Source organism: Acomys minous (assembly GCF_964271855.1).
Source record: "Acomys minous genome assembly, chromosome: 6".
Taxonomy (NCBI): domain Eukaryota; kingdom Metazoa; phylum Chordata; class Mammalia; order Rodentia; family Muridae; genus Acomys; species Acomys minous.
Genome location: NC_140487.1, coordinates 77,085,544 through 77,229,722, shown reverse-complemented (window position 1 = coordinate 77,229,722; position 144,179 = coordinate 77,085,544). Strand labels below are relative to the sequence as shown.

Sequence of the window (144,179 nt, the reverse complement as noted above, 5' to 3'; positions counted from 1 at the left end):
TCTGTGTGTAGCCCTGTGTGAATAGCATATGTCACATATGTAGAAGGAATATGTTGTGTATTGTATGAATACAACATAAAAAAAAAAATCCTATGGCCTGTAGGAAAGGGTAGATTAGAAGGTGGAACATCTGGTAGGCAGAAAGGCTTCTGGGATAGAGCCAGGCGTGGGAGATTCGTCCGGGAAGATGGGAAGAGGACAGTACTTGAACACATGGAAGAATGTGGATTAGAATAAATAGGTTATTTTATGTTAAGAGCTACTCAGAGAAGAGCCTAGCTATATGGCCTATGTACTTATAATAATTTAGTCTCATGAGTCATTATTTTGGGAGCTTGGAGAAGGGAGGAAAAACTTCCTACCACATAATGGGACCCAACATTGGGTTGCAATATGTTGTGGTTTTGCCTCCTGACCCCAAGCTCCCAGAATAATGACTCATGAGACTCAAAATATTGTTTACCTAGACCAGATAGCTAAGCTCTTCGCTGACTACCTCATAACTTAAAATAACCCATTTATTCTAATCCACATTCTGCCACGTGGCTGGTTACCTCTACTCAGGTACCATGCATCTGCCCTCCTCACATCTTGCCTGTTGAATCTCAGGACCCTGTTTCTATCTCAGAATCCCTCCTGCTTGCTGGATGTTCCCTCTGTTTCTTGTGTCAGCCCTAGGCCATTTTTTAAATTGACAGGTGTTGCATCCATACAATACACAAGAGATTCCTTCTATATGGGTGTTTTTGGTGTCATGTGTCTATTCACCACACACACACCTGGTGCCCATGGAGCCCAAAAGAGAGCACTGATTCCCTGGAACTGGAGTTGTAGAGGGTTATGAACTTCCTGGGAACTGAACCTCTGCAACTGCACAGGTCTAAGACAGATGGTGTCCCAGCACTGAGAGGGGAAGTGGACACAACCCCCATCCCTAATCCAGAAGCTATGTCTAATTGATAATTATTCATAGAGGAAACATTAGTTTTCTCCAACAAACTATCACTGGGTATGAAAACTATACTTATGGGCTGGCCTCATGCTCAGCAGTAGACGGCCAACACAAAATCAACTCAGTGCTAATCTTGAAGATTTTTTTTTGTCTCACAATGTTTTGTATGGGATTTCTTTCTTTCTTTCGCCTTACATATCTTTTGCTTATATATTGTGTGTGGGGTTTTTTTTGTTTTTTGTTTTTTGTTTTGCTTTTATGGGCAGTATGTACTCTTAAGTGCTAAGCAATCACTGTAGCCTTGGACCTTAAACATTTGGTTTCCCCTTCTTCTACCTTTCTAGCACTGGGATTGGAAGCATGTGTTATTATGGCTAATTTATGAAGTGCTGGGTATCAAACCCATGGCATCATGCATGCTAGGCAGTCCATATACCAACTGAGTCACACCCCAGCCCAATAGGACATATTTAACAGTTGTATCTTACTACATAGCAAATATCAAAATAATGCCCTGTAGACTAAGGATTCTCCCCATTTTTTAGAAAAAGAAATAAAGGGTGACAAAAGTTAACTTGCTCCAACAATTCAGTTTGTTGCAAGTTATCTGAGGCAAGTTATCGTAAGTCCAGGTCTGTCTGGGAAGGCCCTGGTGACGTGTCCAGGTGACAAGGCAACAAGAGGCAAAGCAACCCTCGAGTCCTGGGAACATGGCTAAAACAGGTGAGCCAGGCCAGTGCACCATCGGAGGCAACTGAACACACGCTCTCTCTAAACGTGGTGTTTGAAGAGGCTCGAATTTGTGGGTGCTGTTCCCCCTTCAGCTGTCCCCATACTCTGCCACTTTCAGCATTTTAGTCTTTACGTTCTGGAATCCGGAAGAGAGAGAGCTTGCAGGAAGAACCCGCTGCTGACAGGTGCTGAATTCCTCCCTGAAGTCACATCTGCTGACAGGAGCAGAGACCAGGTGGCTTCCCCCTCCCCCTCCGCTCCCCCTCCCCCATCCTCCCGCGACCCGCTCATGCCTCTAGGACCTTTCCCATCTCAGGCACAGGCTTCTTACCTCTGGCTCATGGCCCTTCTGAAAACTTCTAGCTGCCCAAAGTGGCTCTAAGGGGACTCTTGGCTTTCTTCTGACTTTGACTCACCCCAGGCTGCTGTCGGCACAGCTTGAGCTCGCTGGAAATTGTAGAGGAGAGAAAAGAGAGATCTCCGTTAAGGGCACAAGGTATCTCTGGGAGAAGAAGTCCTCAGTGTTGCCAGAAACACCAGCTAATCTAGCCGCTAGTGAAGATAACATGGGGATGGTTCAGAACCCACGAATAGGAACTGTAGAGCCAGCTCAGCAGTTAAGAACACCGACTTAGGCGGGCATGGTGCCGCACGCCTTTAATCCCAGCACTCGGAAGGCAGAGGCAGGTGGATTGCTGTGAGTTCGAGGCCAGCCTGGTCCACAGAGCGAGAGCAAACGTTAACACAGAGAGACCTTGTCTCAAAAAACAAAACAAAAAAACAAACAAAAGAACACAGACTGCTCTTGCAGAGACCGGAGTTCAGTTTTTAGCACCCATATTGGGCAGCTCACAACTGCCTGTAACTTTAGCCCTAGGGAATCTGCTGTCCTCTTTTTGGCCTCTGTAGGCACCCATACACATGTGTGTAGTAGGAAGTTTTTCCTCCCTTCCCCAAGCTCCCTAAATAATGATTCATGAAACTCAATTATTATATTACAAATACCTAGGCAATATAACTAGGCTCTTGCCTGACTAGCTCATAACTTAAAATAACCCACTTATACTAATTTACATCCTGCCGCATGGCTGCATACCTGAACTCAGGTAATATGCGTCCATCCTCTTCACATCTGGGTAGCTGAATCTCACGTACCTGGCTCTATCCCAGAATCCCTTCTGCCTGTCAGATGTTTACCTCCCATTTCCTGCCTAAGCTATAGGCCCTCAGCTTTCTTATTGACAGGTGCTACGTCCATACACAAGATATCCCTTCTACACACCCATATACATAAAGGGGGGGCAGGGTCTCACTATACAGCCCTAGCTAGCCTTGAACTCACTATATAAACCAGACTGGCCTTAAATCCACAGAGATCCACCTGTCTCTGCCTCCTGAGTGCTGGGATTAAAGGTAGCACATGAGTGTGTGACTGCTTACACCTAGATTCTCCTTTCATGATGGCTCCCACAGGTGTGTTGTGGACGAAGCAGGAAGAATGACTGGCCCCTTGGGGTATGAGTCCAAACTCTTGCTCAGCCTTTTTCTTCTTCTTCTTCTTCTTCTTCTTCTTCTTCTTCTTCTTCTTCTTCTTCGCGACAACTCTGTGTAGCCTCGACTGTCCTGGACTTGCTTTGTAGTCCAGGCTGGCCTCGAACTCACAGCGATCCGCCTGCCTCTGCCTCCCGAGTGCTGGGATTAAGGGCGTGCGCCACCACCGCCTGGCCTTCTTGCTCAGCTCTTACCATAGCTCCAGATTGCCCCACCCATGCCTACTGCTTATCCCTGAGCTGGCCGTGTGTTGACCTTGCCTTGAGAGGAAGAGGCAGCTCCAGTCTCTGGAGACCTGATTCCTCAGAGAGCTGATGTCCTCGTGGGGAAGAGGGATCTGTGACACTCAGGCCTTGCTAGCCAGCCAACTCAGCCAGGAGGTGAAAATTGCACAGGGTCAGCTCTCAAATTATCAGAGGACATTTCTGGCATTGCCTGTGAGTCAGAATGTTCTGGCTTTTGTTCTGTTTTTTGTTCTGTTTTTTGTTTGTTTTGGTTTAATCAAAGAAGAATGAGGTATAAAATGAGCACTAAATTATACTAAAAAAGTTATGGCCACCTACTTTCTTCATTCTTTCCCTATCCAACAGGTTCCTCTATGAAGCCTGTCAACAAACAGTGTGTGCACTAGATGGGCGTGGTGGCTCACACCTTTAATTCCAGTACTCAGGAGGCAGAGGCTGGTGGATCCTTGTGAGTTCAAGGCCAGCCTAGTCTACAAAATGAGTCCAGGACAGCCAGGGTTACACAGGGAAACCCTGTCTCGAAAGACAAAACAAACAAACCAAAAAAAACCAGTGAGTACATGCTAAATCTATGGATTTACTATGTTTTTTCTTAAACGATGTATTTATTTATTATATATATATAATGTTCTGCTTGTATATAAACCTGCAGGCCAGAAGAGGCCATCAGATCCCAGTACAGATGATTGTGAGTTACCATGTGGTTGCTGGAAATTGAACTCAGGACATTTGGAAGAACAGGCAGTGCTCTTAACCTCTGACCCATCTCTCCATCCCGATTTACTATGTTTTAACATTCGTTTGTTTGTTTATTGCTATAGGTGAAAACACAGGTCCTCACATAAGCTAGGCAAATATCCTGTCACTGAGATACCCTCTATCATGGTTACCTTTCTGTTGCTGTGAGGCGACACCATGACCAGGTAACGTATAGATGAAGAAGAACTTATTGGTGCTCTTACAGTTTCAGAGAGTGAGTTCTTGACTATCATGGTAGAGAGCATGGCAGTAAGCAGGTAGGCATAGCACTGGAACAGTACCTGAGGTCTGAGGTCTTACATCTATGAGCAGGAGGGAGAGAGCTACAAGCAGGAAGCAGAGAGGGGGGAGGAGAGGGGGAGAGAGAGAGAGAGAGAGAGAGAGAAGAGAGAAGAGAGAAGAGGGAGAGAGAGAGGGAGAGAAAAGAGAGAAGAGAGGGAGAGAGAGAGAGAGAAGAGAGAAGAGAGAAGAGGGAGAGAGAGAGGGAGAGAGGGAAAGAAAAGAGAGAGAGAGAAGAGAAGGAGAGAGGGAGAGAGGAGAGAGAAGAGAGGGAGAGAGAGTGCTCACTGGGAATGGTGTAGTAGCCCACCCCCAGGTGACACACATCCTTCAACAAGGCCACACCTCCTGATCCTTCCCAAAGAGTCCTACCAACCGGGGACTGGACCTTCGGATATATGAGCCTATGAGAGCCATTCTCGATCAAACCACCACACCCGCCTAGAACTCATACTTCAGTTTGATAGTTTACACAATCCCCTACCTGCCCAAATTGACATTATTTAGGTCTTTCATTTGCTTTCATGTGCATCTCTATAGCACATCCAACAACCTTGCAACCTAATACTCTCACACAAGTGAAATCAGAACATCCGTGATGTTTAGCTCCCCTCTGAGTGCAAAGGCAATAATGTTAAGGAATAAAGTGACTATCAGTTATGAAAGTCAGAATCCCTGCAGAAGCAACAGACACAGGAAATATTATGAACCATTTTATATCTGCTTGTCTCACAATAAAGATGAAATGGACAGTTTCTGAAAAGACATGAATGCTAAAACTTAAGAGACAGGTAAATGGAAAGTCCATATTATCTACTAAAGAAATTGAGATCTTAGTTAAAACTCTCTCTTTAAAGAAAATTCCTGGTCAGGCATGGTGGCACAAGCCTTTAATCCCAGCACTTGGGAGGCAAAGGCAAGCAGATCGCTGTGAGTTCGAGGCCAGCCTCGTCTACAAAGCGAGTCCAGGACAGCCAAGGCTAACAAAGAGAGACCCTGTCTCGAAAAAAAAAAAATCCCAGCCAAATGACTTTATTGCTGGGTCCTGGCAAAGATTTAAGAAAGAATGCCAGGCGTGGTGGCTCACGCCTTTAATCCCAGCACTTGGGAGGCAGAGGCAGGTGGATTGCTGTGAGTTTGAGGCCAGCCTGGTCTACAAAGTGAGTCTAGGTCAGCCAAAGCTACACAGAGAAACCTTGTCTCAAAAAAACAAAAAAGAAAGACAGACCAGGGTCTGGGGAGCCGTGCATGCGTGAGAAGTTGAGATCCGATCACAGAACCCGCCTGGCGGGCATCTGTAGTCCCAGGACTCCTGTGACAAGGTGAAAGTCAAAGACAGGAAAGCCGTGGGAGTTTGTGGGCAACTAGCCTGATGGGTACAACTAAACAAAGGTAGCCTTGGCTGTCCTGGACTAACTTTGTAGACCTGGCTGGCCTCGAATTTACAGCGATCCACCTGCCTCTCCCTCCCGAGTGCTGGGATTAAAGGCGTGCGCCACCACCGCCTGGCTAAGAAACTGTTTCAGAGAAGGAGGAACGTGAGAACTGACACTCAAGAACGTCTTCTTCTGTTCTCTGTACATGCACACGTGTACGGACAACTCCCCCGCCCCAACACACACAGACAGGGACAAAAAACCAAGTGTAAGTAAACTCTACAAGAGAATGGAAGCGAATACTCCATAACTCATTTACAAGGCCAGCATTACCCAGATACCAAAGGTGAAGGATTTAGAAAAACAAACAAAACTTGAATATGTAAATTCCCAGGGCAGCAGAGATGGCTCTGCAGTTGAAAGCTGTTACTACTCTTCCAGACGATCTGAGTTTGGGTCCTAGCACTTGTCAGGTGTCATAGAAGACCACGGGTTCAAGGACAGCCTAGCTTATTTAGTGAGTCTCATGACATAATGGGTCGTACATTGGGCCCTTGCCTGTAAAAAAAGATACTCACTGGGTGTGATGGCGCACGCCATTAATCCCAGCACTCGAGAGGCAGAGGCAGGTGGATCTCTGTGAGTTCAAGGCCAGTCTGGTCTACAAAGAAAGTCCAAGACAGCCAAGGCTACACAGAGAAACCCTGTCTTGAGGAAGAAAACAAAACCAAACCAAACCAAAACTCATTGGTTAAACCTGAAAACTGAGCCGTGGTGGATGGAGAGAACCAGTTTCTGCAAGTTGTCCTCTGATCTCCACAAATGCAGTGACATGCATGCCCCACCTCACCACCACCACCATCACCACTCCAAAAAAAAAAATGTTGCCGGGAGCAGTGGCACACACCTTTAATCCCAGCACTTGGGATGCAGAGGCACGAGGATCACTGTGAGTTCGAGGCCAGCCTGGTCTACATAGTTAGTCCAGGACAGACAAGGCTACACAGAGAAACCCTGTCTCAAAAAACAAAAAACAAACAAGTTTAAAAAATATTTTTAAAAAACGAGTGTGATTTAACATACTAACAGAAAAAAAAGACAGATAATACGGATCTTATCACATATAGGAAGAGCAGTTTTGAAGTCAGCCCCTGAGGCATCACAGTAGCAGGAAAAGGGAGATCTCCCAGCACGCTGGCAGATGTCTACAGCAAACTGCATCTATTGGGTAGCAGCAAGGATCCTTTCCACCCTCTGTGTCTGCATGAGTTTACCACTTATCTGTGACACTTGGTGGGATCTGAGAAGCAAAGAGAAAACAAGCACGTCTGTTTAGTCATCCCATCCTGAACACACCTGGGCTTCTCAGAAATAAGCTTGTATTTAATCTGCCATGCTTACTTGAACAAAAGAGGTGTATTCTTGTAAATCTTCTCATTTCTCTCTATTGCCACCACCTTGACACTCTCTCTTTCTCTCTCTCTCTCTCTCTCTCTCTCTCTCTCTCTCTCTCTCTCTCTCAGAATTCTTCTTTGTCTAATAACACTCTTCCCCTGAAGTCTGCTATTACCACGGCACCGGCCTTGAGGTGTAAAGCTCTGGTGTGCTTTTTCTTCCTTAAATCTATTGAGAATTTTTTTTTTCGAGACAGGGTTTCTCTGTGTAGCCTTGGTTGGTCTGGGCTCTCTTTGTGGACCAGGCTGATCTTGAACTCAGAGGGATCCGCCTGCCTCTGCCTCCCAAGTGCTGGGATTAAAGGCATGCACCACTACACCCAGCCTTCGGAGACTTTTTTAAAAAACTGCTTTCAGAATACATTTTAAAAGGTTGAGTAGGTAAAAGGAGGGGAGAGTTCCATTTGGGAGATTTTAGAACACAGATGATATCCAAGATGTGTTTGATGCTCAGCCACACCTTAAGAGGAGCCTAATGGACCCCCAAAATTCTTCTGACACGAAACAGATGAAATGACACTGTTGTAAACATCAGATACATTTTTGAAAAGGGAAAAAAATACAACTAAAAGGATGCATGACTAAGAAGAACGAAGTCTGAGCTCAGAAGGTGAGGCCCTTGAGCCAGAGAGGGAACATGCTTGTCTGAGCAGAACTTGGAGCTGTAAGTGGGACCAAAGATTCCTTCCTCCTTCTTCCTCTCCTCTAAGCCCCTCCCTCTCTGCAAGTTTTCCATAGCCCATGCTAGCCTCACACACGCTATTTACTTGGCTGAGAATGTGGGTCCTTTGCCTCCACATCTGAAGTGGTGTGCTGGGATTTTGAGCATGTGCCACCATGACTAGTGTCTACAGCCAGGGCTGAACACAGGGCTTTGTGTTATAGCCCAGATGACCTTGACCTCAAAACAATTATTTTGCCTCAGTTTTCCAAGTTCTGAGGTTACAGGGCATGCACCACTACACACAGGTAATGACTATTTTTTTTTTTAAGGAAAAATTCAAGATAACTAAGCAGGTGTGACGGCACACACTTGTAACCCATGAACTCAGAAGATGGAGACAGAAGGCAAGGTTATCCTTGCCAGCACAGAGAGCTTACAGCCTAGAATACATGAGGCTCTCTTGAGAAAGAGTCTAAGGATGAGGATGAGGGGAGAGAAAAGAGAAAGATCAGCATAAATTGAACAGTACAGAATTTGACATTGGAACCATCCCAGCAAAGTGCAGGTGGCAGTGGCAGCTTGCCTTGGGAGATTTCCAGGAGAGCTGTCATATACTGTTCTCCTGGATTTCTGCTTGAACCTCCTTTGAAAACTGTATCCTCTGTTTTGTTAACCTGATAGGTGAAAACAGCTGTGAATGAGCATCAAAACCTAAACAATTCTAAGAAGTCTTATCTTTGCCAGTAGAGATGCTGGCAGGTTGTGTTGCATCCTTATCGTCGTCAGGGGTGAAGTTCCTCTGGCAGTGGACTCGGTGGCTATGTGGAAAAGGTGCTACCTAGCAGAATGGATGTCAGCGAAGGCGAGCTGACGTCAGATCCAGAGTTGGCTACGTGTGGAACCTCACATGCTGTTTTACTCTTTTGTTTTGTTGTTGTTGTTGTTTGTTTTTGTTTTGTTTTGTTTTTAGAGACAGGGTTTCTAGAGACAGCCTTGGCTGTCTTGGACTCCCTTTGTAGACCGGGCTTGTCTCAAACTCACAGTAATCCACCTGCCTCTGCCTCCCAAGTGCTGGGATCACAGGCGTGCTTTTGTTTTACTCTTTTGCAGCAGAAAGCATTATCCATTATCCCTATTTGTGAACTGATAAGGCCTTCTCTGGTTACTACGGAGCCTACTGCCATCTCCTCCAGCTTTAGATGTTTACACAGTCTGTTGTTGAGTAGTGTTTTCTGAAGTGAAACATTCCCTCCTAGAGGGAGGAAGGAAATTTATAAGGTTCAGGAAGTAAACACAATTTACAAGTCTTAGAAAGCTCCTGAAACTTAGAAAATTCACACCCGTCCCTCAAGGCTGTACAAGCAGTAACAATTGCTGGGGAGGAGATCCTACTGTGGAACTGCTTACAGGTTGTGAGCATCACCCACGCTGAGGTGGGCACTTTGGAGATACAGCTGCTGTAAGTAACCCTTCACCTGGACGTCTACCCAGGCCCTTCTGGCTTTCATGGCCTCTGCTGAGGAGTCAGGTGTGATTCTGATAGGATTGCCATTATATGTTACCTGGCCTTTTCCCCTTGCAGCTTTTAATATTCTTTTTCTAGACACTGGAAACAGGTGATGATAAGTAACAGGACGGGAGCCTAGCATAGAGGTCCTCTGAAAGACTCCATCCAGAGGGGGATGAAACACACTGATAAACTTTGGGGCAGAGCGCAGGGAGTCTTATGGAAGAGTTAGGGGATAGAAGGACATGGAAGGGACAGGAGCTCCACAAGGAGACCAGTGGAGCCAACAAATCTGGGCCCAGGGGGCTTGCAGAGACTGATGCACCAACCAAGGACCATGTATGATGTGGGCCTAGACCCTCTGCTCAGATGTAGTAGATAGGCAGCACAGTCTCCTTGTGGGTCCCACAATACGGGGAGCAGGGGCCGCCTCTGACATGGACTCTAGTGCCTACTCATTGATCACTTCCATGGCAGGGAGGCCTTGCCAGGCCACAGAGGAAGAGGATTCAGACAACCCAGATGAGACTTGATAGACTGGGGTCAGACAATAGACGAGGAGGGCTCCCCCTTTCTGAGGACTAGGGGAGCGGGAGAGAGGAAGAGTGGAACCAGGAGGAGATGAGAGAGGGGCTACAACCAGGATGTAAAGTGTATAAATTAAAAATAAAAAAGTAGCTGGGCAGATCCCAGCACTTGGGAGGCAGAGGCAGGTGGATCTCCATGAGTTCAAGGCCAGCCTGGACTAGAGAGTGAGTTCCAGGACAACCAGAGCTGTTACACAGAGAAACTGTGTCTTGAAAAACCAAAATAAATAAATAAATAAATAAATAATAAAATAAAATAATAACAAAGAGATTGATGGTTGACTGGGGAGGGAAAAAGTAACCTTTCATTTGTTCTACTGTAAATAACTCCATAAACTGATTGGCTCATTCAGCTAGACTGTGGTGGAATATCATTTCTTTGGTTTGTCGTTAGTGCCCTATCTGGGGTGACCACACAATTGTTCTAGTCTTCCCAGAAAGAGTCACATAACAGTTCTACATTTATCCTCAAATGTAACTAGGCAAGACTGAGTGATGCCCCTGTGGGCCCATTACATCTTTGGGTATAATTTAATGACTATAGCTGTAGGTGAAAGCCAGAGTGTGAGCTGGGAAATGTTCACAGTGGCTAGGCCCACGGTAGGTGCTATTGTTTCCCAGATAACAACAAAATGAAGACAAGTACAGCTGTCCCTCAATAGCCACACGGGGCTTGTTTCAGGATCCCCCGAGAGTCCCAAGAGCTGCAGATGCTCCCAAGCCCCTTATGTAAAGTGGTTCGCATTGGTTATAAGACCTCCCACATCCTCCCGCAGACTTCAAATCATCTCTAGAATACTTACTGTGGTGGTTTGGGTGAGATGTCCCCATAACCCCTGCACTGAGTACTTGGTCCCCAGTTAGTGGATGTTTGGGAAGGAATAGGAGGTGTGGCCTTACTGAAGGTGTGTCTCTGGAGACAGGCCCTCCCTGAGCGGTCAGAGACTCTGGCTATCGGCACTTGCCTTTCTCTGCTTCCAGTTTTGGCTTGAGATGTGACTTCTCAGTTCTCAGCTGTCTGATCGAGTCCCCATGCCTGCCTGCTGCCATGCTTCCCCACTGTGACGGTAAACTTGGGAGGCAGAGGCAGGCGGATCACTGTGAGTTCCAGGCCAGCCTGGTCTACAAAGCGAGTCCAGGACAGCCAAGGCTACACAGAGAAACCCTGTCTGGAAAAACAAAAACAAAACAAAACAAAACAAAACAAAAGCCAGGCGTGATGGCGCATACCTTTAATCCCAGCACTCAGAGGAAGGCAGAGGGAGGTGATCGCTGTGAGTTTGAGGCCAGCCTGGTCTACAAAGCCAGTCTAGGACAGCCGAGGCTACACAGAGAAACCCTGTCTCTAAAAACCAAAAGAAAAAAAAAACCATTAATTTTTATTCTGTTTTGCCTGCGTGTGTGTATCTGTACCGTGCGCAGGCAATGCCTGGGGAGGCAAGAAGAGGGCCTCAGATTCCCTGAAACTGGAGTTCCAGTGAGTTGTGAGCCAACATGTGGGTGTTGGGAGCTAAATGCAGGTCCTCTGCTCGCTCTTAACTGCTCTCGTGATGGGGCTCTTAGCCCTCTGGAACCATACGCCAAAATAAACCTTTCCCTCTGTACGTTGCCTTGGTTGTAGTTATTTTATCACAGCAACAGAAAGAAACGAATACAAACCTTAATACAAGGTAAAAGGAGTAGTTAGACTGTATATTTTGGACAGTATGGACCAAAAAAAAAGGTACTACATATGTTTTAATCCAGTTGCAGTTTTGTTTTTCTGAACATTGTGATCCACAGTTGACTGAATCCCGAGAGGAAGAAGCCAGAGATACAGAGGTGGTTAGGGCTCCTTTCTGCTCTCTATAAAAAGCCAGTGCGTGCTGTCCACTGACACTCATCTCTACTGTGAGTTCATTCATGGGGTGTGGGTGGGGGAGAAGGGACTCTGGCCAGGATTTCTGGTAAGGCACCTAACTAGAACTAGCAACACTAACCAGCAGTGCTGGAACTACTAGCTAGAGGTGAGGTTTATCCTACCTGATCCAGGAGACCAGGAGTTGAGATCAGTGACGCCTGGAAAGGCGGGCAGAGACTGCATGTGTCCCCTTATTCTTTGTTTGTTTTGTCGTTGTTAGTGTTTTGTTGTTGTTGTTGTTATTCCTGTTGTTGTTTTTGAGATAAGGTTTCTCTGCCTGCCTCTGCCTCCCGAGTGCTGGGATTAAACGCATGGGCCACCATGCCCGGCCTCATTTCTGGCTAGACAGTCCTGGCTAGTCAGGAACCTGCTTCCTACAGCAGGCTGGCTTAAACTCACAGAGATCCTCCTGCCTCTGCCTCCTGAGTGCTGGGATTAAAGGTGTGTGTCACCATTCCCAGCCCTTGTTTTTTTTATATATACTTACTGTGTGTACCTGCTCGTGTGCCTGCCGTAGTACATGAATCAGTCAGAGGGCCACCCGTAGGAGTCTAGACTCTCTCCTATCCTCTGCGATCTGGGGATCCAACTCAGGACCTGCCGAGCCATCACCGCACAGGCCCTCTTTGAGGTGTTAATGAGCTATCTATCATGGAACATCAAAGAGAGACAGCTTGGTGCAGTGTTCCTACTGAGGAAGGCACACACTACCGAGGAAGTCACTTTGCTCCATGTCCTGACTTTTGAACAAAAAGCAAATCAAGTCTGTAGACCTAATTGCACACCTACAGGATCACAGATATGAAATCAGCAAAATCTCAATTATGGCTCTCCAATACCATTCAACAACAACAAAAAAATTGTAAGGAAATGCAAGATAGAGGAAACTGTACATGAAAAGAAATGAGGCCGGGCATGGTGGCCCATGCCTTTAATCCCAGCACTCAGGAGGCAGAGGCAGGTGATTCGACCTGAGTTTGAGGCCAGCCTGGTCTACAAAGCGAGTCCAGGACAGACAAGGCTGCACAGAGAAACCCTATCTCAGGAAAAAAAGAAAAAGAAAAAAGAAACCTTTCGTTATTATTATTGTTATTTCATTTATACACTCATTTCTGTTCACTCCACTGCTTTAGGGTAAGCCCCAAAGATCACATTACTCCAGGATTTCTTTTTCCCCTTTTTCTTCTCATCTGGTTCCCTCCCCTGTCCTGTGTGTACTGATGTAGTGCCCTCCAAAGGGATTGAATAAGGCTCTGTCTAGCGTGATAAATCTTACTACGTTCTCCTTTGTTTTGTCTTGAGGTTTTAGACATAGAACTCTCTTATGTCGACCAGGCTGCCTGTCTCTTCCTTCTGACTGCTGGGCTCAAAGGCGTACCTTAAATGGGGTGGGGGCGGCACATACTTTTAACCCAGCACTCGGGAGGCAGAGGCAGGCAGATCTGTGAGTTCAAGGCCAGCCCGGTCTATAGAACAGGGTCCAGGACAATCTGGCTTTAATGAAAAGACACAGATATTTTTTTTTAATTTAAATTTATGTTGACGGGTGTCTTACCTGCATGTATATATGTGTTCCACTTGTGTGTCTGGTGCCATAGGAGGCCGGAAGGTGTTGCATTCCCTAGTTATAAATGATTGTGAACTGCCGTATGTGTGCTGAAAATTGAGCCTGGGTCCGCTGGAATAGCAGCTACTAAAACATCTCTCTGGCCCTGTTTTAAATTTGTACTTTTTATTTATTTATTTTAAGCAGGGTCTTACTATGTAGCCCTGACTAGACTGGAATGTACTATGTAGACCAGGCTGGCCTTGCCTCCCAAGTATTGAGGTTTTCTGTTGTTGTTTTTTGTTTTGGTTTTTTAAAGACAGGGTTTCTCTGTGTAGCCCTGGCTGTCCTGGACTCGCTTTTGTAGACCAGGCTGGCCTCAAACTCACACCGATGCGCCTGCCTCTGCTTCCTGAGTGCTGGAATTAAAGGCGTGGTTCTCTAGATCACAGAATTCATGGGATGAGTCCCTTGATGTGTGTGTGTGTGTGTGTGTGTGTGTGTGTGTGTGTGTGTGATTTATTGGAATGACTTAGAGGCTGCAGCCCAGCTACTCCCACAATGGCTGGCTGTGAGTGGAAAGCCCAAGAACACAGTAGTTGCTCAGTCCCACAGGGCTGGATGTCTCAGCTAGGATCCCACAGAAGTCGGCTCCAATGCCAGCGCAGGAACGGCTGTGCTAGCAAGGGGAGCGCAAGCAGGCAAAGAGCAAAAGCCTCCTCCTCCATGTCCTTATGTGAGCTTCCAATGTCTTCCCGCCTCAATGTCTGAATCAAAGGCCTGTGTCTTTCCCACCTCAAGATCCAAATTCAAAGCCTGTGTCATGCAGCCTTAAGATTGGGATCAAAGGCACGTGTCATCCTACCTCAAAGGTCCAGACTAGAAGTGGGCTCGCCCATTTCCAACCAAGCAGAAACTCCCTCACAGGTGAGCCCTCCACTCCTGGGTGGAGTTCATTCCAGTTGTAGTCAAGCTGATAACTATCACACCACACCAGGCTTAGTTTTTTTGGTTTTTTGTTTTTTTTTTTTTTTGGTTTTTTGAGGCAGGGTCTCTCTGTGTAGCCATGGCTGTCCTGGACTCTCTTTGTAGACCAGGCTGTCCTCGAACTCACAGCGATCCACCTGCCTCTGCCTCCCGAGTGCTGGGATTAAAGGCATGCGCCACCACGCCCAGCCTTAGTTTTTGGTTTTTTTTTTTAAAGAAATATTTATTTAGTCGTGTGTGTGTGTGTGTGTGTGTGTGTGTGTGTGTGTGTACATGTACATGTACCACGTGTATACAGAAGCCCAGAGAAGTCAGAAGAGAACAATGGATCCGAGAACTGGAGTTGTGAGCAGCTGAAAAAAACCTGTGAAAAAGCAGTAAAACTCTTAACCACTGAGCCATCTATTAAGCCCACTCATTATTATTTTTTTTAGAGTGTGATAATACTGTATAATGCTATTAGTTTTATTTGGTTTTTAGAAATACAAACATTGTTGGTTGTGATGTCACAACTTGTATTCCCAGCACTCAGGAGGCTGAGACATGATAATCATGACTTTGAAGCCAGGCTGGGGCACATACATTTCAAGACCCTGACTCAAACAATAAAATGCCGGCAGGGCGGTGGGGGCGCACGCCTTTAATCCCAGCACTCGGGAGGCAGAGACAGGTGGATCGCTGTGAGTTCGAGGCCAGCCTGGTCTACAAAGTGAGTCCAGGATAGTCAAGGCTACACAGAAAAACCCCGTCTTGAAAAACCAAAATAAATAAATAAATAAAAATAAATAAAATGCCTAATTTTTTTAATGTTTATTTTTAATTTTTTTCCTCAGTATTAGGGCTTAAACTCAGGGCCTAGGCCTAGAGCTCTCCCACTGAGAGCTAGGCCAGAGTGCTAGGCCAGAGCTCTCCCATTGAACTGCATCCTCAGCTTGTGAGGCTATCAATAAAGAAACACTGTCACAGCAGATCTACTTTGAAGTAATCCTGGGTACCAAAGATGCAGATGAAATAAGATCAGTTGTGGTTATGCTTTTTTGTTGAGACAGGGCCTTAATGTGCAGCCCTGACTGGCCTGGTACTCACTATATAGCCTAAACTGGCCTTGAATTTGCACCAATCTCTTGCCTCATCTTTCCAGGAAGTAAGATTGCAAGTGTGAGTCACCACACCAGCTTCCTTTCTTTTTTCTCCCTCTTTCCTTAAACCCCGCCCCGCACCCAGACAGGGTTTCTCTTGGCTGTCCTGGACTCACTTTGTAGACTAGGCTGGCCTTGAACTCACAGCGATCCGCCTGCCTCTGCCTCCCGAGTGCTGGGATTAAAGGCGTGCGCCACCACGCCCAGCTAGGCTCAGGTTTTTTAAGACAAGGTCAGACTCTCTCTGAGGATGGCCTGACCCTCCCAGGTGCTGGGATAACGCAGGAACTATTATGTGAAGAGATGGGAACTGACCCCAGGTCCTCACACGTACTCAGCGCCCACTCTCTCCACTGAGCCTCTAGAGCCCTGAAAAATGTTTAAGTGAATTAAGATCTGAGCCGGACATGGTGGCACACGCCTTTATTTAATCCCAACACTTGGGAGGAAGAGGCAGGCAGATCTCTGTGAGTTTGAAGCCATCCTGGTCTACAAAGAGGGTCTAGGACAGCCAAGGCTACACAGAGAAACCCTGTCTTAAAAAAAACAAAACAGATCTGTGGAGTCTAGTGGTACAAAGGAGCCCAAGTCCGGGAGCAGACCCACTGGAGCCATTTGACACTGTAAGTGGAGGGCTCGCCAGGGTGGTCCTAATCTGCAATCACAGTATCGGAGGCAGAAGCAGGAAGGACAGGAGGTGAAAGTCCTTCTGAGCTGCAGGGGAGTTCCGGGGCATCCTGGTCTTCATGAGTCCTGTTGGCACTTGGTTTTGAACTCTAGCTTATTTGGGGTATTTAAGCCTCTACCTCCCTTCCACCAAGTCCTTAACCCTGGGCAAGAGGGAAAGATGGTTAGTGGCGAGAGGGGAGCACAGACCTCTTTACTTTTCCGGGCTGTTTAGGGCCAGCTGGGTGCTTCTGGAGCAATGCCAATCTCCGTCACAGCAAACACAGCAAGCAGTCTCTTCCGAGCCACTTCATTAAAACGTTCCTCTCAGTTTATCTCCAGGCCACCGCACCTCTGCCTCTGGTTTCTCCAAGCTGCTACACGCCACGGGGCCACACTTTCTCTCTCTGTCCTCTCATATTTCCCTTCCTCTGAGTCCTAGACCACACTCCTCTTCAACACTTCCATTACAAGACCCTGTGGTTGCTCTCCACACCGCCCCCCTCCCAACTATACACCAAAATGTTGGCTGCAGTGGATAGCATTATGTTAAAAAAAAAAAATAGCCAAATTGGCCACTCTTTTATACTATGGTACAAACATATTCTGTGTTGATGCTAGATTTAAACATGACTTTATATCATCTTGAAACAATATAGGACACAATCATCTTTTTTTGTTGTTGTTGAGACAGGGTTTCTCTGTGTAGCCTTGGCTATCCTGGACTCTCTTTGTAGACCAGGCTGGCCTTGAACTCACAGCGATCCGCCTGCCTCCGTCTCCTGTGCTGGGATTAAAGGCGTGTGTCACCACGCCTGATTTTATGCTTTATTAATAACAAAAATAGACACTTCTCACCTAACCCCCGTTGGTTCCAGGACCCCATGACGCTGCACTCAGTCATCATAGCCCCTTCAGCTTCTTTTGGTTGTGACAGTTTCTTATCATCCAGACATATTGTGCAGTTGTGATTTGTCTTATGAGAAAGTCACGATTAGGCTGGGTTTATGACATCTTTAAAACCAGCTCTTACAAGTTATTTTATTTAAAAAAAAAAAAGTAAAATATTTTATTGCCAGGCTGTGGTGGCGCACACCTTTAATCCTGGCACTCGGGAGGCAGAGGCAGGAGGATCTCTGTGAGTTCGAGGCCAGCCTGGTCTACAAAGTGAGTCTAGGACAGCCAAGCCTACACAGAGAAAATCTGTCTCGAAAAACAAAAAAAAAATTATTTTATTATTTTATGTGCATGGGTGTTTTGCCTAGTGCACCTGTGGGCCAGAAGAGGCATCAGAGCACCCAGAGCTGGAGTTATAAACAGATACGGCCTGCCATGTGGATTCTGGGAACTGAACCTGTATTCTTTAGAAGTTGGTGCTCTTAACCACTTAGCCATCTCTCCAGCCCTGGCTTATGGGTTTTTGAAAGGAATATTATTAAAGTCAAAGTATCATTTACACCTAGGGAGTGGTGACACATGCCTTTAAAACCAGCACTTGGGATGCAGAGGCAGGTGGATCCCCAAGTTCAAGGCCAGCCTGGTCTACAGAGTGAGTTCTGAACAGCCAGGGCTACACGGGGAAACCCTGTTTCTGGAAAATAAAGTATCATTTATGTCATGTAAAGATATTATAAATTACATTGTCATGGACTTCAGTCTAATGGCTGGGGTACTCTGTAAACATCCTTTTAAAGAGTATCTTTATCCTCTTCCTTCCTTTTCCTTCTTTCTTTCTTTCTTTCTTTCTTTTTCTTTCTTTCTTTCTTCCAGACAGGGTTTCTCTGTGTAATGGCTCTGGCTGTCCTGGACTCACTTTGTAGACCAGGCTGACCTTGAACTCAAAGAGATCCGCCTGCCTCTGCCTCCCTAGTGCTGAGGTCACAGGCGTGTGCCACCACACCCAGCTATCCTTAATCTTTCAATCACACAATACTCTGGAATATATTTTGGCTATTAATCCAGTACTGCCTTGTGTGTTTAGCTGCCCAAGTTGCTCCGGCTTTGATCTGTGGGAACTTTTTCAGTTGCTTTCTCAGCTAACACCTTACAGTGGCTCCTACTAAGAAGAGGTAACACAGAGGCAGAGAGGGGAGTTCAGCTGGCAGAGTGCTTCTCTGGTATACCTCAGGTCCTGAGTTTGGTCCCCAGCACAGCATAAAACCGTGCGTGCTGAGACAAGCCTGTAAGCCCAGCACTCTGGAGGTGGCCAGAAGTTCAAGGTCATTCTCTGCTATCTGCCAAGCTGGAGGGCAGTCTGAGGATACATGAAAACCCATCTTAAGAAAATAAAAAGAGTAGTCTGGAGAGACCGAGAGAGATAGCATAGGTTCAGACACAATGGAAAGGCTGTATCTTTGACCCAAGGGCAGAGGCCTCAGAAGAAACCAAACCTGATAACACCTTGGTTTTGCCCTCTAACCTCTAGAGTCTAGAGAAATAATTTTCTGTTGTGTAAATCACCCATAGACAGTAGCACTAACTCTAGAGGCCCAATAAATGGCTTTCCACTGCAATTTAAAGGAAGTTTTTTTTATTGGTGTGTGCGTGTGTGTGTGTGTGTGTGTGTGTGTGTGTGTGTGTGTGTGTGTATGTGTATGATGGTATTATGTGACATGGTATGAACGTGGAGGTCAGATTTTTTGTTGTTGTTTTTTGAGACAGGGTCTCTCTGTGTTAGCCTTGACTGTCCTGGACTCGATTTGTAGACCAGGCTGGCCTTGAACTCACAGTGATCTGCCTGCCTCTGCTGGGATTAAAGGCATGCACCACCATCAAACCCCATGAGCTTTTTTTTTTTTTTAAGATTTATTTATTTACTATTTATACAGTATTCTGCCTGCAGCAGGCCAGAAAAGGGCACGAGATCTCATTATAGATGGTTGTGAGCCGCCATGTGGTTACTGAAAATTGAACTCAGGACCTTTGGAGGAACAGTGTTTTTAACCTCTAAACCAACTCTCCAGCCCCTCCATGAGCCTTTTTAAAGGCCCCTTTCAGCACAAATTAAAAACACAGGCTGCCAAGCAGTGGTGGCACATGGCTTTAATCCCAGCACTTGGGAGGCAGAAGCAGGTGGATCTCTGTGAGTTTGAGGCTAGCCTAGGCTACAGAGCGAGTTCTGGGACAGTCAGAACTGTTAGAGAAACCTTGTCTTGAAAAACCAAACCAAACAATCCACAGGCTGACAAACACCCCCCCCCCCATACACAAGCAGAACTAGGTGTGGTGACACAAGCCTCAGATCCCACCTAGTCAGTAGGCTAATGCTGGGATGAAGATGGGGGTGCCTCAGAACTTGAAGCCAGTCTAAACTACAAAGTGAAAGTTAAAAAACAAAACAAACAAACAAACAAAAAACATGGCACACCTTTCATCCTTTAATTTCAGCACTTGGAAGGCAGAGTCGGGTGTATCTCTTTAAATTCAAGGTCAGCCTGGTCTAGTCTACATAGTTTTTTTCCAGAACAGTCAGAACTAAATAAGAGACCCTGTCTCAAAAATAAAATAAAACATAAAGGGCCGGAGAGATGGCTCAGGGCTTAAGAATGCCAGCTGATCTTCCAGAAGACCTGGGTTCAATTCCCAGCACTCACATGGTGGCTCACAACTGTCTGTGATTCCAGTTCCAGGCGATCCAACATGCGTGCGCGCGCACGCGCGCGCGCACACACACACACACACACACACACAGAGGCAGAACACAAATGAACATGAAATAAAAATAAATAAATTATTTAAAAATAAAATATAATATAAAAAAATAAAAATAGCAGGGCGTGGTGGTACACACCTTTAATCTCAGCACTCAGGAGGCAGAGGCAGACGGGTCACTGTGAGTTCGAGGCCAGCCTGGTCTACAAAATGAGTCCAAGACAGCCAAGACTACATAGAGAAACCCTGTCTCAAAAAAAACCATAAATAATAAATAAATAAATAAAATAAATAAAGGAGGTTGGAGAGATCGTTCAGAGGTTAAGAGCATTGCCTGCTCTTCCAGGGGTCCTGAGTTCAATTCCCAGCAACCACGTGGTGGCTCACAACCATCTATGATGAGATCTGATGTCCTCTTCTGGTGGGTAGGTGTACATGCAGGCAGAACACCATATACATAATAATAAATAAATCTTTAAACATAAAATAAAATAAAAATAAAACCAACCCAAAACAAAGAAAGCCCACAAAACTACTTACTGGTAGGCTGAAAAATGTAGCTCAGTGCTAGAGCTAGCATGAGTGAGGTCCTTGGTTCAGTCCCCAGTACCAGCCAAACCAGAATGACATTGGCCACCCAGGTGTTTGTGGAAAGTGGGTCCCGGCCACAGAGGGGTCCCAGAGCTAGTGGTCTGCTCTCTGACCTTCCTTGCCGCTCTCCCTATGCAGAGCCTGCTCTGACCTTCCCTGTGGCTCCTGAGGGATCTGTGGACTACTGGGCCCCTTTCGGCCTGTAAATTTAAGGATCTACCAACACTTCCATGCCCTCCTCCACCCTTCCCCTCGCCTCCTGTCTTCCTCCTTCCAACCTTTCTATTTCTACGGGCTCTTTTCCAGAAGCCTACAGATATAAGGGTGCGTGCGGTCTACTGTGACCATAAACTTTCTCCACAGAACTCCGTTGTTAGTTTACCCTCCCATTTCTATGGCCTTGACGCTCGTGGCTGGGGTCCTGGAAACCTGGCTCAGGGCAGCAAGGGAATGAGGAACAGACACACTGACATGTGTAGAGTGAAGCTGGGGTCTGGTAGGGCTCTGGAACACACTGGCTGAGCACTGGGGAAGGGGCCAGCTAGTCTGTAGGAGGTCTCTGGAAGGAGTGGTCTCTGGTTGTAGACATCTGGAAGGAGGAAACTACAATTGCTATCTTTGCATATACTGATGCATAGCTCACAAACACTGGCCCTGACTCCTGGCGAACGCACTCAGCCTGGCTTATGTGGGTAACTGCTTGGCCATAGGTCAACTGATCTTGGGGTCCTCAACAGGCCATGCCCATGTCTTCCTCCACTCAGCGCTTGCTTCCTCTGCTCCCTACAATCTACTGAAGGTGCCTATTTCCCTCTCATGCTCCTTCAATGCTGACTTTTGATTCCTCCATTGCAGAAACAGTTCTGGCCTAGGGCCTTCAAGAGTGTCTCTAAGTCCCACACTGCATGCTGGCCTTGTCCTGTAAGCAAACAGCTGTCATCTCAGGCTCAAAGGAGCTTCTCTCCTTGAGTTCTTTTTTTCTGCTAATGGCCTCTGTCACCTGCTGATGGCTTACTGTCATCTTTGGGATTGAGTAATAGTTTAGTTTCAGTAACCTTCAGGAATTGTTTTTGCTAGGTGACCTATCCAAATGCTTCAAGGGTCCAAATACTCAAATGATAAACTCTGAAGAGACCCTCTCCCACTAATGATCGCCAGCTACCAATTTTCTATCTTTTTGTTGTTGTTTGGCTTTTCCAGACAGGGTTTCTCTGTGTAGCCTTGGGTGTCTTGGACTTGCTTTGTAGACCAGGCTGGTCTTGAACTCAAAATGATCGCTTGCCTCTGGCTCTCTGGGTACTGGGAGTATAGGCGCATGCCACCATGAGCGGCTTTGAGTACAAGTCTTTTAAGGACATACAGTCATACATCTTTTATTGATGGACGTGCTCTAAGAAACACATCATTAGGTGATTTCATGGTTTTGGGACCATGATAGACATTTGTAACATGAACCACCATGGCACAGCATCAGTAGGCTGTATGAACTTTTTTCTTTCTTTCTTCCTTTTTTTTTTTTTTTGGAGACAGGATCTTACTATAGCCTTGACTAGCCTGGAACTTGCTATGTAGACCAGGATGGCTCTAAACTCATGCAGATTTGCTTTCCTCTACCTCCAACACTCAGCACCTGGCTCTTTTCAATTAATTAATTAATTAATTAATTTACCTTTTTTGTTTTTTTGTTGAGACAGGGTTTCTCCTGACCTTGAACTCACAGTGATCTGCCTGCCTCTGTCTCCCAAGTGCTAGGATTAAAGGAAATTTATTTGAGGCTATCTTAGAGTTTCAGAGGTTTAATCCATTATTGTCATGGCAAGAAGCACAGCGGCGTGCAGGCAGACATGGTCCTGGAGAAGGAGCTGAGAGTTCTGCATATTGATTCAAAGGTAGCAGAATAACACTGTGGCAGGGTGTGGTGGCGCACACCTTTACTGCCAGCACTTGGGAGGTAGAGGCAGGTGGATCGATGTGAGTTCGAGGCCAGAGGCCAGCCTGGTCTACAAAGTGAGTCCAGGACAGTCAAGGCTACACAGAGAAACCCTGTCTTGAAAAACAAACAAAAAAAAAAACCCCAAAAATAAATAAAATAAAAACACTATGTTTGCATGTAGGTAACTTCAAAGGCTGCCCCCACAGTGACACACTTCCTCCAACAAGGCCACACCTCCTAATAATGCCACTCCCTATAGGCCAAGCGTTCAAACACGTGAGTCTATGAGGGCCATTCCTATTCAAACCACCACACCCAGTTAACCTCTCTGGAGATGTCACCCCTAAATGCCCAGAAAGGTGTCTCTTATGTGACTCTAAAGTCCAGTCAGATTGACAATGAAGACTAAGCAACACCCCAGGGACCTTCCTCCTTCTCCCTTCCTCCTCCTATGTGCATCTTCTCAGTCTTCTCTCAATACTGATAGACTTCCTGTCTCTCAGTTATTCGAGTAGAAAGTGGCCTCTGACTACATCTCCCAAGCCATCTAGGATGCAACTCAAGTTGCAGAGAAAGGGAGGGAGAGAGGAAGAGAGCGGGAAGGGGAGAGGGAGAGGGACAGCTTAAGCTTTTTACAATTTCAGTTTCAAAATCTCCATGAAAGGATCTCATTGGTCCACTTTGAGCCAGAACCCTATTTTTGGGCCAGTCACCTGGTCCAGAAGGTTCCGCGATCAGAAGGCAATGAAGGAGGGAGTAGAACAGTCTTGGGGATCATGGTAGTGTTCATGACCCTGTCTCCATGGCTTCGTCATGAATGTGACTCAGCTCTGTTTCTAGTCTCTGTGTATTAGCCAGACATTTTAAATCCCTGGGACAGAAAACACACATTGGAGCCGGGAGTGGTAGCCCATGCCTGTAATCCCAGCACTTGGGAGGCAGAGGCAGGTGTATCTCTGTGAGTTTAAGGCCAGCCTGTTCTACAAATTGAGTCCAGGACAGCTAGGACTATTAAGCAGAGAAACCTTGTCTTGGAAAACAAAAAACAACAAAAAAAGAAAAGACAAGGAGAGGAAACACATTGATACACTTCTGGCCAGGCGAGCACCAGGAATGGAGTTGGGGTGGGGTAGGATGGAGTGGGGGTGGGTGGTTTTATAATAAAGGCAAGATTAGTAGGGGCCTTCTTTGACTGAGGACAGTTTCCAGAGAAGAAGGGAAACTATTAAGCTGGCGAGTCATGACTGAAGATAACTGTTATGGGATATTTGTTCAATAAATAAATGGAATGATGGAATGGTCTAATTTTGAAAGGAACACTTCTTCAAAACTATTAACTATTAGGGAGCTACTGGAAAACACACTCTATCACACTCAAAATAGAACCTGCCTCTAAGACAAAACTTAGCCTCTCTCAAATTCTTCCCTCCACTCGCACCCTCACCCAGCCCCCACCACCGATCCATAGTTGGCACTCAGCCAGTTGCCCTGCTGTGTTTCTCAGTTCTACTCCAAGCTTCTGTCTGTGCTGGGGTGATCCTCAAGCAGCAGGCTTCCCTATCGCCAGCCATCACCCAATCTGTGAGAAACCAGCCATGTCCTGTGTCTAACCTGACTTCCCTTTAGGTAAAGGGCAGGACACTTTCAGTTCCCCCCTTCCGCCCTCTCCTCCGCCTCCTGCCCTCTTCACCCTTCAGCAGTCTCTCAGCTACCAAGCAGCATCGACTTTCCCTTTGTTTACACTGGTCCTTTCCTTTGCACTTCTGTTAGCCATCTCCATCCGAATCCCTACAGTGAGGAGCATCTTTCCGTAACTGATATGATGAGATAGTATGGAGAAGAGATGCTTGGAGCATAGATGTGCTGGTGTTTGGTGTCAACCAGCCATCTCCACTCCCTGGGAACAGTGATACATCCAAAAAAAGAAAATTTAATGATTAACTGGACATTTACCCCTAAGCCATAGTGTTGAATAGCCTAGATGCTGGTCATTTTAGGCTATTCCCCTACCCATCAATGCCTAAATAGGACTTTTTTTGTTTTGTTTTTTGTTTTTCAGGACAGGGTTTCTCTGTGTAGCCTTGGCTGTCCTGGCCTCACTCTGTAGACCGGGCTGGCCTTGAACTCACATTGATCCACCTGTTTCTTCTACCCAAGTGCTGGGATTAAAGGTGTGTGTCACTATGCCTGGCTCAGGAGTCTCTTTTTTTTTTTAAGATAATTTTTACATATTTATGTTTTTAAAATTTTGTGCACATTGGTGTCTTGCTTACTTGGATATCTGTGTGAGAGGGTCAGATCCCCTGGAACTGGAGTTACAGACAATTGTGAGATACCATGTGGTTGATGGGAATTTGAACCTGGGTCCTCTGGAAGAGCAGCCAGTGAGTGCCCTTAACCAGTGAACCATCTCTCCAGCCCCCTCAAATGCGGGGCTGGGCAGGGTGGTGGTAATGCATACCTCTAATCTCAGCACTTGGGAGGTAGAGACAGGCTCTGTTACACAGAGAAACTGGCTCAAAAAAACAAACAAACAAACAGGGGGCTTAAAGTTTACTTCCTAGCAAGACAGAGTCACACCAAACTAGTTGGCAGAATTTGTTTGTTTTCCAAGACAGGGTTTCTCTGTGTAGCCCTGGCTGTCCTAGACTCACTTTGTAGACAAGGCTGGCCTTGAACAACCTGCCTCTGCCTCCCAAGTGCTGGGATTAAAGGCCTGTGTCACCACACCTGGCTTTTTTGTTGTTGTTGTTGTTTGTTTTTGTTTTTTGAGACAGGATTTCTCTGTGTAGCCTTAGCTGTCCTGGGCTCACTTTGTAGTCCAGGATGGCCTCGAACTCACAGCTATACAACAGCCTCTGCCTCCTGAGTGCTGGGATTACAGGTGTGTACCACCACACTTGGCTAAAATTAGAAAATTTATAGAAATCTGTCAAAAGTTTCACAAAAGCCTAAGCAAACGCCATCTGACACTTTCTTTTATAGAATGTTGGCCATGGCCACTAGGTTTCTCTTGTGCTTCGAGTGGGTGGGAACTGCCATGTAAAAGCTCAGGTGATGATTAAGAGGGCAACTCTGAGGTCAGGCTCGGGATTGGTTCCATCTCTCTCTCTTTTAATATTTATTTACTTATTTTTATGTTTATGAGTGATCTATCTTCTCACACACCAGGAGAGGAAATCAGATTGCATCAGAAATGGTTGGTAACCACCATGTGGTTGCTGGGAATTGAACCCAAGTCCTCCGGAAGAGCAGCCAGTGCTCTTAACCCCTGAGCCATCTCTTCAGGCCCTGGTTCCATCTCTTAATCTGATTTGGGGTCAAGTAACATCTACACGTTCTGGTTTCTTCATCTGTCAAAAGGGACCATAGCAGTAAGTCCCTGACGGGCTCCACCCTGAGAACGAAGGGAGGACGGGGATAACATGGGGGCTGCGACGTTGCTCAGTTGTTAGAGCCCTTGCCGAGCATGCACCAAGTCCTGGGTTCAATCCCCAGCAGGGATTAACTGAGCAGGGCTGCACAGGCCTGTATCCCACCACTTGGGAGGTGGGGCAGAAGGCTTAGGAGTTGAAGATTATCCTCAGTGACATAATGGAGACTAGCCTAGGCTACATAATGGAGACTAGCTTAGGCTACATAATGGAGACTAGCCTAGGCTACATAATGGAGACTATCTTAGGCTACATAATGGAGACTAGCCTAGGCTACATAATAATGGAGACTAGCCTAGGCTACATAATGGAGACTAGCCTAGGCTACATAATGGAGACTAGCCTAGGCTACATAATGGAGACTAGCTTAGGCTACATAATGGAGACTAGCCTAGGCTACATATTAATGGAGACTAGCCTAGGCTACATAATGGAGACTAGCCTAGGCTACATAATGGAGACTAGCCTAGGCTACATAATGGAGACTAGCCTAGGCTACATAATGGAGACTAGCCTAGGCTACATAATGGAGACTAGCCTAGGCTACATAATGGAGACTAGCCTAGGCTACATAATGGAGACTAGCCTAGGCTACATAATGGAGACTAGCCTAGGCTACATAATGGAGACTAGCCTAGGCTACATAATGGAGACTAGCCTAGGCTACTTGAGGCCCGTTATAAACAGAGAAGGGAACCGTGCACGTAGGTGGTGAGTTCTGGTGTAATGAGGAAAGGTCAAAGCACCCAGTCTTGGGCAATGAGGGATGAAAAAAATGTGAGACTAAGAGAGTAGCAGGTTATTGCGATTAATTTTTCTAGCAGGCGAGAAGACAGAAGTGAAAAAGTTCTGAGCAGGGCTGGAGAGATGGCTCAGAGGTTAAGAGTACTGCCTGCTCTTCCAAAGGTCATGAGTCCAATTCCCAGCAACCATGTGGTGGCTAGCAACCATCTGTAATAAGATTTGGTGCCCTCTTCCGGGGTGCAGATGTACATTCAGGCAAAACACTGTATACTTAGTAAGTAAATAAATCTTTCAAAAAAAAAAAAAAGAGTTCTGAGCAGAGGGGGCAGTATTTGCAAAAGTTGCAAAATTGCAGAATTCCTTGATTTATATGACCCAACAGCTTCCCAGTTCCCGTACAGCCTGAGAGAGGTGGCAGATGAAGTCAGAGATGGCACCCTGGATGAGGTCATCAAAGTCCTCAAAGCCACTTTCAAGGATTTTAGATATTAGCTTATGGATAATGGGAGCTAGTTAAACATCCCAAACAGGGAAATAACATGATTCGCTTAAAAAGCAAGCAAACAAGCAAGCAAGCAAGCATTCAAGTCAAGTCAAAGTGTGTGGAATGGACTACAGAGGGCAAGTCTAGTGGCAGGGAGAACATGAGGAGTAAGTACAGCAGCTCCATAAGAAAGCAGCCTGAAGGCCGGGCGTGCTGGCACCTTTAATCCCAGCACTCGGGGAGGCAGAGGCAGGTGGATCGCTGTGAGTTTGAGGCCAGCCTGGTCTACAAAGCAAGCCCAGGACAGCCAAGGCTAACACAGAGAGACTCTGTCTCGAAAAACAAAACAACCAAAAAGCAAACAACCAAACAAAAAGAAAGCAGCCTGAGCCAAAGTAAAACAATAACTTTAAAGATTCATTGGGTGGAGGCCGGCCTAGTCTACAAAGTGAGTCCAGGATAGTCAAGACTACACAGAGAAACTCAGTCTGGGAAAAAGAAAACCAACCAACCAACCAACCAAACAAACAAAAAAAGATTCATTGGATGGCCAGGCACAGGGTACATGACTTTAATCCTAGCACTTGGATGGTAAGGACAGACAAAAATCTCTCAGGTAGAGGCAGTCTGGTCTTTGCCATCCAGGATTACATAGTTGAGACCCTGCCTCAAAAACAAACAAACATCACTGAGTCTATAAAAGAAAAAGATTATTTCTACAGGGATGAGGGGTATCAGTGACACCATTTTAGAAAACATCAAGGAAATAGGGCATTCAATAAAGCTGGACAGTGGTGCTACAGGCCTTTAATTCTAACATTCGAAAGGCAGAGACAGGTCAGTCTTTCAGTTCAAGCCCAGCCTGGTCTACAGAGTGAGTTCCAGGACAGCCAGGGCTACACAGAGAAACCTTGTCTGGGGATTAAGAAAATAAAACAAAAGGCATTCAATTAAAAATTAGTGCTTCCTTTCCTCATTTGTTAAACTGTTTTCTGACACCCAGTGGGGCACTTTATAATTAATCTTGTGTGTATAAAATCGCCAGGATGTGTTAAAAACGCAGGTTCTCGGGGTAACATGCTAAGAATTCTAGGTTTCAGCTCAAGCTCGGACAAACTACCCCTTAGGTCGCCAACCTCAATTCTTTTCTCGCTGTCTACTCCTCATTTGCTAGCCATACAACCAGGAGTCCCTGCGGCTTCATATAGGCGCCAAGAGAGCAATGCCAAGAACTTAATTTACTTATTTTTCTTAAATAGGGCCCTGGTTTGCTAACAGGTGCACGTCGGAGCACCCACGACAGCATCCAGTGCAGAAAGGGCCCCTTACAAATGTCCATCTAACGAACGAGGGCATAAATTACCATACTGCTTTGTACAAAACCCGTTCTTTTAAAGATCTGGTCAGGGCTTTGGAATAAAAGAAGCAAAGCTCATTTCGGAAAAGGGTCGAGGCGGCTACCCAGGCCGCGCCGAGGAAGATGGGGGGGGGGGGGCAGCCCCTTGGGAGCGGAGGTCCCAGTTCCCCGCGCCGGGCCCGGAACGGAGGGTCCCCTTCGGCTCAGCAGCAACCATTTTGGGCGGCATGAGCCACTTGGCCGCCGCGGCCACGACGCGCTCATCCAGGTGCCCTCCTGGCTCCGGCCGCAAGCAACGCGGCAGGAGAAGGCCGACCGGGGGTACTCGGGGGGCCGCGAGAGCCCCCTCCCTGGGGCCGCCAGAGCCGCGCCGGCCTCTCGCCATCATGGCGGCTCCGGGCGGGGAGGCCGAGCCGTGCGTCGCGTGCGTGCCTCCTCCCTCCCCTCCCCCTCCTCGGCGGCGGCGGCGGCGGCAGAGGCGGCAGCGCTCGCCATTGCCGCTGGTGGCAGGAGGCTGCGAGGAGCCGGCGCGGTCGCAGTCTCCACGGCGCAGGCCCACGGTAGCGCAGCCGCTCTGAGGTGAGTGCCCTACCGCGCAATCTCCAGCTATTTCAGCCCCGGCGCAGCCGCAACACGCCGCCCGCCCGCCGGCCGGCCGGCCCGCCCCGCAGCCGGCACCCTGCCGCCCCCGGCTCGGGGCCTGGGCCCCTGCCGGATTCGGCCAGCCTGGGGCGGGGGGCCCGGGCCGGGCCCAGCCAAACCGCCATCCCGAGGATGCGCAGGCCGCACTAGGCCCCGGGCGTCCTGGCGGGCTCGGGAGGGAGGCGGCTGCCCTCCGGAGAGCCCCGGGGTTCCGGCCTGCCCTGCCGCCTCGGGTTCTCTGGGCCGCGGCCTCCTCCGCGCCGTGGAACCCCGGGCCTGGCCTTCCCCCCCCCCCCCCCCACTGGGCTCGGGAGCGGGCTGCCCGGGAGAGCGCGCCGGGCCTGGGAGCGGGAGGTGGATGGGCTGCGCGGGGCCGGAGCGGCGCTCGCCCCCTCGGCTCTTCCCTGCTCGCGGCCGCCGGTGGCTCGGCTCGGCGCGGCCGGGCGGGGCGCGGGAGTGGCTGTCTCTGGCGGGAGAGGAGGCTGGCGGTTCGGCCGGCGACCTCCGGAGCTTCCCTCCCGCCGGGGTGGCGTGGGCTGGTTACCCAGGTGGACTGGGGGGCGCTGAACATGGCGCGCTGCCCACCTTCTTGCAAGTTACGAGGAGGCGCCTAGGCGGCAGTTCGTGGAGGAGGAGGAAGAAGGCGCAAAGTCCTTTTGTACGCAGAAATAAGGAGCGACATTGTGTTTTCCTCCACGGCGGAGATACCGGCCGAGGAGCCTGGGTTCCTCCCGAGCCTGGCGTGGTGGTCCCCGGGGGTACGGGAGGGGGAGGTGGCGCACCCCTCAGAAAGAACGGAACCTTTGCCTCGGTTAAAACGGGGGGCCTGGGATGGACCTCATGCTTGATTCTGTCCCACACCCCCAGGCTTTTTTGGATTCAAGGGGTTGCCGTTGCTTGTTGTGTAGTGAGGGCCACTGTGTTTTCTCACCTGTTGTGTCGTTGGCGGCTGGTCCCAAACTTTGTGCGGTGCATCTGACCGCCCACCAGAACTTGTAATTGTTACATATCTTAATGTTGTTAGGGCCTCAAAGAGTATCTGCCCTGACCAGTTGGAGGAGCTGTTAACAGGTCATTCCATCTTCCGGACCATTAAAATATCGTGTACTAATTATTTACGTTAGAGTTGGTTATCGGTTGGGCCGAATTCATTCAGTAGGCAGAGCAAAATTGACAATTTCACTAAGTGTTTAAGCGGCCATTTATTGGGAGAAAGCTAGTGGGAGTGACCCTGTCAGTTGGGACAGTGTTGAGTAGGAGAATGGGTAGAGCTTTTGTCCTTCTTGGGGGAGTAGTCCTTTTGCCTGTCTTCAGCCGGTTCTCCTAAAAAGTAATAATAATTTTTCCTTTAGTTTTGAACAGTAGGTTATTGGATTGTTCCTCACTCAGGGGAAGAGAAGAGGGGAAACATCGGAGATACTTTTTTATATGTGTGTTGGTTTTGTTTTGTTTTCATTCAGTTGTGTTCTGATTCCCTAGCATTCTGTGAAATAGTTCTTGACAAGTTACCCTCTAAGGTAGTAAAAACATGGTTACTTACAAGTACCAAAGGAAATATATAACCATCGTGCGTAATGTGGTGGGTTTACTTTTAATTTGGGTGTATACGTATTGCAGTTCACTGTGTGTAGATCTTTTGTGGGAGGTGTCAGTGGGCTTCTATTTTTATTTTTGTTTTGGGGACTGTGCTGGGAATCTAACCCAGGGCATTGGGCATGCAGACCATTTCCCACTGAGCCATACTGTACGCCTTTGGTGTGTGTGTGTGTTTGTTTTCCCCTGAGTTAGACTGTTGCTTTCAGTTGGGTACCTGACCCAAAATGCAACAAAACAACAATCACATGAAGAGTCTTTTAGTCCACTTCATTTAAAGTCTTGATTTTATTATAATCTCAAAAATACTCTTATGGGAAACTTCAGGATTATAGAAGGGATTTCAAGTGTCCCCTGACATTCATATGTATTTCAGTGGAACACAGGGCTGTGGGATTTTGTTTTATTAAGGCATAATCACACACCTGTTGCTAATTTAGTTAGGGCTGTGGAGGCCAACATCCCATGACTTAAATGCAAGAATTATCATTGCTGGTATACTATATATTTAACCAGACCTCTTGGTTGTCCGTACAAGGCCTTTTATGGGAAACAATCACAAGCAGGTGACTTTTAAAGGAAAATTAAGGTTCTTGTGGTTTAGAATTACAATTTTGTATTCTCTCTTCTCTTCTCTTCTCTTCTCTTCTCTTCTCTTCTCTTCTCTTCTCTTCTTTTCTCTTTGTAAACACTATGTAGCATTGATTGTCCTGGAACTTGCTGTGTAGATCATCAGGCAGGCCTCAAAGGAGCTGCCTGTTGCTGCCTCTAGAGTGCTGGGATTAAAGGTGTGTACCACCATGCCTGACTGACATTTTTATATCTTTTATTTGAATTCAGTAAATGTTTGTGGGAATAATAGTGAGAATGAGCATCGGTAGTTGAAGTTGGATTTTGTTTCACGACAAAAAAAAAAAAATCAGCATAAAAAGAAAGGCATATTGAAGTGGGATGTGGTAATCCCAGCACCCCCAGAGGCAGATGCTGCCAGATCAGCAAGTGTAGGATAGCCAAGGCCACACAGAAAAACCCTGTCCTGAAACCCTCCCCCCCCCCCCCCAAAAAGGCATATGGATCTATTTTTGGTGGGAGTAAACTGTCTCTCCAGAAGCAGACTCTGCAGAAAGCTAACCGGTCAACCTCTCTCAGGCCCTTAGACAAGTCCAGTGCTCCAGGATGAAGCACACTTGCTCACTCACTGCTCAAGCTTGGAAGTTGAAAGGAGCTCTGTGTGCTGTTGAGTTTTACAGATGTCTTTCCTACTCTCCAGACCTTAGATGTCCCATCTTTCCACATATGTGTATGTGTGTGCATGTATAATTTGAAAGACCAGTTTTACACCAGCCTGCAGTCCATGAAAGGTATTTAAGGACCTGTTCTGTTACAGAATGTTAGTCATTTGAACTTCCATGGTTTCATTAGAATATAAGTCAGCAATTTTTTCAGCCCAAGCTTACAGTTTTCCGTCATCCCTTAGTAAAATAGCAGTTAAAAAGGCACATGCTTATAAGTTTCTTTTGGAAGTATTACATTGTTTGGGGCCTGGTGGTGTAGATCAGTGGTGGAGTGTGTGCTTAACTTGAGCAAGGCATTGGGTTCAACCTCAAGCAAAAAAAAAAAAAACAGGAAAGGAAAAACAAGTTGTGTCGATCAAATCTAGTGATTTTTGTGCCTGTGTGTTATTTGTTTTTTGTTTTTTTGTTTTTGTTTTTTGAGACAGGGTCTCTCTGTGTAGCCTTGGCTGTCCTGGATTCACTTTGTAGACCAGGCTGGCCTCGAACTCACAGCAGTCCGCCTGCCTCTGCCTTAAAGGCGTGTGCCACCACGCCCGGCCTGCCTGTGTGTTATGTATCATGGTTTCTTCTTAACTTTTTTTTTTTTTTAAATGTATGAGTGTTTGGTCTGTATATGTCTGTACACTACGTGCATGCCTGGTGCTGATGAAAGTCAGAAGAGGCATCACATCCCCTGCAGTGGAGTTGCAGGCAGCTGTGTTGTGAGCAGGCATGTGGGTCCTGGGAACCAGATTGGGCCCTCTGGAAGAGGAGTACCTGCTCCAACTGCCAAGTCACTTCCTCTGTTGTTAAGTTTTAGTTACATGTCTGTGTTTAATGTATCTGTGTTTATATATGGGAAAGTACATGTGAGTATAGATGCTCATGGAGTCAAAAGAGGACATCATCCCCTGGAGCTGAAGTTGCAGGCACTAGTGACCTACCCAACAAGGATCATGTGCTGGGAGTGGAACTGAGGCCCAATGGAAGAGCAGGAAATGCTCTTACCCACCAAGCCTTCTCTCCAGTCTGTTTTTGTTTGTTTTGCTTTTTGAAAGGATTTGTGTATCCCAGGCTGGCCTAGAATTTGCTGTGTAGCTAAGGTTAACACTGAACTTCTTCTAATCCTTCTGCTACCACCTTCCAGATGAGATGCTGGGATTAAAGGCAAGTACCTTCTTGCATGGGTAAGCAAGCATTTTCAACACCTGAGCTACATCCTAGCTCTTGGTTAATCTAAAGTGAACAGGCTGGAAGCAAAGTAGTAAAAGGAGTTTAAACAAACCGATTACAGGCATTTTCAGACCACAACTACACTAAACTATTGGAAACTTTGAATGCTTTGAAGCTTATTGTGATATAGTGAAAATTGAAAAAGAAATTTTGTTTTCTTTTTTTGTTTGTTTGTTTTATTTTGTTTTTGTTTTTGAGACAGAGTTTCTCTGTTACGCAGAGCCCTGGCTGTCATGGACTCTCTTTGCAGATCAGGCTGGCCTGGAATTCACAGAAATCCACCTGTCTCTGCTTCCCAAGTGCTGGGATTAAAGGCGTGCGCTACCATGATCGAGAGAAAAGTAAATTTTCAGCTGCTCAAGAAAAGTAAATGTATTATATGTGTCTTGGATTATTATACTCCCTCTCCCCCATACAGTTCAGAATTAGGCTAACATGTTTCAACCTCTCCTCAGTTTACTTTTGTTATCAAGATCTCAGGGGCTTCATTATGTGGCCTTTATGCCTTTGCTGTCCTAATGTGTTCACATTTATATGAACACTAGGCACTGAAGAAAAAATGAAAAGTTAGCATTTTGGAGATACTCAGACACATTAAACAACAGCAAACCATTGTGGCTAGACTGGTGTGTTCTATCCCTTAACACAAGTCTGTTTTGCACACTCATCACAGTCACTTAGGAAGCTGCTCTGACTGAGGGGGTATCCTGAAGCCAGACTGTATAGTGTGTTTTGCCTCGTTCAGAGTGTGTGCTTAAAACTCCATGTGTTACTGCAGCATCATGTCTTTTCTTGAGGTAGCCAAAGCCGTGCCTAGTAAGGGTGTGTATTTGTAGGCAGGCATGCATGGTTAGAATGATCACTGGTTTGGGGGAATAATATTTTTAAAGAAGCTACAGGAGCTATTCTTTGAGTCATCTAGTGATTTCAGCTACTTGTGGAAATATCTTCTTTTCCAGGCTGGCCTTGAACTGAGATCCGCCTGCCTCTACCTCCTGAGTGCTGTCCCGGGTGTATTTCTTAGTATATAGGAGAAGTATGTAATTCAGGCTTGGGCCAACAAAGATGGTAAATAATAAATTTTTGTTTAAGTTCAGTCTAGCTGATATCCTTGGTTTCAAACGTGCAAAGTTTGGCTGATCAATGGAGGCATTTTCTTGACATCTTTTTTCCCCCCGAGACAGGGTTTCTCTGTGTAGCCTTGGTTGTCCTGGACTAATTTTGTAGACCAGGCTGGCCTCGAACTCACAGCGATCCACCTGCCTCTGCCTCCTGAGTGCTGGGATTAAAGGCGTGCACCACCACGCCTGGCTTTCTTGACATCTTTTTAAGTGGTGTCTGTTGACTAAAGTACACTCTGGCCTCTTCCAAAATGCTTTTGAAGAGTGAGCTTTGTATGCATATATGTTAAGACAATTTTTAAAAGAGCCTACAATTTGAACTTTTTAGAACTTAAGAGAGTGCTGCTGCTGCTCCTCAATGCTAATGTGGTTAGGCTGACAGCTAACTACAAAGAACAAGAGGAAGTGAGGAAACGTTACTTAAAGCTACCTAAGCCGCGGGCTAGAAATGGGGAGCAGGAAGCACAGCCGATTTCTTGTTTTCTGTTTAAAAGCGGGCGAGGCATGCCCTCCATTGAGATTTTGAGCTCCTTAAGTGTGTCCTCACTTTAAGAGTTTTGCCACAGTTGAACATTTAAAGACTTCTATTGGCCCGTGGGAGGTATCAGAGTCACAAGCCTTGGCCTTCTCTAGGAGAAAGATGAGCTCAACTCTTTTACAAGTTTTAGAAACTAAAATAGGGTAAAGGAAGCGATGTGGGGATAGGGAGGAATTGGTTTGGGGAGAGACCAGTAGAAAGGGAGAAGAGAAATTAGGGAAGACTTTAGTAGAGGTTTGAAAAGTACTGGTGGGGTAGAGGGAGGCTAACAGTAGTGCAGCTAGAGAAATAGCAGGTGTTCTGCTTGTACTTGAAGACTGTGTGTGTGTGTGTGTGTGTGTGTATGTGTGTGTGTGTGTGTGTGTAGGAATAATTTCCACTTGGAACTTTTATTGGGATAGTTTGGGAGGTTGGTAATCACCACTCACACAGAGTATGGATTTTGTGGATTTTATTCTGTAGGCTTTCAAGAGTAAGGGATTCAGCAGATTGGCCTGGGTGTGCTGAGAATTGTGTCCCAAGCTCTTGGAACCACTTGGCAGTATCCCTGGCACTCACTTTTTTGTTTTTAAAGATTGACACATGGCTGGTCATGGTGACACATGCCTTTAATCCCAGCATTTGAGAGGCAGAGGCAGGTGGATTGCTGTGAGTTCAAGGCTGGCCTGGTCTACAAAGCAAGTCCAGGTCAGCCACGGCTACACAGAGAGACCCTGTCTCAAAAAAACAGACAAAAAGATTGGCATATGAACATTGGATTAGAGATATTTGAAACTTTTGGATTGTACTGTCAAAGGAGACAAACGCTGGGGATTGTACTTTATGTGACCATTGCCTATAAGGGGTTATGGTGTGTGTCTAGTTAGTAGATGATAATGATTATGGTGCCCTTGAGATGGGGAATATGTCAGAAGACCAGCATTTGAAAAGGAACGCAGATGTGCTGAGTTAGTTCTATGGGAATGGATTGATTTTTGTTTTGTTTTTTTGAGACAGGGTTTCTCTGTCCAGCTTTGACTATCCTGGACTCACTTTGTAGACCAGGCTGGCCTTGAACTCACGGTGATCCGCCTGCCTCTGCCTCCCGAGTGCTGGGATTACAGGCGTGCGCCAGCACGCCCATCTTGGAAATGGATTGTAACTCAAGATTTGGGTATGGGAGAGATTTTCACTCATCAACTAATGTCATATAGAATTGTGAAATATACTCAGGAGTGAGGAAAAAATCTCTTGAAAAAGATTTATGTGCATGTTTGCATGCCTGTGTTGTTTATGTGCCCTAATTTTACATAAATGCCTCCAGAGTCCAGAAGAGGGTGTCAGGTCACCTGGAATTGGAGTTACAGGTGGTTATGAGCTCTGTGCAATGTGCTAGGAACTGAACCCATGTTCTTTGCAGTGGTTGTAGCACTTAACCTCTGGGCCATCTCTCTAGTCTAGGAGTGAGGAAGAATCATAGGGCAGCATCGGAGAGCATCTACATTTAAAGGTAAAGTGGAGGAAGAGACAGGCCTGTGAATGAAGTTTGAATACTTAGGATAATGGAGTGGATTAAGAGACTCTTAATCCATGTAAGTTTGCCATGTAAAATACTACATAGAGTTCACTGGGGTTAGAGCATGACTTGGCGTTTCAAAAGTAAGAAGTTGGGTTGGCAAGATGGCTCAGCAGGTAAATGCACATACCTCCAAATTGGACATCTGAGTTCAGTCCCTTGGACCCATGTGGAGGGAGAGAGCTGACCCCACAAATTGTCATGCACACACATTATAATACCCGCATGCCCCTTGTTCTACTTGGAATATTAATAAAATTTTAGGAGGTAGAACGTCTTTTGTATATATGTGTATTATTTCACTCTGCATCTTTTTTTAAGTTTTAAAAAATATTTATTTATTTGCATATTAAAAATGCTCTGTCTTCACACACCAGAAGAGGAAATCAGATCCCATTACAGAGGTTGTGAGCCACCACGTGGTTGCTGGGAATTGAACTCAGGACCTCTAGAAGAGCAGTTAGTGTTCTTAGCCACTGAGCCATCTCTCCAGCCCCTGCTCTGCATCTCTTAAAACTCAGATTCACCTTGAGCTTTGATGATTTATGGTACTAATATGGTAAGTAAATACATTTTATAAAGTTTTTATTGAGCGGGGCATGGTGGTGCACACCTTTAATCCCAGCATTAGGGAGGCAGAGGCAGGCAGATTGCTATGAGTTTGAGGCCAGCCTGGTCTACAAAGTGAGTCCAGGACAGCCAAGGCTACACAGAGAGACCCTGCCTGGGAAAAAAGTCACAATTATAATACATCCCTGAACTCCAAATATAGAACCTTTCTTTTTGTTGTTTTTTCGAGACAGGGTTTCTCTGTGTAGCCTTCGCTGTCCTGGACTCACTTTGTAGACCAGGCTGGCCTCGAACTCAGAGAGATCTGCCTGTCTCTGCCTCCTGAGTGCTGGAATTAAAGGTGTGCACTACCACCGCCCAGCTGGCTGTGTGTAATCTTACATGCAAAAATTTGTGTGTGCGTGCTTAACGTGATATTTCTGGAGAAGGGCCCAGACTCACTTTTCTGAGATGCTTGGAGGCTCTTGCACTTGGCACATAAAATGTCAAGGGCCTTTTCAGTAATGTCAGTGATGAAATCCAGTGGTGGTTCTATTGGTGAGTTGGATGAAATCAGTTCCAGGGAGAGATTTTGGTGTGGGTGTCTTAAGTGAGGTGCTGTGAGGTGCCTCTTAGAGATTGAGTAGGAATACTTAGTGGAGGGTGGGGGAAGCCCAGAGCAAAGCTTAGGCAGTTGCAGAAACTTGACAGATCTTTGTTGGTTTATTTTTTTGTTTTGTTTGGGACAAGGTTTTTCCATGTAGCCCTGGCTGTCAGGAAAACTCTCAGTAGACCAGGCTGGCCTTGAACTCACAGAGATCGGCGTGTGTGTGTGTGTGTGTGTGTGTGTGTGTGTGTGTGTGTGTGTGTGTGTCCCCGTCCGTCCGTCCGTCCGTGTGTCCGTGTCTGTCCATGTCCTCTCCCGTGCCCCTTTGTGCTTGCATTAAAGGTATAAGACACCATGCCTGGGTCCTTACGGTTTTTTATTCTTCAGGACTCACTAGTGTTTGACTGTTCATGCACAATAGATAGAGTAGGCCATGCTCTGGGAGGGGCCAGTATTGTTATTTTAAAGGAAAAAAAAATAATGCTCTTAAAATAAATGGCAGCTGGGTATGTTGGTGCATGCCTTTAATCCCATCACTGGGAGGCAGTGGCAGGTGGATCGCTGTGAGGTCGAGGCCAGCCTGGTCTACAAATAGAGTCCAGGACAGCCAAGGCTACACAGAGAAACCCTGTCTTGAAAAAACCCACCCTCCCCCCAAAAGATAATCTAAGTTAAAATTTGTATTTTTATTTCATCTCTTTTTTTTCAAGACAGGGTTTCTCTGTATAGCTCTGGCTGTCCTGGAACTCACTTTATAGAACACCCTGACCGTGAACTCAAAGAGATCTGCCTGCCTCTGTCATCTTGAGTAGTGAGTGGGATTAAGGATGTGTGTCACCACTGCCCAGCAAAGTATATAATTGTTTCAGTTAGTGATGCATGGCAAGATATTTGCTCTCCTTACCTAACTTATGTGATCATGAAATGAAAATACAATTCTTCTGTCTTGTTAGGGTCTGTGAGACATGACTGTAGAATAGAATACTTTGATATTCAAGACAGTTTAATGCTAACACACTGTCTAGTAGTCATGAATGAAATGTATACATTCAAACACATTACTTACAAATAAACAGGTGTGGTGCACAGCTTTAATCCCAGCACTCCAAAGGGAGAGACAGGAAAATCTCTGGGTTCCAGGCCAGCCTTGGCCTAATTGTGAGTTCCAGGATAGCCAAGGCTACATAGGGAGGCTCTGTCTCCAAATAAATAAATATGTAAATAAATAAATAAATAAATAAATAAATAATCCATACAAAAATCTGCTTGGTTCCTAGAGTAGTTTATTCTGAAATTCAGTTAATAGTTTTTAATCAGCTCTTAGTTTCTGGATGGTTGGTTGCTTGTTGAGGCAGGGTTTCTCTGTATAGCCTTAGCTGTCCTGGACTCTGTAGACCAGGCCAGCCTCTGGACTCACAGAGATCAGCCTACCTCTGCTTTTCCAAGTGTTAGGACTAAAGGTGTGTGCCACTCCACCTGGCACACAGGTGGTAGTTCCTGTACTTTACTTTGCTTACTTGTTTACTTATTCACTTGGTGGTGCTAGGATATTGTCCTTGCTAGACAAACCAGTAAGCCACACCTATAGCCCTAATCTTCATACTTTTGATTGCCCTGGTCACAAACAATACTGGTTGACATTGCTTATAGGTTATCATGCAGAAATATTGGTAAATACAGGAACAATGGACAGATAAAATGTGGGGAATCTTAAACAGAAAGTTTATGTTACACAGCTTGTGATTAATTTGTGTTGATTACACTTATAGGGTGTAGTTGCATTATAAACAGTGTACAGTATTTCAGACAGGAGTTAAGCACATTCAGCACTGTGAACATTATTATGTTGTAAACTTTCAAAGTGCCTTTTCCTACCTATTAACTATGGTTGCTGTACTGCGCTATAGAACATGTGAACTTAATCCTGATTGTACTTTTCGTGTCTGTTAGCCAACCTTTGTGTATACTTTTTGCTACTACCTTCCCTCTGGTAACCACTTCTTTACCTCCTGCATGCTAGGGAGAACATGTGGGATTCTCCTGGGCCTGACTAATTTCACGTGTTATAATGTGTCATGCATGTGGCTGTAAAGTGGGTTATTGTATGTGTTCATCTACAAGGATCCAAATAGAAGAAAAGCTTTTTTTTGGGGGGGGGGGGCAGGATCTGTTCTTTAGGGCTTGCTTGCTCCTTCCTTCCTTTCTTTCTTTCTTTCTTTCTTTGTCTTTAAATAGTTATGAAATAAAAGTTTGCCAGGTGTGGTGGCGCATGCCTTTAATCCCTGTGAGCTCGAGGCTAGCCTGGTCCAGAACAGCCAAGGCTACACAGACCCTGTCTCAAAAACAACAAAAAGAAAAGTTTTAGTGATCAATTTCTCATATTAAAAAAATCAACCAAGGCTTGTTTAAGTGCACATCTCTGAACCAGCGTCTTGACTCTTGTGGACTTTGGGTGGTTACTCAATCTGAGGAATAAATGATTTAGTCTATTGCTAATTTTGTGACTATTGAAGTTTTGCCTCCCTTTAGTTTTGGCTTTATAAATTTCTTCTAAATAAAAGTTACTTCTAAAATGAAGTCTGAGTCTTATATTAATAACTATACTTGCTGAATATAAAAATACATGTAATATGTATTCACTATAGAAAAGTAAAAGAAACACAACCCTACCATATAAAGAACATTTTAATACAGTTGATTTTAGTTTCTTTTTTTTTTAATTTATTATTATTATTTAAAAATTTATTTATTTAAGTGTTCTATCTGCATTCCAGGAGAGGGCATCAGATGCCAGTATAGGTGGTTATGAGTCACCATATGGTTGCTAGGAATTGAACTCAGGACCTCTGGAAGAGCAGGCAGTGGTTTGTTGTTGTTGTTTGTTTGTTGAGAATGTTTTCTCTGTGTAGCCTTGGCTGTCTTGGACTCATTTGTAGACCAGGCTGGCCTTAAGCTCACAAGAGATCCATCTGCCTCTGCCTCCCAGAGTGTTGGGATTACAGGTGTGGGCCACTGTGCCCAGCCTGAAATATTAATGAGACAATTTCAACTACTTTTGTTTAATGGAATAATGCTTATAATTTTTTCTCTTCAAATATGTATTTATTCTGTTCAGTGCTGTTTGTGTCCTGGCTAGCTCAGTGAAACGAAAGTGAACTCTGCTAACCTCAGTTTCTCTTACATACTACCTTATGTTATCCACTGCTGTCAAACTTCCCTAGCAAAGATTGCTTTTTCAGAATGGTTTGTGACATAAATCTCGTTTATTAGTCTTTAAAAAAAATATTATGTATACAGTGCTCTCTCTGCATGCATATCTACACGTCAGAATAGGGCATCAGGTCACATTATAGATGGTTTGTGAGCCACTATGTGGATGCTGGGAATTGAACTCAGGACCTCTAGAAGAGAGGTCAGTGCTCTTAATCGCTGAGCCATCTCTCCAGCCCTAGTCTTTTGTTTCACTTTGAGATCTTTCAGGCTGTTATACCAATTGAGCAAGTATTTGTGGAACCAATATTATAATACAGTAGTGTTAAAAGATCTGTCTTTCTTCTTCCAAAAAAGTGTTAACTCCTTGGGGAGTAAAAGACTTTATATAGTCATTGATTGATCTACCTGCCTACACCTGTTTTGGGGCAGGGTTTTTCTGAGGAGCCCTGGCCATCATGGAACTCATGCTGTAGACCAGGCTGGTCTGCCTCTGCCTTGCAAGTGCTGGGACCAAAAGTGTGTGCCATTACACCCAGCCTGAAAGATTTTAAACGGCCTAGCACTAAGGAGCAGAGGCAGGCACAGTGGCACACAACTTTAATCCCAGCACTCAGGAGGTAGAGGCTGGCAGATCTTCATACTGAGCCAGGACAGCCAGGGCTCTTACCAGAGAAACTCTGTCTCAAAAAGCACCCCCCCCCAATATATTTTAAATGCACAAAATACAAGAATACTTTTACAAGATTTTATGTAGTACATGTTCTCCCTCAATGAAATGTGTTCTAATTTTAGGTAGTGACTGCTTTCTCTGAGTCACCTTTCTTAAAAGTTTTATTTTATGTAGAAGAAACCTCTTTTAAGTACTATAATGTAACCTAATCTGTTTTTAACCCTTGTAGTAGTTCAAGGTTGTATAAATGTTTGTTTCTTTTCTTTTGAGACAAGGTCTCTGTGTAGTTCTGGCTGTTTTCTGGAATTTCCTCTGTAGACCATACTGGCCTCTGTCTAGTGCTGCAATTAAAGGTGTGTGCCACCACACCTGACTGGTTTTTTTCTTTGTACAAAATAATAAGTCGATTCTTGGTATTAGTTAGCTAATGTAGTTAGTACTCAACGTATTTTTACCCAAGTATAGTCATGCCTCAACCATCCATCCATCCGTCTCTGTCACAGGGTCTCTCCGTGATAGCTTTGCTTGTCCCAGAACTCACCATGACCAGCATGTTGCAAGCTTTTGAAGACGGGGACATACCGTAATAAATGCATCCTTAGTTCTACTTTTACAAATCCCATGGCTATACACGTAGGTGATATGTGAGATTTGTTGTCCTATACTTCAGACCTGTCTATCATATTAATACACAAATGCCACAAGCAGTTTAACAACATATCTAACAAGAGGTGCAGTAAAATTACGGCCTAAAGGATTTTTAAAGTGACATTATTAAAATATTGTTTATATATACTAATTGTGGATGGCATTTGTGTACTGGAGTCTAGTTCTGGTTTAGTCAGTGATAATTTGTGAAGGCCTACGTATGCTGTACCTTACTGGAGACGGTTGGATATATGGTGTGTACTTAGACTGAACTAAATTTATGGAAAGAATTTCTTAAACAAGCATTAATTTACTGCAAAATTTAAAGTTTTTGGCTCTTATACACTTAGCTTAAAACAAGTACATTAAACTGGGCATTGTGATGCATGCCTATAATCCCAGCACTCAGGAGGCGGGGGGGGGGGGGGGGAATTGATGAAAATTGAAGCAAACTGGGTCTGTGCAGTGTGTTTAAGGCTAGTCAAGGATAGCTAGTGAGACCCTCCAAAACCCAAAGAAGATTTCCGCCCCAAGTACGTTGTCCAGTGTTTTATGTTTATCCCACTCAGCTATTTTAAAATTTTAAAATATTTTAAAACTGTTTTGTTGTTTAAAACTCATATAAACTGGGCATGATGGCACAATCTTGTCTTTGTATTCTGTGGCAGCTATAGTAGGATTGGAAGTTCAAGGTCAACCTTAACTACAGTGGAGTCCAAGACCAATGTAGGCTACATGAGATGCTGTCTGGGGTTCACTCAAACATATTTAAATCTAGAGCAGTGGCTCTCAACCTTCCAAATGCTGTGACCCCGCCCCCAACCATAAAATTGTTGCTACTTCATAACTGTAATTTTGCTGCTGTGCGACCTTCAAAGGGGTTGAAACCCACAGGTTGGGAACCTGGTGTAGATCAGGGTTACAGTGATATTACTGTTATCCACCGCTACCTTTTATCGTACCTTCCTGAAGCACCTGCAGGTGCACCCAGAAACCTGAGCATAGTGACTTTTTTTTTTTTGTCATAAAGTCTTGCTGTTGGTAAGTAGAAAATACACTGTGAACATTTACTCAATTAGTAAAAATCTTTTGGTGTTAATATCACATCTGATACACTTATTACAAGACATAAAATTGTAAAAGCCGGCATGGTGGCACATACCTTTAATCCCAACACTCGGGAGGCAGAGGCAGGAGAATCTCCGTAAATTCGAGCCAAGATTACACAAAGAAACCCTGCCTCAAAAAAAAAAAAAAAGACATAAATTTGTAAAATTACATAGTCGGACAGACACACATGGATATAAAAGACTGGAAAATGAAGGTGTTCAGGTAATGCTCCTGGGGAGATGGTAGAGGAGAGAGCTAAGGGCAGAGGAACAACAGCAGTTGGGTTCAAGGAAAAGTGGCTGCTACAAAATGGGTTTTGTCTTTGTCCTCAGCTCATTGGGGATATGATATTAATGAAGATCAAGAAGACACAGCTGCACTGGTGGCATGGGCCTGGATTCCAGCATGTGCGGAGGCGAGATTGGAATCTTGAGGCTGTTCGAAGATGAGAGCTTGTCTCAAAAAAATGAGTGTGGTAGAACACAACCTTTTATACCAGCACCTGGGAGGCAGAGGCAGATTTCCTGTGAGTTCAAGGCCAGCCTATCTCAAAAACAAAATCAGAAAGGTAGAAAGAGGCATCAAATAAAGTGTTGGCATAGTTAGAATAGGCTTATAAAGTTTAATAGCCTGGAAAAACTCTGCTTCTTCCAAGTCAGTACTTAGCCCCAACTCAGTTTATCAAGTTTCGGAATTATTTGAGTAATTGCAGAAGCCTCACAAAATGAATTTGTAATAATTTACTTTATTAGACTTTTCTAGTAGGTACCATCTAATATTGTATGACTCTAGGAACTCATGGTAAAAAGATTGTAAGCATTTTCCTCAGAATTGAAGCCTTCAGCCCTCTATGAGCATGTCCAATGACAGGAAGCCTAACTACTCTCTATCAGAGCTTCAGTTAGGCTTGGAGACCTCGAGGTGGCTGGGAATTTAACTTCAGGCTCGGGGCATGGTAAAAACTCCTGCCAAGCAAGCCCAGTGATCCAAGTTCAATTCCCAGGACCCACATAAAGCAGCTAGATGCTGCAGTGTACATCTGTAATCCTGGCACGCCTACCAAGCATGCTCCTGCCTGCAAGCCCACACAAAAATATTTTTAAGGAAAATTTAACTTTAACTGCCATTGCACCTTGGAACTTTATCTATGGATCTATTCTCTTGGGTTTCCAAAGAAACAAGTATTGTCCCATTTTGTTATAATATTGTCTCCTTTTTAGTTGAGATATCCTTACATTTCTCTCCTGGGAAGAGAAGCAAGCGTGCTGGAGAATAAAGTTGGGGAGGAAGGGCTGTTTTACAGGCCTAATGTTTTGAAGAAATGGTTCTGTCAGATCCAGAGAGACCATGAGTGGGTAAAGCGATTGTAGTGCGAGCTTAGCAAAAGCTAAGCCCAAAGAGGACTGAAGGCTTCAACTCTGAGGAAAATGCTTACCATCTTTTTACCATGAGTTTCTAGAGTCATACAGTATTAGATGGTACCTACAACAGTCTAATGAAGTAAACTACTACAAATGCATTTTGTGGGGTTTCTGCCATGACTCAAATAATTCCAAGACTTTATAAATTGGCTTAGGGACTAAGTATTGACCTGGAAGAAGCAATAATTTTTTTTCTAGGCCACTACACTTTATAAACCTATTCTAATTATATCCACATGGGGCGGGGGGTTATCCAGTACCTTTGTGGGAGCTGGACAGGAGGCAAAGGTAGAATCCTTGGGTAAATTGCCTAATGACACTGTTGGAACTGGCCACTTGATCAGCAAAGTGGAGCTCAATTGAGGAAGATACCTGACATCAACTTAGGACCACCACATGGCATGTACACATTCATGTCTGGATTACACACAAATTATTGAGTATTATAAAAAAGCTTTTGGGCCGGGTCTGGTGGCACACACCTTTAATCCTAGCATCCAGGAGGCAGAGGCAAGCAGATCTCTGTGAGTTCAAGGCTAGCCTTGTCTACAAATGGAGTCCAGGACAGCCAAGACTACACAGACATCCTGTCTCAAAAAACAAAAAAATTAAAAAGCTTTTTTTTTCTTTCTTCTTCTTCTTCTTCTTCTTCTTTTTTTTTTTTTTTTTTGTTTTTTTTTTTGTTTTTGTTTTTTGAGACAGGGTCTCAAAAAAGGAAAAGTCGTCGGCTTATTGTAGCAGATACAAATTTTCCAAAATTCTATCACTCAAAGAACCAGATTTTATCATTGGCAATAAAAACTGTTAGTAAAGCTGGGCCTTTAATCCCAGCGCTCAGGAGGCAGAGGCAGGTGGATCACTTATGAGTTCGAGGCCAGCTTGGTCTACAAAGAGTCCAGGACAGCCAAGACTACACAGAGAAATACCGCCTATGGGGAGAATTATTTTTAAACTTTTTCATCAAGTGCATGTGTAGAGAGACTTTTAATTCAGAACATGGCTGTTCTGGTAAACGATCACATGCAAAGACCTTCTAGGTCTGTGTGATCCGTTTGGAATACACACACCTTTAATCCAGGAGACAGAAGCAAAGAGATCTCAGTTCAGGGCCAGCTTGATAGAGAGCAGGTTTCAAGAAAACCTTAGTTTGTAGAAGGAAACACCCATGTTTGGCAGAAAAAGCGACAAATCAGAGAAAGATTTCACAGACTAGGATATGCCCAACTCTCAGGAGGAGAGAGGAGAAAGGGAGGCGTCTTATGGAGCAGTGCAGAGAGCGAAGAGGCAGTTTTACCGTGACAGTAGTAAAGAGACAAGTTGTAGAGAGAGAACTCAGATGAAGACTGAATGAGCCAGAGAATGAGAAGGAAAAGAACATAATAAAGGGATTGGCCATGTCAAATACTTTAAACTAGTGTTGCTACTGTGTGACAAAATCTCTTTCTCTATACCAGCCTGGCCTCATATTCAGAGATCCGCCTGCCTCTGCACCTCCTCAGTGCCAGGATTAAGACTATACATCACCACACTGAATCTAAACTTTATTTTTTGACAAGGCTACACAGAGAAACCCTGTCTTCAAAACAAAACAAAACAAACAAAAAACTCAGACATTGTTTTGTATAACTGTTGAACTTTGATAGTATTTTGTCCTAAGTTGATTATTCATCATTGTCAGGTGTTGAGGACTAGTAAGTTAAACCATCATATTTTATACTACAAAGTTTTTTTCATTATATATATAGGTATATGAGTGCTCTGTTTTCAGGTACAAGAGAAGAGGGAATCAGACTCCATTATAGATGGTTGTGAGCCACCATGTGGTTGCTGGGAATTGAACTCAGAACCTCTGGAAGAACCACCAGTGCCCTTAACCTCTGAGCCATCTCTCCAGCCCCAAAATAATTTTGTTGTTGTTTTTTGTTTGCTCTGTTTTTGTTTTTTTGGGCATAGAGTTTCCCTGTGTAGCTCTGGCTGTCCTGGAATCACTCTGTAGACCAGGCTGGCCTTAAAACTCACAGAGATCCACTTGCCTCTGCCTCCAAGTGCCACCACCACCAGGCTTGAAAAGAATTTGATATTATAAAAATATTAGGACCAGCAAGATGACTTAATGAGAGAAAGCACTTGCCATTGGTAACCTAGTCCCTAAAGTTGTCCTCTGACCTCCACAAACACATATACACAGTAATAAAAAATAAAAGTGCATGTATGTGCATATGTGCATGCATGTTTGTGTGTGTGAAATAGCTGGGCGTGGTGGGTCACCTGTAATCTCAGCATTTGGGAGGTGGAGGCAGGAGGACATTATCCTTGGCTTATTAAGTCCAAGGTATCCCAGGCTACCTGAGGCCTTGTCTTAATCCATCCCTCCCTCCCTCCCTCCCTCCCTCCCTCCCTCCCGTCTGAGTATGTTGTCCTGGCTGGCATGGAGTTCAGTATGTAGCACCTGCTTCAGGCTGCAGGTGTGGAGATCACCAGCCGTGCTGCCCCACTGAGAACCCTAAAGGAAAAGTGCTTTGAGGGTGCAACGTCCCCAATCCAAAAGATGATAGAGATTTGTAAATCTACCACCCTAAAGTAACAGTATGTTTGGGTATTTTTCTTCACTTCCCTATTTCATATTCATATTTTCTCTCTCTCCCCCCCATGTTTGTATTGTTCATTTTGTACCTTTTAATACAAAAGGGATCCTGTTTTATGGATTACATAATATTGGAAAATAGACACATAAAGCTGTAACTGTTGAAAAGGAAAGACAATGAAGGAGTATTTCATATGAAATATGCCTAGTAAGTTTATTGTACCAGATACTGGCAGTATGTTACTATAAAGACATCATATAGTAATATCTAGGAAGTTTGGTTATATTGCTTAGCATATTTTACATTTTTTTGTGAGGGGGCAGTTCAGTAGGTAAAACTATTTGCTGGATTAGTCTGACCTGAGTTCAATCCCCGGAACTCTCATAAAAAGCCAGATGTGGAGACGCACATCTGTCATCCCATCACTTCCATGGTGTGTGTAGTAGCATGGCTGAAATGAGAGACCCTGACAAGGTAGGAGAGACCCAACCCCCTAAAGGCGTGTCCTGTGCTAACGTGTATGCCTCACTTTCTCATTATACGTACACTGACAATACATAAAGCGGTTTTAAATTTTCTAAGATTTTTCTAGTAAAAACATTTTAAAAGATACTAGTTAGATGATACCCCTTTAAACCTTAAGTACTATTTTGGTTTTATTTTTATTTAATAGACAGGCTTTTACTATGGAGCCCTGGTTATCCTGGAGCTCACAGAGATCTGCCTACATCTGCCTCCTGAGTGTTGGGATTAAAAGTGTGTTGGGATTAAAGGTGTGTCCCACATGCCTGGCTATCTTAAGGTTTTTTAAATGGGAAATCACGAAAATGAAACAAAATAGATATTTCTGTGTTGTTTTAACCAGAGTACTATGTATTGCTTATAATTTTATCTTGGCAACGTGATGTCACTGTGGAAAGCAAATTACTGACCTGTATTGGGATTTCCTTCAGCTATGGTGCCTTTGTATTCATTTCTCTTGTGCACCTTTTAGTTAGAGTTTTATCAGCCCACATGACAGTTTGGAGTGGTTCTCTCACTAATGGCTGTAGTGGGAAAGCTGCCAGCAGCCTTGTCTCCACTTCCTGACCACCTGTCAGCCCATACATTCACATATACTCAGCACTAAAGAATTGTAAACTGGGACTACAGAGATGGCTCAGAGGTTAAGAGCAGTGTCTGCTTTTCCAGAAGTCCTGAGTTCAATTCCCAGCAACCACATGGTGTATCACAATCATCTATAATGAGATCTGGTGCCCTCTTCTGGCCTGCAGGTGTTACATGCATTGTATACATTGTATACATAAAAATAAATCTTTTTTTAAGAAGACGTTAAGTTCAATTCTGCCAAAACATCATTCATAAGAAAATACAAACTACAGTCTGTTCAAGAGAGGAGTGCTGCTGACACAGGGAGTGTAGAAGCTGTGTACAAACTGCCAATGTCATACTCTCTAATAGCTGCCATGTAGTTTCATATTGTTAAATGTAATAAAATATGAAACTGTCTTATAAACCTCAGGGAATTCTGCACATTGCCAAGATAAAGATTGTTTCTAACATTCCCTGTTTGCCCCATAGCAGTTACTTTACCTCATTTTTCTTTTTCACTTTGTTTAGTTTTAGAGACAGGTTCTCATGCTGGCCTTGTTTCCTGTGTAACCAAACATAACCTAGAGTTGTGACTGTCCTGCCTCCACTGCCTCAGCTCTGGGTGAGTGTGCACCACTCTGCCAGGTGTAGACAGTTTTAGGGAGTGTAGAGCTTTGTGTGTCTAGGCAGGTACTTCAACAGAGCCTCACCCCCAGCCTGGGCTGCCCTAACACCTGGAATTGCAGAAGCAGAGGCAGGAGGGCTACCTAGCAAAACCTTGTTTAAAAAGAAAGTTTGACAAAACTCATAGACACAGCCAGTAGATGACTGTAAACTAGTGTTGTGCTGCTACTTTTGACAAGACGTGACAGTGGTGTTGCTGTAACTGATTTGCCAAGAAGTTAGTGGTCCTGGATAATAAAATGTTGGCAACACTTTGAAAAATGTAAGTGCACTTCTCTCTTACTTTTTAAAAATGTCTTAAAGTTTTGTTTTTTGTTTTTTGTTTTTTTACGCACAAAGACTATTATGATTTCTTTCACTGGGTAGTTGGTTCATACAAGGAAGGCTGCTCAGTCCAGCGTGATGATGCCTCTGACCTTCCAGCACTGCCGGCTTGTGTTCTTCTCATAGACCCTGTCGAGCGAAACCGCCACCTGGTGACTGCAGCTCCTAATTACAGTCTTCAGAACTAGCTGACATTCTGCCCAGTGTTCCCCTTCAGAGCTTGGCCTCTCAGTTCTTCTGATGTTCACCCCGAGCCCAAAAAATGACTGAGTTCTTCCAGCTGCCAAACAAAACTTGAGTGTGGGACTGCAGAAGTGCCCGGCTCAGTGGTAGCTGCTTAGTATGCACAGGGCTTCTGGTCCCAGTCTCTGTCACTGAGAAACAAAGTGTTTCAAAATAGAGACAGCATGGAAAAAAACAAAAGGAAAACCCCTTTGACTGCTCTGTCTTCCATCAAATCAAGGAAGTCTTGGCAGTCTGACCTCAGTATGTGTGAAAATGGACTACTTCCCGCCAGCTCTGCTGCTGCTCCCTAGTCCAAGCCATGCTCACACTGCAGGAGCCTGAGGATGCTTCACTCTCCACCCTCCTTCAGTCTGCTCTTCCCGCACATCACCACAGTGACCGTTAAAAGCAGAAATTAGAAACTAGAATATGGCCGGGCCGTGGTGGTGCTCACCTTTAATCCCAGCATTTGGGAGGCAGAGGCAGGTGGATAGCTGTGAGGCTAGCCTGGTCTACAAAACTAATGTAGCATAGTCAAGGCTACACAGAGAAACCCTGTCTCAAGAAACAAAAACAAAAAAGGAAACTAGATTGTGCTCGATAGTTTTATGTCAACTTGACCCAAACTGAAGTTACTTGAGAAGGAAGAACCCTCAGTTAAGAAACCACCTTCGTAAGATTGAGCTGCAGGCAGGCCTGTAGGGCATTTTCATAATTAGTGACTGATGTGGGAGGGCCCAGCCACCGTGGGCATACCACCCCTGTGCTGGTAGTCCTGGCTTCTGTAAGAAAGCAGGCCTAGCAAGCCAGGAAGCAGCACCCCTCCATGGCCTCTGGTCAGCCCCTGCCTCCAGGTTCCTGCCCGGTTTGTGTTCCTGTCCCGATGTGGAAATGTAAGCCAAATAAGCCCTTCCTCCCCAACTTCCTTTTTGGTCATGGTGTTTCAGTGCAGCAGTAGAAGCCCTGACTAAGACCTTCTTCATTGCTTTTCTCCTTGGTACTTACTGAGCCTAAAGATTATTGTATGTGTTTATTGCTGCCCTCTTCCCCTTTAGGATGTGAAAGCCAAGAAGTCAGGGTGGGTTGGTTCACATCAGGGTTAGGAATGAATGCAGGAAACTTTGTTATTTCTGTTATTTTTCTTCCTTTACCGAGCTTGTATATGTTGAGCTCTTGTCTTTTTACTTTGCAAAACTACACTACAGTCTTCTGGTTCTCATTTTCCTTTTACATCTTTTTTCTTATGCCTTCTGTGACCTCTTGATTGTCACCCAAGGTTTTTGCTTCTTGTTTACTAATTTATTTGGTTTGGCTTAATTTAAATTAAATTTAATTTTTGAGACAAGGCCAGTATGTAGCCCTGGCTGTCCTAGAACTCATATAAATCAAGATGGTATTTAATTCACAGAGATTTGCATGCTTCTGCCTTCTGGGTGTTGGGATTAAAGACATGTTCAGACACACACAGCTTTTTAGAGTTTTGTTTTTCCAGTCATTATTTTATTTTACTTATTTATTTATTAGCAGGTCATTCCTTAGCCCAGGAGCTCATGGCAGTCCTCCTGCCTCAGCATCCCAAGTGTTCTAAGGAAGTGAGCCCTGCTGTTGGAGTTGCTTCTTTTATTGTCTTGCTTTATGTTCATGTTCTCTGCTTCCTCTGTCAGTCTCTTGTTGACGGACTTCCCCCTTCATCACAGACTTTCCCCCAGGTCTCATACTTGAGTAACAGTGACTGTCTTCCTTCACAAAAAGGCGCTTCCCTTTCTTGTTTGTAGCCTGGCTAAGGACCATACCACCCGCAGCCAGCAGATAGCAGCCCTGGTTTTTCTCACTCTTCACACACCTACCTCTTCACTAAGTCCTGTGGTTTTCACTGATTACACATCTCAGGTCTTTTTGTTTTACAGTTTTAGATCAGGCTTCCTTATGTAGCCCTGGCTAGCCTGAGCTGCCAGTGTAGACCATGCTGGCCTCCAAGTCACAGAGATGCCTCTGCCTCCCCTAGGTTTCAAGGCATAGACCACCATACCCAGCTCCATCTTCATTGTCTTAATTCATGCCTCCAGTAGGCTTCGTGGGGGTCATTAAATTAGTCACCTCATGAGCAAAACACCACTCATCTATTCAGCATCTTAAGTTATCAAAACCTGGGACCTTGAGGAATGCCTGGAGTCATTGCAGACCTATAATTCTTGGGTAGGCTAGGTTATATTTCTCCCAAAGGCACTGCTTACTATTTTTTCAAGAAACTAATGTTTAACTTAGTCTTATTAAAATTGTTATTGTATATTTAATAGGTTTATATGTGTGCCTGTTTGGATATGTGTTCTCAAATGCAGGTGTCTGCAGATGCCAGAGGCATCAGTCAAATCCCCAAAATTACAGGTGGTTGTGAGCTGTCTGATATGGGTACTGGGAACAGAACTTGGGTCTTCTGCAAGATCAGTTTTCATTCTTGACTGCTGAGCCATGTGTCCAACCCTCCTCTTATTTTATCTTGTAAATTGCAAGTAGTCCTGAAACCGGGTAATAGAATCTCTCTTCACTTTTGTTTATTCTTCTTGTGTTAGGAAGGGCTCTATAAATTAGGTGCCGCTGAGCAGTGAGAATAACTACCGCTTACTTTGCACAGAGCCTAGGACTCCCACCGTTCACTCCCCCAGCTGAACACACAGGCGTGCTCAAAGGTGATACTGTTTGCCCTGCCCAGAATGTTGCCATCCTGGGCCCCATTGCTCCCCTGCAATATCTCTTACAAATCCCTCCTCTGCCCTTGATGTGTTAGGTACTCACATGGTGTTCATACATAGACGCAGAGCAAATACTCATAAAAAACAAGAAATGTAAATATTAGAGAAGAGACAAAAGAAACTACAAGGACACACACTGACCTGGCAAAGATATTCTCAGATGCTTTTAGTTTTTTGTTTTGTTTCCTCTTGTGTCGGATTGGACCCAGGACCTCATGTTTTTTGTTTGTTTTGGTTTATCAAGACAAGGTTTTTATGTGTAGCCTTGGCTGTAGACCAGGCACTTTTTGTTTTTTAATGCCTGTGGTTTTCTTAGTTACCCTAAAAGAACATGTGTCATTCCTTTTATCCCCCCCTCCCCCAGACAGGGTTTCTCTGTGTAACAGCTCTAGCCGTCCTGGAACTCATTGTGTAGACCAGGCTGGACTTGAACTCACAGCGATCCACCTGCCTCTGCTTCCCGAGCGCTGGGATTAAAGACGTGCACCACCACTGCCCGGCAGATGTGTCATTTCTATGGGAAGATGTTGTTTCAAAGATAGAAAATGGGAGATGAGGGTCACGTTTTTCTCAGAATATGCATGCTAAAATGATAGTATGATGCCTGACATGAATTCAGTGCATATTTGTTGATGAATGAATAAGTGATTGAATTGCAGATATTCCTGCTTATAATACTCCCATGATTTTTGTGTGGTTTATGTACTTGTTCATGTATATTTGCAGATGCTTGTAGGCACATAGACATTTGCATATGCACATGAGCTTGAGTATATATACAAATGTACCAGTGTGTGTAAGTTGACTTTAGGTATCTTCCTCTGTTGTTCTCCACCTTGTTTTAAAAACAGAGCCTCTTAATAAGCCTGGAGCTCATCCATTTGGCTAGGCTGCCCGGCCAGTGAGCTTCACAATCCCACTCAGTCCCTATCCTCTTCGTCCCAGTGCTGGAGTCACAGTCACAGGTGCTGCCATGCCCAGCTTGTATGTGGGCCCTGAGGTTCTGAACTCTAGTTTTAGCTCCTACAGCAAGCACTGTGCTAAGTGAGCCATCTCGCTCTGAATTTTATGCAGGAAAAAAAATCCTTGGCTCAGTTATCTCAAAATGTAAAATTATCAGTGTATATGGGTTTGTACGCAGGGATGCTGAGCCAGGAAGGTGTGGAGCTCAAGGCCAGCTTGTTTTATATGGTGAGATGCTGCTGCTGCTGCTGCTGCTTCTCTTCCTCCTTTTTCTAAGAAACTGCCGTGAAGCTCACGTGTTTAATCCCAGCACTCAGTACACAGAGGCAGGTGAATTTCTGCGAGTTTGAGGCTAGCCTGTTCTACATAGTGAGTTCCAGAACAGCCATAGCTAAGTAGTAAGACCCTGTCAAAAAGAAAGAAAGAAAAGAAAAGGGAAGAAAAGAAAATTCATGCATCGAACTATTCTTCAGAAATTAGGAAACGGCTTTTACTGAGTGTTGATTGTGTAGCGACAGAGCCAACAGAATTGAGGCCTGCCACAGAAGCAGCCAGGCCACAATGCTATTTCACAGTATGCAGAGTCTGAATAAAAGTGCCCTTTGTGCTGGTCTCAGACTGAGGGGTGGTGCTTGTGGGCACTTATGTTATTTCTCCTTAATGGAAATTGAGGCAGCCTCTAATCCTGCTATCACATGACAGCTACTTATTTGATTTTTGGTAATTTGGGAGCAGCTGCAGACAAACAATTATTGTACAAAAAGAGCCAAGCAGCTGTATTCAGACCCAGTCACCAAGTGGTTGGTTGATCACACCAAACTTCTCTTCCACAGCCTTCTTTAAGCAACTCAAGTGCTTTTTAAGCATCTGTGTGGTTGAAAATGTTTCTTTTCCTTCTTTCCTTCCCTTCCTAGCATGCTCCCCCCTTTTCTCCTGTCTCCCTCTTTCCCACTACCCAACCAGGACGCAAGAGCCAAAGCAGCCATGTGAGGACCCAGTAACCGAGTGGTTGACCATGCCAAACTTCCTTCCTCAGCTTTCCTAAACTGCTGACGGTTAAACACCCACGCGTTTCTTTTCCTTGACAAGAATACAGTTTTCTAGTTCCCTTTATCATTGTCACTGGCATTTATTAGGCATCTATTTCATTGAAGATTCTGTGCCAGACCCTGGCTGTAAAGTATAGTGTGGTATTGCGAGTGGAAGATTGTTTCTCCTCTGACGGTGGTCAGCATTAGCTTTATGTTTGTTTGTTTCTTTGTTTTGCATAGTAAGTTGCTAGAGAATCCAGTGTGAAAGGCTTCAGCGGCCTGTGTTCCTTTGTACCAGCCTCCCCCTGGGTCTGCTGTCTGGTGTTCATTGATACCTCTGAACCATGTCATGTGCTCTCAAGCTGTTGCCTCTGCCTGTAGCACCTTTTTTTCCTTCTGGAGCCCAAAGACTGTCTCCTTCAAGATGCTGCCTATGTCCTGGTGACCCTGTCCTCACAGTGTTACTTTACATGGCCATTGGCAATTCTTGCTAACATGGGATTTGTTCCTTTTTAAAATTGGCAATCCTGCTTTAATAAAAGTCATTTTGGAGCTGGGAAAGTGGGCTAGCAGTTGGAGAGTGCTTGCTAGTCTTCCAGAGGACTGGTGTTTGGTTTCTAGTGCCCACAACAGATACCTCACAACAATTTGTAGCTGTAGCTTCAGGGTTCTGACGCCATTCCTTTGACCTCTGTGCAGACACACATACACACAACTTAAAAAGCTATTTTAACCCAGGAGTTTAAGCATTTGTTTGAATAAAACAGCACAAGGAATTGGGTAGGTAGGATCTTCTATAGGAAGTAAAAGAAAGCTTTTGATTTTGTGTCCTCAGAGTGGCAAGAGACATTGGTAATCCTTTTGTTTGTCTGTCTGTCTTTTGGATTTTTCAAGACAGGACTTCTCTGGGTAGCAGCCCTGGCTGTCCGAGACTTGGTAGACCAGGCTGGCCTTGAACTCAGAGATCCACCACACCCAGCTGACATCGTTAATCTTCAGATCTCTAAAACATTGGATCATTATGTCTGATTGGCCTAAATTACTGTATGAATTTCTTTATTCCAAATTTCTTTAACAATGATGTATAGAATGTAGACTTGCTCGTTCCTTATGAAAGCTAACACCACATTAACATAAGGACTAATTAAAATTAAATTGCATTGAAAATTTTAATTCTTAACTCACAATAGTCACATTTCGATATAGTTAGTGGCTATAAGTGTGTAGTGGCTGTAACTTTGGACATGACAGATAAAATGTTACTGCTGAAAATTCCGTTAGCTGGCACAGTCTAGAGCCAGAAGAGTAGGCATGTCTTTAAACAGTCAGTGAAGTGCATTAGCCCAACTTCTTTATTTAAACATTAGTTTTATTTACTCTATGTGCGTAATTTTTCTGCCTGCACATCTGTATGTGTACATGTCTGCCTCTTGGATCTCCTGAAACAGGGTTGCTGGTCCACCATGAAGCTGCTAGGATCTAACCTGGGTCCTCTGTGTGGCATCCAGTGCTCTTAACCAGTGAACTGTCTCCTCAGCCCGTCCTCTGTGCAAGGTTCTAGTTGAACAGTTTCAAGGACATTCCTTGTGTGGTCTTTGCATTTTCCTGTTGTCTGCTGCACCATCTAGTGCTTCAACCTTGTAGCAATACAGTCTTGAATGTTCTGCTTCTCATTTGATTGCAGTCAAAGAACACTAAGACATTGTGGAAATCTTTTTCTCCTTCCCACCATCTCCTCCCCTTCTTCTCTTGTCTCTTCCCTCCCTTGGGAAAGTGTCTGTACCTTTTTCCTTCCTCCAAAGGGCCCATGACTTGCCTTTTGATACACGTCCTTGTGAAGTGATCTGTAAGCATTGTTTCTTTTGTGTCTTTAGAAGGGAAAGAGCATAGTATAACTTCAGGCAGTTTTATACCTGCTCTGCTTCACTTGTATACGATGAAACTAAGGCATAGACACCAAATAAAACTTGTCTAATGTGGCAGAGCCACTATTGTGGCTTCAGAGTGTGCACTCTTAGCCACACTATTGGAGCAGAGGATCTGTGTTGAAGTGGGTGTGTAGTGGACAGGCTCTTCTGTTATTTAATTTCATTTGCACCCAGAATTTGAAGACACATTTAGCCTTGTTTCTCTACTTTTACCTCTGGCTTTTTTTTGGGGGGGGGGGGGCGACGATTGTTTCCCATGAAGCAAATCTTATTGTTGACATTAGATTTTATTGACTATGGAGTATGATTTCTATTCTAGTGAGGGATTTTAGGTTCCAGAGTGTGTGTGTAAGGGGAGGGAGTGGTAACTTGAGCCTCTTTTCCCATGGGCACAGCTTGGATTGAGATTTTTAGACCATTCTTGCTGATTATTTTCCTTTGAAATGATAATGCTATTGATTAGACTAATGCTCTCTTTTATATTTTGTTATGCTTTGATTAGATTTCCTGACCTGATTCTCTTTTTCCTTTGATTTTTAAATACTCTTCACCTAATCTCCTCCATTATGTGTGGATTAGACTGAATTTAAGCTCCTTGATTGGCTCCTCCAAATTCCAGTAGCTCCCCAGGTACTGTGTAGAGACCATGCATGACACCAGGGTGCTGTGTGCTAAGACAGGCCTGCTGTTTGCCCTGCCACTGTCCTCTGGTTGTACCGTAGCTGCTCTGCCAAGGGAAAAGCAGAAACCTACAACCTATAATGATGATGATGATGATGATGATGATGATGATGATGATGATGATAATAATAATAATAAAAATAAACAACTCATTTTTTGTTTGTTTATATTTTTTGAGGCAGGCTTTCATTATATGAACCAGTGATTCTCAACCTTCCTAATGCTGTGACTCCTTGATATAGTTTCTTATATTGTGGTAACTCCCAGCCACAACATTATTTCCATTGCTACTTTATTGCTGTAATTTGGCTACAGTTATGAATAATGTAAACGTCTGATATACAAATGGCCTTAGGTGACCCCTGTGAAAGGTTGTTTGACCCCCAAAGGGATCACAACCTACAAGTTGAGAAGTGCTGATACAGAGTACTGAGAACCAAGCCACTCCGAGAACTACTCTGGTGGAACAGTGCAGCTCATAACCACAGAGCCGTTCCTCCACTCCCTAGGAATACTTACTTTAAATTAAGTTTTGAGTAGTTTGCTAAATATGCTTCTCTCCCCCCCCCCCCCATTTCATACACTATCACAAAGTTTTATTGGTGTGTTGACATTCTCACTTTATGCCTAATACAGTGTTTCCTGCTCAGATATATGTGGTATCAAAGCACAGCTTTTCAGATAAGGTCAAGAAAGCCTCAGAAATGGTGTCTAGATGTGAAGAAATTGAGGCAGAGTGGGTGGTACATGCGAGATTGGAAAATGAGCTTAAAAAGATAGACTCAAAAGATTTGGCATTATAATTGACATTAAACACATATGTGCTGAGTACTCTGTTCTAGACTTTGTTGGGATCATTTAATCTTCACATTATCCTTTGAAGGATATAATCTGTTATTCTTCCTCTCATCTTAAAAACAGTGACACAGTGGTGGCTTGGTGGTCAGTAAGTAACTTGTCAAGGGAGTTCTGGCTATCTGGGTAAGAGTCTATGCTCGCCTTTAAATGCGTGTTATTTCATCTCTTTACCCATTAGCAATTCCCATTACTTTTGCTATCCAGAGCATCTGATTCTTAGAGGATAAAAGCTGAAGTACTAGGCTAAGATTGACCTGGGTGGAGAAGGGCTTGGGGAGCCGGCTCAGTGGCTGAGAGCACTTGCTGTTTCTGCAGAGGACCCGGGTTCAGGTTCTGGCATCCATATAATGGCCCATGTTGCCCATAATTGCATTTCCAGGGCATTTTGGCTTCCACAGGCACCAGGCAGACATGTGGTACACACATGCTTGCATGCGTACAAGCAAAATACTTAGACACATGATATAAAATAAGTAAATCTCTTTTTTGGGGGGACGACGATGATGACGATGACGATGACGACGACAGGAGCTCACTATGTACACCAGGCTGGCCTCACAGAGCTCTGTCTGCCTCTGCCCCCAGAGTGCTGAGATTAAGGGTGTGTTCTGCAATGCCTGGACCAGAACAAATAAATCTTAAAATAAAACTGACCTAGGGAATGGTGGACTGTTTTCTTCCTTATTTTTTTCTCTGTTAAATATGGAAGTGGATGTCTGATCCAGCAACATGTGTATGTTATTCATAACTGACTTAGATAATTTTAATTATTTATGGTTTTATGAAAACACTGAAAGCTGTATTTACAAGTACTCCATTTCTGGTTCAGAGAAGCCAGAAATGCCTCTGCCTTTGCTTTTAGAGTGTTGGTGGATGAGATGGGGGAGGGTGCAAAGAGAAGAGGCACCAGGCGGAAGTGACAAGCCTGTGAAGCAGACAGCCCTATTGATTTATGCTGCAAGCTGCATTCTGGAGCAAAGATTGGAAATCCATTATGCCAAGCGCATAGCATCCAAATCCCTTTGAAAAGCAGTTTAGATGCCATTTAATCCAAATCATTTAAGAACATTTTGAAATGCCCAGAATTCTAAAATGGAACTTGTCTCATGCCAGAACAGTGAAATTAATGGAAAAATATCACTTTATAGGTATCTTCCTCTTATATACTGTGTTTCATTGTGTGTGACTTGATGTATTAAATTGTACTTTAGATAAGCACCAACAAGGGGCCTGGGATTTATTCCTCATATACTTTAGAAAAATTCACAACAAAGTTAGGAAAGGAAAGAAACCCAGCCAGGCACTTCACCTTTTTCTTTAAAGAATCATATTCTTTCTGCTAAAGGTGTAAAGGTCATATTTCTGATTATGTATGGTTGTCAATTGCTTTTGGTACATTCTAGATATGAGTGCTGTATATTACTACAACAGTCAAATTTTACATTGTATTTGCATTAGTTTGTATGAGGAGAAGTGATGTTAACATAAAGGTAAACCTTCAACTGTGGATCATAACTTCAGGTATGTGTCAGATGTCGAGATGTTCACTCCAGAAACTTTACCTTCACAATTTTACACACTCTTTTTTTTTTCTTTTTTCTGTCAAGAATCTTTTTTTTTTTTTAACTGCTAATCTAAGAGTTGCAGAGATCAGAGTTCACAGAACAGAGCCACAGACACTCTTCTTAGCCTGCCTCCCACTGTGCATCTCAAAGGCCAGGCAGCCAGTGTGTGGTAGATGCAGAAGGTTTTGCTGACTACCATTCTTTCCTCAGGGCCAGCCCTTTTCTCCCTGCACTGCCACAACCACCAGAAACAGCAAGAATTTAAGAGTTATCAAATAATGTATCAATTTTTTTTTAAAAGATAAGGGCTTAGTTTTATTTTGCTGAAAAATGCCCACTTATTCTCTTGGATTTCTCTGTAGCCTTGGCTGTCCTGGACTCACTTTGTGGACCAGACTGGCCTTGAACTCAGAGAGATCCTCCTGCCTCTGCCTCTCGAGTACTGAGATTAAAGGTGTGCAAAACTACACTGGGCTACCTGTTACTTCTTTATGCAGAGGAGGTTACACCGAGGTCAGGGATGATCATGCTTTTTCACATTGTGGTAAAGCATACATAACAATAAGTCTTAGTGCACAGTTCAGTTAAGGGCATTCATGATATTGTATGCCCAAATCTGCAGAACTCCTCACCCGCTTGCACTCAGCCCTTGGCAGCTTCTTCTCTGTAGACTGGTAAATTACTTCATACAGATAGACTGCAGGCTGCAGAGATGGCCCACCAGGAGAAAGCGCTTGCTCTGCAATCCCCAGAACCCAGGGCGGTAGGGGAGACCTGACCCTACAGGCTGGCTAAAGCACCCTTCCCCCATTATATACATACAAGCATAAATAAAATAAAACCCAAATGGGCTCATACTTTTATCTTTGTGACTGGCATATTTTACTGAGCAAATTATCTTCCAAGTTTCACCCATAGTGTAGTGTGTGTCCAAATTGCAAAAATTAAACAAACAACAACAACAACAACAAAAAACTAGTTTCAAATAGAACAGTTTGAAGTGTACAGCAAAATTCAGTTGATGGTACAAGGGTTTCCTATATGTCTCCTGCCCTTAATACACTATGTATCTCTTTGTCGGCATCCTGTACCACGGCAGTACACTGATTCCTGCTCGTGAGTATGTGACATGTCATTATCACCTACAGTCCATATTATGGTTCATTCTGTGAACTTAGACAGGTGCATAGTGACATACAGAGTAGTTTCAATTCTGTCAGACTCACCAACGCTCCGCCTGTCCATCCTTTCCTCCCCCTTTACAGTCTGCATATGTTTGCCTTTTCAGAAGGTCGTATAGTTGCAATCATAATGTATAACCTTTTACCTAGTTATTTTATGTCTTGGGAACTCAACCCTACCCCCAACCCCTCATGACAAAGTCCTGCTGTATACCCCTGGCTTACCTAGAATTTGGTGTGTAGACCAGGCTAGCCTAAGACTTGTGATGCTGATATCTCTGTCTCAAGTGCCAAGATTACAGGGGTGTACTATCATGCCCTGGCTTTCTTTCTAATACTGAATAATCTTTCTTAATTTCTTTCTTTCTTTCTTTTTTCCTTTCTTCCTATGTTTTTTTGGTGGGTTGTTATTGTTTTGTTTTGTTTTTATTATTTTTTTGAAACAGTTTCTCTGTGTTGCCCTGACTAGCCTAAAACTCTGTCAACCATGCTGGCCTTGATTTCATAGAGGTCTGCCTGCCTCTGCCAAATGCTGAGATTAAAGGCCTGTGCCATGCCACGTGAGTCCTCAGGATCACACCTATTTGGGAGAAAGTCAGGCTTTTGTTGGCCAGTTTGTCAATCTGTTCCTTCAGAGGTCAGCTTCATTCAGATGGCGGAACTGTCCCCCAGGAAGCCTGCATGTGACCCATGATGGCAGAAGTCTGACAGGAAAGAAAGAGCAAGGGAGCTGCTTGTAGACTTTTACCCATGCAGCAGGGATAGAGCTGTGTGTTACTGTGGTTTATTGTGCAATTCCATAGTGATATGATGTTCAACACCTTTTCATCTTTATTTACTGTACTATACCTTCCTGGTGAAATGGTCTTTTGTCTATATTTTAATTGGTTGGTTATAATCTTATTGTTAAGTTTTAGATATTTAAAAAAATCTCAATACCCGTCCTTTATCATTCAGCAAATGTATTTCCCTGTTCTGGGCCTGTCTTATTTTCTCGACAGTTACTGTTGTGTGACCTTTTGTAGGAGGAGGGAACAAACATCTATTCACTCCAGGCAGAGCACCAGCCACAGGCTGGAGAAATGACTCCCCCTGAGTCTAACATGTTGAGACAATGAGGTTTTAGGGTCACTCACAGGAGTGTGGATGAGAATTAAACAGGCAGGCAACAGGGCAGGTCACAGCATCACTGAAAACGCTGTTCTAGTGTGGATGACTGAATCATGAAAGCTGCATCCCTGGAACTCCACTTGCAGGTGGCTCCACTGAAGACCCTTTGTTCCTCAGCAGTTACGATACTCATATGCCCTCCAAGGGGGAGCCTGTGCATCTTGCAACTTTCTGAGCCTCCTTGAATGTTCTCAATTTCCTGAACTTACTTTCTGAGCTTCTGCACTTTCATTAGCTTGGGAGCATCCCTGATCCTCACAGGAGGGAAAATGTTGATTCAGAGGAAATAGCTACCTAATATGTTCAAAGAACAAAAGGTTTATTGTTTGTTTTTTCATTGTGTGGGGTTTTACCCTCGGAGGACACAGAGGGAGTTAGATCCCCCGGAACTATAGTTACAGGCAGTTGTTAGCCTACACTAGTTGTGGGTGCCTGGACCTGAGCCTGGGTCTTCTGGAAGAGTATCTAGTGCCTTTAATCACTGAGCCATTTCTTCAGCCTTGAAGGGAAGTTTTTATTTGAATAAAGTCTATGAACTTGAGGCCAGCCTGGTCTATATAGTAAGTTCCAGGCCAGTCAGGCATACATATATAATATAATGTTGAATCTAGAGAGACTGATGGTTTTTTGAGAAGAGTCTCTCTATGTAGTCCTAGAACTAGCTATGTAGACCAGGCTGGCCCCAAAGATCTGCCTTCCTCTGCCTCATGAGTGCTGGGATTAAAGGCACACACAACCACACCTAGCTGTACTGTGTCTTTCTATCCGTAGGCATGCAGTGGCCCTTTATGTAGTCAGTCCTTTGCATGAGAGTTATGTAATTTTCCTCAGAATTTTTTTCTAAGGTGGAAATTCAAGAGATTTATTACACAGCATAGTGACTACAGTTCATGACGCTATATCATATTGTTGAACATGCTGAGACTGAAGTTAAATGCTTTCATTCCCAAAATGATACCTATGTGAGGTAATGCTTATTTAATTAGCTAGATATTACCATTCCACAATGTGTATATTCTTTCAAATTTCATGCTGTACATGATAAAATACAGAGTTTTATCTGTCTATTTGAAATAAAAATAAATTTTAAAGAATTCACAGTATCTCCTGTTTATTTCAGGGGATATGTTCCCTGACCCCCCAGCAGAGACACATCAGATCGGATATCACTAAACCCAAAACTAAGCCTAGTCGCTCACTGTGACCATAACGTTTTCAGTTGCTTCGCTCCACCTTTATGTAGCTCCTGTACACATTTCGATTTATACTTTGCTATTTCACTTTCAGGAGGCATTAATAGAAGTGAAATTACATTTAATTCCAAATGCTACTTGCTCATTATTGATATATAAGAAAACATTTACTTGTTTATGAATCCATCCTGTATCTCACAACCTACTTGCTGTTCAATCCAGGAGCCTTTGGCTGGTTGCCTTAATTTAGATAGTCATGCCATGCAAAAACAGTTGCTTGTTTTGTTTTTGTTTTTTGTTTTCCTTCCCAGAGATGCCTTCCTTGCTTTGTCTCCCTCTTCTCTCCTTCCTCTCTCCTCCCCTGCCTTCCTCCTCTTTTTTCTGTCTTACCACATAAGCTGTGAGTTCTGATGTAATGTTGAAAAGAGGAGACGTCCTTGTCTTGCCCCTGATCTTAATGGGAAGGTTTCTAGTTTTTCACCTTTAAGGATAATGGCTATAGGCAGTTTTATAGTTGTTCTTTACCAACTTGAGGAAATCCCCTTTATTCCTAATTTGCATTTTTTCCCTTTTTAAGGTGGAATGATACGTGGTTCATATGTACCACGTTCTGTTTCTCATTCAACCTTTGATGGACACTTGGGTAACTTCCACCTTTTGGCTGTTGTGAATAATGCTGCTAGGAACATGGGTGTGCATATAGCTCTTTGAGACCCTGCTTTCAGTTCTTCTGGGTAAGTACCGGAAGTTGAGTCACCAGATCATATAGTAGTTCTTCTTTAAAAACACTGTAGGAACCAATATATAGAGTTTCATATGGAAGAATGCACACTGCACTATTGTTTATAACAGCAAAGATTTGGAAGCAGCCTTGCTTCGTCAGCAGGTGATTGGTTACATAAATGTAGCACATCTAAACAATGAAGTATTCTATAGATATTCAAAAACAATATGGTAGGTTTGTGTTTTAATATGCCAAAATGTCTAAATATATTGTAAAATGAAGATAAACATTGTGTCATTCTAAATCTGTTTTTATTTTTAAATCTATGTACACATTTGCTCCATTTTGGTGGAGAAAGGGAAGAGAGACCATATATGATAGGAGAACCAGCTTAAAGATTTATTTATTATTACATATGCAGTGCTCTACCTGCATGTACACCCGAAGACCAGAAGAGGGCATCAGATCACATTATAGATGGCTATGAATTGAACTCAGGACCTCTGGAAGAGCAGCCAGTGCTCTTAACCTCTGAGCCATCTCTCCAGCCCAGGAACACAGTTTTATAAACACAAAGCAAAATTCAGTTATTGTATGGGAAGATTGTTCCCATTTGTCTTTGAAATACAAAGATAATTCTAACTTTCACTTAGTATTTTTATATCACAATATCAAATGCTAGTCTCTGGGCTATTTTAACTATCTGTTACACACATATCAAGGATATTTAGTGGGCTTTACTTGGTAACATGTATGCATGTTTTAATATAATTATTGTAGTGGAATGTTGTCAGAATTATTTCACATGAAAATGTCATTTGAATTTCCCACACCTTGGTGTGCTCAAGTAATTAATAAAATCGAGGTTTGTCAGAGTTTCTCTGCTCTTAAAAAAAAAGCTAAGTTTAAGCATTGTGTTACATTGTACACTGAATCGCTGCCTCCTCCTCCTCCTCCTTCTTCCTCCTTTTCTTTTCTAGCAGTAGATCTTCATGGAGGAACACGGAGTGACCCAAACTGAACACATGGCTACCATAGAAGCCCATGCAGTGGCCCAGCAAGTCCAGCAGGTCCATGTAGCCACTTACACTGAGCACAGTATGCTGAGTGCTGATGAAGACTCTCCTTCCTCCCCTGAGGACACTTCTTACGATGACTCGGATATCCTCAACTCCACGGCAGCTGATGAGGTAACTGCCCATCTGGCTGCTGCAGGTAATGTTTGCACTGGAAGCTTTCTTCTTTCCTTAACTTGTGGATTCATGCCTATCGAAAGAGCCTGGGATTCAAGCACTCTCACGTTTCTTTTCATCATTTTTTTTTTTTTTCAGTGCTGGGGATCAAACCCAGGGCCTCGCATATACTAGGCAAGTACTCTACCACTGAGCTACATCCCAAGCCCTTCATCACAGTTTTTAAGCCTGCATCTCCAACTTTAGCCTGCTCTATGAGAGTTGAGTTCTGGGGTCACTTACTACTAGTGTTATGGCATTGATTTTCTTTCATTCTGACAGTCTTCTGGTTTTTATTATATTTATATTAAATGTAACGGCTGACATATTTAGATTTTACTATTTTTAAGGTTTAAAAAAAAATCTAGTATTGGCTTTTCTTTCCCTTTGTTCTGGGATGAGCCCCAGGCTTTTACATGCTAAATCAGAGCAAGAGCCCTACCTGGAACTGTGTATCTCAGCCCAAGACTTTTAAGAGAGTGGGTTTCCCACCTGTCCAGAATTGCACTGTGAGCTTTCAGTTTGTGTGGAAATGTATTACTGTTATGATTTTGGACTTCTACAAGTAACAATATGATTTTATAGTCCTGTTTGGTAATTCCTTCTGAGGGGCTTGTGGGTCTGTCTCCTGTCTATTGTTAGTGATAGTCCTTGTTTATGCTGGGTACTCTTCTTCATATACTAGTTATGTGTAAAGTGAACATTTGTGGTGTGTTTGGAAATTATTTTCAAAAATAGTTTGGGGTCTAAGAGACTATGCTGGACATGTTTCTGTTTCCTTCTGCTAGATAGTACCAAGAACACGAATAATCCTTAGTTGTCTCAGTCCAATTTTATGAGTTTGAAATTTTCCAGGATGCCAAGTGACTTAAAGCTGTGTTTTGTATCATTCTGTGTACAGTGTGTATTTAGCATCATGGTGAGGATACACATATGAACCATGCCTGGGTGGGCTTAGTGTTGTTTTTAGAAAATGTGAGCAGGAAGCCAGTTATCAGGAATAGCCAAAGTACTACATTTTAAAAATATATGCAGGTGAAAAAATGCAGATAGCTAAGGTTACCCAGATAAACCCTGTCTTGGGGGGAAAAAAAAAAGACCAAAATACTATAGGCGAAGAAGAAAAGTATAATAATCTCATACTTATAAATGCTGATTAGCCACTGTACTACTTCTGGAATGGTGAACTTAAAAAATAAGGCAGGAGCTGGGCCTATATATAGACTCCTGGCAGAGCACTTGCTTAGCTAGCATGTGCAAGGCACTGGGTTTAAATGTTTGTAACATATATTTTGTGAAATTTTTATACCTCCCAGAAGAGGGCATCCTAACATAATGAACCCAAGCCAACTTCTTTCCTATGAAGGAAGATGCTTTGAGACATGACTGTGCTTGCTGCTGCTCAGCATTGTCATAGAGTGAAGATGATGCCAGGGTAGCTGAGGCTGTGGGTCAGGTCCTAACAGGACTAAGCAAAGGACTGAAACTGGCTAGGTGTACGGCCTGTGCCTGTCATCACAACTACTCAGGAGGACAAGGTAGGAGGGACACTTGAGCCCAGGTAGTCAAGAGCAACCTAGACAGCACGATGAGACCTTGTCTCAAAAACAAACAACAAACAAAAGAACAGGAAAGGTCTAAAGTCTTTCATTTGACCAGTGTGAAAACAGGCCCTTCAAATCTCTAATGAGTTGCCACTAAGGAATTAAAATTAGATATGGTACAAGGTATAGATTCTTCACTAAGATAGCTTATTTCTGAAGAAGCTGTTAGGCTACTAGTGGCAAGTTATTGGTGCAGGGAAGTGCCAAGGAGAAGGCATTTCAGACTGAGGAAGTTTCACAGGCAAGGACTCTCAGGTTAAAGAACAGAAAGAACATTGTGGCTGAGCTTTGTGAGCCAGAAGGGAAAATAGTACAAGAGGGCTGACTTGAGTCTAGCCATGTGGGGTGTTTAGGGGCGCTCTCTGCAGGATGAAGATTTGCAGGAGCAGCTGAGTGTAGAGGCACACACACTTATAATTACAATAAACAAAAGAGAATTTGCAGAAGTGACAGAGAGTCTTTATTAACTGCCCAGGTTTTTTATTGTCACATGTGTAGTTTGCTAGAGAGCTTTTTCTGAGGACTGGTCTGTAGCATCATTGTATCCAAAAGGCAACTCAGAAAAGTCAAATGACCCTTCATCCATGTTGTCTAATAAAGGGTTTCTGATTCTCTTCAGTCCAGACAGCTCTTGGTCAGTGCTGATTTTTAAGGGGAAAAAAAAAGTTAAGAAGGGCCTTAGTAGACGGCTCAGTCAGCAAAACGCTTGCCATACAAGCCTGAGGACCTGAGTCTGAGTCCTAGAACCCAGGTAGGAAGCTGGGTGTGGCACTGGGGACACAGACACAGACAGACCTCGGCGGCCTTGTGACTGGCCAGCCTAGACCAGCTGGTACTCCTCAGGCCAATGAGTGGATAGCACAGAAGGAACACACATGCACAGGGTGTCAACTTTTATCCACATTAACCTCCAGTATCAATTTCAGAGGACTTAATGTTATTATTTTAGATTTATGAATGTTTTGCTATATGAATGTATGTGCACCACATGTGTGTTGGTGCCCATAGAAGTTAGAAGAAGGTGTTGGATCCCTAGACCTAGAGTTACAGATGCTTGTGAGCTGCTGAGGGTACTGGAGACAATGGTGGCTCCTCTGGAAGAGCAACAGATGCTCCTAACTGCGGAACTATCTCTCCAGCCCCCAGGGGATTTCATTCTAAATGAAAATTGAATTATTTTCTCTGAGGCAGTGGATAGAAATAGAGAAAAAGACTTGCACGCTATGTAGACACAGTTGCTCCTTTGAGAATGAGGGTTTTTGGGGTTTTGTTTTGTTTCTCTGTGTAGACTTGGCTGTCCTGGAACTCACTCTGTAAACCAGGCTAGCCTCGAACTCACAGAGATCTGCCTGCCTCTGCCTCCTGAGTGCTGGGATTAAAGGTGTGCACCACCACTGCCTGGTGAGAATGAGGTTTGATGAGTTGCCTGACAAGTATTAAGTCTTGAATCTTGAAAAAAAGCAAACAAAACAAAAAAAACAGCCTAACGTTGGAATATAGAAAAGAACCAAGGTGGATATGACAAACATAAATATGCTTGCTACCCAGCTTTGTGTTGGGTATCGCTACTGTTTTGACATGCGCACTCCTGTTATGTGAACCCCAGAGACGGAATTCAGTTTGTTGAACTCAGAAGTAATCATCTTAGCCCGCTGAGCCATCTTCCTGGGTCCCCAAATTGTAGGGTTTTTGTTGTTGTTCTTTGGTTTTGTTTTGGTTTTTTGATTTTTCAAGACAGGGTTTCTCTGTGTAGCCTTGACTGTCCCGAACTCGCTTTGTAGACCAGGCTGGCCTCGAACTCAAAGTGATCTGCCTGCCTCTGCCTCCTGAGTGCTGGGATTAAATGCGTGAACCACCATGCCCAGCTGATTCTGGTTTTTTTTTTTTTTTTTTTTTCAGACAGGATTTCCCTGTGTAGCCTCTGCCTCCCCCAAGTGCTGGGGTTAAAGGCATACCACCACCATGCCTGCCTGGTCTATTTATTTATTCATTCATTCATTTAGAAATAAACATTACAGATGGCAGTTGAAACTTTTAGTATTCTCCCATACTCCAACTCAGAGATCTCCCTGCCTCTGCCCCCCCAAGTGCTGGTGTTAAGGGCATGCACCACCATGCCCGGCTAATTCGTTCATTCATGCATCCCTTTGTTTGTTTACTTTCTTATTTGGAAGTAAGCACTACAGATGAAGTTGAAACTTCTGGTATGTCCCTGCCCCCGTTTATTTGACAGTGTCTTGCTGGATAGGCAGGCCGGCCCTTTTGCCTCAGTTCTGAGTGCTGGTTAGAGGTGTGCAGGATCACATCCTAACTTTGTTCTTAGCCGTCCTCCTCCCGAGGCCACAGGTATTCTGCATTTCTTTATTCTCTTCAATTTCCCCACATTTTTGCTATATGTGAATGGATCATTAAATGATAGTTGGCATTGGTTCACATGCCTTACATTTTATATTAATAATACTGCTCTGAACTTTTGTTTCTGTTCAGCATTTTATTTGTTTAGCACTAATTTTCTATAAAAAGGTAAAACATTGTTTGGTTTTGGGCATGGTGGTGCACACCTTTAATCTCATCACTTGAGAGACAGAGGTAGCCAGACCTCAGTGAGTCTAAGGCCAGCTTGGTCTACATAGTAAATCCCAGGCCACTCTGGGCTTCATGGTGAGACTCTTTCTCAAAACTGTAAACAAACAAAAAGAACATTTATTGTCATGTATGTGTAATGGCTCTGGGGATCAGAACCCAGGTTGTGCTTGCAGGGCAAATGCCTTTCCTTGCTGAGCCGTCTCTCTGGCCCTCCCTCGAGAACACACAAGTAAGAGCAGGGAAACATGTCTGGACCCTCTTTTTTTTTTTTTTTAATTAATGTATATTCATTGTACAAATTGAGTTTCATAATGACATTTTCATTTAGCATTTTTCTGAGATTCAGTTATGTTGATAATGTGGTTATTGCATTTATTATCAGAATGAGAATGTTTACCATTTGTAGATTTTTTTTCTCAGCTGGGATTGCAGTTTCCCATATCAATATATTTTATGTTTTGTCCTCAAATTAACAAACATACCTATGACTGAAATGGCTATTTTTTATTTTTATTAAGTAGTACCTTCCTTACAAGTGGCTCTTTTTACTCTGCCTCTATTCTATTTTATTAGACAAATACTCCTCATGGACTGCCAAAGGGTTACCATTTGCTTCATGGAGAAAGAGAAAACTTAGTGGAATTTCTTTTTGAAATGGTGTTCTTGAAATATTTTTATTTTATTTTCAATTATGTATATGAGATGGGTGGGCCACATGAGTGCACTACCTGCAGAGGCCAGAAGAGGGCAATGGATTCCTTGGCGTTAGAACAGGCAGTTGTGAGCACTCCAGGGTGGGTGCCGGGAACATAAGCGAGGCTAAATCTGAGTCCTCTGAAAGAGGAATGTGTGCTCTTAACCACAGAGACTTCTGTAGCCCAAGAGATGGGAATCTTGCTGCGGAGTTCTCAATCCTCCTGCCTCAACTTCTCTAGTGCTTAGATTTCTACAAGTAGACTTGATACACTACTTGAAGGTGTATCTAGGAGGGAGTGGAGGGAGCAAAGATAGGCATATTTTTAGCTTATTGAGTGTTACCAAGACAGGCACGAGTGCACACTCCCTCACAGGTGTGCCAGAGCACCCGTGGCTTCTCAGCCTGGGTTGGCTTTGTCCAGTCTCTCATGGTCTTCCTAATCAGGTGGCTGTTTGTTAATTGGTATTAGTTAAATGGCCTGTCCATAGCTAAAGTTTACTTCTCCCTGTGGACAGTCAGCACCATGCCTTTGATAGCCTATTCCTCTCACCCTTGTCTGCCGACAGGATCGCTGCAGTTCAGTTCTGTCCCACAGTCTTAGTAACTCAAGCTTCGTGGTACTGTGTGATAGGAGGAGTGTCTGCTTAGCATCTGCTAAACTCTTTTGCCTATTCTTGGCCCTTGTGTTTGCAGTTAGATAATAGGATTAGTTTATCCAGTTCTAAAAACAGTCTCATTGGGTTTTATGTTTGAATTTATAAATTGATCAAGTCAGGGTCCCACAAGCTTGGCCAAATCTGAAAATACAGGTTCCGTGAGAAACTGTCAAAAAGGAAAGTGGAGTGCACACCCACATGCATGTGCTCACATACACCTCAAAAAAATAAGCAAAGAATTATAAACAACACATTGGTGAATCTAGCTAATCATAAGCCTGATGAAAAATGTAAGGGTGTTTATTATATTGACATTTGCAGTTTACTTTGAGATACACCAAATACAAGTGTGGATTGACAACTAGAGAATGGCTATGTGTGGTAGAAAGTTAAAATTCTTTCAGCTTTAAAAAATTTTTTATGATAAAATCTTTAATTCTGACAGTTTAATAGCAACAGAATGAGAAAAATAACCTGATATTTTAAAATGGTCAAAGGATTTGGATAGGCACCTCCCATACGTGTCGTGGGTGTTACTGAAAACACAGTGAGCTGATAGCAGACTACTAAGAGGATAGTTGTTGCCTAAGTTATGAAAGGCAGCTAGTATTGGCAAGACCATGGAGCAGTTGGATCCTTTGTGCACTGTGTGATAATACAAAATAGTGCTGCTATAAGAATGTGGAGTTTCTGGAGCTGGAGAGAGATGGCTCAGAGGTTAGGAACACTGTCTGTTCCTCCAGAAGTCCTGAGTTCAATTCCCAGCAACCACTTGGTGGCTCACAAGCATCTGTACTGGGATCTGATGTAGGTGTACATGCAGATAGAGCACTCATGTTTTTTTTTTAAAGTGTGGAGTTTCCTCCAAGTTAAAGATAGAACTTCCACATGATCCAGAAGGCCTACTCTGAGTAACCAAATGAATTGAATCCCAAAGAGATACTGATGCACACAGTAGCTGTATGTGAAAGCAACCTAGATGACTTTCTGTGAATGAAAGTCCAGAGGAAATCACACACACAACACAGCATTCAAAGAAGGAAATGTTGTCATGTGTAACAGCATAGATCAACCTCAAAGACATTACACTAACAGATGCCAGCCAGTCACAGAGGGACAGGCACTGGGTAGTGATCAACCTCAAAGACATTACACTAACAGATGCCAGCCAGTCACAGAGGGACAGGCACTGGGTAGTGATCAACCTCAAAGACATTACACTAACAGATGCCAGCCAGTCACAGGAGGACAGGCACTGGGTAGTTCTACTTCCGTGAGGGATTGGAGCGTGAGTGGGATGGAGTGGGATGGCTGCCAGGGCTGCGGGAAGGAGATGTGGGGAGCTGCTGTCAGCAGATGACCTCACGGTTGGGGACAGAGCTTAAGTGGTTAATGCCACTCGTGCTAGAGCCAGAGTGCTTGCCTAGAGTGCACCAGAGCAGGAGGAAGGAAGGTCAGAAGGAGGAGAGAAGGCAGGCCTGGAGGCAGACAAGCTGGGTCAGGGCCAGGGAGTTCAAGGTTCTCCTTGGTTACCTAATGATTCTAAGGTCAGCTAGGCCAACATGAGACTGTCATTATAGAAATCTGTACATGTGGCGGCAGTTAGTACTGTTTGCACACAGTTTTATTCAAAGATCTTATGTTAAAATATGGCCAGTTTTATAATAAAATGTTGGGGGCAGTACAATTAAGATTTCCCCTTTATAGCTGGCTGAGTACAATGGTACCTATAATCCCAAAACTTGGAGAGCTGAGGCAGGAGGATTACTTTAAGTTCCAGGCTAGACTGGGTTATGTAGTGAGACCCTGGAAAAAGAAAACAAAAAACAAAACAAATCCTCTACCATGTATTGGGAAAGTGAGCAATCGTCTGGCTTTTGCTTGCTCTGGGTTTTTTGTTTTTGTTTTTAAGAGGGTCTCTTTTCATCGAGGCCATGATAGCATTGAGCAACCTGCAGACAGAAGCCTGTCTAGAATTATAGAAAGGCTTACTGCAGCTCACCCATTTACAATAAATAGGCATGCGAATGTAATTGTTAGCAATTTCATTTTCATCTAATTCTTTCATAGGGCTGGCAATAAAGGATAAAGGTGAAATGTTGCCTTTGAAATGTTAACCCCTAGATACCAAACAGTAATAGTAGTTACTTAGAATTCCCCTTCCAAAACAACCCCAACATCTTTATGCATTAGTTTCAGGAAAGCTAGACCCACTGTTGGTAACATGTTCTTGTTGACGTAAGGAAGTGTTCATCTCCTTGGCCAGGATCATTTCATCATCTGGACCTTATGGTTGCTGTGGTCATTCAGCTGGTATTCTTCCTGGTGGACCTTTATAGGTGGGAGTATGTCAGTGGTGGAGCAGTGGGAGGGCCAGGGAACTACAAGTGTAGTGTCAAGCCCTCAGGCTGTTTCAGTGTAGACAGGGCTCCTTCTCAATGCTATAGTATGTCCTGGTACCTTTGAGACCACGGTCCTAACAGTGTGGGCATACGGGCAATACAAAGCAACTGTACTGTACAAAATCAAGATGGTATGTGGTGGGACGGCATAAACCATTTGCTTCTTAAAAGACTGATTGTAAATTTATATGGTTCATGGGAATCAATATTGAAGAACATTGATAATATCATAAAAATTCTGTTCTCACTGATAGTGTGTTGTTTTCTGTCTTGTGCCATTGCAGGCTCCTGCCTAATCTCACCACATACTTGCCATTTCAGGTCCTGTGGGAATGGCTGCTGCTGCTGCTGTGGCAACAGGAAAAAAACGGAAACGGCCTCATGTGTTTGAGTCTAATCCGTCTATCCGGAAGAGACAGCAGACACGTTTGCTTCGGTGAGGGCTACCTTCCCCGATTTTGCTGTTCACACGCTTCCTGTGTGGATGTCAGAGCTAGAACATTTTTTACTAGATTCTTCAAGACGCTGGGTTGAGCCAACATGGTGGCTCATGCCTGTAATCCCAGCACTCGAGAGGAAGAGGCAGGTGGATTGCTTTAAATTCTAGGCCAGCCTAGTCTGCAAAGCAGTTCAGGACAGCCAGGGCCACACAGAGAAGCCCTGTCTCAAACAACAACAACAACAACCACAGCTGTAGTGACGCACACCTTTAATGCTAGCACTCGAGAGATAGAGGCAGGCAGATCTCTGTGGATTCAAGGCCAGCCTGGTCTACACAGCGAGTTCAAGACAGCCAGGACTAAAAGAGAAACCCTGTTTTTTTTTTAAAGGGAGTGGGCAAGAATGACACTGGGTTGGAGTATTTGATGATACTTCCATAAAATAAAATTCACAAAAATCTAGGAAATGATATAATAGATGTATAGCACTGACCAGCTGTGGTGACACACGCTGTTAAGCCCAGCATTTGGGAGGTAGAGGCAGGCAGATCTCTGAGTTTGAGGCCAATCTGGTTTACAGAGTGAGTTCTAGGTCAGCCAAAGCTGTATAGTGAGACAGTATCTCAAAATAAGGAAGGAAAGAAGATGTCTAATGTCACATTAATTCATCCAGGAAAGTTTGCGTGCCTGCTGTGTTCCAGACAGCACCCTAGGCATTGGTAGTATAGCACTGAGCAGTAAAGCCCCTTAAAGAATTTACATTCAGCTGGGCGTGGCATCTCATGCCTTTAATCCCAGCACTCGGGAGGCAAAGGCAGTCAGACCCCTGTGAGTTTGAGGCCAGCCTAGTCTACAGAGCAAGTGTACACAGCCAAGGCTACACAGAGAACCTGTCTCAAACAAAACAAAACAAAAGAGTTTATATTCTGAAAGAGGAAGAAAGAAGACAAACACACACTATACTTGTTAAGTCTCAAACCCTGGAACAATGCGTAAGGTGCCTATTAAATATATCAAAGCAGACCTGACTGCCATGTTCTCCCAGCATCCAGCATCCCTCAGTCCCTACCTGTCACAGGCTATGGCTGGCATGTCCTTGCCCCTTACCCTAAACTTCTCCAGCCTTGGGACTGGGCTGCCCTTCCCTGTATCATCCAGCCATCTTGGGGGGCAAGTCTCTTGCTCCAGGCTGCCATCTTGGTCACCAGCTCCTTTCCCCTCCCCTCTCCTCACATGGCTCACCCCCAGTCAAGGTGAGTCATTTAAAAAAGCAGCCAGGGAGAGCATAAGAGGAATGGCTAGAGGAGAGGAAATCCTAGTCCCATCAGGAGGCCTGCAAGCTGCTCTTAGGAGGCTTGCCACAGCTTCAAGGCATGGTTAGGACACTCAAGAGACTGAGGTGGGCAGGTCATGGGTTTCAGGCTAGCCTGGGCTACATATCAAGATCCTATCTCAACAACGAGCAGAGAGAATCAAGAAATGCCAGATTTTCTGTTTGGTATTATGAAATGTAGAAATGTAGGATAATCCCTTAGCCTTAGAGGGAAAGGTCAGTTTATTGCTTCTACCCTGGATTCTCACTTATCGTTGGAGGGTTTGCTTTCTGTGGTTGCAGTTACCTCAGATGGCCAACTATAGTACAAAAATTAAATGGAAAGTTCTAAAATAAATAATGTTTATGTAATTTTACAAAGTATATTATTAAAATTTGAATATTTTTATTTTAAGACTTTAATTTAGTTATTTTATGTGTGTGAGTATTTTGCCTGCATGTATGTGTGCACTGTGTAAGTGTCTGGTACCCACAGTGGTCGGAAGAGGGGTTTGTGTGCCTGTGTGGGTTTATGTGTGCTTGAGGAGGCCCAAGGCATTGACTCTGTTGAAGCTGGGGTTATAGACAGTTGTGAGCCACCTAACGGGTGAACTAGGAGTCAAAGCAGATCCCTGAGAGAGCAGCAAGTGCTCTTAGTTATTGTGCTGTCTCCAGCCTCCATGTCTCTATTGAGCCTCCATTATAATGTCTCTGTAGTTAGTTCCTGCTCATCTCTTCCTGTACTGGCCTTGTAAATTAAAGTTATCATTGGTATGTATGTATAGGGGAATACACAATATACAAAGGGTTAATTCTGTCTCAACATATAGATAACCAGTTGGGGTTTTGGAGCAGCGTCCCATAGATAAGTGGGGCTACTGCAGAAACTCATTTCATCCTAATTTGCAGTACACTGTGGGTTTGTGCTCTAATTTCTTTTCTGTAGCTATGACAAAATACTCCAACCAAGAGCAATTTAAGGGAAAAAGGCGCTCCAGTCCTTATACTTCAGGTCAGGTTCGTCAGTGAGGGAAGTCAGCAGGCGCTTGGCAGAAACCACGGAGGAATGTTGTTTGCATGCTCCCTTGTAGGCTTTTTGGGTTCTCAGTATTGTTGGTGTATTTATTTCTTTATTTACTTTCTTACTACTTATTTTGCTATGTGGGAACCCACCTCGTAGACCAGGCTGGCCTTGAATTCACTAAGATCTGCCTGCCTCTGTATCCCAAGTCTGGGATTAAAAGGTGTGCACCACTGCAGCACTTGTGGGCTTATGTTTAACTGGCCTTCTAACACCGCCCAGGACCAGCTGTCCAGGGAATAGTGCTGCCCACAGGCCTGGGCCCTGCTGTATCAATTAGCACTCATCGTAATTCCCTCACAGACACACCCACAGGCCAGTCTAATCTGGATAGATTCCTCAATGGCACTCCCTTCTCAGGTGACTTTAAGCTGTGTCAAGTTGACAGTTACAGCTAACTAGGACAGTGTGTCTATATCACAGGCATGGTGGCATTCACCTTCAAACTTAGCACTTGGAGGGAGGAGGCAGAGTGCAGGCACTTAGGACCATCTTGGGCTAAGCAGACCCTGGCTCAAAAGATCTAACTAACTAACTAAATCTGAAGTTGCAATATTCCCCCACCCCGCCACATGGATTTATTTTGTGTGTGGTGGGTTGTACGTCTGCATTGTGTGGAGGCCAGAGCATAGCTCTCTGGTGGCTCTTTCGTTCTCTCCTTTGGGATTGCATTCAGGTTCTCAGGCCTACCAGCACACACTTCCACCACCGAGCTCATCACACCAACCTACAGCGTTTTAAAAATATTTATTTTGGATAAAATTTATCAATGTGCAATTATTAGTAACTATATCAATAAAAGAGTCGATTGGGCCACCTTAATTATAGAGACAAAAAAATAAATGTGTAAGTGACATTTCAGCAGTCATCCTTAAAGTTGTAAATAGAAATAATTGGTGTTGAAAGTTGGCTGGGTGTGGTGGTGCACCTTTGACTCCGTCACTTAGGAGGCAGAGGCAGGTGGATCTCTGTGACTTTGAGGCCTGCCTGGTGTACACAGCAGGCTGTAGAACAACCATGGCTATGTAGAGGACCCTGTGCATAGGCCCCAGGACATGTGTGTGGCAGGCTGTAGAGACTATGTGCATGCTTCTGACAGAGTTCCATTCTTCATTCTCCTGAACATACCTGATCAGGATTGTCTCTAATCATAGTAACACTGATCTGTGACTCCATCACAGTGTTTTCTATCATCCTGTAACCTTTTATTTTCATTCTGTTCAGGAAACTCAGAGCCACATTAGATGAATATACTACTCGAGTGGGACAGCAAGCTATTGTTCTCTGTATCTCACCCTCCAAACCCAACCCTGTCTTTAAAGTGTTTGGTGCAGCACCTTTGGAGAATGTGGTAAGTCAGAGCTGAGCTATGTTCCAGGGGGCCCTTGGCTTTGTGGAGATTGTTGACTTTTATTCCTCTTTCCAGTTCAGTGCTCAAGGATGGAAGGAGGCAACTGGTTTTCAGGCACTTTATGCAGATTGAAACAAAAAGGATCAGCCTATGGCAGTGGTCAGAAAGATGCCATTGGTGGTGTTCTTGTGTAGTCAGGAGCAGAACAGATGGTAGGATGGTAGGCCTTTGAACCCAGCTTGATGCTTGACTTGGTAACCAAAGCTGTTTCATGCTTTGGGCACATATAATAATTTTTTTTAAAGCATCATTACTGTTTCTACTTCCTAAAGCAGTTTCTACTTCCTAAAGCAAGGTGTTATCATCTAGCAGGTGTAGGTTCTACTTAAGAAACCAGTGCAGATCTGAGGACAAAGCCCAGCTGGTAGAGAGCCCTTGCTAGAGTACATGAAGTGTTGGGTTCCACCCTAAGCACCTTACCACTTGTCATGAAACATGCCTGTGATCTCAATATTCAGCAGGTGAGGCACAAGGACACCCTTAGCCACAAAGCGAGTTCTAGGCCATCCTCAGCTAAATTAGATACCACTTTAACAAGAGAAAACAGAGCTGGGTATGGTGGTACACACCTTTAATCCCAGCATTTGGGAGGCAAAGACAGGCACATCTCTTGAGCTCAAGATAGCCTGGTCTACAACTTGAGTTCCAGGATAGCCAGGGCTATATAGAGAAACCCTGTCTTGAAAACAAAACAAAGGGAAAAAAAAGAAGAGGAAGAAAAAGAACCAATGTGAAAATTTTTATTCACCAGATGACTCCAGATAACCATTTTATAAAACAAATTGAATGTATTTTATTAACCAGGTATTTGGGTATATTTTTTTAAATCTCATTTGCCTTTTTTGTTTGTTTGTTTGTTTGTTTTTTGTTGGTTTAGCTGGGCATGGTGATACGAGCCTTTACTCTCAGCAGGAGGGGCCAGTGGGTTCAAGACCAGCCCAGTCTACATATTTTTATTCTTGTTTGTATATGTGTGTGTCTGTCTGTTTTGTGAGTGTATGCCTCACCTGTATGTGTGTTCTTGGAGGCCAGAAAAGGGCATAAAGTCCCCTGGCACCGGAGTCTGAGATGGTTGTGAGCCACCAAGTGGGTGCTGGAGATTAGACACAGGTCATCTGGGAGAGCAGCCGTGGTTCTAAACCACCAAGCCATCTTTCCATGCCCATAATTTTTAAAAAAGAAAAGAAAATATTTTCCACTAGAGTTTTCCCTGAGTCCTCTGTGTAAAATACGATGGTGGCACCTTCCTCACTGTGACAGATAGTTAAGCTGAGTGTCTGCCCAGTAAAACCTACTCAGGGGAAGTGGCGTGAGGAGCACTGAACTTAGGCAATGGGGGTCTAAGGTGCTGGTTGCTGTGCTCTGAGGACAACTTTCTGAATTTCTTGAGCTTGACAGGAATAGTCTCAACTATGTTCTTGAGGGACAAAGGGAAGACTTCTCAAGAACTTCTCCATGGCTTCAAATGGAGAGCTCTTTAGTCAGAGCCAGGAACCTATGACATTTAGCAAGGGTCCACTGAATGCAACCAACCAGCCACTTTCACAGTCACATAGGGCAGAGGCAGCTTTGGAAGCGCCACCAGCTTCCTGGAAGTCATCCATTCCCATACATCGTCCTCTGAGCTTCTCACAGTGGCACATGCATATGGAGAGGCGGGAGAGAAACACACACACACACACACACACACACATCTTTAATCCCAGCACTCGAGAGGCAGGTGGATCACTGAGTTCAAGGCCAGCCTGGTCTACAAAGTGAGTCTAGGATAGTCAGGACTGTTACATAGAGAAACCCTGTCTTAGAAAACCAAAAAAAAAAAAAAAAAAAAGTTTCTATAAAACAAACCAACATAGGGGGTTCCACAGTTGGTGGATGGTCTTAGTGTGGGGGCTGGAAAGAGCAGGATGAAGCCAGCCATAGCTGGAGCATGACTCCTAGGCAGTGCTGGAGGCAGGGCTGTGAGGGCTGCTTCATGCTTGGGCAGCTCTCAGGTATATGCTCCAGGTGACAGTCTATTTTTAGTCTCAGTGGCGAATGGATAAGGTTTGAAAAAACCTTTTATGGGACCTTCCAAAGACTCCTCATATCCAGAAAGCTTCAGAAATATAGAAGAATCATCACATCTTGTCCCAGGCTGTTTGTTTGCAACCTAACGAAAGGCCAGTTTCTAAGCCTGCAATAGTAAATCTGTGTCCAGAATTCCAATGATTCAGGTAAAAGCACTAAACCTAATCTTCTATCCCTGGTACTCATGAGAATATTTGGTAATGTACCTACTTCTCTGTGTCTGAATACAGGAAATATTTCATGATATATGTTAAAAAGAAAGACCTTCTTGGGAGGCAGAGCAGGCAGATCTCTGTGAGTTTGAGGCTAGCCTTGTCTACAGCCAGAGCTACAAAGAAACCCTGTCTCATAAAACAAAAAGAAAGAAAGGCTTCGTCTCTGCTCAGCAGTGCCATGTATTGGTTGGGCATACTGTATTCTGGGAATGACAGTGTAAGCGACTTATTTATTTGAGACTAGGAATTTAAAGCAGGGAGATAATTAAGACAGGAACACTTGAGAATGTTTTTCAGAGTGTAGGTGGAACTTGAGTTGGACTTTGAAAAATAGACACTATTTGGATAGGAAACAGAAAAGAACTTGTTAGAAGCAAAGGCCAGTGGGGCAGCTGGCCAGCAGTTTTGATGCGCTCATTTTATAGGACTGAAAGGAGGTTTGTGGGTGGGGAGTGGGGGGTGCATCGCCCAATTGAGGGATCAGATAGAACTGAAACACCAGCTTTATGATTCCAGGAAATCTACTTTACCAAGCAAGCTTAAATGAGAGCGCTGTGTTCACCTGAAATTTTGTTGCAAATTACTCTAAAGCATATTCTGTCGGCATTTTAACCAGTATTGTTAAGGAATTATATAGCATTCTTAGGTTTAGCCAAATAACAGAATATGGCTTTTTCCTGATCCATAAAAATGGTATACTTGATACTGGCTAATGTAATGGTGGTAACCCAGTGTTTTCCTGTCTTTGGATGTCAGGTATTATTACCACCACAATCAAAGGTGTTTGCATTCCTCCTATGGGCCTACACGTGAATTCAGCTTGATACACCAAGTTCAAAGAACCTAGACTTAGAAAAGTCAGAATTTGTTCCACCTCACCCCCGCCAATCCCCTTTGTGGATTTGAAGCATAAACACCCAGAAAATAGAAGCCTGTGTCCTGCCTTGATAGGACCAGACACATTGTCATAGTAAACACACTGGTGATGATATTTGAAACTTTTTCTGTATTAGTATAAAACCGAATTAGTCAAGGTAGGGTGAGTCTGGTGTTTGGCCTACCTTTCCTTCATTCCCTTAGCCCTCCTAACTGGAGGACTCCAGAGCTTTGGAACTTGGACTGGTTCCTGCTGTTCATTCAGCCTTGTGAGGTCGAGTATGGGGTCTCCTCTTGTGAGGCTCATAGTGAGACACCAGTAAGGAATAAGTTCACTGAGCAGAAAGCGTTGTTGAATTTCTTGGCAAAATTCGTTTTGTTCCCTATGCCCTCAAGAGAATGCCTTAACGGCCTGAAAACAAGTAATTTCCCCTCCCATCCAGTCGTATTTTCATAATTCCTGGCTCTATTATCCCTAGCAACATCCTCATCCCCTGTGTGTTCTCCTAAGTGAATAAGCCCATTGTTGATGCTTATGGACCCACTGTTTGCCCCTCTTCCTGCCTGTGATGGAGGCACGCGCACATGTGTTCTCTTGTCCTGAGATACTTTTCACTGCAACGCTGAACAAGAGTCTGGGTCAGAGCTAGGCTGGCATGTAGAGAGGCACCATGGCTTTGACCTGAAGGGAGGAGAGGTTGACCTGTGGGGTTCCCTGGCCTCAGTCCAGTCTCTGAAGGATCTTCTGTCCATGGAGTGCCTGACTTTCTCAAAAAATAGCAGCAGTTTCAAATACATTAGAGCTTAGAGATGCAAGTCCTCAGATCTGAAACATTGTGACAGTTAACTGTCACATTAGGTGTGACTGGAGACACAACTGGCCTGGGAAATGCTGAGTCATGAATGTTATTTACATTATACCTGGAACCCGTGACAGATCTCTGTGGATTGAGAAAACATGACTTCTAACCAAGAAGCAGTAGTATTTCTGTAGAACTTTCCCCACTGGTTCCTTCCTAGTGTTGTTACCTAAAATTTCATCATCTTTTCATTTGATTCTGTTCAGTGTGGTGTCTTTGGGGCCAGCGGGTATTTTCACCTTCTACTTGGAGGAGTGTTTGTTCTTGGGGCTCTGCAGTGGCTAAGGGAGACGGGCCCCACCCACTTTCTTGTTGCTTGGCACCAGCCCTCCCTGGCTGTTGAGCATCTTGTTTATTTCTGCTCTTAATTCCCTGCAGGTGCGAAAGTACAAGAGCATGATCCTGGAAGATCTGGAGTCTGCTCTGGCAGAACACGCCCCTGCGCCACAGGAGGTTAATTCAGAACTGCCACCTCTCACCATCGATGGGATTCCAGTCTCTGTGGACAAAATGACCCAGGTACAGGGCGGGGAGAGGAGGAGAAGCAAAGAGGAGATGCAAATGTGGGCGGGCCTCTCCTCACTTCTCTAGCTTTGTCTTTGGTGATGTGACCAAAGCATGAGACATAGACTAGAGTGTATGGCAGCCGTGGGGAAGACAATGTCCCAGCAAGAACCTCCTGACTGAGCACGTGTGTACACCCTCCCCTGCTGGCTGTGCTCGCTATTGAGTGGGATCTCTGTGCTAGTGAAAGAAACATTCTGCTTCGGGTTAGTTTGACCTGAAAACTGTTCAAAGTTCAAGGCATCACAGTCAGGAGAGACAAGTTTAGCAGGCTGGGCTGCTCCTGCCCCCTAACACCTCCCCCCCTCCAGATTTTTGAGGTAGAGTTTCTCTAGGTAGCCTTGGCTGGACTGGAACTTGCTATACATAGCCAGCCTCAAACTCAGAGCTGCCTCAGCCTCCAAGTGCTGGGATTAAAGGCATGTACCACCACACCTGACTTATTTACTAGCTTTGTTTTGGTCTGTTTCTCCAGGTAGAATTTTCGAGCAATGACTTTGTGTTCTTTATTGCTGTTCAGTTCAGCTGCCCAGCATTTAAAATAGCATGCCACCTGAACAATGGTACCAGTTCAGCTGGTTCCCTGAACAGGTCTAGATCAGAGATTTATAAATATAAAGCCAGCTGGGTGTTGTATCACATGGCCTATGATCCCAACACCTGAGGATGATGCAGGAGAATCACAAAGAGTTCAAGGCTAGCCTGGGATACATAATGAGACTCAGTCTTTAAAAAAAAAGCTATAAACCCAAACCATAATCTTTTGATTATTAGAATGCAGACCTTTCTGTGGACATGAATGCTAGTTCAGTAATTGTTCAGAAAGAAAGACATATTCTGTCCTCTCACAATTGGTGTTATATTCCTTGTTTTGTTTTAAGATTTATTTATTTACTATGTATAGCATATGGTATTCTGCCTGCATGTACACCTGCTTAACGGAAGAGGGCTCTAGATCTCATTATAGATGGTTATGAGCCATCATGTGGTTGCTGGGAATTGAACTCAGGACCTTTGGAAGAATAGCCAGTTCTCTTAACCTCTGAGCCATCGCTCCAGTCCCTTTAAACCTTTTGTTTTGTTTTGTTTTTCGAGACAGGGTTTCTCTGTGAGTAGCCTTGGCTGTCCTAGAACTTACTTTTGTAGACCATGCTGGCCTCCAACTCACAGAGATCCGCCTGCCTCTGCCTCTGCCTCCCAAGTGCTGGGATTAAAGGTGTGCACCACCACAAAAGACCTGGTGTTATATTCTATTGCTAGATCCATTTTGCATGGTTAATTTTAAGTGCGTGGCGTACGCCTTTAATCCCAGCACTTGGGAGGCAGAGGCAGGCAGATCTCTGAGTTCAAGGCCAGCCTGGTCTACAAAATGAGTCCTGGACAGGTAGGACTATAAGAGAAACCCTGTCTCAGGGGGGAAAATGTGAGAATCTACTCTGTCTGTCAGCCATAAAGTGTATGTGAAGCCAGCTGAAGCTCTGGTGTCAGATAGTAGTGTACAATCCTCTTCCGGGATGGATTTTTCTTCCTCACTGCCACGTTTGATGTGTTAGTTGAAATGGTCTGAGGTTAGATGATGATAAACATGCCTAAATGCTGATTTTCACAAAGAGCAGCCAATAGCCACAGAAATTGGAGCAAATAGTTACTGCTTGGAAAGCAAATCGTGGGAACCTCAGTGTGCTCCATTCCGTGCCACAGACTTGGTAGGCACAGCCTGGTGCAGTGACAGACCCAAGGAAAGCCATGCTTCCTCAGCAGCTAGACTCTGGGCTGCCGCAAGCCTGTGTGCTCACTGCCATACAGTCCTTCTCACCACAGTAAACGACAGAGTTCTAAATGCTGCCGCCTTTTACAGGAGCCCAGTGAGGTGGGTAAAGGCACTTGCCCCCAAGCCTGATGACCTAAATCCAGTCTCCAGAATCCACATGGTGGAAGGCGAGAACTGGCCCTCAAATGTTGTCCTCTGACTCCCTTGTGTGCTCTGTGGTAATGCCGCCCACACTAAAATACATATTTAAAACTTATGTAAAGAGGAATAAGTAGGGTGATAAAGGACCAACCCCAATTGAATGGAAATTTTAAAGTATCCAGATGCTGGTATTTTCTCCCTCTGCTTTTTATTGTTGTTTTGCTTTCCTCATATACGTTCATCTTAAGCTGAGCCAAGTACCTCTCTATTTTAAATGATCTTAAACCTTTTCATTTTAATAGTAGCAAGAGGAATGTTTAATTTCAAACTAAGCCTGGATAGATAAGAGGCATGGGAAAAGCACTTGTACATACTGTCCATGAGAATGTGACTGGCAGAGTTTCTAGAAGGCAGCTAGACCGTGCAGAGTGGAGGTATACGTATGCATGTCCAGCACTGAACAGATGGCTCAGTGGTTAGCCTGAGTTTGGTTCTTAGCAACTATGTTCTCAGTGGCTTACAACTGCCTGTACCTCAGCTCCAGGCGACCTGACAGCCTCTGCTGGTATTTAAGCTCATATGTTATACCCACACAGATATGTACACATAATTCAACACAAAAAGTATAAATAATCTCTAAAAGATGTGAGGGTTACTCTCTGTTAAAGCAGCCATGATCGTTTACTGTTTGACAGCATTGCTTACAATAGGAGAAGTTTGAAAGTATGGAATTTAACTAGTGCTTAAGTTATGATAGGAGTGCCCACTGCTTACATGGAAGGATCATACCATGGCCCACAGATGACATGGTTAGTACTACTCAGACCTACTGGGCACTTAAAACAGTGTTCCCTGTTGCAGTAGGATAGTACCTGTGATACATAGCAAATAGCTTGTAACACTGCATTTCTTGCAGACTTAATTTTAGGTTGGGGCTTTACTATTTTTCTTTTCTTTTCAGAGGCTAGATTTTTCCTTTTTTAATTTAGAGAACACAAAGTTAGAGCTGATTGACCTCATTTTCCAAAATGTGTACACAAAGCATGCCTAAAAGTGTGTACACTGGGGCTGGAGAGACGGCTCAGCGGTTAAGCGCACTGACTGCTCTTCCAGAGGTCCTGAGTTCAATTCCCAGCAACCACATGGTGGCTCATGACCATCTGTAATCAGATTTGATGCCTTCTTCTGTTATACATGGAAATAGAACACTCATATAAATAAATAAATAAATTTTTAAAAAGTGTGTACACTAAAGTTGGTTTTTGTTTTTTACACTAAAATTTTAAGAACATATATTAAAACACTAAGTGATGGATGGTTCCATTAGGATGGCTTTTCTTTTCTTAGTTGATATCATAGATTATTAATTTTTAGGGGGTTTTTTTGTTTTCTTTTCTTTTTTCTTTTTTTGGTTTTTCGGGACAGAGTTTCTCTGTGTAACAGCTCTGGCTGACCTGCAACTCACTCTGTAGACCAGGCTGGCCTTGAACTCACAGAGATCCGCCTGCCTCTGCCTCCCAAGTGCTGGGATTAAAGGTGTGTGCCACCACTGGGTTTTTTCTTTTATATATATATATAACATTTTTTCATTTATTATTATTATCATCATCATCATCATTATTTGGGGGGCATTCGAGACAGGGTCTCTCTGTGTAGCCTTGGCTGTCCTGGACTCACTTTGTAGATCAATCTGGACTCGAACTCACAGAGATCCGCCTGCCTCTGCCTCCCGAGTGCTAGGATTATAGGCGTGCGCCACCACGGCTTCTTTTATATTTTTATAATCACAGAAATAAAAGTATTTTCAGTTTTTATATTAAGCTTGGGTTTTGTTTGTTTGTTCGTTTTGGGTATTTTTGTTTTCTTTGTTTTTTAGGGAACAAACTTCATGTTTCTGCTCTGTTTTGACCAAAGATCTTTTTTTTTTTTTTATGTTGGGATGAAAAATGTGAGCTCTTTTTACCACCTTGGATTTCTATAGAGTATGGAAGCCACACAGTTATTCCTCACAGAGGCGCCTCATCTGTTCTTGTGCACTAGCGCGTTCCCTCCCCCCTCGCTCCCCCCCCCCCCTTTCTGTGTGTGAGACAGAGAGAGAGAATGAGAATGTGTTTCTACTTCATAGTCCAGAAAGCAGAATTCAGATCTGACTGTAGGCATAAAACAAGTGTGACAGAGTGTTAATTCTACATTTCAGACCATATGAGTGTCTATGACTTTGTTAAAGTGACCAAGTCCCAGGAAACAAATAGACTCTGGTAACCGACTAGCTGCACTGTGGGATGTGGAGGGCCCGTGTTTCTGTGGAGCAAAAGTGAGTGTACGATGCTATTCCAGACCTGAAGGTGTGTCCTGTCATCCAAGGGTACTCATTGCGTGCTGGCCTAATGTTAGCTTTTTTGATCCTCTGTAAATTAATAGTTTCCCATTTTTATAAGAAAGTTAAGATCTAGTTTCTAGTCCCAGCACTATTATATACAAATTCTAGACCTCACTTATATAAGCTTTCCTGCCTCATAAAGTTAGAGAAAGTACAATTTAGGTATTGTGGAGTAAAGTGCTTTGAAAATCAAACCATCTCAAATTTCATTACAATTAGTTTTTTCAAAATTGTATTTAATACTTAATTTTAGAAAACTTAAGACTTTACTATTTTTTCATTTCTTCTCAAAGACTGTATAGCCCTGGCTTGCCTGGAATTTCCTATGCAGATCAGGCTGGCCTCAGACTGGCAGAAACTCATCTGTTTCTCCCTTCACAGTGCTGGAATTAAAAACATATACCACCATACCTAAGTGCAATTGGCTTTATTTTCAACTGGGGGTACGGGGTAGGGAGAGATTATGTTTTTATGTATGCAGAAGCCAAAAGACAGCATCTTTTACCCTCCAGTCCTCTGCAAGAGCAATAAACATTCTTAACCGCTAACCCAGCTCCCCAGCTCCCCTTTCTGCCCTCCTTAAACACTGAAAATTGCCTCACGCAGATAGATGGGAGTTATAGGACAGGGTTGTTGATCTCATCCAGAATTGACTGCCCTGTATTCAGAAAGCAGAGCTGTGGGTGGGGCTCTGCGGTTGTGCTTCGGGTTTTTCCTTATCTTTTTGCTTTATTTTTGAATGTATAATTCTTGTCCCAGTGTGGTGGTGAAAGCAGGAGGAGCAGAAGTTCAAGTTCAAGTCAGCTTTAGCTGCACAGCAAGTTTATGGACAGCCTGGGCAGTATGAAACCTTGTCATGAAAAAACAACATACACACAAGAAGAGAAGAAAGTATAATTCTTTTTCTAAACCACTCTTAAATAAAAATTTGAGAAGGTTGAGGTAAGGTTTAGCAGAGTAACCTACTTTTGGGTAGGTTAGGTTCTATGTTACCCAGAGTAGTTTTGAATGTTTTTCCCCCCCAGACTTGGTCTTACTGTGTAGCTCTGGCTGTCCTAGAATTCACTATGTGACCAGGCTAGCCTTAAACTCACAGGCGTGCCTCTGCCTCCTAGGTTAAGAGTTAAAGATGGTGTGTGCCGCCATACCCAGAAAATCTTGACCGTTTGAGCTCAAGCAATTCTGCCTCAGCTTCCCAGGTAGCAGAGACTCTGGGTGTGGACTATATTGTGCATGCCTTGTTTTTCAGAAAATCAGCACCTCACGTTAGCAAGTCATTCTAGGACTGACAGCAGGATCTAGAGAGTGGCTTCATCTGTGCTTCTCAGACACCACTGTGATCAGTTGTTCTGGAGCAAGCCCTCAGGTCCACTCTTGATGCCAGCCTCTGCTGCTAGTTCTCAGCTGCACTTGAAGCCAGAGAGCTACATTGTTTCCTGAGGAGTTTTCAGTCGGTCTCCTGGGGTGGGACAGCACACAGCCTCTAATCCAGTACTTGAGAGGCAGGCGAGAGCTGGTAGATCTCTGTGAATTGGAGGACAGCCTGGTCTCGAAGTGAGTTTCAGGCCAACAAAGCTTTATGGTGCATAGGGGAGAGGAGTTAGTTCTTTTGCCTCAGTTGAGCAGGATAGGACATCCATATTCTGGAGAGGATGTACATGTTGGGGAAAGCTGTATTTGAAAAGATTTGTAAAGAGTCTACTATGGAAGGGATTATGGAACCATCTCTGAGAAGCCTGCGAGGTGTCACTGCTTCACTCTACTCCCTCCTTCCCTGCTGTTCTCACTGCCCCTTGACCTTGTGGTCCTTTACTCTCACTGGGGCCATCTTTGTTGCCTTAATGGTCCCTGGGAGGGATGATGCAACTGGACAGTAATTCTCTAGTTTCAGGAAACTGTCTGAAGCAGTCCACACAGCAGTTGCTTCGTTAGGAGGGGTTAGTCACACTCTTTGATTCATTTTTCTTGTCAGGGTTTTTGAGGGCTTTGTTTTGTTTTGATAACGCATGGGTCTAGTCTTTCCTACACAAAGAGTAGAAAACATTATGCTAAGCAAAATAGAGAGAAATGAACATATGACCTCACAAAACGAGGTAAAGTAAAAAGTAAAGGTTAGACTGGGTGCAGTGGCGCACACCTGTAATCCAAGCACTTGGGAGGCAGAGGCAGGTGGATCTCTGAGTTCGAGGCCAGCCTGGTCTACAAAGTGAGTCTAGGACAGCCAAAGGCTATACAGGGAAACCCTGTCTCGAGGCGGGGAAGAAAAGTAAAGGTTACTAGGGGTTAGGGGCCTTAAAATGAGGAAAGTAGTAACTGTTTTTATTTGGGTTGATAATGAAGAAAGTTCTGGAAGTAATCTTACAGCATAGTGAATACACCTTATGTCCCTGAATTGTACATGTTAGAGTAGTGATTTCATGTTATGTATAAAAAATGATTTAAAGGGGGAAGCTGGTGGTCTTCAAGGTTGGCTTCACGATAAGCCACCCGAGGAATTTAAAGTCAGGCCAATTAAGTGTGAGTCTTTGCGGATGGAAGTCAAACAGCTTTAGTTTTACCCTAAGATTCTGTGTTAGCCACTGCTGTAAGCAACAGTTCCAGCTGCCTCTCTATGCCAAGCAGGCTGCCTTTTTTTATGGGTGGAGTGTCATGTAACTCAGGCCGACTGGCACTGAACTCCTGGAAGTCCTTCTGTCTCTGACTCCCAATGCTAGCATTACAGACCTATGTCACCACACCCAGCAGGCTTTTCTTACTGTCAGAGTATGAATGTAAAGCATGCCTTGCCATGCTTTGCAAAATATCAAATGGAGGGAATAGGCATATCCTAGTGGTAGAGTGCTTGCCTAGCATTCAAGCTGCAGCACCACCAAAAGGAAGAGAGGCAGACAGACAGCAGGCGTCTCTGGCCTCCACCTGGCTGGAGACATGCCTCAGTGCATAAGGGCTTGCCGTTCAAGTATGAGAACCTAAATTCAAATAGCCAGATCCCATGCATGTCTCTGTGTGTCTGTGTCTCTTTCTGTGTGTGTGTGTGTGTGTCTCTCTGTCTCTCTGTCTCTCTCTCTCTCTCCCTCCCTCCCTCCCCTCCCCCACACACATGCACCTTTTTAAAAGATCATGTAGGCATATTGAGATAAAAAGATAATAAAAACATATGGTGTAGGGCCAGCAAGTTAGCTCAGCGGGTGAAGGCACTTGGCCTCCAAATCTGATATGATTGAAGTTCAATACCTGGGACCCACGTTGTAGAAGATGAAAGCCAATACCCATGCCATGGCATGCAGACATGCAGACATACATACATAGTAATTTTTAAAATGTGATATAAGCTGGACATGGTGGCACATGCCTTTAATCCCAGCACACCAAAGCCAGGCACAGGTGGATCTCTGAGTTCAAGGCCAGCTTGGTCAACAGAGCAAGTTCCAGGCCAGCCAGGGCTACACAGAGAAACCCTGTCTTGAAAACAAAAGAACAACAACAAAAGAAAAATATCATGTATCCTTAGAGCATGGTATATGTATTTTTTTTAAGCAGTGAAGCATAAAGTATATTTAAGAATGTTGAGAAAAGGGATAATGACCATGTAAAATACACATTTAGGAGGATACTATAAGACCAAAGAAATATTTGCAACTTATATGGTTGCAAATATGGCTTCCTTCAAATTAATAAGAAAAATTAGGGGCTGGAGAGATGGCTCAGAGGTTAAGAGCACTACTTGTTCTTCCAAAGGTCCTAAGTTCTATTCCCAGCAACCACATGATGGCTCACAACTATCTATAATGAGATATGGTATCCTCTTCTGTTATACATGCAGGCAAAATACTGTATAGTTAATAAATAAATGAATCTTTTAAAAATGAAAATAAATAAAAGAACAATCACTTAAAGAACAAATAACCAATAAACATTTAAAAAAATTTTAACTCACTAGTAATAAAAATAAAAATATCAGATAAGGCCAAACCCTAAAGCTCAGTAGTTAACAAGAAAGAAAGATGTGAAGGAAATGTGGAACGTCTAGCTGAAGAGAGAGCTCAGCCATTAAGCGCACTTGTTGGTTCTACAAGGGACCTGGCATCGATTCCTAGAGCCTACATAGTAGCTTAGAGCCTTATGTAACTCTGGTTCTGGGGAATTTAATGCTTTCTTCTGACCCCTGTGGATACCAGGCATACATGTAGTACACAGACATACATGCAGGCAAAACACCTATACACATAGAATTAAATTTTTTTAAAAATTTTAAGGCAAGTGTAGAACAGTGAGTACTGTCACTGTCTGTGGGTAGGAGAAGGAAAGGTGGTATCTGTCAGTTTTGAGCGTGTGCCTTTTACCAACAGTTTCACTTTCCATAGTTTCTTAATGTACACACAATAGACACGATGGTGCATGCTTTCAACTCACCTCTCAGGAGACAGCAGCAGACAGGTCACTGTGAGTTTGAGGAGGAAGAAGAATCAGAGAGGAGAAGGAGAAGCATGCATGAGACAGCACTGCATGACTTTTCTCTAATAAGGCAGTATCGTGTGATGGATAGAATTTGACCTACAGGGAAAGCTGTTCATCAGGCTAAGGCTTCTGGAGGGGAGACTGAGTTGATAGGCCAGCAGGCCTCTTACTTTAGTGTGCGGTTTACAAAAAGAGTGTAACTACCACAAGCCAGCGGAGACTGACCAACCTGAGCGTAGGAAAAGTGAGACTTGAAGGGCAGCACATTAAGGGGTTCCTAGGGTGTGAAAATGGAGGCAAACGTGTGACTTGTCTGAAGAAATGAAAAAATGAGTGACTCCACTGGCTGGTCCTCGACCTCACTCACCTGAAGTTACAGTCGCACTGGGTCGTCCCATGTTTTCTATGGCACTATGTTTTGAGTGGGGAGATAATGCAATTGAGAAAAGCCAGTGTTCAAGACACCCCAGTGTTTTGTTGGCAATTGTAGGCAACTATATTTCTCATCAGGATCAACCACTTTGCTCATCTCTGAACAGAAGTTGGTAGTGCAAATAATCCAGATAATGAGCAAGGAAATCATTACGCTTTAGTTCTCTAGTGTCCTTGAAGTACACATTTGGATGTAAGGCGTCTGTCAACTTGGAAGTTCTTCATTTCAAATTCAAATAACACCTGGCTGATGTTATCTCAGGGTAAAGGGCCTGAGTTCACAATTCCCAGAACCATGTGAAGTCAGGCATGGTGATACATGTCTGTACTCCAACTCTTTTGTCTGTTTGTTGTTTGGGTTTTTTGCTTTTGTTTTTCTGAGACAGGCTTTCACTGTATAACCCTGGCTGTCCTGGAACTCACTCTAGGCCAGGCTGGCTTATAACTCACAGAGACCCACCAGCCTGTCTCCGCCTCCCTGAGTGCTAGGAGTAAAGGCCTGTGCCACCACTGCCAGAGAATCCCCAGGAGCTCACAGGCCAGTCACCTGGCGGATTGCAGTGATGACAAAGAGTGAGGCCTTTGAAAGTAGAAAGTGAGGACCTTCATCCAAGGTTGTCCTTTGTCCTCCACACAAATGTTGTAGCATAGCTCATACACATAGAGATAAAAAATAATAATTTCCAGTTTACCTTCTCTGCCATGTCATGATTTTCTTGTGGACTGTAGAAATCTTACCTTCTGCATATTTTAATATGTGCTACTTCACTTTAAATTTGTTACACAGTTGTCCTCACTGTATACAATACTCAAATCCACAGGTGCACACATTCTTACAGAAAGTGAAACATAGTGTTCTGTGTGAGGTCTATCTGAGTCTTTCCATTAAGTTACCTCTGCATTACCTATAATATCACCCAATACAATGTAAGTCCTTATGAGCAATTGTTAGACTGTGTTATCTAGGAAACAACTACAGAAAAGATTAGTCAGGACATAATCAGTACAAATGAGTTTTGTTTTTGTTTTTTTACCCTGAGTGTTTGTTTCACAGTTGGTTGAACCTGCAGATACATAACTCATAGACACCAAAGACTGATTTGTATTCAATAGAGGTAGAGTTAGGAGACATACTGACTTGAAAGTTCTTTTCTTACAACTGAGCCTAATAACCAATGAGGACCCTCAAAAATCCCTGGTATAAAGATAGAGGGAATGAGGAGCAAATGGCATTTTGGAGTGTGTTAAGGATAATACATTTGCTGAACAGCAAATAAATAATAACTAAATACAGATGGCAGATTGCTAGCACAGTAAGAACTACTGTTTCATTTTAGCTGTTTTGGGCTTTTTTTTCTTTCTTTCTTTCTTTCTTTCTTTCTTTCTTTCTTTCTTTCTTTCTTTCTTTCGAGACAGGGTTTCTCTGTGTAGCCTTGGCTATCCTAGACTTTGTAGATCTGCCTGCCTCTGCCTCCCGAGTGCTGGGATTAAAGGCGTGCACCACCACACCCTGCTTGGCTTTTATTATGTGTCCAGATATTAGATCAAGAATGATGGCTTGAGGGCAGGGCGTGGTGGCGCACACCTTTAATCCCAGCACTTAGGAGGCAGAGGCAAGCCGTTTGCTGTGAGTTCTAGGACTGTCTGGCCTACAAAGAGAGTCCAGGACAGCCAACTACCCAGAAACTCTGTCTTGAAAAACCGAAAAAGAAAAGAAAAGAAAGACATATGCTAATGGGAGTGTTCTGCTGTTTAGTCCAGCTCTTCAATTAGGCTGTTGAGCATTTTTAGAGTTCTTTTATTTCAAAACCATCTCTAATTGAATATGTGCTTGCCTTTTTTGTGATTGGATGTGATGTAATCCAGGCTGCCCTGGAACTTGGTATGTAGCTAAGGATGACCTTGAACTGATCTTCCTGTTTCCACCTCCTGAATGCTGGGATTACAGACAAGTGTCACCATGCTCAGTTTAGTTTCCACATAATCTTTTCTTTTCCTTTCTTTTCTTTTTTTTAACTATTTTCAATTTTTATTTTTATTTACTTTACAACCTGATCACAGCCACCAGCCCCCCTCTCCTCTCCTCCTCAGATCTCCTCCCACATTCCTCCATCCCCTTATCCTCAGAGAAGGGGAGGCCCCACCATGGGTACCAGCCCACCCTGGCACCTCAATCACAGCAGGACTAAGTGCATGACACTGGACGAGGCAGCCCAGCTATATGAAAGGGATCCAAAGGCAGGCAATAGTGTCAGAGACAGCCCCTGCTCTAATTGTTAGGGGACACACATGAAGAACAAGCTGCCCATCTGCTACATATGTGTAGGGGGCCTAGGTCCCGTGTATGCATGCTCTTTAGTATGTGGTTCAGTCTCTGTGAGCCCCCATGGGCCCAGGTTAGTTCACTCTGTAGGTCTTGTGGTGTTTGGTCCCTCCAGCTCCCTCAATTATTCCCCTACTCTGTTTTGTTTTTTTTTTTTAACTTCATGTGTGTATGTCTGTGCACCACATGCATTTAGTACCTGCAGATACCAGAAGAAGGAATCCGATTCCCTGGGACTGCACTTAACAAACTGTTATGAGCTACCATGGAACTCATGGAGTCAAGGAATCAAACTTGGGTCCTCTGGAAGAGCGGTCAGTGTTCTTCACTGCAAGCCCTCTTTCTAGCTCCTACATTTTTTGCTTTTTATTGCTACTGACATGATTTTGATACCGCTTTCTCTCCAGTTGTACCCTGGAAGGAGTAGTATTTTTCTACTGTGGTGGCTTGGAGTAAGTTTACTGGCTAACGTAGGGCTCTATAGGCTCACATAGGGCCCTATAGGCTCACCAGAGACCTATGTCAGAATGAGAGCAGCCACGCAAGCGTATTCAAGCCCAATTAAAGGGCAGTCAGAGTGAGATCCTGCTGATTGTCTCCCTGGGGATCACAGACAAACCTCCCTTAACAAGCACAGCGAGAAGCTTTGCTTCCCAAACTCTCTAGGACCAGTAATTAATCCAACTAACAATAAAGACACAGAGTTAAATTCTGGAAAGGAATTATTTAACTCTTTCTATGCTAGACAACTGATAACTGATTTTCCCCTTATATTCCCTTTCTGGTCAGGGTCTGGATCCCTGTGCAGGCCATGCCAACTCACCTCCTCCCAAGTGCTTCCTGCTTACAGCCTTCTGCCTACAATACTCTCCATGTATATTTGGCGCTAAGGCATCAAAAGGCAGGCTAATAGAAATGCATCCATTTGCAAACCTGCGCTATCAGCTGGCTCATGAGGTCATTCCTACAGTTATTTTAAGAAAGTATATCTCAAGCCGGGCGTGGTGGCGCATCCCAGCACTCGGGAGGCAGAGGCAGGCAGATCGCTGTGAGTTCGAGGCCAGCCTGGTCTACAGAGCGAGTCCAGGACAGCCAAGGCTACACAGAGAAACCCTGTCTCAAAGGACCAAAAAAAAAAAAAAGAGAGAAATGCAAATCATGTTTGCATTCATGGTCCCCCCCTACTGTATTACAGGTTGTATCATCTTCTAGTGTGATGAGATTCTTTATTTATTTTAGGAAGAACTATAAGAACACCTAGTAGATACATCCTCCCCCCCCTCCCCCCCGTATTTAAGTATTATATGTTCATTCTTTAAACATCCTCCACCCTTTTTGCTTTACCTTTTATTTACAGCTATAGCCAGATTTTTGAGTCTGACTTTTTACTCAAAATACTCTCTGATTTTATGGTGCAAGGCAGCACAGATGTGTCCTTGGTGGGTACAGGGTGCTGCTCTCTGCAAGATTGAAGATTTTTAACTTAATTAACTGCTTTTCTTGCCCCAAATCATCATCATCCTTGCTGAAGAGTGTTCACAGCACAGACCTACTGCCCTCCTGCATGTGTGCACTGGTTCTGAGGCCAGGAAATAAGTATGTCAGTTGTCTGTGATTTAAACCTGCTTTGATCTCAATTAGCTTTGCAAAATCAAGCTGAGTAAAGTCCATGATGTATTCAGTATACACAAGTCGCTACATCTACCTCTGAGACTTGTATACGCTGGCCCAGCTTCCAGGGAACTTGGTAAAGAAAAACTTGGGTTATTTTCATCTTACTAACTGGGAAAGCAATTTATTTTCACATCTTACAAGCATCCACCTCTTCATGGATGTAATCCACCTTTTTTAAAAAATGGTTTTTCAAGTCAGGGTCTCTGTAGCCTTGGCTGTCCTGGAGTAGCTTTGTAGACCAGGCTGGCTTCAAACTCACAGCGATCTGCCTGCCTCTGCCTCCCAAGTGCTGGGATTAAAGGTGGGTGCCACCACACCCAGCTGTAATCCACCTTTTAGTATTTGTGATGTTTTCACTTGGGTCTCTGGAGGTCCTGCTTCAGAGACATCTCACTTACAGACAACGATTTTCAGCCTGCTGTTTCCTTTTTTCCTTCTTTTGTCGTCTTGATTCCCACCTCCAGAGCAGTGGTGACATGGACCATTAGCTGATGAGAATTATGGGAGGCAAATGAGGTGTGGCAGTGTCTGAGGCAGAAATCAGGTTTGGAGGTAGACGTTGTTGCCCTTCTGAGAACAGGTCTACAAAATGCAGCTTTTAAGGTCCTCTTAACCCATGGGTGTAGCCTCCCCAGTCAGTCACGAGCAGAAGTAACTGCAGGAAGCAGTGGGCTCTCAGTGCTCCCATTGGGAGTTGTTTTGTGCTCTTAAGATTTGGCCAGGCTGGACATCCCAGGTGTTGGTCATGAGTTCTCTGGTGACTCTTCTCGTCCAGGCTCAGCTTCGGGCATTTATCCCAGAGATGCTCAAGTACTCCACAGGTCGGGGGAAACCAGGCTGGGGGAAAGAAAGCTGCAAGCCTATCTGGTGGCCAGAAGACATCCCATGGGCCAATGTCCGCAGTGATGTCCGCACAGAAGAGCAGAAGCAAAGGGTGAGTTCCTCCCAGTTGCCCGTTGCCTACCTTCTGTCACTTCTGCTTCTTGGCTACAAAGTCTCAGAACATTTTAGTCAACCCTGTCCCTCCAAAGAAGGTGTATATTGTCTGATGTACAGCCCTTCTTGTTCATTACTCCATCACTGCACACAGAAAGATCAGGAAAGGCTGTGAATTTTCACTTTGTTTCTTCATAGCTGCTTTTGTAAAAGCTTTACTTACCCCAGAGAAACTTGAAGTTACAGGATTAGTCCTCTGAAAGCTTAGAAGTGGCCTTATTTCTGATTAGTAAGCCTCGCTGTTGAGTGCGGCATGGTGACACATACCTGTAACCTCAGCACCAGAATCTCTAGTTTAAGGCCAGCCTGGACAACATAGTAAACAATAGGCCAAACCCACTGAAGTCAGAAAAACAAGAACAAAGCAGTCACTGAGGGCTAGAAATGGCTGTGGCCCACAGTGATGGGCAGAAGCCCTGAGTTCAGTTCCTAGCACTCACATCAGGTAGCTACAGCCACATGAAAGTGTAGTTCCAGTGACTGAACCCTGTCTGGCTGCTGTGAGATACACTCACACAGACACACACAGATATGCATGTATGTATGCATGCATGCATGCATACATACACATGTATATACGTACATACATAGAAAAATTTTTGAAAGAATCACTTTTGAAATCAGTTTAGGGTTAGAGGGTTAAATTATATATGCTTCTTGATCAGTGTTATATCTTATGAGAAATTTGAGAGTTTGCCCTTAGTTTGGAATAGGGCATAAAACCTAAAGCTAACTCAGACCTTAGGAAGGAAGGAAAGCCATCAGTTTCTTGTTCCAGAATAATTCTGTGAGAAATCCTACGAGAGTAACTCTGTACAAAGTTTGATAAGCACATGGCTGATTACTCCATAGTGGCCTGAGTACTAGAGTTCTGTATGGCTGACTAAACTTTCCCTTCCTGGCCTCCCGGTGACAGGTTTCATGGACCCAAGCATTACGGACCATAGTTAAAAACTGTTACAAGCAGCATGGGCGGGAGGACCTTCTCTATGCTTTTGAAGATCAGCAAACACAAGCGCAGGCCACCACCACGCACAGCATAGCCCATCTGGTACCATCTCAGACCGTAGTGCAGACCTTCAGCAACCCTGATGGCACTGTGTCACTCATCCAGGTAAGTTAGCCTGATGGCTTAGGGGACATGGGTCGGTGCCACCTCACCTTGCACCAGTGAGGTTTCTTTTACAGACATTATTCTCTGAGCATCGTGCAGCAGCTCTAGCTTTTCCCAGCTAGAATGCTCATCTGAACAGTGTTTTCTTGTTTTTTTAATTTCATTTTATTGGAATGCTTCAAATGGGACTGAGGGCCTCACCCACACTAGGAAAGTACTCTACTACATGACCGCACCTTATCTGCAGCCTTTGAACCATATTTTACATTGTTTGTATTTTGTTTAATTCAGAGCTGTAAGTAGCTTCTGGAACATTTTCAAACAAAGCATCTGAAAATTGTTTCTTGGGTTGGGGTCAATTGAGTGGCAGATTGCTTGCCTAGCATGTATTAAACCCATTACCTCAGTCCCCATCACCTTCAGAGAGGAACGGGGGACGGGGGAGGGAGAAGGAGAGAGATGGGCGCGCACTTGAGAACACATGCCAGGAAATACCTTTTATAAGGTAAAACACTGATTATTGACAGGTGAGGAATCTCTAAAGTTCAGGTGGGGGTTAGAGCATTGGTTGACTGGCACCAAGCACTAGAATAGAATGCAGCCACTTTTCTAATACTGATTTGGTTGAAGTAAAATTCTGAAACTCATGCTAATCTCTAAGAGATGATCTGGGTAATTCCCTTCCTGTCAGAAGGCATATTAGCCACATTTGGGGTTCGTGAGCCTTAGCTTATGTGGAGGGCGTACCCACAGACACTTAACTCCCTGTGTTTCTTAGGTTGGTACGGGGGCAACAGTGGCCACATTGGCTGATGCTTCAGAACTGCCAACCACAGTCACAGTTGCCCAAGTGAATTACTCTGCTGTGGCTGATGGAGAGGTAAGAAAAGGTTCCTGTATGCCCCTGTGAGGTAGTGCGATAATAAGGGGAAGAACCGGCCCCGAGGAAGGAGGAGCACCCTTGTGTTAGCTCAGCCCTTTAAGCAGACCATGGCAGTTTAGAGACGCATCTAATACTGTGTGTGTTAATTGTAACAGTTAAAATCCAGGATAACTACAACCCAAACCGGCCTGCTGGAAACTTAGAATTTCGTACTTGTAATACTCTATTTTGTATAAAACACAATAAAAGGGATTATCCCTTCAATAATCTTACAAGAAAGAACGTGTAGGGGCTCCCATTGCTGAGCATAGGCAGTCCAAGTAGTTGAAGGAAAAAAAAATTATATATATATATATATATATATATATATATATATATATATATATATATTATTTAGAGACACAGTACAAGTTGCATGGAATTTAGAGTTCAGCATTAAAATTATAAAGCAAACTCTGAAGGTTGATTTTTAAAATATGTAATTTATTTAAAACTGCAACTGATAATAATGGTATGTGTAATTCTGCTGGACAAAGGAAAAAAATAGCACCAAAGTATAAAGGCATTAAAGACGTGAATGTAAAGCCAGACACCAGCACATGTGATGGGTTTGAAATTGTTGGGCACACTTTGGTAGGGCTTTTTGGTTTTATTTTTGTTTTGTTTGTTGTTGTTGTTGGGTTTTTTGTTTGTTTTTAAATGGAGTTCCTCTGTGTAACAGAGCTCCAGCTGTCCTGGAATAGGCTGACCTCTGACTCACCAAGATTTATCTGCCTCTCCTAAATGCTAGGATTAAAGTGTGTGCCACCACCACCTGACTGAATTTTTTGTTTGTTTTGTGTAGGGTTTTTTTTTTTAACCTTTATTTCATGTCATTGGTGATTTGCCTTCATGTATATCTATGTGAGGGTGTCAGATCTTGGAGTTACAGACAGTTGTGAGCTGCCATGTGGGTGCTGGGATTTGAACTTGGGTCCTCTAGAAGAGCACTGAGCCATCTTTCCAGCCCTCTTTTGGTTTTTTGTTTTTTGTTTTTTTTTTTTAATGACTATCAACTCAGCTGAAAGATAGATAGGCTCGATAGCAGGTAGGAAAATAAAGGAGTATGTGAGGGAATTGCTCTGAGTGCTCTCCAGAGGAATGATGGGCCTGGGCTGCTCAGACAGAGGAAAGGATCCAGGATGGGAGTGTGCCCTGGCCGGGATGCAGGCAGTGCACACCCTCAGTTTTGAAAACACAAAATGGATACAATAGCTCAATCCACTAGATATAAGAGAAGCCACTATTTTTAGTGGCCTCAGCACAGGCAGTAGGACATCTTCTGAGTCGCTTTACCTTCTGGGCTTAGAGCCCTCTCTCTGGAACACAATAGCATGCAGGCACACATAGTTACACAGGAAGGAAAGAGTGACAGACTCAAGCGAGCATGGCCAAGGAAAGCACTCTTAGAAGCAGGTGATATCAAGTCTGCCCTTCTCCCATCCAACCCAGCAAGTTTTCTGCTTCTTTCCTCTACCCCCTTTCTCCATCCATCTTTCCCTGCCTCCTTCCCTTCCTGTCTTTCTTGACAAGGTCTTGCTATGTAGCCAGGCTGACCTGGGTCTTGGGAGCCTCCTGAGTGCTGAGATTATAGACATGTGTTGCCATGCTTGACTCACATTATTTTTGGTGGTTTCTCTTGTGTGCTTCCAGAACTACTTGATACAGGCACAACCAAATTCAAATGTAAACTCTAACAATCCCCTTCTGTACAAAATATAGCATGATGAAACTCTCCCCACATGTTATATAGGTTATGTCCTATGTATTCACTTGACTGTTATGTTTTGACTTGTCCTTTCTGCCTCAGGTGGAACAAAACTGGGCCACGTTACAGGGAGGTGAAATGACCATCCAGACGACGCAAGCATCAGAGGCCACCCAGGCGGTAGCGTCACTGGCAGAAGCCGCAGTGGCAGCTTCTCAAGAGATGCAGCAAGGAGCCACTGTCACTATGGCCCTCAACAGGTGGAGGCAGGGTGGGGAGTGAGTGGGGTTGTAGGTCTGTCCTCAGCCACAGCTCACAGGGATAACTTCAAGCTCACGTTACGCTGCTGTAGGGCTGGTTGTTTCTGCAGTCCTGCGGATGGAGCTCCCAGGGCCTCATGCATGTCAGGCAGACATTCTGATACTGAGCTACAGCACTTTGGTTTCCAATCAGCCTTCACCAAGGACAGCTGAGCACATTCTCTTCAGGAATATTTAGGAAGAACACACTAAGGAAGAGAGAAGCCTTTTCCAAAACATAATTACATGTTCCCTTCTGGGCGCTTCCTACTGATAACTGGCAGGAAAGATCATCCCCATATTATTCTTCACTTTTGGCACAATTGTATTTTCAGCAGACTTAAGAGTTTTTATTAGTCATTAAGAACAAGGACCTGGCCAGGCATGGTGGTGCACACCTTTAGTCCCAGCACTCGCGATGCAGAGGTAGGCAGGTGGGTCACTGAGTTCCAGGCAAGCCTGGTCTACAAAAACAAGTCCAGGACAACCAGGACTGTTACACAGAGAAAACCTGTCTTTTAAAAAAAAAAAACAAAAAACAGGAATCTTAAAGGCATGCTGTCCTGTCCCTTGGTAGCTGACCAGTTTAATTAAACTCTCAGGGCCCAGACTTTCTACAGTATTGCCTGTACCTGCGCTGAGGAGGTGGTGTGAGATGAAGCAGTCACTTGGGGTGACATCCTTGTGGTGAGGGCTGCTGCTCATCATTGTGTGCAGCATCAGTCTTACATAGTCCTTCACCACCAAGGAAAGCCAGCTAGGTGAGTTGTAAGTAGAGAAACACACAGTTTCCACTCTCAAAGAAATCCTGCTCTTACTAGAGAGAGTAATTTCGGAGAACCACCTAACAAGTGACCCTAGAAAGTTCTTCACTATTAACTTGTGGAGTTCTGATTGTGAACACCAGAAATCCAGCGAGAGGAATTAGCTTCCCGGAATACAAAAATCAACTCAAGTGTAGATTGGAGAGACTTTTTTTGTTGTTAACTGCTTTTTAAAAAAATGTTTAGGTAGGGATAGATGGCTGCAGAGCATTCATGCTTTGTATGTCATGTGCTGTATGAGGCTGTACAATGTGGTATTTGAAAAGAGGGTTCTAAGGTCACATAGATTTCTGATTTGAATCCCAGTTAAACCATTTGCCCCTAGAACTTAGCTTTGAGTTCTAGTTTCCTCTTTGTTACTGTAGGGTAATAGTCACCAACAGACTCAAACCCAGTGAGAGCGTGCATAAAGCTCTTAGAGGCATCCCATTCGTGGTAACACTTAAGGAATTAAATCTGTCTGCCTTCCTTTCTTCTTCCCTCCCTTCTTCATTTCCTCCCCCCTTCCTTCCTGCCTTCCTCTCTTGTCCCCCGTCTTCCCACACCCCCTCTCTTATAGCCCAGGCTGACATGGAACACATGGTGATGCTTCTGCTGTAGGCTTCTGAGTTATAGGTGTGAGCCACCATGCTCATCTTACTTAAATTACACTTCAAGGGGCTAGGAGCTTAGATCAGCGGGAGAGCCTGACATGAGTGAGGCCCTGGGTTTGAACTGTTTTAACTTTTGACTAGTCAGAATTGACAATAGTGGGACATGACTGTAAAACCAGTTAGGATGAGGCACTCCAGAACCCAAATGTGCTTTGTTAAAGGCTTGGAAACCAATGATTATGAAGTAAGTCATAGCTAAGACACAGTTGGTCAGACACTGAGGCTCAGAGGCATGCGCGCACCCTTGTCCTCTCAGACTTTCTATGAATCTCCGCATGACCTGGGCTGAAGCTTCTCAGCCCACAGATGCCTGTGCTTTTCAGAATCATGGCAGTCTTAACTTTTACACACTGGCCGCCTTCCACTCCTTCCAGGAACTCAGATAAACTTTCTGAAGGGCTCAGAGGAAGAAACCCCTACCTTCAGTCTACCATCCCTTCCTGTTCATTTTTGTCTAACAAGCCATCACTAAAGACCGAAAACCCAGAGCCTTCCAGCCAGCACTTTAACACCCAGTGAAGTGCAGTATCCTGGGAACCATGCACATAGTGGAAAATCTGAAGCACATTCTGGCTCCCTTTGCCATGAGGATAAAGCTCATCCTAAAGCCAGTGAGCAGAATGGTATCCCCCAAGGGCTTATTAACAGAACTCAGATGCAGCTGAGGTGGCTGCAGTGTTTACTCCAGAAAGGAGAGTGGTTCACTGCGCCTTGAAGGAGGAGCAAAGAGATGTTGAAATCTGTTTGCAATCAGATAGTCCAATACCCCAATGTGTCCTGGGGTGATGTCTTACAGGTTCTGCCAGAAGCCAAACCTGGCAGCAAAGCAAGCTGTAACACACGGTTAATGACTTTGTCAGGAGAGTTGGGTCTAAGACAACCCTTAACTGAGTGAGTCACTATGCGTGAGACTCAGTGGAATCCTTGATTGTTGGAAGTACTCTTGATGAAAAATACACAGAGAACACTAGTCTTTGTTGCTATGGTAACAAAGTGATTTCATAATCTGCCCCCAGTCTCTATTTCAGGTGCAGATGGAACAAGCACGATTCCCTAATAACCACCTGCACCTCTGCTGTGCTGTAAACAGCAGATGTGAATGCAGGGTGAGAAAGGAGCCGCACATTGTGGGGAAAGGCAGATGGGGGGCCTAAGAAGGCACAGGGTTCCTTTATCCACTAGAGGGGAAGTGTTCTGGACAGCTGAGGACAGACCTGTTTTTCAACTCTGCTGTTAAAAGTTTTTACAGCAAGTCAGAACAGGACCCAGGGCTGTACAGCCTTAGCCCACCCTGCCACCATAACAACCCAAAGGGGCTGTGCAAAAGTTACCAGTGTTCATTTTAGTGTATAAAGTAAAGAACAAGGTGACACTTTTAGGAAGGAGGTGGGAAGAGAATCATGGAACAAAGAGCAACACACACACACACACACCACCATCAGCTCTTCAACCTGCAGCTGGGAAAGGAAGTGATGCCATCATACCTGATGACTTTGATTTCTACAAATAAAAAGTTGATGAGGGACTTGGAGATAGCTTAGTTGGTAAAGTGTTCGTTGCCTAGGCTCTTCTGTACTTGCAGTCCCTCTTAACCAGACTCTCCTGCAAAGATACTTGTCAAGCCCCCCAGTGCATCCCTGCAGAGACACATGGTAGGGATGTGTGCACTGGGCCTGTAATTGCCTTAGGAAAAACGTGCTTTATGTTGTTTTGTCAATATTTGTGTGTCTACTGAGCACAGTGCGTCCACTCAGCATTGTGAGGAAGCTGGCCATTTCTTTTCAGGGAACTTAGAATGTGCCCTTCACCTGTGGAGACTGCTTTAAAAAGAAGTAAAACAGCGTGGTGGCTCATGCCGTTATCCCAGCACCAGAGGCTGGAGACTGGCTGGAAGTTCTAGGTCAACCAGGGCTGCTTAGCAAAGCCCTGTCTCAAATAAATAACACACACCAAGGGGCAGGAAAAAGGAAGGAAAAGAAAGTAAACCATATTTTAAAGTATGGCCTCTTTCTTGAGGCCAGGTGTGGTGGTGCACTCCTTTAATCCCAGCACTCTTGAGGCAGAAGCAGAAGGTACTCTGTAAGTTTGAGGCCAGCCCAGTCTACAAAAGCCAGTCCAGGGCAGCCAAGGCTACACAGAGAAACACTGTCTCAGAAGAAACAAACAAACAACAATAAAGTTCTTTTTGTTTTATTTTTAACTAATAACACAAATATACATATTTAGGGAGTGTTTTGCCATTTAAAACATTCTTATATCTTTTCTTCAAGCTGAAAATATCTCTAGAGATGTTATTAAGATATAGTGTTGTCTAAGCATATAGATTGACTTGGTCCAATAAGATGTCCTTACCTACAGTGGGTAATGACTGTGCTCTTTCCTATAGATTAAAATTAAACATATAATTAATCCCAGGCTGGCCTTGAACTCAAGAGATCCGCCTGCCTCTGCCTCCTATAGTGCTGAGATTCCTGTTGAGCTTCTTAGATGAAGAACTGTATTTACGTTGTAATCTCAGCCCTCTGGGAGGAAAAGGCAGGCTGATCTCTGTGAGTTTGAGGCCAGCCTGGTCTACAGAGTGAGTCCAGAACAGTCAAGGCTGCACAGCAAAACCATGTCTAAAAAAAAGAACTGCATTTAATAGGGTATGCATGCATTGGTATGTCCTGAGTGGTGTGTCTATACCAGCCAGATCCTACTCCCTCACCAGTCCCCACTAGGCCTTAGGGTTGCAAGAGGACAGCAGGTTGGTTGGTTGGTTTGGTTGTTGTTTTGTTTTTTGAGACAGAGCTCTGTAGCCTTGGCTATTCTGAAACATCTCTGAAGACCAGGCTGGCCTCAAACTCAGAAATATTCCTGCCTCTTCCTCCCAGGTGCTGGGATTAAAGGTGGGCCACCACACCTGCCTACAAGAAGACTGCTTTAAAGGTGCAAAGCCTGCAGTTTCTGTATGCTCAATTTAATATTTGCTCAGAAACTCAAACTGTCAGCTGATATCTCTGTCCTCATAGAGGAGATTCTGATATTCCTATGAGCTGCTTGCTTTGTTTTTAAGATCACTGAAATTTAGATGCTAAATTTTAGTCTTAACATCTTTAGGAATTTTCTTCCTTATTGGTACATTAAAATACCTTATAGTATATCTCATTACTGAGTCAAGAAAAATGGATGTTTATTTATATAGTGAAAGCAACTAACAGGAAGGAAAAAAATGTTACCCAAACTGGTAGAAGCATTTGCTCCCTTTAAACAGATGTCTCTGCTCTGTGCGTTGCTGCTTCGTAGGAAAAGAAGTATTAATCAGATAGCAAGTCCGGGTTGCTGACTCGGCAGATCATCATTTGTCTTTGACTTAAAAGGACAGCTTCTGATGTCTGTCTTATGTTACATAAAGAGAAAAAGGAAATCTTGTGTTTGACAACCAAAACGGTTTTGTGTGAATGTGGATGAGAGCTCCCACTTTGGTTTGCAAGTCCTCAGTACCGAGGAAAAAGGACTGATAGTGAACACCTTCTGTTTAAAGACATTTTCACATCAGCTTTAGAAATATGTGAGACTTGGGGTTTCTCTAGCTGTTTATTATCACTGAAAGTTATGCTTGGCTCTTACCCGTTAGCCCTGTGTCTAGCACCCAGGCAGCCCAAAGAACCTAGGAAAAAACAGTATTGTGCCTTGACTCATCTTGCATATCCCCGCTGTCCTGTCCCTGTCCCCACAGTGAAGCTGCCGCCCATGCTGTCGCCACACTGGCTGAAGCCACCTTACAAGGCGGGGGACAGATAGTCCTGTCTGGGGAGACCGCAGCAGCTGTTGGAGCACTTACTGGAGTCCAAGATGCTAATGGTAAGAGAGCATGAATATTTTATTGAGTGTGTTCCCTGTATCCACTTAAACCTTCCTGATATAGCTGGCAACAGACTCTTTAGAAAGAGGTTGAGATTGGTTTGGGGTTTTCTTCATAGGAAGGCAGTTGATGCCTAGGAAAGTCTCAGGGCCTCTGACTCTTGAGGTTCTCTGAAGGAAAGTGCCACAATAATGGTCACTTAATGATAATACTTCTTAAAAATTAGCTGTTTTGGGTTGGAGAGATGGCTCAGAAGTTAAGGTCACTTGTCTGTTCTTCCAAAGATCCTGAGTTCAACTCCCAGCAACCACATGATAGTTCACAACCACCTACAGTGAAACTTGGTGCCTTCTTCTGGTGTGCTGGCACACATTGCAGGCAGAATACTGTATACATAATAAATAAATAAATCTTAAAATAAATAAATTAGCTGTTTTGCTGAGATGAAACTTGCTGAGACATTCCTTAGAATTTGCTGTGGGGCATTTCCTACTGCCCTATAGGGTCGGGTAGATTGTTGATCTTGACTGCAGCAGAGACGCCCATGGGTGGGTGGAATGCAGTGACTCCGTTCAGAAAGGCACAGCCATGTGCCCTGTCCTGGGGTGTACAGCAGCCTGTGATGAAGGCACCTTTCTCTGTGGTCCTGTGGCTTCCACTGCTGCTTATATGCAGCCTTACCAGTAAGGCCAGTAATATAGCCAGTAACATACTGCCACCCTGCCCTTCTCTCCCAGCTCTGTGACTTCCTGGATATTGATGACTCTCCCGAGTAAACAAAAGGGATAAAGTTCATAGAAATATGATGGCAAAAACTTACGGCTCCAACCTAGCTCTTTGGATCCACTTCAGCAGGCTCTGGGAGTCAGTGGCCAGGACCTGGGCTTCCAGGGAAGGGCCTCAGAAGTCTGGGTCAAACAGGAGAACCAGCCTGATCTGTGAGACTGTGTGTGATTGTTTCTTTACTTAACAGGACAAATAAGCACCAATGGTATGGGAGAAATTGTTATTTAAAGTCCTGGCAAGAGGATAAGTAGAAAACGTCTTTTTATTTAGGCAGAAAGTTCCTTAGTGGCATTAAGTGCCTGAAAGAGAAGTTTCAGCTGGACGTAGTGGTAGTGGCATGTGCCTAATCACATACAGCAGGGAAGGCAGAGGCAGGCAGAGCTCTGTGAGTTCAAGGACAGCCAAAGCTAGAGAGAGAGACTCTGTCTTGGAAGAGAGAGGGAAAAAGAGAGAAAGTTTCTATTTCTTTGACTATTTATTTATTTTTATGGTCAGCCTGTAAGAACTAAATACCCTGCCGGTCAGGAAAGATTCTGGGGGAAGACACGTGTCCTCCTTTGCAGTAGAGGAAGTTCTGCTGTTGTCACTTCTGAGCAACATTTTCCCAAAAAACAGAAACAGATTGCATACTACAACCTCAGGCTGTCTTCTCTGAGGCTGAGGGGCTTTCTTACAGTAACTGAACGGAGATAAGGTTGGTTTTAGCCGGAATACTCCAGGATGAAGAACATCTTACAACCGTGTGTTCAGGACCCAGTGGACCATGGAGGGAATTAAGGAGAAACTCTGTGGCTGGGACCCTGCCTCTATTTCTTTACCTTTGTTCTTCCTTGTCTGAGTTCTCATCTACTTAACAGAGGGAAAGGTGGGCTGCTTGGCCACATGGCACTCTTCTGGAGTACGATTGCTGTTTCCCTCAGTGGAACTGCTAAAATACTTTGTGGCTTTCATTGGAGAGTTTGGTGGACTGTGTGGGTCAAATAGACATGTCTGGGAGAGAAATGACTGCTCTAGGGTGCCAGCTCCTCCCAGCTCATCTTTTCAGAATGACAGCTTATACAGAAGTCTAAGATGCGCTGCATATCCAACCAGACAGACCTAATGGCCCTATCGTAAGAGTTGAACCACATTCTCTACTCTCCAGTGCCAGAAGTTGCCTCTTTCTTAGTAGTTTTCATGTTATTGGCTGTATTCTTTTCTTTTCTTTCCTTCTTTCTTTCTTTCTTTTTTTTTTTTTTTTTTTGTTTTTTGTTTTTTGTTTTTGTTTTTTGAGACAGGATTTCTCTGTATAATAGTTCTGGTGTCCTGGACACTTTGTAGATCAGGCTGGCCTCAAACTCACAGAGATCCACCTGCTTCTGCCGCTACCAAGTGCTGGGGTTAAAGGTGTGCGCCACCATGCCCGGCTCCACATCCTAAGAGCCCACAGTTCCAACCAAGCCTATAGCTCAGGGCTGAGAATGAGGGTCACTCACACTTACGAGTGAGAGATCATAGGAAATGTGGGAAGAACTTAGTGTCAGAAATATAATCAAGTTTTGTTTTGGGTTGGTTTTGTTTTCTTTTTGTTTTTGTTTTTTAGGTTTTTCAACACAGGGTTTCTCTGTATAACAGCTCTGGCTATCCTGGAACTCACAGAGATCCACCTGCCTCTCTGAGTGCTGGGAATACAGGCATGTGCCACCATGCCCAGCCTGGCCACAGAATTTGATGGAGTCAAGTAACCATGGGTGATAGGTTAGGGTATTGAGAGCATAAAGTGGTATCTTATAAGGCAGTGTTGAAGATCATGACCCATGCGTAGCAGAGGTAAAATTTTAGGTCATCAAGGCAGACCTAATAACTGCAGTCCATTCATATGCCCTGAAGACATACCCTTTTTTCTGGGCATCAACTCCATCTCAACATGACAGGAAGTTGGAGCCCTAGGATTGCTTGATTCTGTGTATATTCTAAGAGGCTGTGTACTTTAGCCTGTACGTTTCCCTTCACTTTACCATCCTCTTCTCTGCTAGGCCCCGGATTCCCTGTGCTCCCAGGACTCATGGCCTCAAGGACCAGCGGATGCAGTCACTCCGTGGGGGGAGGTGTTCCCAGACCTTTTCTCCTCTTTCCTATTTTACAGCAAAAACAATGAAAGGATCTGTCGGCTCCTGGCCGGCTCAGACAGCCCCCACTTTTATGTCAGAAATACTATCTCAGGTTCATTTGGGTAACTTTCTTTCCTAAAAACAGATGAGGCCAAACAAAAGAGATGACTGAAGTTGTTAGGTGCCCATGCTGCTTCTTCCTAGGGCTGCTCAGTGTCTCAACATTGAGAAATTAGCTGACCCTCTTCCTAGTGATCCAGAAGAGAAAAGAAAGGACAAGGATAGCGATTGCTATGGCCTTCATTTTTCTGTTTGTTTTGTAGGGGGGTATTTTTGGTTTTTCCTTGCTTATAAATTTATTCATAATTCCACACAATAGAATGTAGATGTTTGGAGTTTGTTTTTTGTCTTTAAATCTGGCCTTTTCTGTCTGTTCGGGGTATTGTCAGTATTGTTTTGTAACTCATTTTTGAAGTAACTTAACCATTTTCATGTCACTAAATAATTTTTTGAAAGGTCACTTTATAATGTTCAGTAGTCTTTCCATTTTATTGTCCATAATTATGGAGCCTCCTGTTACTAATAATTTAGCTTACTCATAGTTTTTTTTTACAATAAAATAATACTGTTTGTGTTTGTACAAGATTTTGCACACCTTTATTTACTGTTTACTATTTGGTTGCCCTTGCTTGCTTCTTTACCACACTGGCACTGACAAGCTGCTTCTTTACCTTGCACTGAATATTACCATACTTAAGACTTTTACCTATTATAGGACAGATAATAACTTCCATCTCATTTAATTTGCAATTTTTATATTAGTAATATGTGTTCACCTTTTTTAAAATCACTTTTTTGTTTTTGAGAAGATCTCATTTTGTTGTTGTTCTTTTTTGGTTTTTCAAGACAAGATCTCTCTGTGTTAGTTAGCCTTGGCTGCCCTGGACTCACTTTGTAGACCAGGCTGGCCTCGAACTCAAAGCGATCCGCCTGCCTCTGCCTCCCAAGTGCTGGGATTAAAGGCATGCGCCACCACGTCTGGTCTGAGAAGGTCTCATTTTGTAATCCGGGCTAGCCTCAAGCTCAGAGGTGACCCTCTCACATCATCCCCTGACTGCTGGGACTGCAGGCATGAGTAAGCACTACACCTAGCTCACGGTTTTGTCTACATTTGTGTATTTGTGTGTTTCATGATTTTTTTAAACATTTGTGAATGTTTTGCCTGCATATTTGACTGTATCCTATTAATGTTCTTCGACAGATTTATATACATGTGTATTGTCTATTCTTAATTTAGAAAGGCTTAATATTTTTTGTTTGTTTTTTACCTTCATAGAGTTTTTGCCTTTGTTGTTATTTTTGTTTTTATTTTGAGACAGGGTTTTGATGTTTTCCAGGCTGGTGTCAAAGTCATGATGCAGCTACATCTGTCTCCCAAGTGCTGACATAATATGTGTGTGCCACCATGGCTGGATACTTTTATGTTCAATGAGTCTTTTCTTTCCTTCTTTCTTTTTTTTGGTTTAGTTTGGTTTTTTAAAGACAGAGTTTCTCTGTACAACTCTGGCTGGCCTGGAACTCACTCCATAGACCAGGCTAGCCTTAAACTCAAAGTTCCACCTGCCTCTGCCTCCCAGGTGCTGGGATTAAAAGCTTGTGCCACCACTGCCTGATACACCTTTTTTTTTTTTTCTTTTTAAGATAGTGTCTCAAGTAGCCCAGCCTAGCCTAATATGGTCTTGATTTGTTTTTTAATTTTGAATACTATAAGATATCTTAAATTTATTTTAATATGTGGTATTAGTAATATGTGGTATTAGGTAGTAATCTCTGTTGTATTTTCCCTCCATTGGTATCACAATATTTGGTATTATCATTCAGTGAAACACCATTTTTAAATTTGAATAGGAAAAAATGGTCAAAATTCTAAAGAGTGTGCTTTACATTAGTTTTGATGTTCAACTAGAGGAATTACCCTCTATTTGTACTTGACCCCTGCAGACCTGTGTTGTTGTGGCTGAGACCTGGGGTCTCAGTCTTCCCTTGTACTCTGAGACGGGAAAAGTGGGCTGGAGGACTGCTTTACACATTAGCGCTAATGGCAAGGCACTGACAGAGCAGCTGCTCTCAGTCACCCTTGGGCCTCAGAGCCTGCTTACCCCTGCGCCCCTGTCCCCCCCTCCCCCCATCCTGGCAGCAGTTTCCTGCTTTGGCTTTCCCTTAAGACTTTTCCAGTCTTGCTATACTTCAAACTCAAGTCTGTTTACTGCCCCTGCTGCCAGCCTGAAACAAAGGTTTCAGAACCTGTAGAAAGTGACTGTTTGTCTTTTCCTCACTTAGCATGACCTCATATTTTCTCATTCTTAGTTTTCACTGACCTCTTTACTCTTACTCTCATTTTGTTTTGAGGCTGGGTCTCTCTACATAGCATGGCTAGCCTGGAACTCACTAAGTACGTAGGCCACTGTAACTTGATCAACTGTATTAAAAATATCTCTCTAAAGTTTGATCCTTAGGGCTTAAGAATGTGGTTCAGTGCTAGAGAGATTGTGTGACATGTGCAGTACCTAGGATGGAAAGAAAAGGAGAGAAAAGAAAAATTCATCATTTTCTCTTAGCAAGGAGGTTAGCAGAAAAGATGGGCCAGAACAAGTATGAGGCTCTGAGAGAGGAGCAAGATTCTTGGGTAGCGTCCTCACCTTACAGGAGAAAATGGAAATTACATTTAGGGCTCTACAGCCTGTGAGCAAATGAGTCAAAGCTAGACGCAGAAGAGACTGTGAATGTTTTAATTTCCTCGTGAATCCTCTTTGATGTGTATTATAAGAGCATCAGAACATCTTTAATGTGAGGTCTGTAAATCCTGACATAACTCTGTTTAAAAGTCTTTGTTTCTTTCTGGGATCCATAGCTTTACTCAGCTGTTGATTAGAGCATGCATGTGCACTCTGTCTCTGTCTCTCTCTTTTTCTCTTTCTCTCTCTCTCGCTCCCTCTCTCTCCTCTCTCACAGATTAAGATTAAGAACCTCTGCTATGCTGGGCATGGTGGCGCACGCCTTTAATCCCAAACTTGGGAGGCAGAGGCAGGCAGATCACTGTGAGTTTGAGGCCAGCCTGGTCTACAAACTGAGTCAAGGACAGCCAAGGCTACACAGAGAAACCCTGTCTCGGGGGAAAAAAAATCAAAAAACAAAAAGAGCCTCTGCTACAAAAGGTGGCGACAGGGGGCCAGGGAAGCAGTTGAGTATGAGAGTGTGTGCATTGTTTGTGCCAAGCTCTGGCTCCTTGTTGAGTGGGAGGAGTCAGAGCAAGGGTCCTTTAACTTTATAAGTCTCTGGTATGGTGTTGAGAGTAGGATGGACAGACTGTGAGCTGAGTGCTACCACTGTCACTATGATGATGGTGGGCCACAGGTTAACCTCCCTAAGCCTTAGCTGTAGAGTTGGGATAATGGTTGTTCTTTTTTCAGCCAGTGGTAAGTATTGAACAAGATGCCTCCTGTCCAAGGCTTAGCACAGTACAGGGCACATAGACACACTGTAAGTGGGACAGTGTCTCCACACTTTACCCAGTAGCTCAAGAAGTATAGCGCTCACAGTACTAATGAGCCACACTTTTTCATCTGTACAACAGCTCCAGATGCGTACCTGTGCCATCAAAAGAGTTAGGCTGCAGAGGTGGACACCACACAGCTGGGAGGGGCCAGAAGCCCGTGCTGTCTTCCCTGATTGAGGGCAGTACAAGATGGCACTGCATGAAGCTCCTACTTTGGAGTTTTGTCACTGTCCTGGTAGGGCTGCTGTTCTACAGTACACAGTTGCCAATAATTAGGGCACCCTTTTCCCTCCTGAAGTGGCACTGGCCCTCTGCAGATCTCAGTGACTGTTGATGTCCCCATCCATTCTGAAGGGTGACTTCTGTGAAGTTTTTGTCAGTATCACCATTATCCACTATTGTTACCGTGTCCTTGGTTCTCTAGCTCTTTAAGAATTAAAACACAAGATACTATTCTGATACATCATGAAACATCTCATTCTCCCTCCTATGGTGACATGCTTGCAAAAGAGCCAGCAGAGCTGTGCGTTAATTTAGGAAATGTGTCAGTCATTTTTTGTCAGGAGGTTCTAATACTTTTTGACTTGGTGTTAATTGAGATTTAAATAAAGAAATTTAAATGGGATACATTTTGGGGCTGGTGAGATGGCCTAGTGAGTGAAAGTACTTCCTATGCGATCCTGATGACCCAAATTCTATCTTCTGACTCATGTGGAGAAGATACTGGGCACCCTAAAGTTGTCCTCTTGTACTGTTAGCATTCAGGAGGCAGAGGCAGGAGGATTTATGAGTTGGAAGCTAGCCTGGCCTACATATTGAATTCAAAGACAGTTGGGACTAAACAGAGAGACCCTGTCTCAAAGAAAAAATAGAATTATATTTTATATGATACCATTTGTACCTGACTAAACGTGACAAATACTGTGCCACCAGAGCTTGAAGCAGCCCCTGAGCAACTATTTCTTGCATGTGTTTTGAATCCCAGGATTTGCATGCTACAGCCTTACCTTCAAGGCCCACACAGTTATCACTGTAGCTGCTGTGGGCTTCCTAGAAGGTGAATGACCCTCTTCTCCACTAACCCCCTTGGAAATGAAGGCAATGGGATGGTCAGTCAGGCAAAGTGGGGCCACTGCCTGTTCTACAAGAAACGGCCAGTGCAGGTTCATTCCTAGTACAGCCACTTCCACTATGTAATCACAGGGCATCTGTACACACCAACAGAGACCCCCTTCTTATGAGAGATAAGACATAGGGAGTGCAGTGCTGAGGGTCAGAAGGAAAAGAAAGGCATGGGCATGAGCAGGGCTACAGATGAGCCCTCCGCAGTGTAATGCAGCAGCCAGGGAGTGACAGCACAGTTTCCTCCACAGCCTGCCAAGAAACTAGCTTTTTCTACCACAGGTTTTCTCAAATTGAGTCAACTAATTCTTCTCGGTAAAATAAAGAGACTTGCTGCGAGGCCTCATACCAGAGAAATTACCACCTGATTTTGCTTGATCTTTGCCTGCTGCTAAACAACTAAACATAACTGTTCAAGAGCTTTATGGTTTTCCTCTCACTGTTAGCGCCACTACTGCAGTCCTCTTGCAGGTGACCAGGGACTGTCTGCACTGTACAGCTCTCAACTCAAGGGGCTGGGGCATGGCTCCCTAGTCCTACTGTGCAGAGCGGCCAAATCTCTGATTTGCTGTGGTCAGTAGCTGCTAAGCAGAGACAGCTCCAGCCCTGATGAGCAGTGTTCTTTGCTCTGCCTCGTGTGGCTTATTCCCCTGCACTGCCCTCTTGCCAACCTATACACATCCTAGGAAGTAAAGAAGGTGGAAAACAAATGAAGTCATGGTCTTCATTACTCATCTTATTAAGCTGCCATTGTCAGGAATCGAGTAAAAGGAATACACACACACACACACCCCTTAGCAGAGGCAAATAGTTATATAATATCAAACCTACCATCAAACTGCACAGACACAGTCAGAGGCAGCAGCATGTGCCTGCATTCCCAGCTGCTACAGAGTTTGAGGTGGAAGTCACGTGAGCCCAGATATTTGGAGCCAAATAGAACAATGTAATGGCTCTTTTAAAAGGGTGGGGGCACTGGAGAGATGGCTGAGCAGTTAAGGGCACTGACTGCTCTTCCAGAGGTCCTGAGTTCAATTCTCAACAACCACATGGTGGCTCACAACCATCTATAATATAATCTGATGACCTCTTCTGACGTGCAGAAGATAAATATAACTGTACTATCCAGTGGAGTAGCTATTATCTATGTGTGGCCACTTAAATGAAAGTAAATTATAACTAAACATGAAGATTTTTACTTAGTTACAATAATCATACTTGAAGTGGTAAATGTTCACTTGTGGCCTAAGATACTGAACTTTTTTAACCATAGTCTATTCACAATTAAATTCAAATAAGAACATATACTTGGTGACCACTAGAGTAGATTATAAATCTGTTAACTTACCATCGCTGGAGAAGTTTTTTTGCTTGTTTGGTTGGTTTTTTGTTTTGTTTTGTTTTATAACATCATTATGCCAGCCATAGCAAAGATACCATGGTCTCCTCCTAGCAGGTTGTGCCACTCACACAGGGAGGACCATACAGAGCTTGTGAGCTTTGTCTACTGAGGACCTTCACGACTCTGCTTTTTTTTTTTTTTTAATAGGAAAAAAAGCCACCCATGTGACTGCAGTGATCCACAGATGTAAGCAGAAAGATGGGAGTTTTACAAGAACTGCTCTGTTTTTATGCACAGCAGTGTCTTTAGTAGGAAAACTTGAGGCAAGAGACAGTGGTGACGCCTAAACCTAGTCACTTTATGACACAGACCACTTGCATATTTCTGCTTAGACTCCTCACACAAGTGCAAGTTCTTCCTTGAAGTTAAAGATCCTTGTAGCCAGGTATCTGGATGAATTTGTAGTGGTGCCCAAAACCAAGGATTGAAAGCTGGAAGAGGCATGCATCTGAAAGTAGCCATTGCTACTGGGTGAATTCCAGATTGCACCACAAGCACAGATGAAAAATGGGAGTGTGAAGTTGTGCTGTGGACTCTGTTCTAAAGCACGAAAGAGCCCTGCAGTCCTCCACCCCATAAGTGCTGCCCACCCGAACTTCATGGTGTTAGCTACTCACTCTGTCTTTTGATGGACCCAAGAGAAGAAAGGGACTGTGTGGTAGTGAGTCTTCACTGCTGAAACTTCTCTTTCCTCCCTTCTGAAGGACTTTGAAGTCCAAAGTGCCTTTCAGAATAGCTCAGCTCTCTACAGGAAGTAGCAGTTTTCCTAACTTCCCAGTTTCTCCCAGTCCAGGGAGGTACAGTAGTGGCAGGCACTGCTTAAGACGCAGCTGGAACTATTTTGTCATATTTTTTTTTAATGCCTGGGGTATCCTATGCACATAATAGCTGCTACTGTGGCAGTAACTACCATTATCATTAGAAAGTGACATGAGATAGGAAGGGAAGTGACAGCCTACTTCAGGAAGCTTCTTTAAGGAACTGTGGTCTATCGCTCAGGCCTTCTCCATAGATCCTGGGGCTTCTACAGCAGTGTTCTCTATTCCTCACTTTGCCTCCTGCAAAGGTAGTATGTTACAGACACCTTCAGAAGTAGCAGCGCCTTTTGCACGGTCATGGGTTTAGCTCATCTGTTAGTATGGCATGCTGCCCTACGTGTAATTTTAGCACCGGAGAGGCTGAGGCAGGTCTCACAAGTTTGAGGCCAATGTAGACCACATAGCAAGTTTTGGACCTGCCTAGGATGCACATGCAGCAAGACCCTGCTAGAGTTAAGGAATAGGGGACAGGAAGGAAAGAAGAAGAGAAGGAAAATGAGAGCAAAACTGACCCTCATCTTTGTCTTAAAGATGGTAGGCTGTAAGTATGCATTGAGGGCCTTAGTGATGAATGTTAGACCATTGGGCCTCTGTCTCCATTTTAAGTGCTCATCTGAGCTATGCCTTCAAATGTAGTGCTTAGCTGTTACCTGTGTTAAAAAGCTAGGTGCTTTCCATTTGGGTCCTTGGTGCCACAAAAGGAATTAGCACATATCAGCGAGCCAGCTTGACATACCTTCACTGCTCTGTGGTCTGATGGTCATCCAATGAACCCCACTCACTCTGAGCAGGGACTTCCAGATTGTCCCTGTTACCTGGCAGGTGGACGCCACTGACCACTGCGCCCTTCAGGCCATGCTGTGTTTCTGCATGTATTGCCTCCTTAGGTCCTGGGTTTCTGTACAGGAAAGGCAGGCTGCAGTTTCTCATGAGTGTAACACCTTGTGACCAAGTCAGAGTCTTGGTGCCTGTCATTAAAGTCAACACTCAGCAAAGAGATTGTTTTGTTTTTTTACGTACAAAATCAAGAGACATAGTTGAAAAAATTTAGAGTCATTTATGTTCAATTCATGGTTGGAAAATAGTTGTTTGTGTATTTTTCCCCCACATCCTTGCAGGTTTAACTAGGAATTTAAAGGGGCATTAGCTACTATTCACACAGAGAGGGAGAATAAAATTTTTAAAGGTCTTGAGTAAAGAGGTCCTTCTTTTAGTTTATGCTTCTGTTGGGATTTTGAAGGAATGTCAGCATGCTGTTATTAACTCTAATAACTTATACATCACAGCCTGCATGCTTTGTGGCCTTCTGGCTCTCATGTTACCTGTGTAAATACAGGATTCACTTCCCTGTATCCAGCTATGCCATTTGCTTAATAATGAGCAAATGTGCAGAGACCAGCAGCAGCCGGGAAGAAGTAATCTGAACAGGATAAGCATGCTTCCTTTTTCTGTGATGCTCTCTCCAGTTCCTGCCAGGAGCAGGGTATCAAATGAAGGGCAGGTTGTGGTTGGAGTCGGTAAAGTGAATGTCTAAGTGGCACCTGCTTCATTCAGTCGATCTGCTTTCCCGGGCCTCCCACTGCACATCTGCTCCTGACAAAGCTTCTTTTCTCCTTCTGTTGGTCAGAGTGGGAGCAAAGGCCCAGCAGCGAGACCTGCTGGTTTTGCTTTGCCGGCACAATTCTCTATGACATTATAATTACACCAAATCTTCATTGTCAGAAGGGCCCCAATTTAGAGATTTTTCAGAGCCTAAATGGGGTTTTCAAAATGAAATTTATTTTAAAAGGAGTTTGCTGTTTTAAAGCCAGTGATTGGATCTGAGAACCACTGAAGGAGTCTAAGTATGGGAGCTGCGAGACTGGCCCTGAGCAGTGCAACAAAGGCAGTGCTATCAGATTGGCTCATCAGAGAGCTGCTACAGCTCTTCTGGCTGCCCATCCCAGCTTCTCCATGGTGCTCAGCACTAACTTTAAGACACACCTTACACTGTGTTGCTTGTGATGCTGGTGCAGTTTCTCCTATAGAGGCCTAAGGGGCTAGAGAGGGTTAAAATACATTGGTAGGGTGAAGTAGAAAAGAAAAGAATTGTGACATATAAACCAAGGAAATGTCCAGGAAATATATTTCAAGCTAACACAAAGCCTCCATTTTCAGATTGAGTTTCCATCTAAACAAAGGCAGCTCTTCAGTGTGTGTGTCTGTGTGTGTGCCTGATGTATATCAGTGATGTGGAGTTGGCACAGTAGAAATTCTAGAAAGATTTTTAATCCCAGCTATTTAAGTTAAATAAAATTTAAATTGTAGTTCTTTTTGTTGTTGTTTGTTTTGTTTTTGTTTTCTGTGTAGCCTTGGCTGTCCTAGACTCCCTTTGTAGACCAGGCTGGCCTGGAACTCACACTGATCCACCTGCCTCTGCCTCCCAAGTGCTGGGATTAAAGGCGTGCACCACCACACCCGACTCTTTTTTTTTTTTTTTTTTTTAGGATTTATTATTATTTATACATGTTCTGCCTGCATTGTGAGCTTGCACACCAGAAGAGGGCACCAGATCTCAGTATAGGTGGTTGTGAGCCACCATGTGGTTGCTGGGAATTGAACTCGGGACCTTTGAAGAGCAGATGGGCCTCTTAACTGCTGAGCCATCTCTCCAGCCCCGAAATTGTAGTTCTTCAGTCACCTCCCATGACCACTGTGTTAGCCAGCGCACAGACTGAACATGCTTGTCATGGGGAGTTCTCTGAATTAGTCTGAACTTGAAATGTCTCGGCTGCTTTAGAATCCTTGAAATATCTAGTCCAGTCTTGATAGAAGAAAAAAAAGTGGTGTCCAAACATTTCGAATAGCTAGCTCCTAGCTACACTACCTAAACGGTGTTCTCAAATCATTTTTCTTTTTTTTTTGTTTTTGTTTTGTTTCTTTTTGTTTGTTTGTTTGTTTTTTGTTTTTTGAGACAGGGTCTCTCTGTGTAGCCTTGGCTGTCCTGGACTCACTTTGTACACCAGGCTGGCCTCGAACTCACAGTGATCCACCTGCCTCTGCCTCCCGAGTGCTGGGACTAAAGGCGTGCGCCACCACGCCCGGCTAATAAGTTCATTTTTCAATAAACAGTCTCCAACAAGAGGCTACTTGAGACTTGGGCTAAAAATGTATGTGAATTGTTCATTGTATAGACAGCATGAAGTGTGGACTGTACTCTTGGAAGTCAAAAAGTAGGTTGTGGCACCTTCCCTTCTCAATAAGACCAAGATGTGAGTGGCTTTTAATCTTGCTTCCTCTTTGCTCTGCTTGCAGTAGCCACTACATAGTTGCTCTCAGTCCTAGGAGAAAGCTCCTATGAAATAAACACTATTACTTTAAATTTAGACAGTATCTTTTTTTTTTCTAACTTAACTCTAATAAAAATAATGTTGTTTAAGCACAAATGGCCCTGATAGTGGCCTGTGTACTTTATAAATGTAATAACTCTTAATTGTCACACACAGATTATCTTTCATGTAGATTACTTGTGACACATTTTAAATCCTTGGGCAGTTTCTCTAAGCAGGCCAGTGTAAGCCTAGACCATCCCCACCACTCCTTGCCCAGCTGCTAGGTGCTTAGGAAATACAAATTAGTGTTCATATTAGCTTAAGGAAGACGTAATTAGGAAGGTAGATCTGCTACAAGAAAACTGCATCAGAAATGCTACTTTAGACAGGAGGTAAGCAGGAGTAACCTACTCTCCCTTCGGCTCAACTAAGAGCTGGCTGTAAGGTAGCTTTTGTAGCTCATGCACCATCCATCCTCAGTGAGCTGCTGAGTCTGTTAAATATTTCACAGAACTCTGCACCAGAGCATATGGGAAGCTGCAGAGCTGTGGTGGGTTCTAGTGGCCCATCTTGCCCAGTGCCTTTTAACAGTTCTATGTTCTTGTCAGACCTCTTTATGGCAGACCCTGGAGGTTACAAGTGGATCCTGGCAAGAAGGCTACAAGTGGGCTCATCTTTGGGGAGAGAAGGAAGCAGCTGAGGGGGCAGTAGCTGCAACACTGCCATTCCAGGCTCTGCTTCTTCCGTGGATGGCCTAGTTCCACTACAGTACAGTCTCCCATCACCCAGTCGTCTAGTAGCTATGGTAACTGTTGATAATTGGTATCTCTAGGGTTGTTCTTTTTGTTTGTTTGATTGGCTTTAGTTCTTTTTATAAAGAGCTTGTCCACATCTCTCTCTCTCTCTCTCTCTCTCTCTCTCTCTCTCTCTCTCTCTCTCTCACACACACACACACACACACACACACACACACACACACACACAAGTTGGCTATGCAAGTTCAAATGAGAGAGAGGATGACTGGTCAAGATGATGTTTACTAGTCTTGGTGAATACACGGAATCCAAGATGGCGCCAGTCCTACTGGTGAAGAAGAAACCTTTAGATATAAAAGTTGGGGAGCTGCTGTGCTAGACATTGATGTGGGATTTCACTCCTAATGGCATCGTTGGAGCATTTCAAAGAGGTCACTGCCACACGTGCATCTATGAGAAGAAAAGAAGCCATGCTGGGGTTGCATTGCTACTGGCAGCTTACATGCTTTTCAGCTCCTGCCTTTTATACAAAGAATTCACTCCTGAGTGGCAAGCCACATAACCATTGAAGAGGGGACAGTGCCCAGGGTGCACTCTGGACCGTGCTTGCCTTGCCTGACTCCTGGGTGGAGAATTCTGCCTTTGCTGACCCCTTTCATACCCTGAGTATTAACACCCAATAAAAAGTGACTGGTTTTGGGGGAAAAAAAAAGGTGAGGCTTTACTGAGGTAGATGTCTGTCAAACTCTGGAAGTGTCCAGTTACTGTTCCTCCATCCTTCACTCTGAATAATTACTGAGTGAGCCTACCGTTCCTCATTTCTCATTAAAACTCAGCATGGTAACTTTCTTCTGAGGACTATATTCAAGCCACTTGTGTGTAAGTTTGTGGTCCTGCTCTTGTCCCTACTGGCTGCTCTATACAGTTGGATTGCTCTATACAGTTCTATTGCACGCTAATCGAAGGCTTGCTCCTATTCCATTTTCAGAAACGCCTTTATGGTCAGATCAGCAAGCCTAGTGTTCAGTTTAACCCACACTGGGGTTCAGTCTGCAGGATAATGCCGAAGCATTTGGTAGCTCATTTCATAGTGTCCTGAGCTTCCCTGAACTTCAGGTGTTCAAGAGGAAATCGTGAGTTTATATTTCCAGATATCTTTTAAGATACATTTACTACTAAAAAGTAAAAATTATTTTTTAACATTTGATGTATGGGGAAAGGGGAGGAGTTTCTTGGTAGTCTTCAAAGGGCAAAGGACTGGGTGACACTGTCCTAGCTGGCCAACACTACTGTGACCAGTATTCCTAGGAGCATTTTTACTGAGTGTCTCTGGAGATTATCTGGCCAGGAGAGACCAAGCATTGAGTGCTGAGAAAGACCAAACACCGAGGGCCTCTGAAGCTACTCGAGGCTGCAGTAGACAGTTCAGTGCTTGCTAGGTGTAACACGTTTGATCCATAAATCTTCCAGATACCTCAGGCTTAGCAGCAAAGGGAAGGCTGCATGGGCCTTGTTCCTCTCTTGCTGGTGTCAGGGCTGCCTGAGCCTCTCTTCCGTTTGAGGTTGGTATTCCTTTCGTGGCCTTCCATTCTGGCCTTCTGTCCATCTTCTCATTGGATCTCTGCCTCCCATCCACCTGCTGGACTCTGCCTCTCTGCCAGGGAACCACACCTGCTTTGATTCACGTGATAGTGCCTTTTCTTTTTCTAACATACACATGGTCCCATATTACGGGCTCAGAGCTTCAGATCACAGTCGTTCCTGACACAGCAGGATAGGAGAGTGACCCCAAGTTCAAGGGCAATGGGCTTATAAAGGGAAGAAGGCATAGTGGGTCACAGGAATGTCAACCCTTAGGCAGGTTGGGTGGGGGCTGGATCTTCAGGGAAGTGTAGGTCACAGGAGTGTTGACCTTCAGGCAGGTTGGGTGGAGCCTGAGTCTGGAGGGGAGCTAGTTGTATGTAATCACTCAGGTGGATTGGGGTTTCTGGGGACTGCTGGCAGGTGTCTTTCCCAGAACACGGAGAAGGGTCACCTAGAGGACAAGCTCTCATACAGAACATCATTATTTGTAGAATACAGAATATGACATTAAGTTTGCCCTTACAGTCCCCCCTCTGACATGTTCATTGACACCCAATCATGGGTCTTTCTGAAACATATTACTCTGAGTTGGCCTGTTGGAAGGCCAGGTACTGCGCCCTCATGACTATTAGCTAGATAGCACCCAATCTCTGCTTGATACAAGGGAGGACACGAAGCATGACTGGTTTAAACAGAACTAAGAGTCTTAAAGCCATTGTCCTTCATGCCAGAGAGTTGCCCTTGACTTAGCACTTGAGCCTATAAATGAGAAAACGTCATTCTCTTCTGTAACTTCTTCCTGCTGACATTAGGGGCGCTGTTGTCAGGGCCTAGAAATGCTGAAAAGCTAGTCAAAGGGTAATGGGGCACTTACCGAAAGCATTTGTTTAGCTGATCCAGTGAAGAGACAGGGAGTAGTCATATCTGTGGAACTGGTATACATCTACTTCCAGCAGGATCAGATCTCAGCAGCTCTGTATGGAATCTGTGAGCCAGGATAGTGCCTTTTCTTACGCATCAGCCACTGGTGTGTTTTTCCCAAGTCTTTAAGTGAAACATTGAAAGATTTGACAAATTTCATAACATGAGGATGGTGGCGTAATTCCTTGTTTTTAAAGCAATTAAAATTCCTTCCTTTTTTTTCTCCTCAGATTTATTTTGTGTGAGTGTTTTTGCCTTTATCTGCATATGTGTGTGTGTGTGCTTGGTGCCTGCAGAAGTCAGAAAAAGGCATCAGATCCCCTGAAACTGAATGGAGTTAAGATTGTGAGCTGCCATGCTGAGAACCAAACCCAGGTTCTCCACAAGAGTAACAATTGCTATTAACTTCTGAGCCATCTCTTCAGTGCTTTCCTGTTCATTCTTAGCCTCTGGTTGTAGGCTTAATTTTCCGCTTAGGCCAGTGTTCTCCTCCTACCTGGGTTCACCTTTATGTTAAATAAACTACAATATCATCTTTTAGTTTTAAGAATCATTTCTCCAGTGAGGTATGGTGGTGCACGACTTTAATCCTAGCACTTGGGAGCCAGAGGCAGGTGGATCACTGCAAGTTTGAGGCCATACTGGTCTACAAAGCGAGTCCAGGACAGCCAAGGCTACACAGAGAAACCCTGTCTCATGAAAAAAAAATATTTTTTAATTTAAAAAGACTCATTGCTCAGTCAGTTGTGGTGGCTCATGCCTGTGATTGCAGCATTCAGGAAGCTGAGGCAAGAGACTTGCTGAGTGTAAAGCCAGCCTGTGCCATATAATGAGTTCCAGCCGAAGCTACAGTCTCAAAGGCTACAATTCTCAAAAAACTCTTCCACCAACTGTTGTGTTTACTTTGTTTAGCTATTTTTCCCTCTCATGACCATCAATATTCTCCCAACTAGAGTTATTTCCACAGCCAACTCAAGGCCTTTGGACTGAAAGATTAAGTTACAGCAAACAGTTCCCAGAGGGTTCCCAGCTTAGGAGACAAATGAAAGGCCCATTCTTCCAAAAGTGGTCTGTCCTGCCCTAGTTTGTCCTGGGGTGGGGGAGGGCTTGCAGCAGTTTGGGATGAGCAGCCAGTCCTGAGGCCCTGTGTTCTGTTGGGTTCATGTCTGTCCTGTTTCGGAACTGTGGTAATATCATCCTATACCTGATCACACCTATATATGACACGTTTATTTCAGTGCTAGGGATTGAACCCATACCCTTGTGTATGTTATGCTGTCGTTTTTAGTGTACGTTAGTGGTTTGCCCAGGATTGCATGCTCACCCATGCAGTCAGCGGCTGCTTCGTCTCCGGCATGTAGTTCAGTACTGTTGAGCCCACTGCTGTGATGCGCATGGGGAGCTGCCCGCCAGTCCTCTCTGCATGATTCCATGCTGGTGTCTTTGGAGGCCTTTGGCTAGTGATTTGCCTACCGTAAGACCAAGTTCCTGTTGCGAGATGAGTGCTGTTTCCGCTTGCCTGCTGCTTCCTGGGAGCTTTGATCTGCTGCCTGCAACCCAAGCTAGACTCCTCATTCAAAGTCATCTTGAGATGCAGCTGACAAGTACTGTAGACCTACTGTGTGCCAGACACTATACCAAAGGTTTCCTATGTCAACATACCTGGTTCAGCTTTCTTGTGTGATTAGTAATCGCCATTTTACATGTGAGGAAACTAAGGCCCACAGGTATTCAATGACAGAATTCATACAGGCCTTTGTGGCTAAGAATGCGTTCATGGAAGTAAGATAACCCTCCTGTGAAAAGCCCCAGATTTCCACAAAGCATTTGCTTACGGCACCTTGAAGACACTGCGGAGAGAGCTGCTCTGCTCTGGAGCAAAGGAAAGGGCATCAGGTCAAAGCTGGAAGGAATGTAGTCCAATTTCTAAAAAGGTCATGAAGAACATGAGGTGTGTCATGGTGCGTCCAGCCACTGGACAGCCACTGCTCAGGTTGCTCAGTATTCAGTGACGGTCCTTTCAACAGCTCAAGTAGCAGACTTCTAAAGAGACCCAGGAACTACTCGAAAGCAGGGCTTTCAGAAGAGTCCAGCCTACCTGCAGGATGAATCTAGGAAGGAGATATGCATGAACTAGTGTGTGTGGTACTTAGGTGTGCTGAGGAAACAGGCATGGCTGTGATGGAGGGAACGTGTGGGAAGAGTTTATGCTTGCTCAGGTCAGCTAACCTAAGCAGGTAATCTCGGCACTTGGGAAGCTGTGGCAGCAGGATCGAGAGACCAGCCTGGGTTAAAGTTCTGAGGACATGTAGAAGTATCTGGAAATGAGCATGACAGTGCTTTACCAAAGATCATTAAGGCTGGCTTTTCAGCACTCCAACTAGAATACTTTCTCACTGCAGGCCCAGATGAAGTTCATGCATGGACCATCAGGAAAGCCATGACGGCTCCTCAGGCTGCAGGAAAGATTCATACAGATTTTGGAAAGGGATTCATTATGGCGGAAGTAATGAAAGACGAAGATCTTAAAGAGGAAAGTTCTGAAAATGCAGCTAAGGCTGCTGGAAAGTACAGACAACAAGGCAGAGCTTACGTTGTTGAAGATGGAGATATTATCTTCTTCAAATTTAATTCGCCTCAGCAACTGAAAAAGAAATAAAGTTTAGCTTTTAACTTTAGCACATATTTATGGCTTTGGGTTTTGACTTGTGGGTGCTTATTTTGTTTTATTTTTAACTAAAGCTTCTGAAAACTGAAGGTACAGAGTTGGATGGGAGGACTTATTACTGACATAAGACAGTAGAAGTTGAGTTCCCATTCGCTTTTGAAAGGAGAGTTTGGGATTGGAGACTTGCCTCAGCATCCAGGAGTGCTCATTGTCCATTCAGAAATCCTACATGTGGCAGTTCTCAGCTGCCTGTATGTAAGTCCAGCTCCAAGGGACCTGTCGGCCTCTTCCAGCCTCCAATCATTCATTTGCACAGACACATACATATGCATAAATAATATTAATTTAACATTTTTATTTATTTTTTACAAAAACCAAGGAAGCAGAGTTGACAGGGTTAGGTACTGTATTGGACATGAAGTGAGGGTGCCTTCAAAGGCCTGCACCTGAGAGCGGGAAGGATGTAATTGCCATGTATTGAGGTAAGGCGGGAAGGGAAGACTGGGCTGGGCCCTACCGTTTATGCTCAACATGATACCCAACAGATTTTTTTTTTTTAATTAAGACAGAACAGGGTCGGGCCTCATTTAAGAGGAAACGTGGACCATGGTGTGCCATGAAGCCTGGAAAGGGAGCAGTGAGCTGTGACAGGACAGTCCTCTGCCTTGCTGGCCCTGCTGGCCATGGTGCTTTGGTGCATGGAAAGGCTTCCGGATCCAAAGCCCCGACATCTAGCTTCATAAGCTAACCGAGCTGGGGAGGGTCATGTGTGCAGCACACAGGAGAGCCAGGCTGTTCACCTGTTTGTTCTGTTTTTGAGACAGGGTCTTACTATGTTGACAAGGCTAGCTTCAGGGAGGCTATGTGCTAGGACTTGAGTCATGCCCTGTCTTGCCTGGCTGGGGAGATAGGGTGGGGTTGACTTTGAGACAGGGTCTCACCTGTGTAACCCAGGCTAGCCTCAAACTGAAGATCCTCCTGCCTCTGCCTTCCAAGTGCTCATTTTATAGGCATCCACCACCACACCCAGTAGCTGCTGAGTATTGTTGAGTGTGTGTGTGTGTGTGTGTGTGTGTGTGTGTGTGTGTGTGTGTGTGTGTACACTACTTATTGAAGTCTTGCCTGACCTTTTTTGTTTTGTTTTGTTTTCTAAACTTTGGGGGGGGGGCTTTGTTTTTTTGGCCCTGACTGGCCTAGAACTGGCTCTGCATACAGACTAGCCTCAAACACAAAAATCCACCTGTTTCTGTGAATTCCCCAGGAGCTGGATTGGATACATGTTTTACATCTGGCATCATATCTGTAATCAGAAGGCTGAGCAAGGCAGAAAGAGTGCCATGAGTTTGAGGCTAGCCTGGGCTAGACAGTGAGACCCTATCTCAAAACAAATGATTATAAAAATTTGAATTTAAAGCAGTTTGGATTTGCTAAACTCTTAGTATTTCTGTGGCTTTGATATTTTGGAGTACTAAAGTCTTTAGAACATTGTGAGCCTGCGCCTCCCTGGTATATCCAGGGTTCTGCTGGAGGAGTGCTCTTTTCTGAGGAAATGCCATACTGCATCCCTCCTCAGAGTCCTAACACAAATCAAGGGACATGCAGCCACATGTGTTTGGAGGAGTCTTGCTGCGACACCTGTACTGGGTCTCCCTAAAAAGGAAAAGAAACTTCAGGCCCTTAAAGTAGAACGTAAAGGGCTTCCTGTTGCTTAATCAATTGAAGTGACCCAGAATACAGGCTTGGATTAGCATGTGCCCCTAGATTAGGGCTAATCAGGGCCAAGCTGAGCAGATGTAGGGGCAGCCCCAGCCTGATTACTGTGCCTCAGCATTTAATCATCCCAGCCAAGGGCAGCCGCCCGACTTAGTGCGTGCTGGGCTTCAAAGCCTCCAGTCCCTCCCCTGTGCCGTGGACATAAAGGCTGCTAGGTCAGAGACACTGAGGAGATTTACTCTAATCCCATGTCAAAATGCCTGCGTGGGTGTTTGTGTATGAGACAGAGAGGTCTTAAAATCCCCACACGAAGATGGTGATGCACTTATTTAAGGTGATGTGGAAAACTGAACAGTGTGCACGCAGGAAAGAGTGGAGCTGGGATTTCGAGGCATTTGAGGTTATGCAGTGACCATCTTCATGTGGAATTTCTCTCTTTAAGATGTGCAGTAACTGTCACAATTAAACCCCTTGAAGACAGCTTTGTGTGGAAGTCATTTTATAACTCAGTTTGTAGAGGGCAAATTGGCTCCTTCCCTGAGTTATATGAAATACACAAAATGCAGTCTTTTTTTAAAAAGTGTTTTATTTTGCTGGGTCTTGAGTGTGTTACTTTTACTTTGTTTTTATTTTGGAGAAAAAGTCTCACTTTTTATCCCAGGCTGGCCTTGGAGTTACGGCAGCCCTTCTGGCTGCAGGGGTTATGGGTTTGAACCGCCATCTTAGCAGAGATTTTACATTTGAGTTTCTGTTTGTGAGTATGGAGAACTTGTTGAGCACCTGCTCGTGTAGGGCCTTAGCTATAGGCTTGGTCCCTTGAGGCATTTGCAGTGGAGTTGCAGACAAGACATGCACACAGTGATGTGTAAGACTGTTCCTCTGTGCAGGGCTAGGCACAGTGCAACGGGGCTACCAGGGAGGAGGACCCAAACCATTGGAGGACAGAGAACAAGTCAAGAACAGCTGCTACAGAAGTCATGGTGCACACAAGCACCTAGCTTAAGTACATCCCAGCCTCTATAGGCCAGAGCATAGTAGGTGCATGCCTGTATTCCTAGCACTTGCAGAAAGATGAAAAGTTCAAAGCCAGCCTGTGCTCTATATTGAGACCCTGCCTCAGAACAAGAAAATAGACTAGAGCAAACCATGAGAGCCTTGAACACCATGCCAAAGCCTCTCTACTGTGCTGTGAATTTGGGGTATATTATTAACTATTAACATTATGGTACCTAAGTGTGAAACCACAGGGCTAAGCAACATAGCCTGCGGCAAGGAAGGGTGAATGGAACAAATTGATTGAGCTCAAAAGCCAGTAGCTGCAGTGGTTTTGAAGAAGCTGGACCACTTCCACCCTGAAGCCACACCTCCTGTTCCTTCTCAATCCTTTGTCACCTTCTCCCCATCACACAGACAAGAGCTCTCCTCAGCCCTGACTCTCAGGGAGGCTGCACTGCCCCTGCCTTTGTTTGAGTTTGGGTTTGGATTTTGGAGGGGGTTGTTTTGTTGGGGGCGGGTTATTTATTTGGTTTGGTTTGGTTGCTTTTTGAGACAGGGTTTCAATGTATAGCCTTGACTATCTTGGACTCACTTTGTAGACCAGGCTGGCCTTGAATTTAGAGAGACCCACCTGCCTCTGCCCTCACAGAGTGCTGGGATTACAGGCATGTGCCACCATGATCGGCCTTTGTCTTGTTATCATGCTCTTATATAAGTGGGATTTCAAAGGATCGGCCTTTGTCTTGTTATCATGCTCTTTTATAAGTGGGATTTCAGAAATGACTATCATTAAAATTAAATTGACAAAAACTGACTCCTACAAAATGCTCACATACAGGTAAGACTGAAATCAGATTTTCTTTTGCATTAATTTCCTTAACCCCACTTGGGCAGGTACACACACACACACACACACACACACACACACACACACACACACACACACACACCACCAAGTATGTGTGATGGTCAGAAGACAAGTTTTGGGAGTTGCTGCTCTCCACCATGTGGGTCCCAGGAATTGAACTGATGTCATAGGCTTCTTTTCTTTTGAGACAAGGTCTCACTATGTGCCCAGGCTGGCCTGGAACTCATTGTGTAGAATAAGTTTACCTCCAACTCAGAGATCTGCCTTCCTCTGTTTCCCAGGCACTACCTAAAGTCTGTTTTTCAAATTCATTTTTAGTCTCAAGTAAGACTCCCTGGTGCTCCTCCAGCTTGCCTCCTCTGGCAGTGTCACAGCTTGCTCAGACCAGCCCAAGGGTGGTGCCACGTAGAGTCATACAGATCTGGAGGGCATGAGGGAGGACTCAAATTCTCGATCACTTCTGTGTCAGTCTTTGGGTTGAGCTGCTGGATAGGTAGATAGCCAGTCTGGGTACTTGAAAATGGACTGCACAGAAGCAAAAGTACCATGGTGCCCTGTAACTGCAATGCTTCAACTGCTGTCTATTTAAAATTTGGAATCCCACATCCCCCCACACACAAATTGTGATTTAGTATCTGCATTTGTATTATAACCACATAAAAGTTGTTCACTGCTAAAACGATTGTGTTAGTACATTTCATTTTTGTCTTTTTGTATAGCTTTTATTTTTACTAGTACAGTAGAGGACAACATCTACTTTTTTTTCAGGTGTGAGTAGCTCAGGCTGCCTCTCAGCTTGTTCTGTCATCCACCTGGTGACCCTCTGATAGGACAGGCCTGAGACTCCTAGACCTGCTTGAGCATTGAACCAGCTGTGCCCAGCTCTAGTTCTGGCGGCTCCTGGCCTCAGGCGTAGCCCTGGCCCTTGTTCCCATTCTTGCTGTCAGGGTGTCCTCAGCCCATGTGACTGCTGTCTGAGATTTCTCCATACTGGCACATTTTCCAAGCTTCCTGAGAAAGTATGCAGTATGGATGGGCAGCCGAAGTTGTGAGTCATAGCTGAAGTTGTGTTATATGCAGTTCATACAGATCATCTTAGCTAGGTATAGAATTCTAGGCTGAGCCAGGTATGGTGGCTCACACCTTTAATTCCAGCACTCTGGAGGCAGAGGCCGTCAGATCTCTCTGAGTTCAAGGCTGTCTTCATTTACAGAGTGAGTTCCAGGACAACCAGGGCTGTTACACAGAGAAACCCTGTCTGGGGTGGGGGTGGGGAGGAATTCTAGGCTGAAAGTGATTCTTGGATGCTTGAAGGCATGGCTCTATCATTTTAGCTTCTATATTTGCCATGGTGACTTTTTTTGTTTTGTTTTTCGAGACAGGGTTTCTCCTGTAGTCCTGGTTATCCTGGATTCTCTTTGTAAACAGGCTGGCCTTGAACTCACAGAAATCCACCTGTCTGCCCCCAAGTGCTGGGATTAAAGGCGTGCGCCACCACACCTAGCTTTCATTATTATTCTTACATAGTTTTTTGCATATACTTCCCAACCCTTATTTCACCCTTTCTAGAATCATTTGTGCTTTTAGCTGTCTCCCTTGTGCCCTGAGATGTGTCTGATGTCTGGGTCTCTTACTGTCCATTGTGCCAAGCACATCAAGTGGACTTTTCTGTGCCAAACTCCTTCAGTAATAGAAGTTTGCTAGTGTGTCTAAATTTCCCTACTTTGTAATCTTTCCTAGTCTCTGGGAAATTTCCCTGTTATCTTGTAACCTTTGGAATGTGCTTTATTTATTGCACTTTTTATTTTTAAATTACTCTCATTGTTTTCTAGTTGGCTGTAGGATCTTGGAGTCATCTGGGCTTTCGTTGTTGCTGCTGTGGTTTCTATGGACAGGGTCTCACTCTGCCGAAACCAGATTGGTTTCCAGCTCACCATTCTTCTGTGGTAGCCTCTTGAGAGGTAGCATCACAGACACACCCCATCACAAATGTGGGGGTTTGAGGTCTGACTGGTTGGCTGGTTTGGGTGGCTGCTGTTGTTTGTGGTGATAGGACTTGAACTTAGATGCCCTTATATGCCAGACGAAACTTCTTCCACTAACCTATACTCCCAGCTCTACATTTTGTATTTCTGAAATGGAACCCCCCTGCCCCATGTTATAACCTAAGCTAGCCTGGAATTCCTGAGCTCACATGATCCTCCTGTCTCAGAGCCCCACTACAGGTGTGTGAGGTTGTTTGTTTTGTTGTATATATTTTGCTATGTATAGATCTAGATGGATTCCCATTCTAAGACAATAATTTGAGGATAGCAGACTTTGACAGCATTTGTTTTGTTTTCTCCCTAAGCTGCCTTCCTGTCCTTGTATACCTCTGTGCCCCTTACATGTGGCACATCAGAATTCTGCTTCCCAGGTTGTACGGGGCAGAGCTAGCTGGCTTATGGACATTAGGGCCAGTTAGTGTTAGAACAGCCTTTCACTCACCTCATTTCACTATAAGTATGTTCTTTGGGCTGAATGGTGATCTGGATGTGAGGGTTTGGGGTACCCACCTACTAACCATGTTAAATATTAACTTTCCACAAATTTCTGATACCAGCCTTCTCCATCTTCCTGGAGGATCCAGGCCCCCATGCCATGAGTCCCTTTGGGAGGGGGGTTTACAGCTTCCACTTTACTGACTGTCAGACCATTCCATCTTCATGTAATTCTTCTTCCAATGGGAAGATGAGGCCAGTGCACACGATTGTTTGGCCAAGTTAACTGGAAATGGAGTAACCCTTCTCTGAGACAGACTCCATGCTACTTTCTTTTTTTTTTTTTTAATTTAATTTTTAACTTATGTGCATCGGTGTGAGGGTGTCAGATCTTGGAGTTACAGACAGTTGTGAGCTGCCATGTGGGTGCTAGGAATCGAACCCAGGTCCTCTGGAAGAGCAGACGGTGCTCTTCCTTCTTCATACAGTAGTTCTGCTCTAAGTAATAATGTATTGGGAGATAGTTGGGGTGTGGTTGCTTGTTTTGTTGTTGCTTTTTAGTTAATTCTAAAATATGTGTTTTTTTTTCTTTAATAATTTCAGTCTGTGAGATTCTAAATTCAGAAGACAGATGAGCTGATTTGGTTTATTTCTTGTTTTTGTTTTTTGAGACAAGGTTTCTCTGTGTAGCCTTGGCTGTCCTGGACTTGCTTTGTAGAGGAGGCTGGCCTCAAACTCAAAGCAGTCCGCCTGCCTCTGCCTCCCTAGTGCTGGGATTAAAGGCATATGTCACCATGCCCAGCAGTTTATTTCCTTTATACACTTGACTCTGGAGTAAAAGACATAGATGGGCCAGTGGCCACACAAGAGGGATAAAAGACAGAAATTCGGGTTTGGTTGCTGTTTCTTTTCAGACTGATAGAAGCTTGAGCATGGCAGCGAGAGGACTGAGAGGCAAGCAGTGCAGCAGAGCAGGTGGTCTGTGCTGGGAACAGGGGTGGCCAGCAGTGCGGGGAGACCACACCGATGGGCTGTGCTTCCTAAAGATGGAGGCACGCAGGCCTCTGTGGAAGTGGGTTTCTAGTATCTCCACTCTTCATTTCTGAGAGTCTGTCTTAAAGAGATGAAGTGAGAAAAGAGATTTACTGCTAGGTGCCATGCATGACACACATATAATCTGAGCACCTGGGAAGCTGAAGCAATAAGATCAAGAGTTCAAGGCCAGCCTGGGCTACATAGCAAGACCTTGTCTCTAACAAAAAGAAAGAAAGGAAAAAGAAAAGAAGTTGAGACTTGTTTGTGCCTGGGAAGCAGGTAAGTCACTGACCTGGGCCTGGCACACAGTGATCCCCTGCAGGACCAGAGCCAGTTGCCCCAGCCAGCACCTGGTCCCTGAGCACGGCCCCACCAACAGTCTTGCTTTGTCTCTCCAGGCCTGGTCCAGATCCCTGTGAGCATGTACCAGACTGTGGTAACCAGCCTCGCCCAGGGCAACGGGCCAGTGCAGGTGGCCATGGCCCCAGTGACCACCAGGATATCGGACAGCGCAGTCACCATGGACGGCCAGGCTGTGGAGGTGGTGACATTGGAACAGTGACACGGAGCTCTATCATGGCATCATTTTCTAGTCTACTTCAATTTTTTTTACATGTTTGCAGAGGTGCAATCAAATGGAATTAAGACTTGGGAAGACAAGTTTTAGTAACCCTTTTTTTTAAGAAGGAAGAAAGACAGCAGATTTTGGAATGACATTTTTTTAAGAAGCACCACTTCTGGGATCCTGTGGAGTGAGAAACGACACCGACTTCACTGTCCCAAAAAGCCAAATTGTGGCCGGACGTCTTTGTGTGGAAATGTGTGTATACTTACATGTGTGTATGTGTGAGTGTGAGTATATGTATATGTGTACATATGGACATACACATTTACATATATGTATAAAGTATATATGTACATACATACATATGTATGAAACCCGCATGGAATTAACTGTATGAAATCGAGGTGAACTGTGGAAACAATAACCCACCCAGTTTAGTGGGTGGTAGGTACATGGCCAGACAGTCACCTGGTTTTCGTTCATAGCAGGGTCATGCATTGAGCTACTGACAAACTCAGGCAGAGGTGACCACTTCCTTCACCAAAGCTGCCTCCCAGTGGCCACCTAGAAGTCTCTGCTAGATACGCCGAGGGAAGGAAGATCCAGGACACAGTGCCGTCCAGAAAGTGCATACAGTGTCCAGTCACCACGTGCTTTGCCAGCCGAGACCCTCTTTAGGCTGGCCCAGGTGCTGACCTTGCCACAGGCAGGTAAATGCCCTGCAGGCTCCTGGCAGAGGCAAGAAATCTTCCCTCGGCCTCCCATCTCCTCCCTTCCCAGGAATCCTCAGTCTCATGACTATTAAAGATTTGCTCTGGTTGTGAGGCCAGCCCTGTTAGGAACTGAAGGTAACAGAAATGTTAAGGGTCTGAGGAATGCTTAAGGAGCAGGCGGGTGTGAATGCAGGGCTGTGTGTGCAGGTGCGTGTGTGCGTTCCTCTGTGTGTGTGTGTGTGTGAGAGAGAGAGAGAGAGAGGGCTGGGGAGAGTATGGGACAGCAAGAAGGGAAGGAGGGAGCAAACTTCGTGAACCAGGGTGCGCCTGCCCACAGGAACCATGTTCTACAGCAGTCTACAGCTGTTTCAACAAGGAGACTGCCACCTAAGGAAGGACCAGGGGCCAGCCGGGGCCGCTCCAGGGCAGGACTCTGAGGACACACCCTGGCGGCCCAGGCCTGGACAGCTGTCCTGCTCGCAGTGTGGATTGCAGTGAGCAGTCTTTGTCACCGGGAGCTTCCGTGCTTCTCCAGCCGTAAGCCCCGAGTCTCCTCGGCTCATTCCACCTGACTTCCTGACAGCCAAATCTCCGTTCCATGCACACAGGGACAACTCTTCCTTCCCCAGGCCTCCCACGTGTGTGATAGTGTATTTAATGTGCTGTTTTGTTTTTTGTTTTTTAATGAGACATTAAAAGATTCTTCATGTCTTGCTCAGCCTTTGAGAAACGTTTCCAATTCTTATATTTGATTGTTTTATATACAACTATACAATGTTCTTTGTATGTTCTTTTCTGTACGTAATAAGGGCGAAGCGGGAAATTTACATATAAAGTCCTGGGTCTACAGTTGTTTTTTTAATTATTATTTTTATCATATATTGTGAAGCTGTCCAGGGGCTTTGAGGCCTGTTCCTTTGTGGTGAAATAACCTCCCAATAGTTTGAGGAATTGCCAAGAAGAGAAAAAATCAAGACCCCAGTAGCCGGGCATGGATTCTGTGTTGTTCTCCGTTCTGTCAAACTGCCTCATTCAATAAATAATTTCAATGTGGCAACAAGAAGTGCCCCTCTCTGTGGCAGCCTTGGCCTCTTGGGCTACAGGACTCTTGGGGGGGCAGGAGGGTGGCCAATTGTCCTTTACAAAATACATGTGCTAGAGGTCAGGTCTTTTTTTTTTAATATTTTATTTAATTTTTAATTTATATGCATTAGTGTAGGGGTGTCAGATCTTGGAGTTACAGACAGTTGTGAGCTGCCACGTGGGTGCTGGGAATTGAACCCGGGTCCTTTGGAAGAACAGGCAGTGCTCTTAACCACTGAGCCATCTCTCCAGCCTCTAGAGGTCAGGTCTTTACACTGGACCACACCAGGAGGCTGCAGAAGGCTCCAGGAGGAGAAGGACCTGTCCAGGCTCACAGGGCTGATTGAACTCCACCAGGCCAACTCAGCTGGTTACCTGTTTTCTGTATTGTATTCTGTAACGGTTGCACTTGAGAACGCCTCAAGATGGTTTGGAGCTCTCCTGTGGAATTTGATGTGGGTGTTTATCTGACACCATATTAAAAGTCTAGGTGAAGCCAGATGTGGTGGCGCATGCCTTTAATACCAGCACTTGGGAGGCAGACGGAAGTCTAGGTGGATTATGGTTCCCTAGTGAGTGTGACTGATACAGGAAATACCCTCAGTGCCAAAGGTCCAAGCCCTTAGCTGCTTATGCCCTCACTTCTTGGTTCCTCACACACCCACACACCTCACTGTTAATGTGGCAGCTGCCGTGGTCACAGCTGTCTCCTGCCGCATCTTAGCCGGGCCCTTCCCAAAAGTCTCTGTGTCTTCTTGTGCAAGCTGTGCTTCAGCTCACCCTTGAATGGCCTTTCTCTGCCATTTTTGTTGGGAGATGTTGCAGTGCGTCGCCTGCTGGTAGGGTTAGAGCGGCATGAGGAGACTGTGGTTTTTCTTTAGGCTTGACCCTGGCTCAGTAACGTCCCCTGCCTGCTTCTCTCCCTTTTTGCATACATTGCCAATCCATGTTCTCCCGAGAGAACGGGCCAGAGGAAGGAGTGGTCCAGCTGCCCAGAGCACAGGTTATCTGCAGACCTCCTGACCAGCCTGTCCAGCATGCTTCCTACTAGCCAGACCCAGACAGACAGCGCCTTCCACCCAGCTCGGATGGTGGCGAGCTTCTCTTCCACTTCTGCCGAAGCCACTGGCTAGGGGCCAGCTAAGCCAGGTGAGTGGGGAAGACAAGCCGTGGGGCAGAGACGGGCGTGAGACAGGCAGATGGCAGACAGCTAGCTGTCTGACGGCCAGCCTCTCCTAAGTGTTAGCAGAATGTCACCTCGAGGCCGGGCGTGGTGGCGCACGCCTTTAATCCCAGCACTCGGGAGGCAGAGGCAGGCGGATCGCTGTGAGTTCGAGGCCAGCCTGGTCTACAAAGTGAGTCCAGGACAGCCAAGGCTACACAGAGAAACCCTGTCTCGAAAAACCCAAAAAAAAAAAAAAAAGAATGTCACCTCGAAGACAGGTAGCACATGCTACCTTCAAGATTGCCAGTGAATGGGGGGAAATTGGTTTTAATATAAAATCTGATTTTATTAGCAGATAAAAATTCAGTATGTAGGGCTAGGGAGGTGATTACTGGTTAAGACCACTGATTGCACCTTTAATCCCAGCACTCGGGAGGCAGAGGCAGAGGCAGGTAGATCTCTGAATTCGAGGCCAGTCTGGTTTATAAAGAGTGTTCCAGGACAGCCAGGGCCTATTAAACAAAGAAAGCCTGTCGTGGGGGGAGGGGGGGAGCACTGATTGCTCTTCCAGAGGACCCAGGTTCAAATCCTAGCACCCACATGGCAGCTCACAACTGTCTGTAACTCCAAGACCTGATGCTCATAGACATACATGTAGGCAAAACACCAATGTACATAAAGGTAAGTAAATTTTTAAGAAATTCAGTATGTGGTCTGCAGGCACAGCAAACTCTTCCTTGTTGATTAGATCTGACCTAAGGGTCTGTTGTGTTAAATCCATGAATACTAGCACAACCCCTGTAAATAGCTTGGCACGGTCCTGTGAGGAGGCTTGTGAGGTGACCTGAGTTTGGTTCCTGAATCTCACACAGAAGGGGAGAACTGATTCCCTGGGGTTGTCCTCTGACGTCCTCTACATGTGTGGCGTGGCACTTGTAAGTGTACACACACACACAGAAATAATTTTTCTTTTTTTTTTCTTTCTTTTTTTTTTTTTTTAGAAATAATTTTTCTAAAATCAAAAGTTGGCAGTTGTCTGTGAGAAGCAGGAGCGATGGATTATAGCACAATGATAGAATGCTTGTCCAGAATACATCACGGCCTTGGTTCAGTCTTCACATGAATAAAAGAGTAAAGAAGGAGACGGTTCATACATTGCTATAGGCTGGTGTGAGGCCTGGTGGAGCCCTCTACCAGGAGGGGAATGAGCACTGATGTCTTTTTGTTTGTTTGTTTTGTTTTTTCCCCGAGACAGGGTTTCTCTGTGTAGCCTTGGCTGTCCTGGACTCAGTTTTGTAGACCAGGCTGGCCTCGAACTCACAGCGATCTGCCTGCCTCTGCCTCCCAGGTGCAGGGATTAAAGGCGTGTGCTGGTGTCTTGTATCCGCCGTGAAGCTCATCACTGTGCTGCGGACCTGCCAATCTAGGAATCCGCGGTGCTCTTGCAGCTTAAGGTATCGCCTGGTGCTGCTGTGACTCCTGTGGCCACGCTAGGGAGATCCCTACAAGAACAGCTCAGGGGAGCGGGGGCCAGACCCATCTCGAGGATTTTCACTGAAATCACTGTCACTGTGTCCCCATCCCACAGCTCTTAAAGAGGGAGCTGGAGGTGGTGGTGTACACCTTTGATCCTAGTGCTTGGGAGGCAGGGGCTGGCAGATCTCTGAGTTCAAGGCCAGTCTGGTTTACAGAGCAAGTCCAAAAAAAAAAAGGATGTTAATAGTTTAAAGTTACTCATACTGGATGAGGCTGGAGAGATGACTCAGGGGTTAAGAGCAGTGACTGCTCTTCCAGAGGACCCAGGTTCAATTCCCAGCACCCACATGGCAGCTCCAGGGGAGCCGACACCTTCACACAGACATACATCCAGACAACACACCAATGCAAATAAAATTTCAAAAAGAAAACAGGGCATGGTGATACACGCCTGTAATCACAGCATTCAGGAGTCACAGGCCAGTGGATCTCTGTGAGTTCAAGGCCAGTTTGGTCTACAAAGCAAGTTCCAGGACAGCCAGGGCAGCTATACAGAGAAACCCTTGGTGAGGAGGGATATGTTAACTAATTGAGATGTTTTTAAAAGGGGGCAGGGAGGGACCTGGTCAATAGTGGTACACCTTTAATCCCAGCAAAGGCACATGGATCTCTGAGTTCCAGGCCAGCTGGGTGGTAGTGACTCACACATTTAACAGTTCTCTTGAGTTCAAGACCCGCCTGGTTTACAAAGTAAGTCTAGGACAGCCAAGGCTACACAGAAAAACCCTGTCTTAGGAAAAACCCTGCACATTAGACTTCTAAACATGTTTGTTTGGCTGGCCTAGAACTTGCTTTGTAGACCAGAGTGCCCTGAGCTCAGCCTCTCAGTGGATGGTCAGCTTGTTCTGAGCCAGGCCTGCGACTGTTCTGTGGTACTTGTCCAGGCCTTGCGATAGCTGCGGCCTTTTCGTCATGAGCTCAGGCACACACCTGTACAGGCACACATCAGTGGCAGCTGAATACATCACACTAGTTATCCAGCATTTTCTTAACCACAAACTATATATAGGGAGCCCCAAACATCCACTTTTCTTCCTCAACATTTTTCCACAAAACAGTATAGCACAGTTAAATAATTTGGTGTAAAAAAAACGTTGATTTAATCCATAACCCTGCAAGGGCAAAGGGCCTGTTGCAAGCTAGTAGGTTTTGTTGTCTTTAAAAGCTCCAAGACCCACTTAGCAACAAAAGTCAAGAGGCATCAAACAAGGAGGCCACGCCAAATCTGGACAGTTTGGATTGTAAGGTCAGCTGGGTCTAAGCCCCAGGCTTGACCTGGGTTGAAGGCAGCATTAGCTTAGAGGACAGCCTTAGCCACCACCCAGGCCTTTTACCTGTGCCCGTAAAAGCCTAGTGGGAGAGACTAGGGAGATGGCTCGGCAGTTACAAGTGCTTGCTGCTCTTACAGAGTTTCAGTTGCCAGCTTGCCTGGGATTCCAGCTCCAGGATGGAAGCACATATATACACAGCCTCATGAATACAAATAAAATGGGTTTTTTGTTTTGTTTTTCTTTTGAGACAAAGTTTCTCTGTGTAGCCCTGGCTATCCTGGAACTCTCTTTGTAGACTAAGCTGCCCTTGAACTCACAAAGATTCACCTGCCTCTGCCTCCTGAATGCTGGGATTAAAGGCATATGCCACTACGCCAGGCTATAAAATGAATTTTGTTTTGTTTTGTTTTTCCAGACAGGGTTTCTCTGTGTGGCCTTGGTTGTCCTGGACTCACTTTGTAGACCAGGCTGGCCTCAAACTCACAGCGATATGACTGTCTCTTCCTCCCCAGTGCTGGGATTAAAGGCGTGCGGTACCATGCTCAGCCTAAAATGAATTTTTTCAAGTGCCTATCCAGAGGCAGGGAGAGACCAGGGCCACGTGGCACCCAGCAGGGATCACATCCAAACGCTTGCCCTCAACCTTCACTGAGCTGGCTCTGCCTTGGCATTACATTGCAATGAGCACTGTCTGCAGTGTGCTGGGTGGGTCCTCTGGGGACCATTCTGCCTGGCTCCAGTTTTCCCTTGTCTGATCAGTCTCAACACACCTGCACGGTGCTCCCAGCGTGCCCCTGCCCTCCAGCTGAGACTGTCTGGGCTGTTAAGGACTGAACCCTGTGGTGGCCACAGCTCCCTTATCCCACCTGCTCCAGTTGGAGGCTTCAGGTGAGCATGGCAGCCACCAGCTACAGCCCAGGACAGGCTACTGATGAGAGTGGTCTATGACATGCCCACTGTGACCCATATAGTGTCTCACCAGGGACTGAGCCACAAAGTCCAAACCCAGGAAGAGACAACTATCAAGGCTGGGATATGACACAGTGACAGGTAGCATGGAGCCCAGTGGCCCAACTAGACCCTTTGGAGCCTATAATCGGTAAATTAGGGTGTTTTTTGTTGTTGTTGTTGATGTTGGTTTTTTGTTTTGTTTTATTTGTTTGGATTTCCAAAACAGGTTTTCTTTATGTAGCCCTGGCTGTCCTGTGCTCACTTTGTAGACCAGGCTGGCTTTGAATTCATAGAAATCGAGCCTCCCTGAGTGCTGGGATTGCAGGCATGTACCACTGTGCCCAGCAAATTAGGGGGTCTTTATGACAACAGTGAGCTACTTAACCCCCCCCATGCCCACCCTCCCTATAACCTCTTAAATTTTAATGATAGAAAGAAGCTCATCCCATGGACTTTCATGTTGCGCTCAGCAGCTGTCTGTGCTTTACAAAACTGTACACACCCAACACCACCACAATCCAATTTTAGAGCACTTTATTTTTCCAGTAAGAAGTCACTTTTAAATATTTTTTTAAAAAAGATGTTTACAATGAAGTTTAATAGGCAGCATGAATGGGAAGGCCACACATTTTCCAACCTGGGTCAACCTTGGTGAAGTAACAGTTCCATTAATTCTGGTCTTGGTAAAGTAACAGTTCCATTAACTCTGGCATAAGAGAACAAACAGTGTTACTGGTTTAAACAAGACAAGAAACATTTAAACAAAAAAGCCAGCATGCTGGTGTATACACCTTTAGTCCTAGCACTCGGCAGACAGGTAGGTGGATCTCTGGGAGTTTGAGGCCAGCCTGGTTTATATAAGACTTTATTTTATATAGTGTGGCCATAGCCACACCGTCTCATAAATGAATAAATAAATAAATATCAGAAAAGCCAGATTTGGTGGCCCAAAACTGTAATCCTAGTACTTGGTTGGAGAAGTCAGGAGAATCAAAGCCAGCCTCAGCTATAGAATTAGTTTGAAGCCAGCCTGGGCTATATAAGACTTTATCTTGAAAAGCAAAAATTGAAAGAAATCCAATGTTTTTGTTGTTATATTTAAACGGGATCTCAGTATTCCTAACTAGCCTAAAATCCACTATGTAGAATGCTAGCCCCCACTTGAGCTCCATCTGCCATTACCTCCTGAGTAATGGGAATAAAAGTGTATGCCACCACACCCAGCCCAAGATTCTTCCACGTTTTATAGTTAAGGAATAGCTTTATTTCCTTAGGATTTGACAACCTTGAGCATTATTTTAAATACCTCCCTTGCGGGCAGGAGAGATGGCTCAGTGGTGGAGAGCACCAGCTGCTTTTCCAGAGGTCCCATGTTCAATTCCCAGCACCACATGACAGCTCATGGCTGTCTATGGCTCCGGTTCCAGGGGATCTGGCTCCCTCACAGACATACACACAGACATATACCAATGCACATACAAATAAATATTTAATGAAAAAAAAACTCCCAAGCTGGGCGTGGTGGCACACGCCTTTAATCCCAGCACTTAGGAGGCAGAAGCTTTGAGTTCCAGGCTAGTCTGGTCTACAAAGAGTCTAGGACAGCCAAAGCTACACAGAGAAACCCTATCTCAAAAAACTAAATTAAATAAAAAAATTTAAAACCTTGCAAACATATTCTGCCAAGGGCTAACCTCCCAAAGTGCCTGTTCACAGGTTGTGACTCTGGGACAAAAGGCTGAAGCGGACAAAGATAGTAAGCAGGTTAACCTGTCTTTCTGATGTGGCTGTAACAAGAAATGATTCAGGTGGTGGCACACGCTTTTAATCCCAGCACTCGGGAGGCAGAGGCAGGTGGATCTCTGTGAGTTCATAGTCAGCCTGGTCTACAAAGCGAGTCCAGGACAGCTAAGGCTATACAGAGAAACACCTGTCTCAAAAAAACAAAAACAACAAAACAGAAAAAGATTTGGGGGGGGGGGTGAGTCCTCCTCTCCTGGGAGATACAAGACAGAATTGTTTGGAAATCTGAACTCAGTTTCTCGAGAGCAACACCAACCCAGGCGCAGGCTGCAAAACCTGCTGCATCTAAGACCGTCAAATAAGTGAGAGCTGCTCCTTCATTTGATCCTGTGAAAAGTGCTTACAGATCTCTCCCAGTAGCCCCTCATGCCCTCCACCCTCTGTCCCCAGGAAGAGAGAAGTGCATAAGGCAGACACCCCGTGCTCCCAACACTTCAGAACCTGCCTTCCTCAGAGGGCCGTCCTGTAATTGAACTCTGGTCGGAGACTAAAGCTTTCAAGTGGAGAGGACTGGGGGGGGGGGATGTATGTTTACAATTGCAGAACTCACTCCAAATGTCCTAAAGGAGCCAAGAAGACAGTCACCCAAGCATAGTAACAAAGTTCTACAAGAAAAGATTCTGCATTCAAATTCACCAGATCAAGATGCCTTTTTAGACTATAACCAGAAGGACCTCAGGGTAACAAGTCTCCTTATTTCCACATAATTGAGACACCAGTCTGGTCTCCTGAAGGGACGAGCCCAACCTTAGCCCACCCTGTGAATGCAGGGGTAGCGCCACTGCAGCCCCCCAACCCCCACAATCTCCACTGACAGCTGGCCTTCCTCTTCTGACTATCGAGATGTCTGCGTCCTCTCCCCAGCAGGGCAGGATGTCTTTGTGGTTGAGAGAGCACGTCCAGGAGAATTCCAGAAGTATATGTGATAGGCATGAGCTCTGGGTGGGAAGAGAGAACCTCAGTAGCTGCTGAGCCCCCACCCCGCCGCCCTTAAGCCTGCTATCTGCCTTTCCAGCCAGACTTTGTTGCAGGAACGTGGGCAGAGCCATACAGGACATCTTCATTCCGGGAAGATCCGGATCATAGCAAGAACTGTAACAGAGCATCCAGAAACCACATCCAGGATGAACCCACTTTCAATAGAGGATCAGCTCACAGCATCTGCAGTGCATGAAAAGACACATGTGTTTAGAAAGCACAGCGCTTCTTCGTATGAGTCTCTCCTCCCCACAGACCTGCACACATTTAGAAAACAAACTAAGCCGGGTGTGGTGGCGCACGCCTTTAATCCCAGCACTCGGGAGGCAGAGGCAGGCGGATCACTGTGAGTTCGAGGCCAGCTTGGTCTACAAAGTGAGTCCAGGACAGCCAAGGCTAAAACAGAGAGACCCTGTCTCGAAAAACCAAAAAAAAAAAAGAAAAGAAAGAAAGAAAGAAAGAAAGAAAGAAAACAAACGAGCTGGAAGGTGCCCGGGCCTGACTGTAGAGCCCGGGGTGCTGAGACCCCACTGGATAAGAAACTGACCTAGCTGGGTGTGGTGGCGCACACCTTTAATCCCAACACTCGGGAGGCAGAGGCAGGCAGATCGATGTGAGTTCAAGGCCAGCCTGGACTACAATGTGAGTCCAGGACAGCCAAGGCTAACACAGAGAGATCCTATCTTGAAAAACCAAAAGAAATAAACTGACCTAAACCCTACTGAGGCCAGCAACCCACGGCAACACCCCAGCCCTTTTTGAGGCCACCTTTGTAATTAGAGGAGACCAATCATCCTTCTAAAGCCACCAAGGCCCCACCTACCAATAAGGATGTCCTGGGGTACAGAGGGGTCTCCTGTAGCTTCTCTTGTTGAAAGGTTTCCACTCCTGCCTAGCTTTTCCTGGAGATGGCTGACTTGCCTCTAGTAACAGGACAGTACACTTCCAGAACAGCCCGCCTCACAAAGCACAAAAGCTGAGATATATTTTCTTTCCTATGCTGGGGCTTGAACCCATGACCTCATCCATATGAGGCAAGTTCTACCACAGAGTCACACCTCCAAAGCCAGAAGATATTTTTAAATGTCTCTTTAAATGTACAGTAACGTTAGGAACCCACAAAAGTCCCCTAGGTACCCAAGCTGCCACTCATCTGACCCAAACCAAAAGCACACTCTGAAGAAGGTGCCAGGATCTGACCAAGGCACAAGGATGGTTGCTCACCTTCTCTAGTGCTGACCCATGTGAGCACATGCTCTGCCAAAGGCACTGAATCTTGAGACCTTCAGCAGTCTCTCAAGGTCCTGCCCTTGTGCAATTGATTTTCCTCTACCCTGACTGGACTGCTGTCCCTGCTCTCCGATGATGTCAACTTGCTGGTTGTAACCTGACAGCCTACTCCATTTCTTGTCCTCAGCTGACACTTAAAAAAAAAGCCTCACTCCATACCACAGGCTGCCTGGAACTTAAAATCCTCTTGCCTCAGCCTACCAAGTGCTAGATTATAAAAATGCCAGTGTGCCCTGCTTCTATTGACAGGCTCAGATTATTGCATTATAGGATGCTGAGCGCAGCCTTGGCCTCTACCATGATGTCAATGGCTCCTCCCCCATAGCCAAGACAACAGACATGTCTCCAGGTACACCCCTAAAGGGGTAAAACTCACCTCCAGTGATGCACTGGCCCATACCAGCCTGATGTATGGCCTGCATGTTTTATCACAGGGTCAAATGATGGAGGGATAACAGCACACACTTTCCTCAACCCACTCCACAAAGACAGTGTCCTGTGGATGTCCTGCCCCATGGCCACCAGCTGCTCCTTCCATCCACTCTCCACTAAGGCCCAATTTTGGTGCGGCCTATACTCAGGAGCCGTAGGACCAGCCCCATCCCAAGGTGCTAAGCCTGTCTCCATATGGCTCTCTTGCTCTGTATCCTCACTGGCCAGCATGAGTATCGCCTGGCCCACCTCCCCGGCCCAGCTAAATATAGTGGAAGGCCCACAGCAATGTGCCACCCTCCGTTATGAGCAGCAACAAGCCTGGTGTATGCTCACACAGCACCAGGCCAGGCCAGGCAGAACCTTTCCCTGGGGGGTTAGAAGGCCCTTTGTCTAGGGACACTTACCTATGCTTCAAAAGGTGCCAGGCTTAGACGGGCAGTGGTGGCACATGCCTTTAAATCCTAGCACTCCAGAGGCAGATCTCTATGAGTTTGAGGCCAGCCTGGTCTACAGAGCGAGTCCAGGACAGCCAGGACTACACAGAGAAACCCTGGATCGAAAACGAATAAAACAAAAACAAACAAAAACCAGTAAAACAAAACAAAAAAAGGTGCCAGGATCCAGTTTCCTGCTCTGGATGGCTACTGTAGGGAATCCCCTAGCCCTAGCCTTGTTAGACCCGCCTGCCATCCCTGGCCCTGGGATACAGCCTCCTTTTGGAAAGCCAAAGCCAAGAAAGCCTTCCTATGACTTGGTGGGGTCCAAGAGAGATCAACTGTGAGGAATGCCTTGCTCTATGGGAACCAGAACTCAAGAAATGACCAGGTCCTGTGGGTTCCTGAGGTCATAGACTATGGGGAACTAAGATGGACACTCAAGTTTGGGAGATTCCAGGACCTCTTTCGTACAGGAGGGGACAAAAACAGGTGAGAGACACTCCATCAGCCAAGTGTTGGCCTGGCATGCACAAAACGGAGGTACCACACAGACCCTGGTGATGACTTGTTCTTCTAATCCCAGTACCTCAAGGTAGAGGCAGGAGGATCAGAAGTTCAAGATCATCCCTGGCTTCA

General features: G+C 44.6%; 1 protein-coding gene across 6 annotated transcripts; it reads left to right on the top strand.

Annotated features, from left to right (window-relative positions):
• Window positions 1-28,983: 28,983 nt before the first annotated feature.
• On the top strand, window positions 28,984-133,312 carry NRF1 (nuclear respiratory factor 1). Of its 6 annotated transcripts, none has more exons than XM_084786358.1 (13): window positions 28,984-29,117; window positions 63,520-63,676; window positions 64,647-64,881; window positions 64,998-65,033; window positions 73,165-73,279; window positions 76,901-77,027; window positions 81,487-81,627; window positions 95,627-95,785; window positions 96,764-96,961; window positions 97,740-97,841; window positions 99,694-99,851; window positions 105,086-105,210; window positions 131,715-133,312. In XM_084786358.1, the coding sequence occupies exons 3-13, from the start codon at window positions 64,659-64,661 to the stop codon at window positions 131,876-131,878; spliced, it is 1,548 nt and encodes a 515-aa protein (XP_084642484.1). In that variant the 5' UTR covers window positions 28,984-29,117; window positions 63,520-63,676; window positions 64,647-64,658; the 3' UTR covers window positions 131,879-133,312. The 6 variants fall into 6 exon arrangements, with proteins under 6 accessions (XP_084642484.1, XP_084642482.1, XP_084642481.1 ...); XM_084786356.1 differs by lacking the exon at window positions 131,715-133,312 and adding an exon at window positions 123,959-124,241 and having other exon boundaries at window positions 64,650-64,881; XM_084786355.1 differs by lacking the exon at window positions 131,715-133,312 and adding an exon at window positions 123,959-124,241.
• The last annotated feature ends 10,867 nt before the right edge of the window (window positions 133,313-144,179 follow it).

Coding starts and splice junctions, on each gene's coding strand:
- NRF1 (XM_084786356.1), top strand. CDS start 64,659: ATGGAGGAACACGGAGTGACCCAAACTGAACACATGGCTACCATAGAA. Junction 65,034..73,164: donor CAGGGCCTCGCATATACTAG/GCAAGTACTCTA, acceptor TTGCCATTTCAG/GTCCTGTGGGAATGGCTGCT. Junction 97,842..99,693: donor CTGCTGTGGCTGATGGAGAG/GTAAGAAAAGGT, acceptor TTTCTGCCTCAG/GTGGAACAAAACTGGGCCAC.